Source organism: Elaeis guineensis, chromosome 15 (assembly GCF_000442705.2).
Source record: "Elaeis guineensis isolate ETL-2024a chromosome 15, EG11, whole genome shotgun sequence".
Taxonomy (NCBI): Eukaryota; Viridiplantae; Streptophyta; class Magnoliopsida; order Arecales; family Arecaceae; genus Elaeis; species Elaeis guineensis.
Window position 1 is genome coordinate 64498254 of NC_026007.2, and position 144179 is coordinate 64642432.

Genomic DNA, 144179 nt, shown 5'->3' on the forward strand with positions numbered 1-144179 from the left:
GTGTGCCCTTCCACCTGGCAGTATGCATCTCACTTTATAAATACCCGCTTCCTTCCCATCTTCTCTTCGGTCTTTCCACTCCCAGTTCTGTTCCAAGCTCAGACGGACACCCTGAATGGTCCTTAAGCGAGTCCTCAGTTTCCATTCCCAAGTTCCCAGCAAAACCCACCGCCAGAAGAAAGAAGGAGACTTCGAGATGTCGCCGCCCCTCCCCTTCTTCTCCCGGCTCACCCGAGAGCAGGAGTCCGCCATCGTCGTCTCCGCCCTCGTCCACGTCATCTCCGGCGGCACCACTCCCCCACCTGAACTGCCGCTTCCCGACACATGCCGGCTCTGCAGCATCGACGGCTGCCTGGGCTGCGACTTCTTCATCTCGGCGGAAGAGGAGGCGACGACGACGACGATGCAAGGGGAAGCAGTGAAGGTTGACAGCAGCTGGCCAAGGAAGAGGAAGAAGAAGAACATGTACAGGGGAGTGAGGCAGCGGCCGTGGGGGAAATGGGCGGCGGAGATCCGGGATCCACGGCGGGCGGTGCGCAAGTGGCTCGGGACATTCGACACGGCCGAGGAGGCAGCGCGGGCCTACGACCTCGCTGCGATCGAGTTCCGAGGGGCCCGGGCGAAGCTCAATTTCCCGCTCCCAGAGCAATTGCCGGCCGACGAAGCTCGTGATTGTCCCCAGACCACGGCTCCTTCGCCCTTCGATCAGCAGCACGAGCGCGGAGTGCAGCAAGGGGGAGCACGAGATCAGGGGCAGGAGATGGGGGAGTTGTGGGATGGGTTACAGGATTTGATGGCGCTGGACGCCGGCGAACTCTGGACTGATATCGGAGCCGTCCTTCCTGATCGTCCACATTACTCCTAGCAGTCGTTCGATTCGATCACAAAGATTATTTTATTCGTTGTAATTTTTTACAGATTTGTGTAATAATAATTAGAGAACAAATTAAATTACCTTCTCGAGTGAAAAATATTACAAAGATTTGGATATTTTTTCTATTTAACTTTTGCCACGTGTCGACTGGTCCACCTTCGCCGCGTTAGAACTCACCGACCGTGGGGAGACTGGTCAAACGAATAGACGCTGGCGGGTAAGCGTCGGATTAGATGGCTGACCGGAGCGGAGTGGAAGGGGAGATGGCGGCCCCTCGCCGTTCTAGAAGCGGGCCTCCGCACCACACAATTCGGGGTTTAAAAAGCAGTCTGAAAATTGGGTCATCCGTCAAGGGCCGGATAGGTGGCAGCTCTTTTTGCACGGAAAGGAACAGAATTCCGAAAGAAATTGTAGTTTAGCCAGGAGGAACCTGGGGATGTGAGGGGTGAAATTTGGTGACGCCCCGATTCCCCGTATTAGATCAAGGTAGAGCAGTATTATACATTGTCCTGACATCTATACATGAGTGACTTAACATTAGATCATACATGCCCATGAGTCTTGCAATGAGTTGATGATAACTGATTCTATTTGACATGACCAAGTTCCATGTTGATCCAATCCAACCACATCATGTTGTATGTTGAAGAGAGTTTAGATAATTTAAATAATATCTTCTAATTAATTTTTTGGATGTGGTCTTGAATTATTATAAATCACATTAAAGTTTAATCAACCTATAACTAATATGGATTAGAGGAAACTGCCAACTAACCATAAGCTAATCATGTTTGTGATGGAATTTGATTATATTCGAATCCCTAAGTTGGTGAGGATAGCAGGATTTTCACAAGAGTAGCATATGAGAATTTATTGGACATACATTTAGTCCCGTATCAATTGCATACATTGAAGATTTTGAATGTTTATATAAGATTAAGAAATCTAAATAATGATTTTATGGTAGACTTTTTGGTTGCAGTCCTAGATTGTTACAATTCCAAAAAATCAAATATTCTTGAAAAACCATCACTCCACAACCAACTACTCCTAAAACACATCCCTTGATAATCATGACTCAATTCAACCCAGCTTGACCAATCCAAATAAAGCTTTGTTCTCATGGCTAGAGTTGAATCAAACTCTAGCCTATATCCGACTCTTACAAAGATTAAGTAAACAAGGTTAAGTCATGCTTGACCTAAGTCAAAACATCCTTAAATCTTGGCTTAAAAAAAAAAAATTGGGAAAAAGTGAGGTTTAAAGGTTAGATCAATATTTGCCATTTCTAATAAGAATTTTGAATATTCATGCAAGGTGCACTGTCGAATTACTCAACTATGCTGTACTGAGTTTATTAAAGGCAACTTTAAAAAGTGGTCAAATAAGGATCTACAAATTAGAGATCTTTCTTTTCTTTTTTTTTTTTGATACATGAATTAGTTGAAGTAAGCCTAAACAAAATCTACTTGTTGAGCTTTGCTCCACCAAAATGCCTATTTGGCACTAGAATAAATCTAGTTAAATAAAAAATATTTTGCAATTTATTGTTGAAAATCATGTTTTCCATATGTATTCTTATTTAATTAAATTGGATGAAACTTTCTCATCTAGAATATACCCATTTGATTGATGAATGATTCAGAATACACCTAGGTAAAACCCACTTATTCAACTTTATTATGCCAAACAACCACTCTTGCTCCGAAATAATGCAAATTAAAGGGCACTACACCTTTTAACTTGGATAATTTAGTCTATCAAAATGATTGACTAGCTTTATTTAGGAGCTATTCACATAATCAAAATAAAATCATGCTGCCATAAAAAAAAATAACCATATAGGTTTGCTCAAATTTATACAATTTTTTATTCCGATGTCTTAGCTCAAACTTATTTTCTCATATATTTTTAATTAAACTAACTACAATCAAAACATCCAAATGTTATTTTCTTCGTTGTTTGGGAGTTAGCACTAAGGATGGCAATTTATAATTTGATCCGTTAATCTAATTCGCGAACGACTTACTTTAAATAGATTTGGATTTAATATAAATAGATTTGAGCCATGGATCGACATGTCTAGACTTGTTTATTAAATGTGATTGAGGTCAGATTTAGAACTTTAATTTGTTTAATCTATTTTGATTGATTTAATAATTAGGTTGGATATGATTAGAACCATTTAATCTATTTAACATAATTCTGATCTATTTAATCTGTTTAACTTATTGAATCTGTTGAACTTATTTAATCTGATTTGATCTATTTAATAAATGAGTTATACAGATCAGATTGAATTATCTATATAATAAATATATCGAATTTAAAAATAAATTTTTTATTCATCTAATAAATAGTTTGAATTTGTATTGATAAATTTTTGATCTAATATCCATTTAATCCAATCTAGCCCAATAGCTACCTGGGGCAAAAGGGTCCTTTCTGTTTCTGGCAGGACATCGATGTGGGATCGAGAGTGCAACAACTGAAACGGGCTCTTCACTAGCAGCCGAACTAGCTTTTAAACGGGCAGCCCCTGCCGCTAAAACGCGTGCGGTCAAGCGGCAAGGCTACCGGAAAAAAAAAATTATGGCAAGGCTACGCGCGAGACAGCGTGAGGACAAAAAAAGAAGGGGGAGAGAGAGGGGCTACTCGTGAGGGACGAGGGTCATCGAACAGCAGCGTTGATTAGAAGATTACACGAATAAGCGCGTTTATTGCGTGCGGCGTTAACATCTATCATCGACGAGATCGCTGCGCACTCCCCGCTACTAAAAAGATGCCATTCCTTTCATGGCTAGGGCTCAAAGGCTATGATTAAAAAGGAAAAAAAAAAAATCTTGTGTCTTTTATGTGTTTTTGGTGCTTTTTCTAATATGGCGTTATTAACATGTGAAGCAAAAAAAAAAAATTATGCTATGCATTTGGCATGTGAAAAAACATGCAATTCGTGCTTCGATTGTGTTGTACTAATAATTAATTAAATATAGAAAAGCATGAAATTTTTCTTTGGAGGTGATATGATTATGATTCATGTTTAATTGATGTACACATTGACTGGGAATATCTTCTTTCCTGTTCATTAGGGGAAGAAATAGACGAAAGCATACTTACCCTGTGATAGCCCAAACAAAGCCCAGCCCAGCAGACCTAGCCCAAAAAAAAAAAAAAAAAGAGTAAAAATCGGGAAGAAGACTTCCGGTAGGAGTCTTCTTCTCCGGCGAGACCCAAGCACATTAGGAGTCCTAGGATCCCTCGAAATCCTAGGACCCTCTATAAGAAGGTCTCCCCTCTCTTTAGAATCGATCCATCGGCCTCTTCTCCCTCTCTTTCTCTCCGATTTTTCCGAAGAAGAGCCGTAGGCACTGTTGGTTTCTCGCCGTGATTTCTCGCCGGTGAGGTCATCGGAGGCCGAGGTGAGTCTCCTTCTTCTTCCCCTCTTTCTTCTCCTTCCTCCCATGCTCCTGTACGCGGCTGCCGGCGACGAGTGTCGCCGATCTACAGTCGGGAAAGAGACTCTGTTTTTGGATCCTTTTTCCTTGAATTTTCCGGCGCCGGCGATCGGAATCGATCGCCGGCCATACTCCTCCGTGACCGGGGGAGTGGCCCCCGTTGGCCGCCGGCCTCCTTCGCGGCGGCCATGGCTCGAACGGCCGATCAAGGCCGGAGGACCAAGGGTCCCCTGTTCCGGCACGGGAAGAACCAAGAAAAAGAAGAAAAGAAGAAAAAGAAGAAAAAGAAAAAGAAGAAAAAGAAAAGAGAAAGAAGGAAAAAGAGAAAAAGAAAAGGAAAGAAAAAAAAAAGAAGAAAAAGAAGAAAAAAAAGAAATAATAATAATAATAATAATAATAATAATAAATAAATATATATATATTTATATATATATATATATATATATGAGTAAGTAAATAAATAAATTAATTAATTAATTAAAAAAATTAAAATTGATGAGAGAGAGAGTTTCTCTCTCTTCTTTCAGTCTGAACCCTGACTTTCTCTCTCTGAAATTGGACTTTCTCTCTCTACTTTCTCTCTCTAGAATTTTCTCTCTCTAAATTGTTTCTCTCTCTTGATGGATTTTTTCTCTCTAAAGTTATTCCTCTAGGATTAGCGAAGTGTAAGGCTTCTTCTGATGATTTTGATCGAGTTTAGGGAAGAGTCTGATTTTAAGTGAGGTTTTGAATTGGGATTTGTTTAGATTTAATTTTAAATTAAAATTAATGTAAAAATATAATTTTGAATAATAGGCACGAAAGAATCACCTATAAGTTAGCCGATCTGTTCATTCAGTGCTCCGTGAAAGGTAAGTAATGAATCATCTTCTTGAGATATTCCATATTTATTCTGAAAATAAATAATTATTCTCTGAAATTATGCATGATTTATGAAATTATGTTTGGAAAGAAAAGTACTTTTGAAATGTTATGGTATATCGAATTATGCACATGTTTAGTGAAAGATTATGATATATATTATGGTACAAAGTGTTTTGATATAGATCGGATTTATGCTCTCAGCCTAACTATGTTTCAGTGGGCCCCGCTAATGGGGATTATACGTTGGTATTTGTGGACCCTGCCAGTGGGGGTTGTGCGCTGGTGTTTGTGGACCCTGCCAGTGGGGGTTGTGCGCTGGTATTCTGTGGACCCCGCCAATGGGGGTTAAACGTTGGTCATAGTCAAGGCTGTTGAGTCATGAGTGTTTTAAATCGAATCGGATTTATGATTATATTATATGTAAATATTTAAAAATATTTGATTTGTATTAAATCAGCATGAAATATACTCTTATGTTTATTTGTAGCATTATTCTTGAAAATAATATAATATCTGAAATATCTGGTAGAGATATTTGTTACTTACTGGGCTGTCTAGCTCATTACCTTTCTTTCTATTTTTCAGATTCAAATAATTAATTTCGAGCGTGGGAAGAAATATTGGGACAGAGCTTTTAGAAGCGAGATTAGCATTGTCAACTTCATTGAATTTAGATCTATTGTTTTATTGTTAGCAAAAATTTTATTGGACGTAAGACATTTGATTTAATTACTTGAATTACAGTTGAATAATAATTACTTTAATTTATTCCGCTGTGATGCATTGATATCGTGATGAGATGCCTTGCATGCTTATGGAGAGAGTTCTTCATGAGTATGCGGCGGTTGCCGCGACCCTCGATTCACAAATCTCGGGTCGGGAGCGTGACAATTAATATGGTATCAAAGCATAAGTGGATAAATTATGACACATAGAATTTGACATAGTATGAGTGTAGGTGGGTAAACATTAGGAATATTGGGACGTTAAAGTATGAGCATCATAATAAATCTATCCTGACAAATAGATAAATAAATCTAATAAGGTTTTACTACTACAAGGTTATCATGCCTCCCCGTAGAATGACAAGAACAAGAGTTTATTTATTTGAAGCAAAAGGGTATGAGTGTGACTGAATATGAAGCAAAATTTACAGAGTTAGCAAAATTTGCTCCGAGATTAGTGGATGGTGAGCAAGAACGTGTTCACAAGTTTGAGATGGAACTGAGAACTGAAATTCGAAAACAAGTGGTTCTATATGAATTGACAACTTATGCCGATGTGGTAAATAAAGCACTGATAATTGAAAGAGAAGTCAATGAAGAACGCATGGAAAGGAAAAGAAAACAAAGAAAGAGAGCACAATCAAATGATACACAAGGGCAGAATAATAAAAACATCAAAAGATCAGCTAAGGGAGCAGTAGACAATAAGACTCAACAGATTGATGATGAGCCGTGCTCCAGATGTGGCAAAAATCATGCAGACAAAGATTGCTATTGGAATACAGGTGCTTGTTTCAAATGTGGTCAGAAGAATCATAAAATTGCTAGCTGCCTGCTAAATACTAAAAATCAAGTTGGCCAAAGAACTTATGAAGGACAACATAAGGGTGGTGGATAGATTCCTAAAAACCAGGGAAGAATGAATGCGCTTACTCCACAAAATGCACAAGCTTCCAATACAATGGTGACAGGTATGAAAAATTTCGAGGACGAAATTTCTTTTTAGGGGTGAAGAATGTGATAGCCCAAACAAAGCCCAGCCCAGCAGACCTAGCCCAAAAAAAAAAAAAACAGAGTAAAAACCGGGAAGAAGACTCCCGGTAGGAGTCTTCTTCTCCGGCGAGACCCAAGCACATTAGGAGTCCTAGGATCCCTCGAAATCCTAGGACCCTCTATAAGAAGGTCTCCCCTCTCTTTAGAATCGATCCATCGGCCTCTTCTCCCTCTCTTTCTCTCCGATTTTCCCGAAGAAGAGCCGCGGGCACTGTTGGTTTCTCGCCGTGATTTCTCGCCGGTGAGGTCACTGGAGGCCGAAGTGAGTCTCCTTCTTCCTCTCTTTCTTCTCCTTCCTCCCATGCTCCTGTACGCGGCTGCCGGCGACGAGTGTCGCCGATCTACAGTCGGGAAAGAGACTCTATTTTTGGGTCCCTTTTCCTTGAATTTTTTGGCGCCGACGATCGGAATCGATCGCCGGCCATACTCCTCCATGACCGGGGGAGTGGCCCCCGTCGGCCGCCGGCCTCTGCCGCGGCGGCCATGGCCCGAACGGCCGATCAAGGTCGGAGGACCAAGGGTCCCCTGTTTCGGCACGGGAAGAACCAAGAAAAAGAAGAAAAGAAGAAAAAGAAGAAAAAGAAAAAGAAGAAAAAGAAAAGAGAAAGAAGGAAAAAGAGAAAAAGAAAAGGAAAGAAAAAAAAAAGAAGAAAAAGAAGAGAAAAAAAGAAATAATAATAATAATAATAATATATATATATATATATTTATATATATATATATATGAGTAAGTAAATAAATAAATAAATTAATAAATTAAAAAAAATTGAAATTGATGAGAGAGAGAGTTTCTCTTTCTTCTTTCAGTCTGAACCCTGACTTTCTCTCTCTGGAATTGGACTTTCTCTCTTTACTTTCTCTCTCTAGAATTTTCTCTCTCTAAATTATTTCTCTCTCTTGATGGATTTCTTTCTCTCTAAAGTTATTCCTCTAGGATTAGTGAAGTGTAAGGCTTTCTCTGATGATTTTGATCGAGTTTAGGGAAGAGTCTGATTTTAAGTGAGGTTTTGAATTGGGATTTGTTTAGATTTAATTTTAAATTAAAATTAATGTAAAAATATAATTTTGAATAATAGGCACGGAAGAATCATCTAGAAGTTAGCCGATCTGTTCATTCAGTGCTCCGTGAAAGGTAAGTAATGAATCATCTTCTCGAGATATTCCATATTTATTCTGAAAATAAATAATTATTCTCTAAAATTATGCATGATTTATGAAATTATGTTTGGAAAGAAAAGTGCTTTTGAAATATTATGGTACGTCAAATTATGCACATATTCAGTAAAAAAAATTATGATATATTATGATTCAAAGTGTTTTGATACAGATCGGATTTATGCTCTCAGCCTAACTATGTTTCAGTGGGCCCCACCAATGGGGATTATACGTTGGTACTCAGTGGACCCTGCCAGTGGGGGTTGTGCGCTGGTATTTGTGGACCCTGCCAGTGGGGGTTGTGCGCTGGTATTCTGTGGACCCCGCCAATGGGGGTTAAACATTGGTCATAGTCAAGGCTGTTGAGTTACGAATGTTTTAAATCGAATCGGATTTATGATTATATTATATGTGAATATTTGAAAATATTTGATTTGTATTAAATCAGCATGAAATATACTCTTATGTTTATTTGCAGTATTATTCTTGAAAATTATATAATATCTGAAATATCTGGTAGAGATATTTATTACTTACTGGGCTGTCTAGCTCATTACCTTTCTTTCTATTTTTCAGATTCAGATAATTAATTTTGAGCGTGGGAAGAAATATTGGGACAGAGCTTTTAGAGGCGAGATTTAGCGTTGTTAACTTCAATTGAACTTAGATCTATTGTTTTTATTTTTTAGCAAAAAAAAATTTTATTGGATGTAAGACATTTGATTTAATTACTTGAATTACAGTTGAATAATAATTATTTGAATTTATTCCGCTGTGATGCATTGATATCGTGATAAGATACCTTGCATGCTTATGGAGAGAGTTCTTCATAAGTATGTGGCGGTTGCTATGATCCTCGATTCACAATTTCGGGTCGGGGGCGTGACATACCCAATGAGAAAATATATATTAATCAGCTCCTTGTGATGGTTGTAGAGTCTGGAATTTGAGATTATGTGGAAGATTGCTATTAATAGTAGTATAAATGAGATATTTATAACCACAAACATTTTGGCAAACCCTTCTTGCCAGTTGTATTTTCTCCAATATATATTAGATTCTATCTTGTAGGGGCCTATGGAGATATTGTAGTCATTTTCATTATGATAAGTCAAGCTACAGGTCACTATAAATGAGATAATTATATGAAAAAGAAAAAACAAAAAGGAAAGACAATTCATCATGGTAGGATTATATTTATATTATAATATCATATAGGATCTAGAAAATTCTTTTCAAGTTCCATAAAAGAAGACGTGTAACGATGACCTTCTTGCCTTCTTGCAAGCCAATTTTTAATTGACAATTATAGGATTGTTTTATTGTGTTGTAGTTGCGTATAACATGTATTTCATGTGGCAATTGAGTTAGATTGGATATAAGCTGTGTTGGATACATATTGGATCAAAAATTCATCAATTTGAATCCGATCTATTTATTAAAGAAATAAAAAAAATAGATCTAAATATATTCTATTTATTAAACAAATAATCTAATCTGACTTACCTAACTCATTTATTAAATAGGTCAAATCAGGTTCAATGAGTTAAATAAGTTAAGTAGATTTTTAACGGATTAAAAAAATTTAAATAGATTAAACAGATTAAGTGGATATGATTAAATATGATAGAAATAGATTAAAATTTATTAAATGGATTAAACAGGTTTAAATGGGTTGGGTCATGATCTAATACAATTATTAAATGTTTTAAAAATCAAAACTTGAACTCAACTATTAAATAGGTTAAAAATCTAAACTTGAATTCAACCCATTTAATAAATAGATTTAGACAAGTTAATCCATTTATGACCAAAATCTATTTATGTTAAATCCAAACATGCTTAAAGTGCATTATTTGCGGATCAAGTTGATGGATCAAATCATTTGTTGCTATGCCTTATTTTAAATGACATACTGATAGAGTTGGTAAGGTCTATATTAATAGTTTTATTGGTTCATTTGATATGGATATTAGGTCATAATTCTAAATTTGCTATCTATTAACAAACAAAATTCAAAAGAATAGGATTGAATTAGAATATGTTTTAAAATATTAAAATATAATTAACTAAAAAATAAATAGTTCTTAAGAGTTATAAAATAAAAAGAAAAAAAAAAGAACCATTAGATTGTTGTTGAAAGAAATAACCTATACGATCGTACTGTAAATTCATATACTATCTAATTTGAGCCACACTAGAATCAGATCGATCATATTTAGACTCGAATATAGTTAGGTCAAAATTTTATAATAGAAATCTTACATCAATGATCCAAGTCATTGAATATAATCTATTACTTCAAAACTGCTTGTACATAAAAAATTATATGATTTGGAGATCCCTAGCCTATACATCAAGTAGTCAAAAATTAGACAGCCTAAATAAAATTGAATTAAATATATTTTTTGATCATTTGATGCATAGTATAAAGGTCTTCAAATCATATAATTTTTAATGGGCATGCAGTTTTGAGGTAGTAGATTACGTCCAATGACTTAGATTGTTAATGTAGAAATCCGATTGTTCAATTTTGATCTGATCAAATCTGAGCTCAAATCTAGTCGATCTTACTCAAATCTATCCTATGTAATTTTATATAGTGGTTATGTAGTTTAATTTCTAATATCAGCTACATAAATTTTGTTTATTTTCATTAATGTTTTCCTATTAGTTTGTATGATTTCTAACTCTTTAGATCTTTGTACCATTTTTTTACCCACAATGATAGATTAGTTTTATTGTGTTGTTAGCTGCTTATAACATGTCTCCCCATTGTGCCAACAATAGAGTTCGTAAGATCTGCTTTACCTCATTATTTGTTCATTTGATAGAAATACTAGTTTGTAATTCCAAATTTGCTATTTATTAATGAAACTAAGTCAACAAGATTAAGATTTTTCGATCTAATTCAAGTACTTGCTAGGCATAAATTAGGCTTGAATTAGATTTTTTTATTTTTTTTTATGTAAATGAAGGTCTGATCACCCTGTATTTATTAATAAAAAATGTACATAATTTATAGATGTGAGTTTCAGATATAAAGGAAAATATAGTGCCACACTTTAAATTAAAAAACCTCCATTCTTTTATCCTGCAGTATAACTTGAATCTGTTATATTTAGTCAGAACTAGTCGGATTTTTAAGATTGAATTTTTTCTTTGCCTTGTGGATTGTGAATTGCATCAATTCCCTATTACCATATTTCAACGACGGTTTCTTCAATACTTGGTGGTTGGGACTCATAGCGATACCATTTTAGAGTTGAATTTCACTTTTGTACGTCAAGCCTATATATATATATATATATATATATTTTAAATACAAGAAGGGTTACAAGAGAACAAAGAAAGAAGAATATACGGTTATAATGAGAAACTACAATGGGCCCAGACAAATATCAACAGATCATTGAGGTGTCTTGCATGATGGGAGGTCCCAGCTTCATGTTTTTGAAGGACAAACAACGGTTCAGAGGGGGATACGGTCAGTCCTGTGGATGAAAAAATCACCGTGAAGGAGAAATTTTTGTGCACCGCGCGCCGTGCGCGCTCGGCCAGCGGCGTGGGAAAAAAAGTTATTTTTTTTGTCCGAGCGTCAGTCAATCATCGTACGCGATGCGCGAATATACGCACCGTCCGCAGTGCATAAAGTATTTCTCCACCGAAAAAAGATTGAGCAGCAAGCCAGTCAGCAGCCCAGTTCCCGTTCGTCTCATATGACAAGCCCGAAACCAATGAAGCAGCTTGGTTCCCCGTTCGTTTCATATGATAAGCCTGAAACCAATGAAGCAGAAGACTATTACTGTACCATAAAAAATATTTTATGTACCACCGATGGTGAAAAGAATTTAATGTAAAGTACATCATTTTATTCGATTGATCCATATGATCATCATTTTTCGATGGTGAAAAAAATTTAATGTAGAGTACATCATTTTATCCGATTGATCCATATGATCATCATTTTTCAACATACATTTAAAGCATGTAATTTTATTTTTTTATTTAAAATTTTAAATGATGAAAATATTTTTTTTTAAAAAAATTATGACATTCCGCGGCATATTATAACATTCTGCATCAAATTATAATTTTCTGTACGCAGGATGCTATAATATAGTTAAAAAAACTATAACATTATGTAGTATATAATGACATTCTACGTCAAATTATGATTTTCTGCACGTAGAATATCATAATATGATCCAGAATATTATAATATGAGAAGGATATTTTTATCCAACTACTTTTTAATACATATTTAATGTTTACAGTTTACTTTTTTATTTGAAAATTTTGAATGACGAAAATATTCTTATTTTTTGAAAAAAATTATGACATCCTGTGGCATATTATGATATCCTGTGTCAAATTATGATTTTCTGCACAAAAGATGTTATAATATCGTGTATGAAGTTATAATATGTTATAAGATGGTATAATTTTTTTTAAAAAAATAAAGATATTTTTGTTATTCAAAAATTCAAATAAAAAAAAATTATAGACATTAAATATGTATTAAAAAATGATAGCCACGTGGATCAATTAAATAAGATGTGCACTTCATGTTGAATTTTCAACACTACTTGCACTGTACAAAGAATTTCTCATTGTATCATATATATATATACTTGGGCCCCTCAAATCCAAAAGTATCCTGAGCAAAATCTTGGAACTCCATCGCATCTCTATCAACTCTAAGCTTCCTGCCAATTTCTTTTATCTTTACTGTGAAGAATGCAATTAAAGTCCCCTATAACCTGTCGGTAATCTTTGATGTTTAGTTTTGGTTGCATGAGGTATATTTAACCTATATCCTAATTCCTAGATAAGACGTATGCATCTAAGAGTGATTCGATGGTCGTTATTAGTTGAATCCGAGATGATATAGGACAGGTGGAGGCCCATCAACTTCTCACATCATACCTTTCGAGAGATGAATAATATGAAAGATTAAATTATTTTTTATGTTGTTGATTATTTTGAAGATTGAATTTGACGATATGGTCAGAGATGTCTTCGGAAACTACGAGATGTTTTGTATTCGGATTAGATGGGTTATACTTGCGTCAGAGCTGCATGGTCAATCCGTCTGTATCAAAAAAAAAAAAAATCCGCTAAAGCTCTCACGGAGTAAGCCAAGCCCGTACGCCCGCCTCATCCGTCCCTCTTATCCGTTACCCATAGCTTGGTTACCAGAGGCTTGGAGCCCGCGGCATCTGCCGACTTTGCCTCTCCAAAAGCCATGGGCTTCACTCCCGCAGTGGCAGCATCTCGCGCCGGAGTGGCGGCGCCGGCCTTCACCATCTCCGCCTGGAGCCTCCCCTCCACCCCCACGCTCGCCGGGAGGAAGAGTAGCAGCCCGTTCCTCCACTTCTCCTCCCCACCACCACCGGCAAATCGGCTCCTGGCTCGAGCCCAGCGCGCCACCTGGCTTCCCGGCCTCGATCCACCTCTTCACCTCGATGGCACGTCTGTTCCCAGTCTCCTCCCCTCGCTTCTCTTGATAAGCTCTATATATAATGCTTATTTCCCAGTAACTTTAGTTGTTTGGATAAAAATTGTTTCATTTTATCGTAAAGGCTTGCTGGAGATTTTGGATTTGATCCACTGGGGCTTGGCGAGGATCAGGAGAGCCTCAAATGGTATGTCCAGGCAGAGCTCATCCACTGCCGCTTCGCGATGGCTGGCGTTGCCGGCATCTTGGTGACAGATGTATGCAACTGACCCTCATTTCTTTTCTTGGCTGGAATTTTATCGAACTATTAGATTCATAAAAGTTGTTGATTTCTTAATCTAGACTTATTTTTTGATCTATAACTTGTGCGACGAAGTTTCGCATAAGATTTACTTGCAGTTGCCTGATGATTAATTATGCTGTGGATTTGGTAAGTTTAGTTAGCTACAATGAGTGCCTTATGGATGAGCACAGCTGCATGCTCTCTGTGGTTAAATTGTGATGGTAATGATTTAATTATATGAAAGTAAACTTTGCAGAGTTCCAGTGTTATTAAGGATCAAAATTTTTCCATACTTGAGCCAGAGGAACCTCAAAAGAAAGATTGAAGCCACCTTTGGAGGTTGTGCCTTATGCAATGACACCATTGAATCCTTGGATCATATCATTGTCAAGTGTAGATTTGCTGGCTATACATGGTCTGTGCTTCTGGCCAAATTAAATATCCAGAGTACACCAAACAATTTTTACACATTTTGGACTACTTGGAGATCCAAAGATATCTGCATGGCCTTTGATCAGTTATGTGCTACTTTTCTGTGGACTTATCGGAAGGAGAGAAATGCGAGAATAATCTTAAACCAAGCTATTTTAGAAGAGGAAGTACTATATTTCAGCCTCAAACTTCATAATGACTGGTATATCTTGTGTAATCAAAAAACAACTTTTCTATCTCTCTAAGGTTTGGTGCAGCAAATAAGTTGTTGATGTGTTTTTCCTTTCCTTTTGATTAGACACCATCCAATCTTTTCTTTTCTTTCTGTCCTTTGTAATTCTCGGTTCCTTTAATAAATTATAGGTAGTCTAGCCTCCTTTGCTTTAAAAAAAGATTTAGTTAATGATACAATCTCAAAAGGCAAGGTCAAAGAACAGACTTTGACCAATATGTTAATTAACCATTACAATGCTGGAATGAGGATTAGCTTGTTAACCATTAGATCCAAAGCCTTTCTTTCAATCATAAAAAGATCCAAAAGCTTAAGTTGTAAGGAAAAGAGTCAACAATGTATGTCCAACTTAGCAGCAAATATAATAATGGGATCGGCTATGGGACTCAGAGTTGTGGCCTTTGAACAGTCCCAGTAAATAGTACTTGGGGATTGCTATGCAAAATTTGCTATGATTCATAACTTGGTTTGATTTGATGCAAGATTTGTGGATGGATGTGTTTTGGGCATAGACATTGGCAAAAGGACAAAGAGTACAGTGATACTTTTGAAAAGGTGTTGTTCAATGGTAGAGGAATAAAAGCCTTCAAAAGCAGCTGTGAGTTCTGGGAAACAATGCAACCTGTAGAACATTTGGGCTAGGACTATTGTTATGTTTGCTTCATGAATTGAGATCCATGGCAGTCTGAAGGAAAAGTTTGTATCCTTGTCCCTTTTGTAAGACACTGTTAGTGTTGTCGCTGTCATTTTCCTGTCCTCATCATCATCGTCATTTTTTTTATTTTTGTTGATAGGTGACTTAGAGTCCAAAATAGCATCTGCATGACACATGCAAAGAAAATATGGGAAAAAAAATCACTTGATAAAAGTAGGCTTCAAATGAGAAAGATAAGCAATCACATTAATTGAGCAAGAAAGGGAGGTGATTCCAGTTGCATGAGTGGGCCTAACTACTAAACAAAGAGGATTTGCTTCCCTTGCCAAGATTTTACTGAAAGTGATTCAAGGCCGTTGGAAGCTAAGGCTAAATGACCAGATATGAAAGTGAACGTGATACACGAGTTCTGTTAGTGGGATACATGAGTTTTGTCTATTGGCCTACTCTAACCATTTAACAAAATGGCTAATCTAGCTTAAGCACTTTCAGAATGATGGGACCTGGATCCTAAAGGTTCAGTCATATTCTAAGATAATTTATGAAAGTGAACGCGATACACGAGTTGTGTTAGTGGGATACACGAGTCCTGTCTATTGGCCTACTCTCACCATTTAACAAAATGGCTAATCTAGCTTCAGCACTTTCAGAATGATGGGACCCGGATCCTAAAGGTTCAGTCATGTTCTAAGATAATTTATGATTCCAATTCAGTGGCAACCAGGATTCTATTAAGTATACTATGGATGGAGAAAAGAAAAATCACTGCAATGTTCTGGAAAAATTATTCAATCCATGGTGTGTTTGGTCTTTCCAGAGTAAATGGTTGACACGCAATTAAAACCAGCATAGGAACCATCCCGAAGTTGATTCCAAAGTCTTAGATACAGTGAAACATGAGGATAGGAAAATTAGAACAAATATGCAATATTTAAATTTAATTGGCATTGCTATTGCTTGATATGGAAGAATGTATAACTCGGAGAATAGAAGTGCAAACTTTGCAAGAGGTTCTACAACAGTTAGGCTACCGTATAGTGCTCCGTGTGGCAGGATAATGCTTGCAAGTGTGATAAGGAGTAACCAATGCAGTTGTTCTATGTTGAATAGGAATTTGAGAAGTGATGCTTCATGATGAGAAGATAATATTGCTCAATGTTACAAATTGGAGGTCAACCTTTTGTAGTGTGTCCTACTATTCTGCAACTTTGTCAAAGTAGCACAGAGAACTTTTGTGTGCATAGAAGTTGTATCGTGAAAAATTGTATCATCAAAAGAACTTGGTATTAAGTCTGTCTTAAAATTTAAGAGCCATCAAAAGCTGCATCATATACACAAAGTCATACACCAATAACAGAATTTTGATAACAAAGTTTGATGCCTATTGAAGTACCACCTCCCAAAACTGAACAGGAACTCTTATCAGATGAAAAATTGATGAAGGCCAGGAGAGGAATGTCTATTTTGCTTCTTGGATTGAAGAGTGAAGCAGCCATGGAAGTCTTATGTGTTCATTTCAAGAAACTTAATGGTTATGAGAAGTATTGGACCAGACAGAACAAGTTTAATAAAGCTGCTGTAAATGATGGAGATCTTATATTGCAAAAGTAATAGCATAGAAACGGTTAATTGGCTCTATCATTGACACTGTTCTGTTATAGCATAGAAACAGTTAATCGGCTGTTTTTCTGACCGGATCTGACAACTTCTAACCCCCCCACCCCTTTGACATTTCTTCTGCGGATTCTGATGTCCGATTGGATGGACTAGAATGACCAACACTTTTTAGGAGAAATAAGTGTATCCATTAATTCATTTCATAGATTTTCATATTCATACCTTAATAATTCCAAATAAATTGATGAATAAAAAATCAACCAATGTGAACATTATATGCTTAAATGTATTTTTGTGTTGTTTTACATGTCAATGTGACCTCTTAATATGCTCTACCTCATAAAATTATACCAAATGAAAATGACACATTCTATGTTACATTATTCTCTCAAAAAAGGTTCGAGGACTTCATCCTCTAGGTTAACTTGGTTCTCCAACTCCTTTACCAGATTTAGTGGCCAGATATGGTGGCTGTAATTTGAATTGTTTACAGTAATATTTTTTGAATCAAGAGAAAGGAACTTTCTCATCATATGCAAGTGTGCTTTAGAAGTTATGCAGAACTCTGTACCATAGTCCCTGATATTTTTCTTTCCTTCCAGACCTTGTCAATGAATATGTTATTACTAGTAACAGTCTGGTGAATATTATACTGTTGTAAGTGCTGATAATGATTCAGGATTTCTTTCTGGAAATTTCTAGTTGATTTCAAGTGTGAATTAAAATAGCTTAAAGAAAGAAAGAGTTCTTAATGGAAAACCAAGTACATTGGATTAGTCTTTTGGCTTTGTTCTATTATATAGTAGATTAAATATGATGAAGTAAGAAACGTTAGGGTTTAATGTTTTTTATAGTTTAGACTAGGATTTCATTTCATATTCAACATTTCTATGAATTAGGAACTAGTCTTGTATTCTCTCATAACTGCCTTATGCAAGTGATTTATTTTCCTCTCTCTCTCTCTCTCCCCCTTTAGGAAACAAGTTTCCATAGATGTTTTCCTTCTGACTTCTTAATGGAATCATATTTCATATAGCTCTACACTTTGATCCTTTCTTCTCCTAGTTACTTCGTGTAACAGGAATCAGCAAACTACCGGTATGGTTCGAAGCAGGTGCTGCCAAATATGAATTTGCTAGCACAGGGGCGCTCTTCGTAGTTCAACTCCTCTTGATGGGGTAAGGTTCAGACTGCACAAACCATAGACAAATGCATAATTTTAGCTTTCAGTTCATCATTGAAGAGTAATAAAGTAAAAATTTTATCCTTGTGAACTAGTTAAATGGCCACACGTTGGTAAGTGTAGATCAGAGCTCTGAATGCTCATCTTTGTTCAATTTTTATCAAGTTAACATCATTATTCATCACAATATTATAGATTCGTAGAGACCAAGCGGTATATGGACTTCATCAATCCTGGATCACAAGCCAAAGAAGGCACCTTCTTAGGGCTGGAAGCTGCACTAGAAGGTCTAAGACCTGGGTAAGCATCGAACACCTTGTCCCTCCAACTTAAAATTGAGCTAAAGCTCACCTTGAAACAAGAATTTGCACCATTTCATGTCCTTAATGGTATCATCATATGTCATCAAAATATCCATATCAGGTGGTCTAAAATTAAGTTCTTAACTATTACAATTGCCCACAGCTACCCAGGTGGACCGCTGTTCAATCCTCTAGGCCTGGCCAAAGACATTGACAGTGCTGATGAGCTAAAGCTAAAAGAAATTAAGAATGGTAAGGTCACCAACTCTTCAGAGCTGCATGCTTCCTGTAATGTCATTGAGATGCTTAACTTCTTACAGTAATGTTAACTGTTCACAGGTAGGCTGGCCATGATTGCCATGCTTGGCTTCTTTGTGCAAGCACAAGTAACTCATGTGGGTCCGATCGACAACCTTTTAACACACCTTTCAGATCCATTTAACAAAACTATCATTCAGACCCTCTCCAGCTCTGCTTCTTGAGAATAGGCTGCAGGTTTTCACCTGCAGCTGTGAATGGCTTGGTCAATGTAGTCAGTTCTTACACTGATTCTTTGCTATTTTCATCAGCAGCTCTACCTTCGAAAGTTAAATGGAATAATGCTTGATTTCCAGAGCATAAAGAATTTGACAATATGGAAATCTAATAGATTTTGGAATGCTGAAACAATAATCTGGTGTTGTTTACTAACCGGTTCAAAGATTTTGTTTACACCGATCCATTTTACTGTTGGCAATTTTTTTATATTTTTTAAAACTGATGCGACTCATATGATTGAAAAATAAAAAATAAAAAAGGCCGGCTACCCATCTGGGGCCATCCACTTCTGTGGGACATGAACCAGGTAGTTTTGAATACTTCCAAACTTTCCGTATCTAACGCAGCCGGTTGGGTGGCGTCGTTCGTGGCTGAGCACCAGGTGGGAGACATTTGCTGATCTTCTGTCCTGGGAACTACTTTAAAAGAAAACAAAACAAAACAAAGCAAAAAACAGCTAAACCAAACGCTTAATTTTGTGCTCGACAAATTCCAAGGAAGCCAGCTGTTGTGGGGGTTATTTCACCGTCATAAAATCGATCTCAATTAGAGATTGAGCTCATCATAAAATTGATCTGAAATAGAGACTGAGCTCATCAAAAAATCGATCTAAACCTAAGATCGAGCTCATCTCCAAACCGATCTGAATTAAAAGCTGAGAACATCATGAAGTCAATTTGAATTGGAGGCTGAATGCTGATCTAGCTCAATCCGACTCATCTAAACGTCGATCTGGGCTATCGGAATTGACTTCTGATAATATATTATGATCAGCTCATATAAATACCGATCTGATTCATTTCAATTCATATAAATACCGATCTGAAGTAAAATGTTTCATATATCCAAGACGTTCGGAGTCTCATATGATTTGATCTCACCTCGATCTTTTATCGAGGTGAACTATTATATTGACAGCTACAATCATCCTCTGAAAGCTGGCCATGATCTCACATACAGCCATATTACTATTCATCTTCGGCTGGCACATACAACTAAGTATGATCTCATTTCCAGCTAATACATACAGTTCTACTCTAGTTCACCTACAGCTGGCTTTCAACGGCTTAACAAACTTCTCTAACGACCTAACAAACTCTCTAACGGTCTCATCAACCTCTCTATAAATATAGAAGGCCAAGGGATCCTCCAGGTAAGTTCTAACTTCCATATCTTAAGCTCAAACTAGAGGGAGACTCTGCCGCTGGGACTCTAGCTCCCATAAAGTCACCAACCCACTGGTTCCACATAAATCTTCTTGCTCTCTATTATACTTTTTTTACCTCCTATTTTTGAGGCTCAAACTAACTTAAGCATCGGAGGGTCAAAGATCAGAGGATCTCCATTGATTTTTGACTTGTTTTACATATTTTTTCGAAGAAGATTCGGATCGGATCGCTACAGCCACTCCAGTATGACTTTATCCAATCTCTCTGTCTGAGATTTTGAGCCTCGCAATAATAGATTGGCGTTAGAATGAGGGCTTGTTCTCCAAAAACTTTATGAAAAAGTGATGAATCAGAGAGCACAAAACAACTCTATACCTTCACCGTCTCCTCTTGAAAATGTACCAGAAGCAGCTTCACCTCCACTTTAATGGAGATTGGGGGCATATGAAAGTTCTCCCTCGAGAAGACAACGCATTGACAATAAGCCTTCACATTAATGGAGACGACCCTCACGTACTGTGAAGTGACAACACACCAATTCTGAAAATCAAAAAGCCAAGCTCGGTGCTCGAGAATATGAGAAGGGGCAAAAATATCCTTTCCGATCTCCTCTTTTTTTAAGGCCATCAAACAGAATTCATGACCTCTATAGTAATAAACTCTCAAATCCCATCTATTATTCTATTCTTTTTTTGTAGGTCAACAGGTTCTTGAGCACGTGAGTCCGAAAAAAAAAAGAAGAAGAGAGGAGAAGATCCTCATGCCTCTGGTCTCGAACACGGCCGAAGTTACTTTATAGGTGACACAACAAAAAGAAGAAGAAGAAAAAGAAGAAAAAAAAAAAGAAAAGAACCAGAAAGAAAAGAAAAGAGTGGAGAGCAAAGGAGGTCTGTTTCCTCCATTCAAGACCCCACGCATGCCCGTGCGACCCCCGACGACCAAAGCACCATTCGATCAATGACCTCCCAGCATCCGTGAGCCTCCCGATGTCAAAATGCCACCTGATCGGCGATCTCCAGCATTCTTGAGCTTCCTGACATCAAAACGCCATCTGATCAGCAAGATCCCGATGTCAAAACACCGTCCGATCGGCAAGATCCCGACGTCCATGAGTTTCCTGGTGTCAAAGAGCCGCCCGTTCGATGACCTCCCAGCATCCGTGAGCATCTTGACGTTGAATTCTGTCGAATCAGCAGCCTCGGTGGTCTTCGGCTACCCTCCCTGCATCCGCATGCATTTCTGACCTAAGCTCCACTAGATTGGTGACCCCCGCCACATCCGGCTCTCTTGCTCGCATTGCGCGCACTCTCGGAACCAGGCTCCACCGGATCGACAATCCCATTGTCTCCAACTCTCCTCCCCATGTCCGTGGGCATTCCCAATGCCAAATCTGATTAGGCCGGTAATTTTTCGGGCTCCTGTGCATCCTGCCACCTCTCGACATCAGGCTGATAATTTCTCGGGCCCCTGTGCATCTTGCCACCTCTTGGAATCAGGTCAGTAATTTCTCAGACTCCCGTGCACCTTGCCACCTTCGGCATCAAACATTGATAGTCCGATGTTCTCCCGAGTTGACATGCACCTCTGGTATCAACCACCGTCACCATCAAACCGCTCCCAAGCCTCTGTGTGCCTCCTAGTATCAAGCATCGTCAAACCGATGCAATCCTAAGCTGTCGCATGCTTGCACATGTGCCCAGCTTCAAACAATCCAGGTTGGTAATTTACTGATGTCAAAATTGTTGCGCCCCCATATGTTTCTCAATGGCAAACCGCATCGGAACAGGTAATCTTCTAAGCACCTGTGTCCTTCTCTCCACCAAAATTAGCTGAATCGGTGACCTCCCTGTGCTCCCTGCACCTCCCATCGTCAAGAGCTACAAGATGGGTAGCTGTCCATGCTCCCTATGCCTCCCTCTCCAAGATCGATCAAATCGGTGCTTCCCATCGGGCTCCCGCACGCATTCCGGCATTAAACCATGCTGGATTGAAAGTCTCTGGCACTTCTATACACCTCCTGATCCTAAATCCGACGAGATTTGTGGCTTCTCGATACTAGCACAGTCTGATCAATGGTTCCTGATGTCAATCCAGTCGAACCGAAATCTCCCACACTTCCATCCATCTCCTGATGTCTAATCTCTTGAACCGAGCCATCCCTCGAACCACTAGAATGGACTTTCCGTTGGAATCATACAATTGGTCTCAACAAACTACAGGCTGTGGGGGACCTCAGACAACACCGAGGAGACCTATGGGTCTCCAAGGCCAAAGAAGCCTTCGCATATGTTCAACCTCAGATAGCGTCGAGGAGACCTGTAGGTATCTCCAAGGCTCAGATCCAAATTGATTTTTTTTTTTTTAAAAAGGAGAGAGAGCCTAATCTCCAGTCAAAATTAAAATGATCCTAAGTACAGATCAAGCTCGGGCCAAACAATAAGCAGTCAAGTAGAACTCGCAAGTTCTCAAATAAAAATTCTTGATAAAGGACTCTTAAGCTTCCATCTACTTTTTTTTCTCTTTTTCTTCTTGCAGGATCATAGGAGAAAAGTAGGACCAAGCCAAAATCAAAATCACGACTGAACCGGAATCAAAATTAGGCTAACATAAAGCAAAAACAAACCCAAATTGGCACAAAGCTTAAGCCCGAGCTGAGGTGAAGAATAGGAAAGGGTCAAACAAAACCCAAAGGCTCTCAAACAGAACTCATAACCTTCATGGTAATAAACTCTCAAAGTCCCATCTACCATTCTATTCTTTTTTTGCAGAATAACAGGTTCTTGAATACGTGAGTCAAAATAAAAATAAACAAAGCCATGATGAATGTAAGCCCAAAGATAAGGTGAAGACTAAATCAAGATAAAGACAACCTGATATCTGACCTCATTAAAAGGCCGACCTCAACTGAAGGCTGAGTAAATCTGAGCTAATTATGAAGCTGACTTCATTAGAAGGGTCAAGGTTGAGCTCATGAAAATATCGACCTCAACAGAAAGATCAATAGGGGCTCATCAGGAAGCCTAGCTCATCAAAAAGTCGATCTCATTAGAAGAGTAAAGGTCGAGCTCATGAAAAAGCCGATCTCAATAAAAAGCTATCCTCATCAGGAGGCTGAAAGCTAACCTCATTAGGAGATCGAGCTTATCTGAAAGCAGTCCTCATCAGGAAGCTGAAAGCTGACCTCATCAAGAGGCCGAGCTCAACAGAAAGTAGTCCTCATTAGGAAGCTGAAAGCTGACCTCATCAAGAGGTCGAACTCAACAAAAAACAATCCTCATCAGGAAACTGAAAGTTGACCTCATCAGGAGGTCGAGCTCATCAGAGAGCTGTCCTCATTAAGAGACTGAAAGCCGACCTCATTAAGAGATCGAGCTTATCAGAAAGCTAACCTCATTAAAAGGCCGAGCTCATCAAAAGGTCAGAGAAGGACCGACCTCATCAGAAGGCCGAGATCATCAAAAATTCGATCTCTAGATCGGTAGAGCCTCGAAAGGTATGAAGATAAGATCTCCTCATCAAAGTTTGATCTTCGGATCGACAGAGCCTCGAAGGGCATGGAGATAAAATCTCCTGATCAAAAATCGATCTCTGAATCGGTAGAGCCCCGAAAGGCACGAAGATAAGATCTCCTCATCAAAGTCTAAAGTCCTGAAGGATATGAAGATAAGATCTCCTCATCAAAATTCGATCTCTAGATGGCAGAGCCCCAAAGGGTATGGAGATAAAATCTTCTGATCAAAGATCGATCTCCAAATCGGTAGAGCCCCGAAGGGCACGAAGATAAGATCTCCTCATCAAAGTCCGATCTCTAGATCGACAGAGCCTCGAAGGGCATGAAGATAAGGTGTCCTTATCAAAGTCCGAACTTCGGATCGATAGAGCCCCAAAGGGCATGGATATAAATTTTTTTTATCAAAGATCGATCTTTGAATCGATAGAGCCCCGAAGGACACAGAGATAAGATCTTCTCATCAAAGTCTAGAGCTTCGAAGGGCACAGAGATAAGATCTCTTCATCAAAGTCTGATCTCCAGATCGACAGAGCCCCAAAGGGCATGGAGATAAGATCTCCTCATCAAAATCTGATCTTTGGATCGACAGAGCCCTGAAGGGCACAGAGATAAAATCTCTTGATCAAAGATCGATCTCCAAATCGGTAGAGCCTCGAAGGGTATGGAGATAAGATCTCCTCATCAAAGTTCGATCTCCAGATCGATAGAGCCTCAAAGGGCATGGAGATAAGGTCTCCTCATCAAAGTCCAATCTTCGGATTGGTAGAGCCCCGAAGGGCATGAAGATAAGATCTTCGGATCGAAATTCTATCAAATACCGATCTAAGGATCGAAGTTATCTTGAAATTCTATAAAATACCGACCTCCAGATCGAGATTATTTTCAGCTCTATGAAATACCGACTTGAGGGTTGAGGTTATTTTCAACTTTATGAAATACCGATTTGAAGGTCGAGGTTATCTCCAGCTCTATAAAATATCGATCTAAAGATTGAGGTTATCTTGAATTTCTATCAAATACCGACCTTGAGGTCGATGTTATCTTGAAAATACCAACCTAAAGGTTGAGGTTATCTTAGCTCTGTAAAATACCGATCTGAAGGTTGAGGTTATCTTAGATTTCTGTCAAAGACCAACCTAAGGGTCGAGGTTATTTTCAGTTCTATAAAAATATCGATCTGAAGGTCGAGATTATTTTTAGCTCTATAAAATTTCGATATGATCTGAGGGTCGAGATTATTTTTAGCTCTATAAAACTTTGATATGAAGATCAAGATTATCTTCAGCTCTGTAAAATACTGATCTCAGGGTCGAGATCTTCAGATCAAAGTTATCTTGAAATTCTATTACAGATTTCTAGATCAAAATTATCTTAAAATTCTATTATAGATCTTTGGATCGAAGTTATCTTGAAATTCTATTACTGATCTTCGAATCAAAGTTATCTTGGAATTCTATTATCGATCTTCAGATTGAGATTCTATCAAATACCAATCTATAAATCAAGGATATCTTAAAATTCTAATAAAAATTTGATTTACTTGAGACTACATCGGATAAAGATTTACTACCTCGGACAAGCTAAGAACTTATTTCTTGGACAACTTTTTCATCTAAAAATAAATTCTTCGAACTCAAAAGTGGGGGGCAAATGTTGTGGAGGTTATCCTATCTGATCATAAAACCGACCTCAATTGGAGGTCGAGCTCATCAAAAAGTTGATCTGAACCAAAGGCTGAGCTTATCATAAAGCTGACCTAAACCTGAGGTCGAGCTCATCCCAAAACCGACTTAAATCAGAGGCTGAGAGCATCATGAAGCCGATCTGAACTAAAGGCTGAATGCTGACCTGACTCAACCTGGCTCATCTAAATATCGATCTGGGCTACCTGAATTGACTTTCGATGATATATTATGATTAGCCCATATAAATATTGATCTGACTCATTTTAGTTCATATAAATACCGATTTGAAGTAAAGTGTTCCATATATCCAAGACGTCCGGAGTCTCATATGATACTTGATCTCATCTCGATCTTTTATCGAGGTGAACTATTACATTGACAGTCATAGTTATCCTGTGAAAGCTGGCAATGATCTTATATACAGCTATGCTATAACTCATCCCTAGTTGATGCATACAGCTAAGTATGATCTCATTTTCAGCTAATACATACAGCTATGCTCTAGCTCACCTATAGCTGGCCTCCAACGGCCTAACAAACTCCTCTAATGATTTAATAAACTTTCTAACGACATCATCAGCCCCTCTATAAATAGAGGGCCAAGGGATCCTCCAGATAAGTTCTGACTCTCGAGGTAATCGTCACGCCTCCGACCCAAGATCGTGAGTCGATGATCGTGGCAACTGCCGTATACTTACGAAGAACTCTCTCCATAAGTATACAAAGCATTTGATCATGATATCAATGCATCAAAGTGGAATAAAATTTAAATAATTATTATTCAACTTTAATTCAAATAATTTAATCAAATATCTTATATCCAATAAAATTTTATTAAAAATAAAATAATAGATTTAAGTTCAATGAAATTGACAATGCTAAATCTCGCCTCTAAAAACTCTATCTCAACATTATTACATATGCTCGTAATTAATTATCTGAATCTGAAAAAGATAAAAAGAGAGAGAAAATGAGCTAGACAGTCCGATAAGTAACGAATATCTCAACTAGATATTTCAGATAATTATATAATTTTTAAGAACAATATTGTGAATAAACATAAAAATATATTTCATACTAATTCAATGTAAATTTAATTTTTTTTAAATATTAATATATAATATAATCATAAATTCAATTCGAATCAAAATACTAATAACTAAATAGCCTCGACTATGGCCAACGTTTAACCATTATTGGTGAGGTCCACTGAATATCAGTATACAATCTCTACTGGCAGGGTCCATTGAATACCAGCGCATAATCTCTAATGATAAGATCTACTAAATACCAGCGCATAATCTCCACTGACAGATTTTACTGAGTATCAATATATAATCTCTGTTGATAAGGCCCACCGAAACATAGTTAGACTGAGAGCATAAATCCGATCTGTATCAAAATACTTTTATATCATAATATATCATAATTTTTATTGAACATATGCATAATCAATAAACCATAATATTTTAAAATTATTTTTTTATTCAAATATAATTTCATAAATCATGTATAATTTTAAAAAATAATTATTTACTTTCAAAATAGATATGAAATATCTCGAGAAGATGATTCATTACTTACCTTTCACAGACCACTGAGCGAATAAATCGATTAACCTTTAGAAAATTCTTCGATGCTTATTATTCAAAATTATATTCTTGCATTAATTCTAATTCAAAATTAGATCTAAATATATCATAAATCAAAATCTCACTTAGAATCGAAGCCTTTACTAAACTCGATCAAAATTATCAAAATCTTAAAAAAATAACTTCAAGAGAGAGAAATTCATCAAGAGAGAAAATCAATCTAGATAGAGAAAATTCTAGAGAGAGAAAATTCAACATTTTAGAGAGAGAAAGTAAAGGTTCAAATTGAAGGGAGAAAGAAAAGAGAAAGAAACTCTCTCATTTTTTTTAGTTATTTATTTTTTCTTTTCTTTTCTTTTTTCTTTTCCTTTTTTTTTTCTTTTCTTCATGGGATAGAGGACCCACGCGTCCTCTGTCTTCTTCTTCATTCATGGAATAGGGGGCTCTTGCTCCCCCTTGTTTCCGACAAGGAGACCCTCCCCCTAGCTAACCACCACTCAGGCTGGTGGGGTAGTCCCCGACGATGTCGAGTGGCCGAGTCCGATGATTGATGGCAGCCAAACCGCATGAGAAAAAAAATCAAAAAGAAAAGAAAAAATGGGGATCCAAACACTATGGTTTTCAAATTATTTTTAACAAAATAAATTCAGTAAAAATTCAAGATCTAAATCAGGAGAGATCGAGGGAAAAAGATGGGAGTGGTTTATCTTAATTTAGATGGAATCTTAGTTGATTTTGATGGCCAAATTAACAGCTAACTATTAGCAATCCAGAAGAAAGAAAGAGGGAAGAAGAGCAGCAAATCTTAATGATTTTTTTGGTGAAAAAAATCAGAGGGATTAGGGCCTTTAAATAGGATTCCAATGGGGAGGATTTAGAGTTTAATTCCACCTCAATTTTCTTTAGATTTTAAGATTCTTAATCCGAGAAGAACTCCATCACGAGTTCACGCACACAATCCCCTTTCCACCACCACGTGCATTGCACGTGCTAGTCCAAACTCTTTTTTTTTTTTTAATAGCTACTATGAGATTTGGAGTAGGGTATTATAAGGTAAGTTCTGACTCTTAAGTTTCAAGCTCAAACTAGAGGGAGACTCTGCCATTGGGACTCTAGCTCCCACAAAGTCACAAACCCTCTAGTTCTACACAAATCCCCTTGCTATCTGTTCTATTTTTTCTACTTCCTATTCTCGAGACTCAAACTGACTTAAGTATCGGAAGGTTAAAGATCGAAGAATTTTTATTGATTTTTTATTTATTTTGCAGGTTTCTTCAAAAAAGACTCAGATTGGATCGTTACAGCCACTCTAACATAACTTCATCTGATCTCTCCAAATGAGATTTTGAGCCTCACAGCAACATCAACTTTTCCACAAAGTCTCAACTAATCTTATTTCCATTTTAAGAAATCATATTTCATGCTTTTAAGAAGAAAAGTCATTGATGACATAAATGGATCATAGCCATTTATCTCTCTCTCTATATATACCCAATAAATGGTAAGGAGAGAGAAAATTCGACTCCTCTCTAAAATTTTAAAAAATAGAAAGAAATTGGTAAAAAAAATGAGTATTTTTGAATGTCATGTTGCAAATGAAATCATGCTAAAAAAGAATTTGGATATGTTTATGCACAAAAAACCATTCCTACGCACATTAAAAAAAATAAATTCTATCGTACTATAATTAAATTTGTTACCAAATGTCATACTACAATTACCTAGATTTCTAGTGCCACAAAAAAGGATATTGATGCATAATAAATTAGTAATTCCTAATTCAATCATATTAAACTCAATTGGCAAAAGAAACACAGCACAAAAAAAAAAAAAAAAAATGCATGATACAAAAAAACACATAAAAAGAAAATTAGTTTTTTAGTGATTTGGATCCACAAAAATGTTTCACTCAAAATAAAAAAAAATCATACACATGCACTAAATTTTCAATTGTAGTCTAAAATCTGATTGTTATAGCTAGGAGTGGGTTTTGCCAGAGGTACTATGTGAATACTCATAATCAACTATTTTTTTAAGTTTCTTATTTTGCCCTTAGTTATTCAACATTCAATTCAACTTGAGTATTAATATTTATGTCATTTAATATTAAAATAAAAATCTAATCATATTACATTGTTAACTATTCAATTCAATGTTAAAATAAAATTAACATTTAGTGTCGATGTTAAAAGAGCTTTTAATGTTATCGGTAGGCTATTTTTGTTAATTTAAGACAAGCTACTGTTTTGCCATAGATACTATGCAATATCTAAAATGAAAATATGTTACATTTTAAATTTATAGCTATCATGCTACAGATGTTATTATTAAGGCAATTGGGAGAATTGGACAATTAAAGTACCAGTTAATGTCATGATGGTCGAAGCAATTTGGAAGGTTAGTATTGCAGTATTTTCCATGATCAATGAGGGTTTTATTGGATCAATGGCCTAAGCTAAATAGTTTTTGTATTTTCCTTAAATTATTCATTTATTTTTTAGAATGGAAACAATTGAAGCATTTTAGGTATAAATTAAAAGTATTTAAAACCTAAAACTTGATTGCTGCAATTTGGAGCATGGTACTTTTGTGAACTTAAAGCAAGTTGTTTATGTTTTGATAATATTAGTGAGGTGTCGGAAACAAATTGATCATTAATAATCAAATACATCTGCTTATAATTTATTTTTTATTATATTTTTTGAGTATTATTTATTTTTATTATATAAAATTATATTTTTATTATCTTTGCGCATATTGTTTAGGTATCATTTTTGTTTATTATATAATGGGATGGTTTCAAAGCCGGATAGGATAAAAGAGAGAAACCAAGATTCTACAAGTAGAGAATCTCTCAACTCCAAACCTGCATGGACTCTCTTTCTTCCCCTCCCTAATCCCAAATTCTCTTGATGCATCTTCTATTCCTTGCTAATTTCGGACTCTTAAAGATAAAATAATTTTTTAAAATAAAATCAACATAAATTCAACTCGCCAGGATTTTTTTTTTAAAATTGAAAAATAGAAGAATGACGGCTGAGCCGTTCATCCAAACTTTCACGTGCTCACGTGTCATGGTCGGAAGCGATGCTCGTGACCGGCTGACCGCATCAGAATCAGACAAACCAATGAGAGCCCCTGGCCTTCCTTGCCCATGCATATATTTAATATTAGCAAAAAAACAAACTAAAATTTTACGGAAAATATTCTCACCTGAGTTTTTAATTTCTTAAATTCAAGCTAAGATTTATAAAGCGAGGTGGAGATTCCATGATGGTTGATGAGGTGGTGGCTTGTCCTCGACCAACTCGAAATTCTCCAGATCCTCACATTCCCAAATAATAAAATATCAGTGTTCCAAATTGCTGAGGATAAATAGTAGAAACTCAAGGGGGAAAAAAAAAAAAAAATCTAATGGTTCGGAGGAACAGAGAGTTTTAGTATCAGGGAGAGAAATCCAGTTTGAGGAGTCCGCCCATCCAGCACTTGATTTCCTCTTTCTCTTTCGCTGTGCCTCCTCAAAGCTCAGGAAAGAGAGAAAATTCAAGTAAGTTCTGTTTCTTTCCCCTTTAGATTATTATGCATTTATTTTTTGTTTGTTTGTTTGAATTATGTCATTGCTTTTTTTTTTTGATGGAATATTCAAAATTTTCCAATTTTGTTGTTGTATCATTGAGTGAAGAAAAATCTGGATGTTCTTTTCTTGTAATGCATGCCTGGTGATAAAAAAATTATTCTAGATTTTTTTGGGCTTTTGTTGTAACTGTGCAAAGAGGTATTTGTGTTTGTTGAATACTTCAATCACACTAAAAGAGAATAGGCATATTGCATGTTGCTTCTTTCTTTTTTTTTTTTTTTTTTAGAAGAACTTTTTTTCCCATTTTTATTTGGCCATAAGTTAATTCATACACAGGAAGTGCCATGTCCTTCTTTTTCGTCCAGAATCTGAATCTAAACCTATCTGATATTATGTGTACATGGTCTTTCTTCTTTCTTCCTTCTTTCTTTCCTGTTTTAGATTTTAGTTGCCATGTGAGGTTCTGAAAGCGAATCTTTAGAGATAAGCTCCGTTAAAACAGAGGCCACGCCCCTGTTTTTTTTTTTCCAATCTCCCCCGCGCTGCACGTCTCTTCCCCTTATCCCGTTTATCTCTCTCTTCTCTCGTTCCTCCCTCTTGCACGCCTCCTTCTCTTTCTCTTGCATCCACCCAAGCTGACATATCCCATCTTTCTCTCTTCTGATCCGCGATAGAATCCGTTCCCTAGGTGCGCTTCTCTCTTCTGCCTCCTTATTCGTTTTTTTTAATTTCCAATCTACAGTTTCTTGTAGCTATGTAGTTCTAATGCTTCTTTTAAGGTTTTGGTTCGAACTTTGTTCCTTAATCCGTTGGATTTAGATCAACATTGATCGATTGGTTCACTTGGCTTGGAGTGTTTCAAGGTTTTTTTTTTATGTTCTTGGTTAATTTATTGAATTTTGAGTTGTTGTTGGTTGATACAATGTGATCTCAGCTTGTTGACGAACTTATCAATTATTGATCTCCTGCAAGAATTTCTGTTTGGTTTTTGGTGGTTGAATCATTGGATTTGGGTTATCTTCAGTAGATTCAATTGATTTGGAGTGAATAGGAATTGTGAATGATCATCTCTTGCTTCTTGGAAATTAGAATTAATTGTTTGTCTCGGAGGAATTATACTTCTTGGTTCAGTTGAACTAGAATTGCAAAGTAAAATAGGACAAGGTTAATAACTTGTTCCCCCTGTTATGATGATTAGTTAGTTTAAAATTTGAGATTTTTAAAATTTTAGAGAATTTTAAAAATTATTTTAAAATATTATTGTGGTACTTATTCGATATATATGTGATTTTGTGGTGCTTAAGTCACAAGTATACTTGTGAATTGGTTAGATTATCTATATTTCTTATATCTGTGAGATTAGTGACCTAACACTTCACTTCACAGTGTATTTTCTAATAGATCTTAAAAAATTATAGTTTATATTGCTTAATAAAATAGTTTTTATAATCTTTGCCCCTGTTTGATTAAATAGTCGAGCATGCTATATTTTATCTTGGAAAATGATATAAAAAATATATATTTATTTTATATTTCAAAAAATGAGTTATTTTGAATGCATAACTTGTTTTGAAAAATTTGATTAGATAATTTATAAAAATACTTTTATAATTATATATTTAGTATGACTATGATCGATCTAGCCTCACCCATGGAGATTATGTTTTGATTCTGCTGACTTATATTCTGAGAAAATAATTTTTTCACTCTACTATCGATTATTAGAATAGTAGTATTGGGTGCCATTATCTAAAAACTGTTATCCATTATCTAACCCATGGTCATAGCCAAATGTTAGATTTAGTATCAATTTGTGAAAAATATACTTTAGACAAAAAAAATTATTCTCTAAAATTTGATAAAAATAAAATTTCACCAAGTTAGTGATATATTATTTATTTAATTTATTATTTTTTTTAATATACTCTGACTCACTTTAAATTGTTATATTACTTACTCGGTTATATAGCTCATTATTTTTATTTTACTCTGTTTTTCAGATTTTGATCTATAATTAACTAAGAGACTTGGGGGAGTGTGCTAGATTGCTTGGAGTATTTAATAGATCTAAATTCTTGAGGATTAAGGTTATTTCATTAATGAAATGATTAGATATGTTATTCAGATAGTCTTGTATATTGTGTAGTTCATCCTGAAGGCGTGTGTATGCGTATATTCACATATATAATTCTTTATACTTTTTCCATATCTCATATTAACATGCATAAATAAAGTAACTTTCACGAGAAAATAGGAAATATGCACCTTCCTCCTTTCACTTTATAGGGTTGATTTCAATTTAAATGTGCTCTCATTACAAGTATAAAGTATCATTACATATAAGAACAATTGGTAACTTCTGCCTCCGTTATAATTCTCTCTCTTCAGTTTTAAGTTAGCATATAAAAGCCATGTGTTTGAGCTGGTAGTAGAAAGAGTCATACATGATGAAGAATTCAACATCACTAACATTGCCAAGGTCTCTTAGTTCTTTAGTTTTAATCTTCTCTCTTCATCAGTTATAGAAATGTTATTTTTCTTTTACTTTTGATTTATTTGATCCAGATTGCCCTATAATGTGCTTCTACATTCACTGCACTATGCATTATAGACAGAATGGAGTAAAATCCAGACCATCACATCTATTTGTTATTGCTTCTTTTATTTTCCTTCTCTGGACCAATCAGATGTTCATCAAACTATCAGAGTCTTTCGAACAAGAAAACTTTCATATGTTTCATTAGTAGTCTAAAAACTTGAAATTCTGTATTTTTGCTTTTGGGTTGTCATAAATGGTGAGTAATCTCAACTATTAAATAATTGTATGTCGACATAAATTGATGCAATATCTTTTGGGTTGAAACAGAGTATTCCTCGTAGGGAAGTTGAAAGTTTGAGTTTTTGTGGTTTCGATGAATATGTATGATCTTAACAGTGGGCATTGTTTGACAAACATTTATATTTGTAATCATTTATTATTATTTGAACTTATTTGTGCCATTTTTTATGTTATCATTTGGGTTCCAGTGATTAACTCAGAAATATCTACCAAACAGAGGACATTGAAGGAAATTCTTCTGCAGAATTTTCTATTGCCACTTCCAGTTCACAGAAAGGCCCAACAAATCCCAAACCTCCTGCTTTCCCAATCATCAATGAAATAATTGATGCTAATCAACAGAATAGAGCAATGATAAAGGATTCTGAACTACTTCCAAGTAATTTCCATAATGGCCTACCACCAGTCCAAATGGCATCTAGTTCATCAGAGATTTTAAATGAACTGCAAATTACTCGAAAGGATGCGATACCTGCATCATCAGAAGCGTGCAGCAATCAAGCAGCTCATAAATTGGACCAATCTGAGGAGCAAGATCATGAGCCATTACACAAATTTGAAGATGGTTGTACTCTTACAATTGCCTCTAGTAAATTACAAGAGACAGAAGGTAGGCTGCATGTATTGACCAGTGAGCTTAAGCATAGCCAAGTGGAGGTTGGCAGTACACAAAGGAAAACATCCAAATTGTCTGACCACTTGGAACAAGTCATTGAAAACAGAGGTCTTGTTGACACTGCAACACCTTTTGAATCTGTTAAAGAGGCTGTCACCAAGTTTGGGGGACATGTTGATTGGAAAGCCCAAAAGGCAATGACCTTACAGGTAGTGCTTAAAACTAAAATCCTTTTTGTGATTCACTTCTGCAAGATGTTCCATCTGCAATGTCTTTGAGGCCACATTCTCAGGGGTCGAGGAAAAGAATTTCTTTCTGATATTTTTAAATCTTTATTTTGATAGTCTCTTCTTGAATTGAACCTAAAATTCTAATATGAATAGCCACTGTTCTCTTCCAATAAGAAGTACAATTTCTTCATTTTTAAAGAAAAAAGAAATTATTGATTCAAAAATAAATCTGATGTTTTTTTAACTGATGCCATTTGTTATTGCATGGTGTGTTATCTGGATGTGCGAGTGCAGGTCTTAATATTCATATTGGATATGAATCCAAACTGAATGCATGTCGAACACTTATGTACTTATTATTATTATTATTATTATTGACTCTATGTTTGAGACATTGATAGGGAGTTGGTCTCTTACAATATTGAGTTTGATGTAGTAATTAAAATGATCTTTTCTTGTTTTTAAAGAGATTGATCAAGGATGTAGATATCATAATAACTTCAAAAACATTATAAAGTTTGAATGAGAAACATGCATACTGGAAAACGTTAATAAATAATATTATTTAATTTCTTTTTTTTAATATTAAATAGTTGGAAAAAGGCTTCACGATTATGGTCATGGTTTTCTTTTATACAATATGTAAAATACATATGTTTAGTTAAAATTATGTTTTATATGTACTGCATCTCTCCTTTCCTTTTTCTTATACTGAATCAGACACTTAAAAATGTGGATTCTCATTTGTGTCCATTTAACATTCCCCAAATGTGGTAGAAACCTAATTCTTGATTCCTTTCCATTCCTAGTTATCATTGGTCATTTAAACATGAAACTTCACTGCAAGCAATGAACTCTTCTGTATGTCTTCTTCTTCTTCAGTTTTTGATAGAGAAAACCAAGAGGCCACAAACTATTTGTACCAGGGGGCTTGGTTAAGACAAGGCTGTTTCTTCCCAAACTCATATTGTACAGTTTTTGTAGAAGGGTGATGATGGCAAAATAATATAGTTAGTCAGTACATTCAAGATCAATTCTCTTCTTTACCAGTAACAAACCAAATGCCATACCTCCATTTCATTTATGGAAAGATTCTAACTTCTTTCAATTTGGGCTTGTACAGAAGCAGCAGCATGTCCAACTTCAACTTGAGAAGATACAAGAGGAAATTCCAGAGTACAAAAAGCAATATGAAATTGCAGAAGATGCTAAAGCAGAGGTACTCAAAGAACTTGATAGCACCAAGAGACTCATAGAAGAACTAAAGCTAAGCCTGGAGAAAGCACAGATACAAGAGGCCCTAGCAAAACAGGACTCAGAACTTGCTGATCTCAGGGTCAAGGAGATGAAGCAAGGAATCACGAATGGTACAAGTGTTGCAGCCAAAACACAACTAGAGGTTGCCAAAGAAAGGCAAACAACAGCAGGTGCAGAACTGAAATCAGTAAAAGATGAGTTGGAAGCACTGAAAAGAGAGTATGTTGCTCTGGTTAATGAAAGGAATGTGGCAATTGGGAAGGCTGGAGAGTCTACTTTTGCTTCCAAGGAGATTGAGAAGACTCTCGAGGATCTAACTCTGGAACTCATCACAACAAAGAAATCGCTGGAGTCTGCCCAGGCTGCACATCTTGAAGCGGAAGAGCAGAGAATTAGTGCAACATTAGCATGGAAAGAAGATAAACTTAACTGGGAAAAGGAGCTGAAGCAGGCTGAACGAGAGCTACAACATCTAAATGAGCAGCTTTTGTTGGTAAATGATCTAAAATCAAAGCTAGATACATCCTCTACATTGTTGTTCAATTTGAAATCTGAATTTGCTGCTTATATGAAAGCAAAACTAAGCCAAGAATCTGAGAACATCGGGAACGAAAATCCAGCAGATGAGAAAGGAGAAACAAAGACAACTCGGACAACCATACCAGCAAAATTAGCTCGAACCAAGATTGAGCTTGGGGAAGTGAAGACTAACATTGAGACGGCAAAAGATGAAGTCAGTTGTTTAAGAGTCGCAGCTTCTTCACTTAAATGCGAGTTGGAAAGAGAGACAAGAGCCCTCACCACCATGAAACAGAGGGAAGGGTTGGCATCTATGTCTGTGTTATCTCTTGAGGCTGAGCTGAACCAGACAAACACCGAAGTAGAACTAATTTCAATGAAGGAGAAGGAAGCCCAAGAAAAGATGGTAGATGTGCCTAAGATGCTTCAACAAGCAACTCAGGAAGCAGACCAAGCCAAAACAATAGCTCACTTGGCTCGAGAAGAGCTAACACATGCCAAAGAAGAAGCGGAACAAGTCAAGGCAGGAGCCAGTACCATGGAGATCAGACTATATGCTGCTTTAAAGGAGATAGAAGCAGCTAAAGCATCGGAGAAGCTGGCACTCTCGGCAGTCAAAGCATTGGAAGCGAGTGAACAGGCTGCAGGCTTAGAGACAAATGACTCCACAAGTGGCGTGTCACTTCCACTGGATGAGTACTACAGTCTCAGCAAGAAAGCCAGTGAGGCTGAGGAGCTTGCCAATAAGCAGGTGATTTCTGCCATAAAGCAAATTAAAGCAGCCAAGGAATCTGAGTCAAGGTGCTTAGACAAACTTGAGGAAGCAAATAGGAAGATAGAAGAAAAGAAGAAAGCATTAAGAGATGCAATGGAAAATGCTGAAAAGGCCGAGGAAGGGAAATTGCGTGTGGAGCAAGAGTTGAGGAAGTGGAGATCTGAGCATGAAGAGCAACCGAAAGCGAGAGATGCTGCTCTAGATTTAGCTAATTTCTCATATTTCGAGGAGACAGGAGAATCTAACAGCCTTGTTAATGAAGAAGAGCCTGCTCCCCATGTTCGCCCTCAAATTACTACCCTCCGGGAACACTTGCAATGGAATGAGACAACAGATATCATGCCTAAACCAAAGTTGGGAAGGAGATTGTTCTTCCCCCGGATTGTCATCTCTTTGGCCAGAAAGAAGGCAGAGTCATTGAAGTAATGAAACATATAATTTACTTAGAGATATTGAAATCTCTCAGATATATATATATATATATATATATGCTAATAATTTTTCCTAATTATAGGGACTGGAGGTGAGGTATGGTGTTTAAAGGTTGTACTACTGGTAAAGTCTTTTCCAGAATATGCTGATGGAAGTACAATTGCCTGGATTTCGATGTTCGCCCATTGCTAGTATACCAATCTGCTGAATAGTTTCAAGCTTATCATAGCCATCCACCATTCCAATTGATGTAAGGGGGGAAGCCAAGGCTTCCTCCAGAATTTATTTATTAGATGTGAAAGTAGATGATGACGCCATTCCTAACAATGCACAGGAAGGCACATGTAGGCATTGGGTAATGCAGAAGTATCTAGGATCACTGTGAGGAGTACAAGAACAATCTACCAGTAGATTAAATCATGTACAAGGATTGTTCTTTGTGATGACCTGGCTATGCTATAAAATGTATCTTTCTCTTTTTGCTTTTTCTTGTGAGAAAAGTGAAAGGAGTGAGGCACTCCTCCCACGGATTTTATTAAGGTATGAGCGTAGTACAAGACGTTGCTTGACCAAAAAAGTTGTAAAGCAATAACTGTAACACCGTGCATTGTCTTTTGGTTTACAGAGTAAAGCAAAACTTCATCAAATAACGGCTGATTTTGCATCTGCATGGTTTTCCTCAACGAGAAGTGCTTTTCAAAAAGAACTTCTGAACTTTTATAAGTGGTTCCTTTGCTTGGCCTCGAAGCATGGATTTCATGTATTTGTAGTCTCCAAATAGCTTGCAGGCTTTCTATATGATAACCAGATGTCCGCCTAGTGAAGAGGATAGCTATCAGTTCGGTAGCTGTTTTGGCCGCCTTCGTCTTAAAGTTGAAAACCCTCTGGTTATGCTCCTTCCACATACACCAGCAAGCAACTGAGGCTAGACTTAAAAGGCCAGTGGCTTCCTTCTTGGGCCCATAGTATTTATCCATTTGCTCCAAAGATCTCGAAAACTGGATGGAGGTCGTGGGAATTGCATATTATACAAGAGGAGATCCCACACAGTGTTGGAATAGCTATAGTCTATGAGCATGTGGTCTAATGTCTCTCCTTTGATTCAACGCACTTAACTCCTTTTTAACCAGTTTGTCAACTGTGAGCACTTTGTTATTATAGTATAACCAAATAAAAAATTTGATCTTTTTTTAGTACCGGGTAGTTTACATATTAGAAATCCAAAATGAGATAAGATACTACTATGATGGATTTAGAAATTACCTGAGCTGCTCCATTTTCATTGTCTATGATCACTATTAGTGGTAAGTTGAGCTTGGTTCAATAAACCAAGCAATGTTCAGCTCACTGGCCACCATCAAAGGTAAGGGACTTCTGAAGTTGACTCCTAGACTTTGCTTTAACATGAACTTGCAATTCTAGCGCAGAATATTCAGCTCACTAGCCATTGCCAAAGGTAGGAGGATTCTAAAGTTGACTCCTAAACTTTGCTTTAACATGAACTTTGCAATGCTGGCCTTGAGTTATAGATTGAGGAGTTTAAAACTGTGGGGTTCATTGCCCAACCAAACTTGGCATCAGGAGAGCGGTGATGACTTTTGGTAAGGCTATATAGCTTTATGATGTAGGTGAGACGAGAACAAGATTATGGTCCTTATTGGTATTGGAAAGTGTAAATAAGCCTGAATTGTAACTAAAACTTCTAAAGCACCTATCTGGTGTGCCTGCCGCATTCCCCATCGACCTTCAAAGGGGATAAGATTTAGGTTTGGATCCAGAAAGATCTTAAATTTTTTTTTCCTAAATTTAGGACTACTTTCTTTACGAACATGTCTGTATATATTTATGTATATAAAGTACAAATAAAAAGTTTTAGAAAATATTTAGTCCAAAGGCTTCCCATGAATATCATATATTCTTAAGGTTCCCGTAGACAAAGGATGGTAAAGAGAGAATTTTAACAATATGTTATCTTTTTTATTAAAAAAAATAATGTGGTACCATATTTTTGTTTAATTATAGTCTAGAGGCACTAAAACAAGTTAAAATTTGACAAAATTAGAACCATATCTATCAGCTATTCGCTTGTGAGAAAGTACATATTCTAAACAGGTCTGGAAAGTTTATACATGGACTAATTAGAATATGAAAAAATTTAAAAACTATATATTTACCGCGCCAGGTAGGGGTCGAACCTACGACTTTCTGCTTAGGAAACAGACGCTCTATCCACTGAGCTACAGGCGCTTTTGAATGACATTAGCAGCTACATAAATTACTTATTTGTTTCCGAAAGATGATAAATCACCACCGCCTGTTCTATTTCTGGGTACGAACTGCTTGTATGTTTTGGTATAATGACTGCTCCTTTTAAACTTCATCCCTGGCTCAGCTAACTCCTACAACTCATGTCAACCAAAGTCTTCCCAACACTTCAAATTCACCGGGAAACCGTGGCTCCTTTACTTGGATTCCCTTGTTCTACACAAAAATCCATCAATTTCAAAACATTTAGAATAAATAAATGCATATGTTACTAAACAAAAAGAAGAGAAACCTCTACTAGTTTACTTCTACTCTGCAAACTACGAAGAATGATCCAAAAATATCCACTATTTTTTGCAAATATAAAAATCAAGTGGACTTTTCTGAAAGTTCTCCACTTAGGGACAGTACTTCAATGAATTTAATTATTTCTAACATTGTGAAGCATAATGGTCATTATTTCAATACAAGATTAACATGCTTTGATCAAATTGCAAACATATATAATGATTTATTGATCACTTGTTTGCCCACAAATAACTTGTGAGGTGGTGTCCTTGTTTTTGGACACATCTTCACAGTTTTATAACTTAATAGAGGTAAAGATATGATTAAAAGAAATATATAGCAGTATTACAAATTTATTTATTTATGTAGTAGGTTGAGTCGGATTTGGATTGATTCAAACCCAACTTGAGACTTGGCAAAGATCGAGCGAGGGTCATAGCGGAACCGCTCACCCGGACCAGCTTCACAAGTACTGGAGTGATCAGCAATTAATGACATTAAAACTAAATTTAGAAATCCCAACAGACACACTCTTCTGCTAATGACGACGGGATGCCGCCGCTGCCGGCGAAGGGCCGGTGCGACTTCAGAAGCACCTCCGTCTGCAACAAGAAGCTCATCAGTGCATATGAAGCCAACAAAGGTATTCTTTGTGACCGTGAAGCTGAAAGTATATCTTTCAGGATTATATTCAGAAGACATAGTGTAAGTTGGCTGAGCAAAGTTCCATAGCTGGGAGTGCCTGGGCAACGAAATCACTCAACGGAGTCATGAAAATCCGTGGGAAAGTGTGAAACCATTGGCCGCTGCAACTCTTCAGATTCCTTGGATCTCCTCCTCCTGATCTCTTCCCTCACTAGTAAATATCTTGTAACATTCTCTGCCATCAATAAATTCTGGGGCCTCTAGCAACTCTCACTTCCATCAAAAAAGATTAGTAGGACACAACCCAAGGGCGGTTGAAGTGGGCTTCGCTAGGTCGTGTAGTTAGTGCGATCTCCTGATATGCTACTAAGTCGTTAGCTGCGGTTTATAGTTTGGTAAGTTCCTATGTTGATACCATAGTGTTGTGGTGCAGAGTAGGAGGCTTCGGGAGCTTCATTAGTCCTACATTGGTTGTGAGTTAAGAAAGACTCTGATTTATATTAGAAGAGATTATCTTTCTCACGTGAGGCACTTTTTAAAAGATAAAATTATGAAACCGGACCAAAGCAGATAATACCTCACGTGCCAAACTATGAGTCTTTGACCGCAACATTGGCTTACACAGACTTCTTCAGGAGCTCTGGTTATATAAAAAAGGACCATCCTTCCCACAGGAGATTTTTTCAAGGACAAAACTGTGAAGCTCATGGGTCAAAGCGGACAATCTATAAACTCTTGAATTAGTGTAAATCGTGGCAAAACTAATGCACACAGAGTTACTATGATTGCATATTGTGCTACAATAGCGAATAGAAACTAATTTGGTTACTTTCTAAGCAATATTGGGATTACGTTACAATAATCTGAAAGGTTGGGACTTCTTTGCAATTCAGGGGCAAAAAAAATGAAAGGATGGAGAGATGTTCATGCGAGAGACCAAAAAAGGAATGGCAACCCAGAGTCTACTGGACTGTTATCAAGCAATTCTGCTGTAAGTTCTTGGCTTTCTTCAATCTACTCAATTACCACCGTACTATCTTTGAATCGGCATATTCATATTAAGATTTATTTTCGAACTTCAACAATACCTTCAAAAGCTCCAAAGAATGCCTAAATTTTCAGTACATGATCAAGGCAGTTCCCTTATGAGCAATCAATCTTGATTACATCACAAAAATGATGTTCTTTCTAAAGTAATAGCCTCCCTCTTTGCTCAAATTCAATAAAGGATTCTTTGTGAATAACGATGTGGCTAAAGGAATAGATGACATGCAGGTACAAATGTGATAAGGAAAAAATTTGCTTACCTGGATAAAAACCTTGAGGACAAAAAATAGAAACTGTCAATGAGCATCCAAGATAGCACCACCCATATCCTTATTTGCTTACTAGACGCCATGAGCGTCTAGATGCCATATGCCCAATTTTATTATCTACTACGCTCTTGGTTCGGGGCACGACAGAAGATCCTAAAATGCCTAATTTGGAACGTGTGTAACCGAATCAGTGCAGAACTGGGATGGTTTTTGATATCTTTTCAGCATAAACCAGGAACCGATCTAAACTAGGCAGAACTACCTAGTTCCACTCGGTTCAGCATGACTCAAACCAGTTTCTATGATAGCTTTCTGGATTCAAAACATGATTAAAGACGGTCATTAACCAAAAGAACATTATTTGTATGAGGGTTCACTAAAGATTCTGCTAACCTCTTACTTTGTGAAAAATTTTCTTGAAAAGCTTCAGGAAAGTATGAAGTGAATGCAGAATAAAGGGCTAATAAAACCTCTAACAAGTAATGGGTAATTGTTCCATATGCCAAACAATGTCAGTTCCATGAAACTTAATAAAATTTCTGACACAGCCAAAAGGACTTTGAATCGTTAAGCTAAACTGATGGACTATTAAGCAGATTACATAAACTGTTCCCAGATATTAACATCAGAAGCTTATAGAATGTAACAATCCCTCAACCTTGCTAGTAAAACAAAAATGGCAGGACTTCTCCCTTTTAACCAAATACTGTTGACAATTATCCGATATATGCCATTTGCAGGTAGCCCTAATTTATGACTATGGGCCAGAAACTTAGTAGTACATGATCAATATAACTTGCCTGATTGTAGTGTACAGTGATGAACTATTCCATCTGAATGCAAGTAGCAGACATGCCTCAGCTACCATTCATCCTGATCAACCAGCTTGAGGCCCCAGCTCATGTCTTCACAATGCTTCACATGTGGGACTAGGGCCCCTGTGTCGACACCTCTCTTAGCTTTGCAATCATAAAATGGAGGAGCATGAAAACAAGGCTCCATTGACATGACTCTACGGCAGGGAGGGTCAGGTGCTGTTTGGTTTTCAGGCTTGAACATAATCCATGGCTTTAATCCACCAAGACCTTGAGCCACATACCCAAATGTAGACCATGCGCTTGTCACCAACTCATCGGTCAAACTCAGGAGATACATCTCTGCCCATGCTTTCATGTTATGCATTTGCTTTTCTGTCTGTTGGTATCCTTCATGGCTTGGTTGATAGACCCCGACAATCTCGCCTGTGATGGTCGGGTGCTCCCAGTACATGTTTCTGATTTTTTCGAAATATCCAGAGTGTAAAGAAGTCACAATAACTGCTTTTGATGTGACATCTGAAGTTGAAACTACAGAGTCTTGCGCATTGATACCAGGCAAGAGCTTTTCCTTCAGAGAACATCCAAGGATCTGATCTAACACATGCTGAAATGGACCGATACCTGTATCAAAGACTCTGATCTGGATACCCACCCTTTCTTTGGCCTTGGATAGATAAGATTGATAATACCTGGTAATCAAACCCCATACCCGGTTTGTAGGATGGAAAAGATAACGTCCCAAATGATGGAAAACAGTGTCTTTTTTGGGGAAGAGCTGACTCAGTTCTTCTTCATATGTTGGAATCAGAAAGAGGGATGGTACAAAGTAGTTATCTGATCTCAGCACCAACCAAGGAATCTTTTGAAGGACTCGTTGGTCATCTTCACAGAAGAAAAGCTTATCAAAGTCACCATAATCATGGGCTAGGTGGAGATAGGCATAAGCAGGTAGCGATCCCATTGAAGCACCATCAACACTGTTACTAATAACCTTTTTTTCCAACATGTTTCCATAACTCTGAGGAGCTTTAATATCAAAGCTGTTAAACTGGTTAACAGGAAAATCCAAGGGTAGAAGCCAGGATGTTTCAGGAAATGGTTCGCAAAAGAGGTCTGCCAGGTCAGCACCTCTGTCAATGAGTAAGACCCTGTTTGTAAGGAGAGAGTAAAGAAAGGCTGAAGCAAGAGTTAATATTCTGTTCCCTAACCCGCTATATGATATCCATACCACATAGTTGCATTCTGTAGACTCAATGGTCTGGCCAGATTTCAACTGTTCTACAGCTTTGTTGTACAGTTCAGTGTTTGGGCCGCATTTTTTTTGGAGTGCTTCATGCTTTCGCAGCCTTTCCAACAAATACGGTGATGGCAAGTGAGGTGATTCTTTACGGTACAATACAGCCTGATACCTACTTAGACAGGATCCTTCATCAAATCCAGCATCCAGCAGGCCAGCAAGAAGTTTGTCCTTTGGGATGTTCGAGGATGCAGAGGATCCTTTTTCTGAACCTAATAATTGCACACATTTAAAGGCACTTAAGCAAGTTAATTGAACATGTAGACATCTTTTAAGACAGATGTTAAAAAATATATATAAGGGCCTCCTAAGTAACAGTAATTTAAGTAGTAAAAGCCTCGCATGGGAAGGAGGCAGTCTGGAGTGAGTGTAAGGGACTAGGGAGTACAAAAACAAGTCAGCAAAGGTCACTGTGTTCCACGATAACCAGAATTTCTGGAACCTGGAAAACTTGAAAAATATTCCAATGTCCCTAAATCTTGTAATTGCCACATCTGGCAGAAACCTCTCACATGTTTCTCCCCTCACAACAGTGCCCTCTCAGCCACTTCCACTCATAAAAGAGACAAGCACACAACAGTCCCTCCATGTCAAAAGGTGTGTAATGTCATCTAATGAATAAGATTGCACAAAGCATGCAACCAAGAATTTAATAAGCTGTAAATTACAAAAATCATTACATAAGTTTGTGGGTGCCTGTATGCGGCAAGAAATCAAGTATATGTGCTCCAAATATGCATCTTGTGTATAAAGGTGCATAGTTGCAGATCTGTGTACAAAGAGATATCCCAACACAGCAAAAGCATCCAAGGCCTCTGCACTCCACAATTAGTCTATGGAAATAAATAATTAACTAAAATTTAAGCAACAAAAAAGAGTGAAGTAGCAAAGGGAAGTCTGCGGGGTTGACATATGCAGGAGAACTGGACTTCACTTGAGAGAACTTTTTGCTCCATGTTGCAGATGTATCTACTTTTTAGTTCCAACTGGATTGTAGTCCCCTTGTATGACCAATGGAGTATAGATCTCACTAAAATATTTTGGCAATTAAATCCATGTTCCATAAATATATTAAAAGCTTGTTCTAACTTGGTGTAGACAGTATCCAAAGTCTAGCTTTTAGAGCAGACTTGCAAAGCTAATTTTGTCCCTTGCCAAGTACAGAAATAATGAGCAAACCATGGTATGACAAACAGTTCCACCTAATCCAGCAAACACAGCTGGAAACTTGGACTAGTCCATGTCAGGGGTTGATCATACACCTGCATTATCTACTTATAATTTAGTTGAAGGATAATAACATCTTACTTAGCCCTTAGAATGCTGGTAGATGTCTGTCATTCATAGCACTCCAAGTGCTTAATTCCCTCACACTAAGAGAAAAGCATTCAGTCTTTTAAATCGCTATATATTTTTCTATTGATCCATGAGTGAAACATGATATAGCATGATATCTTTAAACCAAAGAAATCCACAATTAGGTATACATTCTTAACTTTAGCAAGACAACATAATGTACTTGCACATAATAACCTGGGAGTGTTTTACGATAACCAATGATTTTGTTCTACAGAAGGATTTCTACTATAATCTATTTCAATATTACTACCTTAAACACATTCAAACTGGAGAAATTATCGATGATTTTAAACACATTCAAACTGGAGATACATCATGAAGCAATACAGCTCGAAGTACTCATGAAGCAATTCCCAATATGGAGAAATTAGCAAATCCCTAATTTGAAAACTGAACATTTTAACTAATGGAATATAAAACTGTTATTTGGTCGGAGGGTTTTAGTTTCGCTTCTGCTAGAAATCAAGATCTTCTTCTCCTGAAGTTGCTTGTTTTGCTTCCATGAATTGGCAGGTTCCCCCATCCTTCTCTCAAAAGACAAAAAGAACGAAAAAAAAAAAAAAAACTAATATATATAAACCTATAAGCTTCATTAAGGAAGAAAAATTGACACAAATTTCTAAAATTTCTTTCTCTCACCAGATCTACTAAAATTTTGAGCTTTCTTTCTCTCACCAGATCTACTAAAATTTATAGGGGAAAAGAAAAAGAAGAGCACTTAGCATGAAAGTTATACGGAAAACCAATCTAATTAGAATGGCAAAACATTCTTCTCAAAATCACCAAACAAACAAACTAAATATTTTCGGAAGAAGAAAAGTAGGAGTGGTGGCCGGTACCTTTTGTTGATATTACTTCAAATTTACCCTTTTCTTGGACTCCTCCGGCTCGGCGAAGCGGATCCAGCGACGAGCTCCGGTGGGCGCTGGAGATGACCAACAGGAGCACCAAGCAGGCGAGCAGGACCACGGCGGGCCGGACGAAACCCGAGGCCGGCCTCTTCTCCGTGCCGGGTCGAAAAGGCCCGTTGCTCTCCGGGTCGGGGGCTTCGGCCGGCGACGGCTGCGGCCTCCGGATCCGCTTCAGGTCCATTGCCAGTCCTCTTCAGAGGATCCGGGGATGGATTTTGACACAGGATTTGCCAACGGAGATCCGAGAGGCCAAAAATGGTGTCTGATCTGAGAGGAGCGAGGCAAGGTAGGACTCGATCGCTACGAAATAATTGTCACGCGGGCCCGCAATGTAAAGAGCCACAGAGGGAAAATTGAAGGCCCATTTATTACTGCCCTGTTAAATCTTTAGTTATATGTTATTATAGCCATTAAAAATCTGGATCATGTCATGTATGCTTTTATGAAAAATAATTTCTGCACAATTTTTTTTGAAAATAAATAATTATGATTATCTATATTTTAGGTCAAGAGATCCCCTATTCCACATCTTTACCCTCAATAATTCTTTCATAAATAAATTACTGATATTAACTATTTAATATTATGGCATATCGGAGTGCAAAGTCTCATATGGATGAAAAGAGGAACTAAATGAAATTACTCCCCATCTGAACAACTTTATAGGTGGGATGCTCAACCCCACTCTTTCGTAGTTGTGAACATATTTCGAATTTTCAAGAATATAAAATCCTTGCCATGGAAAATATTTTGTCCATTTAGATAAACCCCAAAGTACTTGTGAGCTCTTATCTACCTCTAAGGTTTATATATGCATCCTATACTGCACATGACAAAATTTACTTTATAGCAACAAAATTTATTTGTGACTAAATGTATAGATTTTTGTAGCCAAGGCATCTTAACGATTTGGTATGTTAAATGTACAAACACACAAAAAAAAAAAAGGGACACACCCTACTTGCAGGAAGGATTATTATTTCAGTGATGTCTAGGGATAAAGGTGGCTTTTAAAAAAAAAAGATAATTTTATCCTTCCAATTCTCATTATTCCAAGTTGGTAGCAGCAGGGAATGCGTTTTTATAATTTCATGAGGTGACAAATTATTTTATGATTATTTATTATAGTCAAAATATAATAATATATGGTATTATGTTATTAGTTTTTGAGTAATATTTACATTGCTATAATACAATATTAAAAACAGGACATCGAATAAACAATGGGCAAGGATGCTATAATACATTTATAGTATTTTTTGGTACTAGATGAATTATTTTAACATTATAAAATACAACAAAAATATTATAATAGATCATATTATATTATCAATTAATAATGAGATAATAAATATTAAAACATGGCATACACTGTCCGAGGCAATGTATAGCATGATATATAATAATACAATTTATTATTTTCTACAATTAATGAAATGAAGAGATCATATCATACATTAAAACAATGTGTCTCGTCTTGCATAGGATAACAATGTCATATACAGCAGCATAAGATATATAGAATAATACGTCGGTGAAGGTTGATATGGTGATCACCCAGGAGTACTACTCTGCCAACAATTCACAATCTTAGACTATAGTGATGAACTCTGATCCGAACGCCAGAAGTCAATATGCACCATATATATATATATATCTACTGCTCCACCGGATCAACGAGCTTAAGGCCCCAGCTTACATCTTCGCAATGCCTCACATGTGGGATAACAACTCCTGTGTCAATGACTGCCTTTGCTTTGCAATCGTAATAGGGAGGAGTATGAAAACAAGGTTCCATGGACAAAGCTCGACGACAAGGAGGCCTAGGCATGGTCCCGTTTTCAGGCCTGAACAGAATCCATGGCTTCAATCCTCCAAGTCCTTGTGCCACGTACCCAAATGTAGACCATGCACTGGTGACCAACGCATCAGTCAAGCTCAAAAGATACATCTCTGCCCATGCTTTCATCTCGTGCATCTGCTTCTCCGTCTGCTGGTATCCTTCATGGCTTGGCTGGTAGACACTAACAATCTCACCTGTGGTGGTTGGGTGCTCCCAATACATGCTCCTGATTTTTTCAAAGTATACAGAATCCAAGGATGTCACAAATACTACTTTTGAGCCAGCAACAGTACTCGAGACCAATGGATCATGGAGACTGACGTCAGGCAGCAACTTTTCCTTTAGAGAACATGCAAGGATCTGGTCTAGGACATGCTGAACTGGAGAATTTCTTACATCAAAAACCCTGACCTGAATGCCCGTTCGTTCTTCAGCCTTGGCAAGATAAGACCAATAAGATCTGGTGATCAAACCCCACACTGAGTTGGTAGGGTGGAACAGATAACGTCCCAAATGATGGAAAACAGTCTCTCTCTGAGGGAAGAGTCGACCAAGCTCCTCTTCATATGTTGGGATTAGAAAGAGTGAAGGCACAAAATAGACGTTTGATCTGAGCAAAAGCCAAGGGATCTTTCGAAAGACTTGTTGATCATCTTCACAGAAGAAAAGCTTATCAAAGTCACCATAATCATGGCCTAGATGGAGATAAACATAAGCAGGTAGTGATCCGTTTGCATTACCATCAGGAATGTCACTGATAGCCTTACGTTTCAGCATGTTTCCATAACTCTGAGGAGCCTTTTTGTTAAAGCTGCTAAATTGGTTAATGGGGAAATCTAAAGGTAGAAGCCAGGAAGTCTCAGGAAATGGTTCACAAAAGAGGTCAGCCATGTCAGCACCTCTGTCAATAAGTAGTAACCTGTTTGTAAGAAGAGCATAAAGGAATGCTGAAGCAAGACTAAGCATCCTGTTACCCAAGCCACTATACGATAACCATACCACATAGTTGCACTCCATAATCTCAGTCCTACGACCAGACTTCAGCCATTTGATGGCGTTGTTGTACGATTCAGTGTTTGGACCGCATTTCTTTTGGAGAGATTCGTGTCCTCTTAGCCTCTCTAACAGATGAGGAGAAGGTATGTGGGGCGATTTTTTGCGGTAGAGCACAGACTGATACCTGCTGAGACAGGATCCTTCATCAAAACCAGCTGCTAGTAGCCCTCCGAGAAATCTGTCCCTTGTGTTGTTAGAGGATCCAGAAGAGCCAACTCTTGGTCCTAATAATTGCACAATCATAAAGGTATGAGCTACGTACGAATGTGAAGAGACGTCAATAAGACTCATAATAAAAATAATGAAAAAATGATTAGATGCTGTAGCAGTATTTCAACTTGTAGAAGGTATCGGCAATGGATTGGTTCGGGTTGGGTTCGTTTGAATCCATTTGGGTTTGTGTTAAAATAAAAAACTTTAGCCCATGCCCGGTTCTTTTATAATGAGACTGGAAAAATGTAAACCCATACCAAATTCACTTATTTTACATAAATATGTACTCACCCATCAACCTATTTATGTTCTCACTCGTCAATCATATGTATGGGTAAAAAATAAAACAAACATAATATACAAAGGTCAAAAACAAGAAAATCACATTTAACTTTAAAAGTTTTGTGTGTGTGATGTGTGTCATGAACTTAAAGGCAAGGCTAACTAAAATGCATCACTACAACTTAAAATCATATGGCCCACTATATTCATGACTTCTATAGTTCTTTTTAAAATAGTCAACTAAAGTAAATGAAAAATTAAAAAACTATCACCTACTGAAACCATTCTAGGTATAATATTACAATATGTAATTATAATTAGATTTTATTAGGATGGATGCTTGTCCAGGGCACCACCTCTCAAGATTTTTTCGGTACCGCACGATGCAGCAGGAAGAAAGAAGAAATAAAACAAAAACTATCAAAATACGTAGATCAGCCACAAAAGGACTCGTCTCCACGGGACATGTAAACTTCACCATGAAAAAGAAATTTTACAAGAAGAGATCTCATCCTCAATCCTTATACATCCAATTTCTCTCTCACAGAAAGTTCTCTCTTATAAAAGCTCTCTCTCTAGAAAGACCCCCTGAACCCCTGAAGCGACTGCTATCCGCTGTCCAAGAACCCTGCTCCTTCTCTCTACGGCGTCCACGCATCACCTCCTTCATGGCTTCTTTGCTTTCCTGCAGCTGATAGAGCCGTGCACGAGAAACACTATTCATGATTAATCACAGGCGGTGAAAACCAAAACCACGCCCCTGTTTTACTTGATCAGGGATAAGGCTTAAATCCAATTAGATTAGGTTTAATACTTTTAATCAAGCCCAAAATCCTTCCCAAGCCGTTGGATCCTCACCGCAAGCCACTAGAGCCGTCCGATCGCGATCAATCCATGAAATAGTACCGTGGACCGTGAGAAATGGATGAAAAATGATTTCATGGTCCATGCACCGGTCTGTGGACCGCCCGATCCACAATGGATCGAAAAAAACCAGGCCCCAGCGGTGCCTGGGCCTGGGCCGGCCGGTGCATGCGGGCCTGGGCCGTGCCCGTGCCGGGCGCCTGGGCTCGGGCCGTGCCCCGCACAGCCGCGCCTGGGCTGGGCCGCACGCCCGCTCTTGGGCCGGGGCACACGCCCACGCCTGGGCCGCACGCCCCACATCGGGCCACGCCCTGCGCGCCTGGCCCACGTGCTGTCACGCACTGGAACGTATCCCGCCACCTGCAGCAGCACCACCGTCGCTCCGCCGGCCCGCCACTGATGGTCCTCCATCGCCTCGAGTTTCATGCTGACTTTAAATACACGTATCTCGACCATCTGGACTCCGTTTGAGGTAATCTTAGTCTTGTTGGACGTTATTTTTCATCATGAACCTCGCTGTGGACTCAATATGGATCGAATCTCAAGGCATCAAATTCTAACAATCTTCACCTCAACTCGATATTCGACCTCCTCCTAACTCCGAGAGCTTCTAGATCTCCTCGCCTCCATGTCCTGGGGCAATCGCTTGCTGATCATGGACGGACAAACATGAGAGTTGAGCCAGGCCACTCGATCCCATCTCCGCCGTATGCTGTGATCCTCCTGACCTGAGACGTACATGGGGCATCATCCTGTGGCAATAGAAATCTCACCTTGCGATGTCGCCTCTCGTCTTCCCAAGTCTCCTGTCTCGTGTCCTATCCACCTCTATCTGAAGCTCCACCTCGCTTTAGACTCCACCTAGCTCCTCCAGCTGACTGTCTCAGTGCCTCTGATCGCACAGCTCGATCCATCCGGCAAATATACAGTGCCCTCACTGTTCTCCAAAGAGTCAAACTGCTCCTCTCTGCAACATACATGATGGGTGCATGCAGAATTTAATATCCACTATTGAGAAAAAGTAGATACCTCATCAGATATCTCCATCTGAATTGCTGTCGGCCGTCGCTACAGCAGCCACCGTCTGATTTTTGAGTTGAGGGCAATCTTTGGCTAGATGTCCCAACTCCTCACACTGGTAACACCTGATTTTGCTCAAGTCCCTTTTGGACTTGGACCGCCCTCGTTGCGATCTTCTGTTGCTCCGTCTACCGCCTCCTGCTCCTCTAGAAACCATCAAAGCTGAGCTACCGCCACTTGAGCTCGAAGTCGGATTCTCCCTCCTATGAACCTCGTTTTGGAGTATCACTGCGATGACTTCGTCTATCTTGATGGTGCTCTTCTCCACTAGAAGAGCAGTCACCAAAGACTCATACAAAAGAGGAAGCAACACTAGCAAAACCAACGCCCTGATCTTCTCCTCAACATTCTCACCAATGTTGAGAAGGTCGATGAGGATTTTCTGGAAATGACTTAGATGCTCCTGCACACTCTGTCCCTCAGCCATCCGCAGCTGGTAAAACTGTCTTCAGAGGAAAAGAGTGTTGGTGAGAGATTTCGTCATGTACAACTCCTCGAGCTTCGACCACAGCACCATCGGAGAGTCTCGCTCAGCATATGGATCACCACCTCACCTGCTAGGTACATGTGGATGGTACTCACCACCTGTATTTGTAGCCATCTCCAATCCTGCACCTTCATGATGGTCGGCTTCTCCTCACACAAGAGAGCATCGATCAACCATTGCTGGATGAGCACATCCTTCACCCTTGCCTGCCATAAGAAAAAATTATTCTTACCATCAAACTTGTTGATCTCCATCTTGATTGTTCATGTCTTCTCCATCTTCAATCTTGCTCACCACCGCTACAATCTGCATCCTTATATCGCCTCGCTCTGATATTACTTGTTGGGATGGATATCTTGCCAGGACACCACCTCTCAAGATCTTTTTGGTATCGCGCGATGCAGCAGGAAGAAAGAAGAAATAAAATAAAAATAATCAAAATACGTGGATCAGCCATAAAAGAGCTCGCCTCCACGGGGCATGCAAACTTTACTATGAAAAAAAAAATTTACAAGAGGAGATCTCACCCTCAACCCTCGTACACCCAATTTCTCTCTCACAGAAAATTTTTCCTCACAAAAGCTCTCTCTCTAGAAAAACCCCATTGAACCCCTGAAGCGACTGCTGTCTACTATCTAGAAGCCCTGCTCCTTCTCTCCACGGCATCCAGGTGTCACCTCCTTCACAGCTTCTCTGCTTTCTTATGACTGATAGAGTCGTGCACGAGAAATACTGTTCACGGGTGCTCACAGGCGACAAAAACCAAAACCACACCCCTGTTTTTAGGGCCTTTTATGATGCTTAAACCCAATTAGATTAGGTTTAACACTCTTAATCAAGTTCAAAATCCTTTCCAAGCTGTTGGATCATCACCGCAAGCTACCAGAGCCATCCGATCGTGATCGGTCCATGAAATAGTATCGTGGACCGCAAGAAATGGATGGAAAATGATTTTACGGTCCATGCGCCGGTCTGTGGACTGCCCGGTTCACAGTGGATCGGGAAAAACCAGGCCCCAGTGGTGCCTGGGCCTGGGCCGGCCCGCACGCGCGGGCCTGGGCCATGCCCGCAGCGGGCGCCTGGGCCCGAGCCATGCGCCCCGCGCCGAGCCACGCCCTGCGCGCTTGGCTCATGTGCTGCCGCACATTGGGCCGCATCCCACCGTCTGCGGCCGTGCCACCACCGCTCCGCCGGCCCGCCACCGGCCGTCGACGGTCTTCCATCACCTCAGATTCTGTGCTTACTTTAAATATATGTATCTCGACCATCCGGACTCCGTTTGAGGTGATCTTGATCTTGTTGGACTCCGTTTTTCATCGCGAACCTCGCTGTAGGCTCAATGTGGATCGAATCTTGAGACATTAAATCTTAACAGATTTGAATAGGTTTGTTCTCACATCATTTATTTACTAAAGAAATCTCGTATGTTTATATAAAATTAAAAATTTAAATAATATCTTGCAACTTTATGTTTTGGGTGAGATCCTATGCTATTTTATTTATTTTGGTGGTTTTGGTTTGTCTGGAATCGAGACTGATTTTGTTTACTCGATAGAGCTATAATAGTTCCATACGATGTGTGCCTTTTTTTTTTTTATTTTCTTAAGGATAGTTAGATGAACTTTTATCAAGCAAGTTCCTCTTGCTTTCTTCTATTCAAACTTGTACCTTATCCCAGGTCTGTTCTTCCTCTTTTTTTTTTTGCTTGAGTTCTCTCTCTCTCTAAATTAGCTTATTATAAATTTATCCTCTAAAATCACTATATATATATATATATATATATCAAATTATTTTATTTTTACAATGATATTTCTCTAGTTAGATTCTACTCACAAGGATATTGACTTGAGATCTTCTAATTTATTGAAAATTTAAGTTAATCATTTTATAAAGAAAGATTGATTTCGTGCGAATTGTTCTATTGATTGTTAGATAAATCAAAGATTAACTTATTTCGAAATTAATTCTAGACATGTTAGATTCTAGATGAGTGGTGAAACTTATGCAATAGTTTCAAACATAAAAAGTGGATCAAGATTTAACTTTGATGTGGTATGCTCTAGGAATAGTAAAGATAAAAAAAAAGTCAAAGTTTTGCTATAGTCCTATCTAAAACTTTGAAAGAATGGATCTTTCTTAAATTGTGATGTAAAGTGATATTTTTGTTAGGATTCATTTGATAAACCTATATAATTTGATAAATTTAGATTAAAGTGCGCAGCGAAAGCATGGTAGTTTAAGAAAGGATGTGATGATAAAGGATTTGAATATTTTTTCTTAACGAAGGAGGCAATTTAGGAGCTTAAGGATAAGATAGAAGCTTTCAAGGTTTCAACTATGCAATATACTAATTTCGAAGATGAAATTATTTTGAGGAGAGAAGAATGTAATAACTCAATTTTTTTAAAAAAAAATCTAAGGCTTAAAATCTCTAGCATGAATCTCAAAGAAAGGAAAAAGAAATTAAAGAAAGTTTGAAATTGGATAGAAGACTCCCGATTGGAGTCTTTCTTGTCTCTGTTTCTGGTTAGAATAAGGGATCCTAGGGTAGCCAAATCCTAGGATCCATGCTCTATAAAAGAGTCTCTCCCCCTCCATGCCATCTTGCCCCAAAATCTCCTCCACCATCGATGAAATCATGATGGGAGTCTTCCTCTTCTCTATTTCTGGTTAGGATAAGGGATCTTAGGGCAGTCAAATCCTAGGATCCATGCTCTATAAAAGAGTCTCTCCCCCTCTGTGCCACCTTGCCCCAAAATCTCCTCCACCACTGGTGAAATCATGGGTATAAAGGGGTTCTTTTCATTAATTGATCTCAAGTAAGCCACCATCAATCGACCATGAGATTTAAGGTATTGATTTATTAATCCTCTTTCTCTTCTCTTTTCCAAACATCATGAAGCTTTTGATGGCCAGACTTAGCCATCGGCTGTCGGATTTTAGAGGGGATTGGACCTCTCCTATTTCATTTTCTTCTTTTTCTTCCACCAGATCAGTTGCAGTCATTGGGCACGGCCATGCACAGGTGTCCGAGGGCCGAAGCCACTGAAGGGGGACTGTTGCCTTTTGGGAGTGACCACCGACAGCCAGCCGAGCCCTTTTTCCTCTCCCTTTGCCCCTCTCCTATTTCCACGAGCAAGAAGAAAGAAGAAAAGAAAAAAAAAAGAAGAAAAAGAAAAAAAACTAAGAAAGAAGAAAAAGAAAAAGAAAAGAAAAGGAACAAGAAAGAGAGAGCTTCTCTCTATTTCTTTTCTCCTCTCTCTATCTTTTCTCTCCACTCTCTCTACAAGTTTCTCTCTCTGAATCTCTTCTCTCTCTTCATAGATGTCTCTCTCTAGAAATCTTATAGATCAATAGAGGGTTTCTAGATCAACTGGTCGACTCAAGGAGTGGGCCCTGGTGAGTCACAGGGGCTTTAAATTAAATAATTCATATTTTATTATTTTAATGTTGAAGTTGGTTGTATAGGAGAGTAATCTTTCAGGCAAGAGATCTTCCAATATGTCACTTAGCACCTGATTTGTAAAATTGGGGTGCAGATTGAGATTAGAAGATTAATTGGGCATCAATAGAGATAAGAATCTCTGTACATGATCACCATTATGTATGCTATTTTATCGTTGAACTTGTATCATTAAATTCGTATCGATGAATTTCCTATGTTTGAGATACTATTATTTTCTGATTTGATTTTTCAATATGAGTACGTTATGTGAATATATATATATCAGTGATTGATGGCATGATTATGTGGATATGATATACTTATATTGATCATACTAAAAACTGAAATTGATTGATGAAATCAACATGTAATAAACGATGGAAAGAATATGGTTTGGACTAGCCTTGTTATATGGAATAGCCTCCATAGGCTTATATATAGAAATTCAATCCAATAAAGATCGAAGAATAGCCGATCAAGAGCTTATGTCTGGGACAGCCTCCATGGACTTGCATGTGGGAATATGATCTGAGAAAGATCATGAAGAATTTGATCCGAGAAAGATCATGAAAATTCGATCCAAGAAAGATTATGAAAATTTAATCCGAGGAAGATCATAAAAAATCAATCCGAATAAAAATCATCATATAGTCTTGGTTAGTCCAAAGTCAAAAAGAAAAATATTAAGCAAACTAGATATGTGATAAGAGAAATAGATGGTAAGATATGAAACTAATGCTGAATGAAAGGTTTTACTTGTTGACATGTGGTGATGCATTTTTTTTGACAAGATAGATAATTGACACATGTTTATACAAGTATTTGTATTATTCTAGATATTTGATATGAGATTTTATGTTTGTTGCTATTTTAAATTATACTATTATATTGATGTGAATGTGCGGAGATTCTGACTGGACTTTAAAGTTTACTACCCTTCTTTTTCTTCTTTTTTTTTTTCAAAGTTGCAAGATGCTCACGGTACGCTACAGTTTGGTATCACAAATGAATGGATGAATAAATAGGGTGTTTTTGATATCCAATTGGATAATATAGAAGGAATTGATTTTGTACTTGTGCAAATTTTGTGAATTATTATGAAAATAAATTATTATTATTTATAGATATTGAGATGTTTTAAGAAATTTTATAAGCCTTTCATATTTTTAGGGCTTGTCCTAAGTAGTGTGCGGTCATCATGTATCCGATCCGAGTATTGGATTCGAGACATGATATTTATAACTTAAGATTTTATCTATAAAAAACTAGTCAAAAATATTATTTAAAACTTTTATTCATATATAAATATTCAAATGTATAGTCAGATAAAGGACCAAACAACGGCCTGGTCCCATAATTTCTTGATAAATGCTAATGAAAAATGGAGAACAATGAAGTAGGAGTACACCTTGTTCTGCGCTTGCACTAAGGTCTTCTCTTCCATCGCCTCGGAGGGCGCCGCAAAGCCCATCCGTTGCTGGGTTTCTATAGGAACTGGACACGAGGACGAGAAGAGGAAGGAGCATCAAGAAGGCCACCAGGAATGCCGTGGGGCTTCCAAAACCTGCACCGAGGTTGCCAAACCTCTCATCTGGCCCAGCTAGATGAGCTCCCTCGCCCTCAGGTGCGGTGGAGCTGGCTGGAGGTGGCCTCTGCCTTCGGATCCGCTTCGTATCCATCTCCATTCCTCTCAAGCATGGGCCACAAGATTCCCAAAGGGATCCAATTCCGACAAAACTAGTGCCGTGTCTGGGACTAGGGAAGGTTAGGTTAGAGAAGGACAGAGCGTTCACCAACAAAGAAGAAAACGACAGAGTTCTGACTTTGCCTTCCATTTCTGGAAAGGAGGCCAAAAAAATGATGAATTGGTTGGTTATATGATACAAATACGTGTGGGGCATCTGGAAATCTCTTTCTGTTGATTTTTTACTGTCCATTTAAATTGAGGTTTGGTGGAATGAATACATCAACTAAGCTGCACAATTCAGACGTCAACCATGCATCCCACCAACCTTGGATAAATTTTGAACAGAGCAACGCTACAATTACCCATAACAAATCACTTTTTACCAAAAACCAGAAAAATCACTTAAAAAAAAAAAATCGAGTGTCTTGCACCAACCAGGCAATCACTTTGTTTCGCATATTAAAAGACGTGCTTTACGGTACCAATTCCATGAGAGTTTTGTTTAGAAGTGTTGGGTGGATGTCTGGTCAGGACACCACCTCCTAAGATCCTTTCAGTACCACGCGATGCAGCAGGAAGAAAGAAGAAACAAAACAAAAAGAAAAACAATTAAAATACGTGGATCAGCCACAAAAGAGCTCGCCTCCACGGGGCATGCAAACTTCACTATGAAAAAAAAATTTTACAAGAGGAGACTTCACCCTCAACCCTTATACACCCAATTCTCTCTCACCTGAAGTTCCCCTCACAAAAGCTCTCTCTCTCTTGAAGACCCTCCTGAACCCCTGAAGAGCCTGGCGACTGCTGTCCAAGAGCCTCCTGCTCCTTCTCTCTCAGCGCCCTCGCCTCTCTCTCTTCTCGGATTCGTACGGCGGCGAGAAAACGAACCACTCAACCCTCTGTTTCGTCACAGGCCTTTTTAAAGGCTTAAACAGAGTTTAAACCTAATCTAATTAGGTTTAAGAGTCCTAAACAAGCCAAATCAACATCCCAGACCGTCGGATTAAGACCGGGAGCTACCTGGGCCGTTGGATCGCGCTCCGGTCCACGGAATAGTGCCGTGGACCGCGAGAAACGCGTGGGAAACGCCCACGCGGTCCACAGGCCGCGCCGTGGACCACCCGGTCCACGATGGACCGGGGCAAGGGGGCCAGCAGGCCGCTGGCCTGGGCCGGCCCGCGCGCGCGGGCCTAGGCCGCGCTTGCGCGCGGGGCCTCGCGCGCTTGGGCCGCTGGGCCGCAGGCCTGGGACGCGCGTCCGGCGCTGGCCTGGGTCGCGCATCCCGCGCGCCGCCGCCTGCGGCCGCGCCGCTGCCGCCCGCCGCCGGTCGCCAGCGGTCCTCCATCATCTCGATTCTCGTGCCGACTTCAAAAGCTCGTATCTCCTCCATCCGAGCTCCGATTCAGGTGATCTTGGTCTCGTTGGACTCCGTTTTTCGCCGCGAACCTCGCTGTAGGCTCAATGTGGGCTGAATCTTGAGGCGTCAAATCTTAACAATCTCCATCTCGACTCGATATTCGGCCTCCTCCAAACTCCGAGAGCTTCTGGATCTCCTCGCCCCCATGCCCTGGAGCAATCGTCTGCTGATCATGGATGGGCAAACATGGGAGTCGAGCCAGGCTGCTCGATCCCATCTCCGTCGTATGCTGTGCTCCTCCTGACCTGAGACCTGCTCGGGGCATCATCCTGCGGCAATAGGAATCTTACCTTGCGACGTCGCCTCTCGTCCTCCCGAGTCTCCTGTCTCGTGCCCGATCCGCCTCCTGGAGCTCCACCTCGCTCTGGGCTCCACCTGGCTCCCGATGCTCCACCTTGCACTGGACTCCCTGTCAGGTAATAATGTCCTCTGCTCCCCTTCTTCCCCTCCAGCACAATCCTATCGCCGCATATCACCCTAAGGATTCCTCCACCAGCTACCGTCCTGTAGCCTCTCGAATCCAGTCTGCTAAGTGAGATAAGATTCCGCCTGAAATCGGGTATGTATCGGACCTCCCCCGATCTTTTCACTGCACCGTCATGTGTCCTCCAGCTGACCGTCCCAATGCCTCTGATCGCACAGCTCGATCCATCCGGCAGATATACAGTGCCCTCACTGTTCTCCAAGGAGTCAAGCTGCTCCTTTCTGCAACACACATGATAGGGGCATGCAGAATCTAATATCCACTGTTGGGAAGAAGCAGATACCTCGTCAGATATCTCAAAGACATCTCCATCTAAATCACTGCCGGCCGTCGCTACAGCAGCCACCGTCCGATTTTTAAGTTGAGGGCAATCTCTGGCTAGATGCCCCAACTCCTCACACCGGTAACACCTGGTTTTGCTCAAGTTCCTCCTGGACTTAGACCACCCTCGTTGCGATCTCCTGTCGCTCCGTCTACCGCCTCCTACACCTCCAGAAGCCACCAAAGCTGAGCTATCGCCACCTGAGCTCGAAGCTGGGTTCTCCCTCCTGAGAACCACGTTCTGGAGTATCGCAGCGGTGACCTCGTCCATCTTGATAGTGCTCTTTCCCGCTAGAAGAGCAGTCACCAAAGACTCGTATGAAGAGGGAAGCGACGCCAGCAAAACCAGCGCCCTGGTCTTCTCCTCAACGTTCTCGCCAATGCTGAGAAGGTCGGTGAGGATCTTCTGGAAGTGGCTCAGATGCTCCTGCACGCTCTGTCCCTCAGTCATCCGCAGTTGGTAAAACTGCCTCCAGAGGAAAAGAGTGTTGGTGAGAGACTTCACCATGTACAACTCCTCGAGCTTCGACCACAGCACCGTCGGAGAAGTCTCGCTCAGCACATGGATCACCACCTCATCCACCAGGTACATGCGGATGGTACTCACCGCCTGCATCTGTAGCCTTTTCCAATCCCGCACCTCCATGGTGGTCGGCTTCTCATCGCACAAGAGAGCATCGATCAACCCCTGTTGGATGAGCACGTCCTTCACCCTTGTCTGTGACAAGGAGAAATTGCTCTTACCATCGAACTTGTTGATCTCCATCTTGATTGTTCCTGTTTTCTCCATCTTCAGTCTTGCTCACCACCACTGCAATCTGCGTCCTTGTACCGCCTTGCTCTGATACCACTTGTTGGGTGGATGTCTGGCCAGGACACCACCTCCCAAGATCCTTTCAGTACCACGCGATGCAGCAGGAAGAAAGAAGAAACAAAACAAAAAGAAAAACAATCAAAATACGTGGATCAGCCACAAAAGGGCTCGCCTCCACGGGGCATGCAAACTTCACTATGAAAAAGAAATTTTACAAGAGGAGACCTCACCCTCAACCCTTGTACACCCAATTCTCTCTCACCTGAAGTTCCCCTCATAAAAGCTCTCTCTCTCTTAAAGACCCCCCTGAACCCCTGAAGAGCCTGGCGACCGCTGTCCAGGAGCCTCCTGCTCCTTCTCTCTCAGCGCCCTCGCCTCTCTCTCTTCTCGGATTCATACGGCGGCGAGAAAACGAACCACTCAACCCTCTGTTTCGTCACAGGCTTTTTTAAAGGCTTAAACAGAGTTTAAACCTAATCTAATTAGGTTTAAGAGTCCTAAACAAGCCAAATCAGCATCCCAGACCGTCGGATCAAGACCGGGAGCTACCTGGGCCGTTGGATCGCGCTCCGGTCCACGGAATAGTGCCGTGGACCGTGAGAAACGCGTGGGAAACGCCCACGCGGTCCACAGGCCGCGCCGTGGACCACTCTGTCCATGGTGGACCGGGGCAAGGGGGCCAGCAGGCCGCTGGCCTGGGCCGGCCCACGCGCGCGGGTCTGGGCCGCGCCTGCGCACGGGGCTGCGCGCGCCTGGGCCGCGTGCCCCACTGGGCCGCGTGCCCGCCTGGGCCGCAGGCCTGGGACGTGCGTCCGGTGCGGGCCTGGGTCGCGCATCCCGCGCGCCGCCGCCTGCGGCTGCGCCGCTGTCGCCGGCGGTCCTCCGCCGCCTCGATTCTCGTGCTGACTTCAAAAGCTCGTATCTCCTCCATCCGAGCTCCGATTCAGGTGATCTTGGTCTCGTTGGACTCCGTTTTTCGCCGTGAACCTCGCTGTGGGCTCAATGTGGACTGAATCTCGAGGCGTCAAATCCTAACAAGAAGTGTGGTAGGCCAAGAATTGAAGGGGGAAAGGAAATAAAAAAGAATTTTGTATTAGTTTCTTTAGCTTGGCTTCTTTCAAATGAGCATGGCACAACCCTTTATGGAGAATTCATGACCACCCTTCATATATTCTATAGTAACCTACCAAACATTATTATAATGACTTTTCATATTATATAACATTTCATTTTTTCATTGAAAAAAATATAAAGACAAATGACTCCTCATCTATTATGACTTTCAATCTACCCTAGACTTATGCAGCATATGTCATTAGCCAAGTTTAATTTCCAACGGAGAGTAATGAGAAACTAGCCGAATCTATCTTCCTAAATCATCTCCTATTTTGGTTTCTGCCGTCTCTACCAATTGAGCCCATCCTCGACGCCATTGTGACTGGATGCTGGAGCCTCAACCACCAGCGAGTGATCGGAGGTCTTCCCGGCCGCAAGTCATCCACCGATCCCCCATTTTGACCAAGACTTCTCTTCTCTTTCTTTCCTTCCAGCCGCCACCATCGCCGTCGTCTCCCACTGTTGCCATTTCCGATTCTTCGGCTACCACCCACCGCCACCACAGGATCACCACCGCCGCTTGTTTCTTATAAAGCAACGAAGACGGTTTCCCCTCCCTCTCTCTTTCTTTTCCGCCTCTCTCTCTCTTTTTTCTCTCCAAGTCCTTTCTCTCTCTCTCTGTACATGTACCATTCTCCGTAGACTTCACGTTAACCCTGTGCAAAGTTTCGGATAGATACTTTTGTGACCGTCCATCGCATCGGCCTCCATGTCAGACTTCGCCATGCATATTCCGAAGCTCCACCTTCACAACCAGTGACATGGTGCCTTCACCCTAAAACAACGTTATTTGAGATCTAACCGATTGATTACTCAGATCATATTACATTGGACCATGAGATGAGTGACTTCCTGAATGATATTTTTAAGATTTACAAAGCATTTCTATTTGTGATATTGCATTAATTGTAAATATTATATTGCTGGCTTTTTTTCTTTTTCTAGCTAGAACACCAAGATGGCCATGTATAAAAGTGTGGCCGGAACAAAAACGTTGGACAAAAAATAAATATTCTTTTCTTGCAAAAATAATGACTATGATCATCTGATCTATAGTCGTATATCAAAATGCCAATAGCATATCTATATATAAAAATGCCAATAAGTTATGTCTAGAAATGATCTAGATTTTTAAATTAATTAGTTATAATCTATGTTCGGTTGCAATGTCTGCTCAAGATTTTAAATTTACAACAATCTAATAAAAAATCTCAATTTTAATATAAAAATAGTTATTTGTAATTAATTAAAGTTTAATGGAATATATGTCACCTTCATCTCTGGTTCAGGAATACTTTTTTTCTCTTTTTTTTAATGTTCTTAGAGTAACCTTATTATAATTGCCTGAGTTCGCTGTCATGCAGGTATTCTATATTTGCGCCATCACTCTCAATGCAACTAAATGGAAAACTATAGGAACTATCAGTGATTAAGTCATCTATTATGCCGGAAGTTATAACATTAAATTCAATCATAATAATTGGTTACAAGCGATGGAAGTTAGCGGTCCCTTCAAAAAATGTTTATATGATTCCCTAAGTTTGCCACCATGTAGGTGTTCCTTGGTTCAGACATTCACTTTGAATCCATATTATTTAAAATTCAAGGGATTAATTAGTGCCAGGTCCATCTACTAGGGTTTCTCATCTGACTTAAGACTCTATGTGATGTACTATTTATACTGTAGAATATTGTACAACTTGATGGCTGATATTAGAAAATAGACGGCCATCAAATAAGGCATGTCATATATGGTATATAAAATCATCTTGTTTGTTGATTATTCATTTTTTTATGGTAGTTATCGAGTGCTGTACAGCATTCTATAGTGCAAGCTGTGCATCTCAAAAGATCCATGCTCTTCAAACCCAATAGCTTATAAAAAAAAAAAGTAAAAATTTGAGCATAGAAAAATGCTTAATCGGCCGTAACACGTTACTTGCAATAGAAAGAGACTACAGCAATATAACCTGTTGGTGAGAGCGTTGTAGTTTTATTATGTTTTTTAATTATCTTTTTTCTGTTAAATTGGTATTTGAGCACGGTACTGTAAGATTTCTTCTGATAATAAATTGGGTGGTTATTGACTTCCAGTATTTACTCAAGAAGGAACTATTTAGATAATATATGTTTGCAAGGTTTTATAACTAAATACTAAAATATTTTTTTATTTTATCTCAATGATTTAAAATTAAAAAGCACGCTGCATCAACAATCCAAGGTGAACTATCCTATGTAAGATAATTCATCTAGACATGCTCAAGAGCACCGATACAAAAGCATGACTTTTTTTTTTTTTTTTTTTTAAAGTGGTACTGTATAATGTCAAAGCAATCTTTTATTAGAGAAACTATCGCTGAAGTGGAGCCTAGTAGATTATATGTATCCTTTTTTGTTTAATTTTACCAAAAAAACCAAAGAGAAAGACCCCACTGACATGGCTCGACGGCAAGGACCTCGGTGCCTTCCCGTCAATTCTCATGGTACATGTTCCTAATCTTCTCAGACTTCATCTCTCCACAATTTTCTTTCCTCTCAGTTCATATGGATGCCTTGCTCTAAATTCTCTCCTCTTGACCCTTTTTCTTTCTCACTTTTTAAGAAGATATATAATGACAGTGAAGCTTTCATTGGCTTGGCGGGTGTTCACATATTTGAACCCAATTAAATATGAGATGGGTTTAGACTAAACTTTCTTTTGATCCAACACAACATGACCAGTTGCTCTACCTATTTGGAAGCCTTGCATTTTTCTATCAAACTCTAGATTAAGACTATTTTATTTGTTAAATCGGGCTAGATCAAACTATGTTAAACTAGGGATGCAGATCATGTCTGTTGGCTTGGAGGTTGTGTTGGGCTGCGCTTGCGGCTCGCATAATAGAGTAGTGGGCCTGAGCTCACCCCAGCCCAAGAGTTAGCCCATTATTTTCAACCTAGGTCCAACCTCATCTGCTGCAACTGATGCCAACCAATTGTTTTTTCCCCTTTTTCTTTAGTTTTGCCCTTTCTATTTGATTGAGCTAGCATTTTCAACATGTTTTCTGTTTGTTTTCCCTTTCCGTACTCAATTAATCAAAAATCACAACAAACCAAACTAATTGCTGGAATGAGGCATATCCAAGTTGATCAAGAATGTGTTTGGTTCATGATAGAAATTGAAATCAAAATCAAAATGGATTGGAATGAGAATCGGAATAACTATATCCCTGAAGCATTTGGTTCATGACTGAAATTGGAATAAAAATTGAAATGAAGATTTGAATCTTTAGGAGAAAATCAGAATTGAATTTTAAGGAGATTGACTTATTTTCATTTCACCTCAAAATCGAAATCGAAATAGAACTCCTCCTAACCAAATAGTTAGATTAGAAGTCATCCATCCCTATTCTCATTCTAGGCCTAACTCCCCTGAGTTAAATATCCCCAAATGTTCTAGATCTAGTCCCAAATAAGGATCTATTTTCTCCAGAGCCTCTGAGACCGTACACTATGCCAATAACAAATGTGTGTTGCTATGGGTCAGGCATCAAGATGATCATTTGATGAATGAGACCCATAAGAAGATGCATGCATGATTGGCGTGGTGCACCGTCATATCATATACATGGGGTAAGGTATAATTTCTCCTGGATTAGGCGCTTCAGCTCAGCACGTTCGTGATGAATCACAAAGAAAAAAAAGAAGCATTTCAAGCTTCCCACTAACATAAAGTTCTTTTAGACGGCGGAAAGAACTCAATTCCTTATTTTAAAAGGAGAGAAGAAAGGAATAACTGGCCGCCATGTCCACTGAGACCCCAAGAAACGTATCTCAGCTTGACCGGGTCCACCGCTCAAATCTTTATTCCTTAACAAGAAAAACATCCAATGTCCAACCACCAAACCCTTAGCCGGCAAACTGCTGTTTTTAAGTAGCTGTCGCCACCCTATCCTCCTTTCTTTAGCCAGACTTCTCTTTAGAGGTGCACGCGTGCTGCTCCCAGGTCCCAACCCATCATACCCTTGCGATGCCCCTCCCCGTTCTCTTCCTTTGCCTCCTCAGCTTCCCTCTCTCCCTCCATGCTTCTGACCCTCCTCCAAAAGGTAAGCCAATCCACACATCACTATTGGAATACTAGAAACATTTGCCATCTGTTTAGTTTCCATTTTTTTTCCTCCCATTGTGATCATTGGCACTTGATTGTGTGACTCAGCAAGTTCCTTCAGCTCAAAATGAGATGTGTGCATATATATTTGTACATTCTGATGGACTACCAACCAGTTTTCTTTCCAGTTTTGCTCTCATTCTTCATCTTGTTTTTCTTGACACCTTGACATATAGAATTCATAGCAAAAAGCCAAGCAGTGGTGCAAAGCTTGACAAGGATTTACATGACTTTTGAAAGGCAATGTGTTCTTATATTGATCCATCTTAATTATATATAATGCATAGGTTCCCACATAAACTGTGGGTCGCAGGAGGAGGACACCATTGGAGGCATCAAATGGATTGCCGACGATGGTTTCATCAAAGCGGGGAACATATCCAAGCTCAACATTCCAAATATCATGCCTCTGCTTTCTTCTCTCCGGTACTTCCCGGACAAATCAGCTCGGAAATACTGTTATTTGATCACCGTGGCCAAAGGAACTAAGTATTTGATCCGAACAACATACTATTATGGAGGTTTTGATGAAGGTAACGAGCCCCCAGTTTTTGATCAGATAGTTGGAGGGATGAAATGGAGCACGGTGAACACCACAGAGAACTATGCCAAGGGCCTGGCCTCCTACTATGAGATCATCATGGTGGCAACCAGGAAGACAATGAGCATTTGCTTGGCGAGGAATGAGTACACTGTTTCAAGCCCATTTATATCTGCTCTTGAGGTGGAGTACTTGGAAGATTCTATATACAACTCAACTGATTTCAAAACTTATGCACTGAGTACTGTTGCCCGCCATCGCTTTGGTTATGATGGCCCGATAGCAGGGTAAGAAGATTACTTGAACTATTTCTGCTTTATTTAGAGAACAAGAATAAGAGAGAACTACTATTCTTATCTTGCAATTAAACTACTAGGAGATAAGGAAATCAAAGGTAGTCACAGGGTCTGATTCTTTTCTCTTTGGAGAATTCCTTGAACAAGTAGACATGATAGGTAAATGAAAAAGAGAAAAATGTTGATTAATGATGTTGGCTCCATGCATAGCTATCCAGATGATCCATTCAACCGGTTTTGGGAGCCTTTCAAGGACACCAACCCTGTAGTCGAGAGCCATCGGAACATAACATCATCCCATTTCTGGAATTTCCCACCAAAAATGGCGTTCCAGACTGCTCTTACAACCAGCAGAGGCAAGAAGCTTATAGTCAAGTGGCCTGCAATGGCACTGCCTGCTGCAAAGTACTATTTGGCACTCTACTTTCAGGACAACCGAAGCCCAAGTGCATTTAGCTGGAGAGTTTTCGATGTTTCAGTGAATGAGAAGACCTTTTATTCAGGCCTCAATGTTTCGACTGCAGGCGCCGTGGTCCATGGGACGAAGTGGCCTCTATCCGGACAGACACAGATCACATTGACCCCTGATGTGAATGCCTCTGTTGGCCCAGTGATCAATGCAGGGGAGCTCCTGATGATGGTCCCTCTTAAAAGAAGGACACTTGGTAGAGATGGTAATCAAGGCCCCTCTTCTGTAAAGAAACTTCTCTTTTGCTGAACTTTATTGTTAATGAACTGGTAGTATGTATGTCTGTCATCTTTCACCTTGATTTTCTTATCATCAGTGCGTGCAATGGAGGCAATTGCAAGAAGCTTCAACAACCCACCCTCAGACTGGAGTGGAGATCCTTGTTTACCCCAAGAGAATTCTTGGACTGGTGTGACATGCTCTCAAGGGAAACATGCCCGAGTAACCGCACTGTGAGCTTGAAAGTTCATTTCCTAGTATCACAGAAGACATCCATGGGATATTAATTGAACTCCCATCTTTAACGTTTAACTTTCCAAGGAAAAATTTGAAGGCCTGTAGGCTTCGGCTTTATTGGAGACTTTGAATTAGCTAGATTTTCCCATTTCCAATTGAATAGAACTATAAATCCTGATGCTAACACTTCTTGTTGCCTCTATTCCAGGAACCTTGCAAACTTCGGCCTTACAGGATCATTGCCCAAGAGCATAGCCAAATTATCAGCAATCTCTAGCATGTAAGCTTCTTTGAATGCAATATGAGCTTCAAAGATGAGCTCATGATTCTGAGTTCAAAGATGGAATTTAACCAACAGTTCTGTGGTGATTGCAGCTGGCTTGGTGGGAACAAACTTTCAGGTCCTATTCCAGATATGGGCTCCCTCAAGCAGCTGGTTTCGTTGTAAGTTAAAGAGCTCCATTGTTATTACCCTTCTCATGTTTCTGAACAGTTTGATCTCTTTTCACTAATTATCACATTGTTCTTCTACCAATTGAAGGCATTTGGAGAATAACCAGCTTACTGGATCTATCCCTTCATCATTAGGAAACCTTGAGAAACTTCAAGAGTTGTAAGAACTCAAAACCCCAGCGAGAATTTCATGTTCGATCCACTGAATATTTCAAGCACTAGTAACGTATATGTAGAAGACCCCCCTTGTCATCAATATCACGTCACTGATTCTAATGTTCTTGATTGATAGATTTCTCCAAAACAACAATCTCGAAGGCCAAATTCCTGAAAGTCTAAAAAGGAGAAGTGGAATTCATATTCAGTAAGTCCTATCCCTTGTTTTCCAGCTTTCCATTCAACACAATCTTTTTGCGTTGCATGACTCGTTTGTTCTGGTCATTCTATAGGATTTCACCTGGAAATCAAATTCACTGAGGTGCAGTGTATTATAGCAAGATAGGAAGCACTTGTGTATACCAAACTGCTGTCAAACTCCAGTCAAACCAAATAAGGAACAATGGTACAGTGACATGTTTCTTGAGCTCATTTCAAGGACAGAAAGGGCTGTGGAAGTGGAACATCTCGCTTGAATTCGTCTTTAAGAACAACTTTTATAGCTTATTTATGCTTGTTATAAGAAGCGAATGGACTTACAGTAATATCATATTTTGTGCCCAAAATTCAGAGTCTGATGATTTTGATCATGTAAATGTTTTTTGCTGTAGTTTGTTTTCCTGTTATGCCTGCTGTCATATCAGGAAAAAAAAAGGGATGAGACCATGCAAATATTTGATTGATGTAGTTGATCACTGTTTGAACAAATGAGGTTTTATTTAACGTTAATTACCTTTTTTTTCTGCAATGGAAGGGTACTTCAGACTGATCATAGAACTATATGTTCCAAAAATGCACATTGTTGAGTGTTTGAAGAGCAGGCAATTGGTGCCTGAAGGAGTTTGGATAGCTATCAGTTCCAGAACTGCCAGATATTTCTGTCATATTATGCCTATTTAGCAATTCAACGGTAGAAGAACAACATGAAGAGTCTTAATGTCTTATTGATTAAAGCTCGAGGAAGAACTCAGAAAACAATAAATCCATAAATAATTTGATAATAGCTTATAAGAAAACTTATTAAAAAATACATAGTAAATCAACATAGCTTCGTGTGTGCTTCGCGCTAACACTATACATTTTAATAATATCATCAATTGGATCTTGATGAAAACGATCCAATGTAAGATAGATGTTTCAACAATAAAGTCATGGTCAACAACTTCTATTAGTTGCATACATAATATATAATTCATATAAATGCAATACACTACGTATATGAATATTCTAGTCATTAAATTAATTCTCCAGTATTATAAGATTGCCATATTGTGAAATCAAAGATAGGAAAACAATATCAATAACCGTCAAGGACTTTGCCGGCTATTTGGGGTTGGTATTGCAAATTCTTGTTAACCAAGCATTATCGAACTTGAAAATAGTCCATCGCTGGATATGCATTTCACAAGTGGCTCTTTCCATCATTTCCATCTGACCTTAGAACTAACTTTAATATTGTATAAATATATCAAGAAGAAAATTAATGTTTGAAAAGGTATCCTAGAACCATTGACTATCTGAACACAAATACAAACATAAACACAACAATACAAGCATTATTATATTATCAGGTTTTTATGCAAATTTCGGCTAATGGAACATACCCTGTGTCATACCTAAGTTGAACCCAAATCCAGCCCATCATCAACAAGGAAAATGTGCTGGCCAGGACTAGTTTCTGACTAGGATTGTGACAGGGCTACACCCAGAAGTTTGATATGTTTTCTCAGGTCTGCATAAAATTTCAAATTAAAACCAGTTTTTTCGACAATCCACATAAGAGAAGGCTTAATATAGCAGTTGAAGCTGAACTGACCATCAAAATTCTGGTTTAAGTTGTAGCATTGGAAATACCACTATTATGGATCCCAATGCTCACTTGGTGTTCGAATATGGCAGAACCTGTATTTGGGACTAATTCATTATTGAGTTTATGAATTGCATGAAATTTGGGTGTGTCACATAAGCAAAACAGAAAGCTAAAGCTGAAAAACTAAGTTCTAAGGCCCAACAAACACGCTGTCATTTGCTGCAAGAGGCCGATGAGAAATAGAATAACCTTGACAGAAATTATTGCAGAAGGCTAACATAAAACAGGATCTTATAATCAGGCTGAGAGATAAGATGAAGGCCGACATGAGAGAGCACCCCTATCATAGCATGGTTAGGCTGAAAGCAGACAAAATCCCGCAAGCAAAGCAATTCAAGGCTAAAATTTAACAATTTTACAAACTGAACAACCCAAAATTGGGTTCTCTTTGTAAAGAAAATTGTAATTCCTTTCCCATACAGCAGCAAAACTAACAACCCCGAACAAAAGTTTCAGATCCCTCTTTTTCTTTCTTTAACGTCCTCCATAGATATCATGTTTTAATCTCCTCATATCCTTGTGCTAGTGCTGGCAAAAAAAAACAAACTTCAGTAAAATCATAACCTCGGCCTCGATGGCAAACTCATATCATTTAAACCAGAAATCAAAATCTTCCTTACAGCAAGAGTCAAGAACCAACAAATCTGTTGATTAACTAAACAAGGGCTAATGGCTAACCTGCTCCAATAAGGGACCTGATATGAGAGAGTGCATACATCTCAAGATCCTCTTCCTGATGCGTTCAGGTGGCATACTTATCATGCTGCTACCTCATTTATGTGTTGCATGTAGCTTTTTCCAGGAGGGATGAAAATCAAATCATCCCATCCAGAATTCTTATCATTCATCTGCAATTATACAGAAATCAGATTAGACCTCAGACCACTAATTAGACTTGGGGTTCAGAGATAACTAGCTACAACTATGCCCCACCTCCATCTTTTTCAGAACATCTTCCAGACTTCCCACCTGTTGAAAGAATATGAACATCAAGTTTTAATGTGAGAACTGAAAAACTGCAAGAGCAAAATTTCTAGAAAGAAAACAAGGAGGATATACCATGATATGCTGAGAAAAGCCTGATCCTCTTGATGCCCTAGAAGCCTGTGATAGTTCTCTCTCTATATCTTCCTGAACAAAGTCATAAGTCAGACAAGTTCCGTTACATTTCTAACTATTTCTGCCAACAACATTGCCACGACAAGACAAGGTATTAACAAACCTTTTGAAAGTATATTGGGCAATAACGCTTGTTCTTCTTCTTAACAACTAAAAGATCAGACTGCATGCATAGATGGTAGAGTGTCAACAGATGTTGGGCTTAAACAACAGAAAATTAGTTCAAGCTTTATAGAGTTTACACACATCAACAATGATGACATGCTTAGTTAGGCAAATTAGTTTATTCAACATTTCATCAATTGCATCCATGATAAGCAATTTCACATTATCGTCATCAGTTGACTACTTTTGAAATATCAATGCATGTTAATGTTGTATTCATGCCATATTTGATGTAAATTACAACACAAAAATATAAGGTTTCAGGGCCCGTTATATATAAATGTGTATTTGCTTCTCATTCCAATTAAGAGTTACATAAGCTGTCAAATGAAAATAAAATAAGGAATCTTTCCATAATTTTGCCTCTTTCTTGATGACAGAACATAAACTCATGCCAAATCTCCACCTTTCTTGTCCCATCTTGGGAACGGCATCAGTGATAAAGGTTGGTTGTCACACAATGATAGGAAATAGCATAATGTGTACCTGAAAAACAGGAACTCCATCAAAGCCTCTTGAGATATCTGCAGATATTAACTGAAAAATTCAACCAAGGTGTCAGCAAGCTGTCCCAGGATGAATCAAATTCCTGGCTAGTGATTTTTAAGTGTCATGATTCACACATACAAATGGACAAGGTTCCAGAAGGATGAAAGCTGAGTATACTATCTGAAATAATAAGTTTGATGATTAAAAGCAATCTATTCAGAAAAAGAAACTTAAAACAAATATGCACGAATTAGTTAATGATAATTTAAGATCTTCATGAAAAAGAAGAAATATCGCTAAAAAATAGTTGACTAGTCAACACTAAGTGTATGACTAGTTCACCAGGTGATTTTGGAGAATATAGTTTTCCTGCATTAGTATATATATTAAAAAAAAAATGAAAACCTACATTAAGTTTCTCTAATTAAACAAATAGCACTTATGTAAGGATAGATTATAACATCATGAATCAGCGGAAGGCGAGTGCTTGTTTAATTTCCCAACTGGGTGAAAAGTAAAATTTCTAGTACTTGCTGTCGTGATTTTTCTCTTTAAGTTTGAACCAATAGTTACAATGAAGCCTAACAGAGTGTGTTTGAACTGGCTCTTAGCCTATGATACTTGGCTCACAAGAAAGCATATTAGCTTAACAACCCTCTTTCATCTAGATTGATTATTTTCATTTTTCTTTCTCTTTATTCAGTTTAGGGAATCTTAGTGAGTTGCACCGAATAGAAGATAATGGCATTTTTTCATGGGTAAAGACATGTTTCCAAATCTAAAGAAAGCCTCTCTTATATGCATATGATTAAGAGTTGGGTCAAGGGCAAGAAATCTAGTTTCTGAAAGAATGTACTTGAACAGTAGTTGCTGGAAGTACATTTACCTTACTCCCTGATACTCAGGTAAGAAGTGGAAGTGAAGGCATGCACAAGAAAGAGAGCAGGTTGCAAATTTTGTGCATTGATATCATAAAACTGAAGAAAGACCTATAAACATTGAGAAATTTTTTATTCTTTCAGGAAGCCTAAAAACTTTAGTCTGGCACATAAAAAATATCTTGATCAAATCATCATACTTTTCGGCTGATAAAGGAACAAACTGTGCATACTTCTAAAAGGTTTAGAATATAGAATTGCCCCATGGACTGCAAAATATGTATCTTATGAGCATTGAATATAATTCTCATACTCAATAAGTCAAAGAAATCACAGTACAGTTTATCAAGGGTGAACTTCTTTTTCTGAATGCATGAATGATATGGCACCCATTTAGTATGTGTTAGTTGCATGTAACCAGGCATCCTGAAAGTACTTACTGGAACTGGCAATTTTTTGTGTTTATTTAGCTATAGAAGTGTGTCTATGTACACGCATCACAGGTGCTGTTGGTATCCACTTGGATGGGTACAAACATACATTTCAAGTGGAGAAAAATTGAAGTTTTGGTACAAAGAGCCTGTAAGCACTATTCATCTAAACATGTCTCCCATAAAGCACAACCACGTGCCCGAAGACATGCAACTTCAACTGTGAAAGACAGAACAAATGCAGCAATCAAGAATTCAGACAAAATAGACTTCAGCAAACAGAAATTAGTCAAGTCGTATTACTGAGGAAAATGCAGGCATTCAATACCCTCTAATGCAATTTGGAGTTGTCATATATCCAGATCCATGCAATTTCAGTTGCTAAGAATCTTCTGTTACTAGCAACAAAATAAGCCCTTAGAGGCAAATTTTTGATAAGCATTCCCTTTGTCGTAAAGTGGGTCATGCATATAATTTTTAAAATTTCATCCAAGAATGAAGACAAGTTCTTAATGAACAAGACATGGGTCCTCAGGGAAAACACCAAGTTAAAGATGATAACCTCCAACAAAACAACTCCTTGTCGGGAACAAAATGCAATATGGCATAGTGATATATCAGTCAGAAGTCAGCAAGTCTAGAAGGCATGCTTTCTTAAAGTGAACTACCTACATAGCTGTGGTCTTTTGTTAATTCAATCAAAATTATACTACCTATATTAGAGGGAAGTTCAATGTATGTGATGACATCAAAATTTAGAGAATAGTAAAGATTGAAGCAAGACAATTTGTAAACTGAAGAAACTAGAAAATATTGTCCAGAGGGCCCTGACTTTCCATGGGTTGCCTAATGTGAAAACCTAAAGGCAGAACCCTTCAGCATCGCCAACTTTTGGCCCAATTCTCTTTGTTTCTCCACAATCGCCGTAGAATTATAAGCATGTGAGCAGGCATTCTAAGCTTACCATCAACTAAGCTGACTTCAAAATTCAAAGCAAAACAATCTAGTTGCTCATCAGATGTTAGAAGCAGTGTATAAAGCTTCAAAACAATAGCTCTGAAAATTTGTCGTCTCTTACAATTCCCAAGCCTTAGTATGCCTTTCAAGTTTTCAGATGCCTGTAACTGCAGCTATTGCAATCATGGGTCCACTTGAATTTGGCACAGGTCATGCACATGGCTAGTCATATGAATGGCAATGATCCTACTGTGTCTCTAACCGAACGGAGTCTGTGATGGACAGTTTGAACAGCAAGGCTTACCATCATTTCTTTTTTATGAGTTCTGGCACATGATTCCATGTTTGGCTGAGATCACATAACATGATGCACATGTACTATTATTTAGGGTGAATCATCAAATATTTGATATGCCAAAAATGGTAGGCTTCTACCATGATTCAGTAAGTTACACATTTATGAAAGGAATTGTGGTCAATGGTTGGAAATTGTCAATCACTTTGATTGAAAATAACTTGTTAATGCTCATCATGTATTGTAGTCACACTGAGAGGAATCTTGGATTCACAACCTTAACAACCCAATCAATGGGTACATTTATTAATGTGACCTTTTCCCTGCTCTATAATTTTTACTTTTATGTAGACAATAGAATTACAATAATAAAACATCACAACATTAACTGATGGACGATAGCCTAAAACAAACAAAAGGTTAAGGTTGATGGGGCTTTAGGAACTAGCGCTATTATAAACTTTTGATAAAATTTAGGTTTAGTCATGAATTTGACAAGGTGATGTTCTTGAAGGGAACAAGCAACGGATGACATAATTTTGGATCTGCTCTTCCGCTGGCTGGAGTTCCAATTGAGTTTATTCATAACATCACCTAAATTACTTCCTGACATTGTTTAGAAAAGAAATGGTGATGCCTGTCATAGAATGTCCAGAAAAGATGACAAATCTTGAATCCCCAATGATTTCGCACTTTTTTGACTACGAACTAGATAGCTGTGCATCTCACTGTCAGTAATTTTTAAAAAAAAAATTAAGCAATTGGCTAGACAATTCTTATTCTGTTTATGAAATTTTGCATCAACAGCAAATTCAGGAGCCTCCATGTTTGACGTTGTTCTCAAGTCACTATCAAGAAGAGCTTTTCTTCAACTTCATTATCATTATTATTAACATAATTCTCCTCTGGGTCAGCAATTTTCTTTCTCTTAAGTGAATTTCTGCAAATCCCATCCATGGCATCCTGATCTCTGATGATGATTTCAGAATCTTGCAGATTCTGTTCTAGATCTGTCTTAGTTGCATGTTTGGCATGAACTTCAGAATCTCCTATTCCTTGGTCATATAAAAGCCAACTAGGTGCTACAGCCAACCAAAAGCTGAAGCCACATGAAAGCCATTTGTTGAAATCAATAGTTAAGTTTACCCTAAAACGTCTTGTTGCACCACCAACCATCCATGATGTGAGTTCCTAGGAACCTTATATTCCACCAAAAAAACAGAAAATGCTATTCATTTAACAGAAGTCAAGATCAAAGGTAATTGGAGCAAGAACCAGGAACAAAAGACAGATCATCAAATAACTAGTAGTATACATTTGCTATCTCAAGTCAAGGAAATATGGAATAAAATTCCCATGTTCGGTAGGCTACAAAAAATGGTAAGAACATGAGGTATTGTATCCCACTTACTACTGTGAGAAGAGATAAGGATATGATAGATCAGATCATTTCCACGATCGGAGTTTCTATGTTAAATCATCACAAGCTAGCTTGAACCATTTTAAGAATTTATGTTAGAGCCACTAGAATGGCCACAATTAAACTCATAATTGCTGAAGCAAAGCTAGTGTACAGATTAAATCAACAAAAATGTGCTCAAATGAAGGAATATAAGATTAAATTGAAAATCACACCTCTAGTGCATTCCTTATTTGAAGAGGATCAGGTAAAAACCGAAATGCAATTCCTTCAACCTTCAGCATATAAACCTATAAGTACACAGAAATATCAAATAAATATAAAAGAGATATGTATGACACATTTTAAAAAAACAATCAGAGGACAGGATAACACAAGATAACAACAAACGACCAGTGGACATACACATGAACGGCATGATTACGAAGACCAGACAATGTGTAACTTTCAACAATCCAATGCAATAACAAATTGATGATCATTTGGCATTCATCAATTTAATATTTATTGAACCAAAAAATTGCCAATAAACTGCCTGCAATTTTTATGATATATGCAATTTGTTATAGTCCAAAAAATATAAAAGAGCATGCCAATGCATGAGGTTCCCATTCCTCCAAAAAATTTATCGAGACAAAATTAGGACTCAAATATAGCAACGTTATTGCTCCATAATAAAATGGTAATAATGTGGAATAAAAGGGAAAAAATCCATAGATTGCCTATCTACCCACAATATTATCGAAAAAGTCAAAGATAAATAACCTTATACAAGGAGTAACTTATGGTCAGAATTCAATGCAATATGGAGTAACTTATGGTCTAAATCATGAGAAATGATTAACGTTGAATATTAGTAATCAGATCATAATTGGATAAATGTATACCTTTACGAGAAGCAAGTCTTTTAATTCATAAAAGAAAAATCTGTGAGTTCCAAGACGCATTATTTTCAGCTGGACAATCTATTTATGTTTCTGGTCCATCATAAGTTTATCCTGAAGATGAATTCCAACAAGCATGCCATTCCTTCACGACCTCCTAATAAGGGTAAATCGTCCCTTGAAAACATGCCTTTGATTTATTTGGAAAGTTCCCTTTTATAGGCCCATAATAGAGCAGTATTACATGAGTAAATCAGCATCGCTTGCCACTCCAATTTTAGTTGTCACTCTCACATTTCATCAGTCACGAAAGTTATCGTTCGCTGTTTACAATATAGGTTAGAAAATGGCTTCGGATAATAGTTACAAAGATTGTTGTAAAGAAAGACCTGAGCAAGGGTAATGGGCACCACTCTTGCCCCCTTCCCTAAAACCGGCTGCCGTAACTGAACCTGGAAAACAGAAAAGTTTCATTCTTTTCACAAAAATACCAAATCTACAGAATAGCAGAAGAAGAAGCACGGAAAGTAGAACTTTTAACGAAAGATCTGACATCCATGCAACAAATCATGTCAAAAAGAAGAGAAGAAGGAAAGAACAGTGATAACAAAACGGCGGATCAAGGGGACAAGGAGCTACCTGGGCGAGGAGGGCCTCCGCGTCCTCGTGGCGGAAGCAGAGGAAGCCGAGGGAGCGGAGACCATTGTTGGGGTCGGAGACGAGGACGAACTCGTGGTTTGAATTGCTGACCGTGTATACCGCCGTCCCGGCGAGCGTCTTGGCAACGTACTGCGGGCTCAGGGCAAGGTCGAAGGCGTGCTTCCCCTGGGCGGCGGCGGGCACGGCCCACGCCCCCTGCCAGGCTGCCGCCAACGGGGCGGCGGCCTGGATGAGGCGGCGGCCGTCGTCGATCCTAGCGGAAAGCTCGGAGCCGAGGCGGGAGAGGTGGTGGTGGAGGAAGGAGGAGACGGCGGCGAGGGGGTTCGGGGTGGAGAAGGTGGAGGAGGTGGTGTCCCTCGGAGCCGCGGAGAGAGGCAGAGTGGAACCAGCGCTCGGCATCTCTCCCTTTGTCTCTCCCGCTACTGGCTTTTTTTTTGGCCGAAGTTCTATTGTTATGGGCGAACGTGGGACTCCCTGTATCTCTTAATCTTTTTTGTGTGTGTGTGTGTGCGTGTGTGTGTGTGTGTGTGAGAGCGAGAGAGTTATTTTTTTAATGTGTTGGATTGCGTGTTGATTGCATTTGTAATCTAGTTAGTATCTTTGGGATAGAGTGTCAACAATCAAGTACAACTTCCTCGGATTCATCTTGCGCACGAAGTTCTCGAGGTAGATCTATGCTTAATGATTAAACTAGATTTTAAAATTCTTAAAGTATTTTAAGAAGACTGGGGAACGTTGTAGAAGATTGTAGTGTAGAATATGTCAATCAGTGAATCAGTTTTGCAGTTTTCATGCATTGATACTTGAAATTTACCAAAGAAGTTCATCAATGGCAAACATGCTACTGCCATGGACAGAATTCCGACTTCCAATTGTATACAATGATGTGCGTGAACAAATCTTAGGATACAACTGATATGAAGGATCGATATGGGAGCTTCTGCTAGAGTTACGTACTAGAAGCATCATTTATGTCATGGTTGTGCATTTATTATTCTTACATATGTTTATGATCGTGCTTCATGAAATGCTTTACTACAACATTATAGTTTCCAACTGTGCTAAGAAGTGGTGATGCATGTATAACATGGTAGCATATAATGGTGATATAAATACTAAAGCAAGACATCCCCCCTCTCCCTTCTCTAAAAAATAAGAAAAAAAACTCTACTTCAAATATACTAGATAGTAATGTTTGCAACGGGATCATTTGGTATATATTATTGGTGCAACAAAAAAGAAGCTACAAAAAGAAAAGGTCACATTCACGACATTGTCAAATGATGAAATTAGCATATATATATATATATATATATATATATAGTACAATAAGTCAACAAAATCATTATTTCCAATAAAATAGTCATATTTTTAAATACACATATATTGAGATAAATTATCTTTATTCAATTTATGCAGCCCATAATATCTTTTAATATGCTAAATTAGTAATACAATGCCTTACCTCAATTAAAATATCTTATCAGTTATTTATGATCCTTCATATGCCACAACCAAAATCTACAAGATTTTTAACCAACTAAAATTTGTAAAAAATCATTGTTTAACAAAGATTAAGGCTTGCAACATTCCAATTCACCAAAGCATGCAAAGATGGTAAAACTAGAATGAAAACTTTGAAAGTTGAAATAAAGGGGCAAAGGTGGCGAATACTAAGAACTATGGAATGTTGCCCTTCCTTTAAGCTACAAAAAGAATCTTGAGAAAATATCCTTACTCCCCTTCATTTTATCCCCATTAACATATCCGTGTCCTCCCAAAACCCTATCTATTAGTAGTCTCATGCCATTAACAAATAAGAGAAGGAAAAAAGCTAAATTTAATTAGAGGTGTCAGCCCATCTATGGTACTTGGCATTCAAAGAAGATAGCTGTATTTTGATTCTAAAAGGATTACAAAGTGGAGTTTTGTTGAGATATCATTTACATACTAGTAGCTAATGCTTTCAATACTAATTATGACACTATTCTCCTCTTTTTCTCCAATGCCGATCCTTCCTCTCGATGTATCCTGGCTTTCAAATGATTCCTACTTGTTGTAGCCCAACATAACATCATTCATCTCTGTGATTATGTAGAAAAATAAAAGAGCTTGTAAGAAGGGATCTCTTCCAATCACATTGCATGTTGAGATGGGACATCTCGAGTTGGGCCTTTTGTAGCTCTTACTACAGGCATAGTAGAGATGATAGCATAGGGAGCAGAAGACTAATGCAATAAAAACAATGATTAAGAATGGATGGAGCTTGTCAAGAAACAAATGACAGCTATCTAATAAATATTATAAATACTAATTAAATGTTGACAAAGATTTGAAGTTTAATTAGAGAAAAAATGGTATAAGAGATTAGCTGGGGAGGAAAGAGGAGGTGTGAGATTTGATGGGGTTAGGAGAAAGGAGGGAGGGGGAGGCATTGACCAAAAACTTTTTATATGAGTTAGTATAGGATATTTTTTGATACTTTTAGGAAGACAAACAAACCTCAATCTATTTGCTTTTAGGAGTTCTACATATACAAATATAGATTGTGGATTAACAATATGGTTATATGCCATCTTTTTAGTCAATCTACATACAAAAGTTAGAAATATTCTCTAAGTTGATCCGAGTTTGATTAGACTAGATCTATGTTTACATCTAGTAAACTCTAATATAATCACACTTGATGGAGTTGATACCAAGGAGAAGAGGGATCAATATTACGCACTTTTATGATGAATAACAAAAATTGATTGAAGTATATACTAAGTTCAAGGGGTTGCGCTTCAATGTTTTTAATCAAATTTTTTATAAATATAGTTTATTCATGCTTTGCTTGATCAGGTTCAAATTATGTCCAATCCATAATTAATCAAGCCAAAATTTAGATTTAGATTTTGTGAGTATGATCACTGATAAGTTTAAAATTTTATATCGAGTTAGATCCAACCCTATTTTAAACTATCTGCATTATCATTTTACTCCTTAGGATTTTAAAATAAATATTGCACAGCTTATTTCTCTGCATAAGAATTATATTTTTATGATTTTATTAAGTATACTTCCTTCTAGTCCAAATAAGATAACCAGTGATCACTGCTCTTATACTCCTTAAGCGATCTAAGTCAATATTTGGAGATATGCTTTGCTGCAAGAAAATCCATGAAAAAGAAAAAAAATTCACATAAGAAATTCATTTTTTTAGAAAAATAATTGCAAACTCTCTAAGTTTATTAATTTTTAATAACATAAAGATATGGTAAATTATAGTTTCCATGAAAAATAGGTTTGTGAAGTGATTTTTCTTGCAACCATCGTTGCTTCAAAACAAGGTAAAAAATTCTCACAAATTATCTAGTGTCAGCGCTCAATTTGCCGACATCAGTTCATTCTTCGTCTACGAGGTGCAAATACAGGGCAAGTGCCACCGGTTCAATTTTGGCGACGTGATGCGCGACTCCGGCTCGAGCAGCGTGCCCATCTTCTTCTTGGTTTAAGGCCTTGTTCTCGCCTTGTCCTCTCTCTCTCTCTCTCCACGCAGCGGAACGCCGAGGGAGGCGACGATGATGGCTGCCCGTTTCGTGAACCGGTCCAAAACCCTAAACCTAGATCGTCTCCTCCATCCCTCCTCCCCGGTCGATCCCTTCCCCTCCTCCCAATGCCTCCGAGCTCTTCTCCACTCCATTGTTTCCCCGCCGCCCCTTCGCCCTCCCGGCCGCGGCTACGTCCCGCCCCCGGATCCCAGGTCTGCCGCTGGGGGAGCGGCACACAGTTCCCCTCTCCTTTCCTCCGCCTCCCCTGTGCTCGATTCGGCTCCCAGTCTCCCCAACACCGCGCCTGCCCGCACCCGTGGCTCCCGAAAGGTACGCGCTTGACAGACTCTACGTAAGCTTTGGTTTTTGTGCTCTGAATGTTGTATTTGATCGCTTATTCGGTTTGGGTAATTTGATATTTGTTGTCCACGCGACAATGAATCCTGTGATATTTCTGCTCCAGTTAATTTTAGCTCTGTAAAAGATGAAAAATTTAGGATTTCTCTGCTGTTTAGGGTTTAGGAAAGGAGAGAGATTATTGAGAAAGAGATGCCCATTATAATAATAGAACGTGGTGATATTAAATTACAGAGGATGCTCGTTGGTTGGGCGTATCACTGACACGCAGTACAGTGAATGATAGTATTGTTGGTGCATGGATGAATGTGATGCGTGGAAGTCTTGGGAGCATCTCTTTGGTAATACTATCAGAGAAGTTCTGGAAACCCAGCTGCTCATGCCCGAAGCATCCAATGAGGCCATAGTTTAGAATAACTGCCATTATAATGATTTTGGAGCTTCCCACTGCTTTTTGCACATGGAACAGGTATTTGAATATCAGCCGTACTGTAACAAGTATGACAACTTTTATCTCTGTTATAATGGTCACCTAAAAATGATTGCCCTGGGGGCTATAAATGGGATCATGGTGTTATTGAAAACATGGACAAGGAACTTAAACAAGCCACCTAGAAAGTAGTACCAGAATGTTAGACATATATTCAAGAATGCGGGAAATTTGTATATGACTCTCACATAGTTGAGCAAGCTTTTTATTTGTAATATTTTAAGATCCTGGATTAACAGGATATAACATCCCAGTTAAAAAGTTAGAAAAAGTTGTATTGAATGAATTTAAATAGTCAATGAGACCACGCTATCACTTTGAACTGCTCAATAAAACCCTTGAACTGGCAACATGTATCCCACTTTCTGGCTATTAAGGAGAAGATTGTCTTTGAAAATACGTAAGCATGTATATGTTTAGCTGGCTTCTTGATAGTTATCTGATGTTAAAATTTTTAGCAGAGTAGCTCAAGGTGATGAATTTTGATTCTTTGCTTTCCCCAAGTCCTAAGTATTCCCAGTCAATCATAATTTTCTCTAATTTCTTAAATCTTTCAAATGAGTAAGTTTCAATGTAATGAAACATAATTTCTTGATGCCAAGATCATGTTGTCTTTGAGCTGCCATTTATTCTGTGTTTCTTGCACTTTTTGTTTTTGGTTAAGGTTTTCAATAGTCTAATGCTATGCTTGTATTATGTAACTTAACCCCTTGATGTTGCTACAATTGTAGATCATAGAAGGGTCAGATCATGCTAGCTGTTCCAGTTCTGACATCAATAGGATGATCAAGGTGCGAATATGAAGAGAACTAAATTTTCTCTGCTATTTATTAAGTAAGGATAACTGAATCTTTTTGTTTTGTTGAACTACAGGGAGTAACAAGGCCTGAAGGTCAGTTCTATGAAAACCTATTTGAGTTGACAGTCCTTTTATCTCGAGTCACTATTTAATAATATACTTTTTTAAAGTGAATGCAAAGATATTTTGCAATTTTTGCCTTACTATTCTGCAATCCCAATATTTTTTTGAATTTTACATGTCGGGAATATGCACAGATGCAGTCCATCCATCCATCCAATGCTGCATCCTACAATTGTATATTCTTGAATTAATTTTTAAATTTTTACTAGGTATGCATCCTAATGCAAATAAAAATTTCAATAGGAATCAAGATTTCTAGTATTTTTATGTCTTACTGGTCTGCTGCCTTTCTGGGGCATAACTGAGCTACACATGCCTGTTTGGTGTGAGAGTACTAGTTTCAAAGCTGACTGAGTCCAGTGAGTTCTATTTTCATGTTTTAGCTAGTTTGCTGTTGTGGAAGTCAAAATTCAGGCTAATGTTCTAGCATGGTATTAGATTTGAGACTGAATCAAATTTGGGATTTTGTGAAAAAAACAGCCAACTCTGTTTTACTTTTTGTAAATTGGGTTTCCTTTTTCTTTTTTTATTTGGAGGAATGACTGAGTTTTTAAAATTTTGGGCCCCTTTTGTCCTGGTTCTGAGCAGGTGCACTTCAACTGTATATTCAGGGGGAGCTAAATCCTTCATATACTTTGTAGAGAATGAACATATTTTTGGTAGCGAGAGCACATATTTTCATATGAATGTAAATATTTTTAGTAGTGACAGCACATTTCTGTTAGAGCGTGCACTGCACGTTCACAGGTTGGAGTTTACATTTCTGTTAGAGTGTGCACTGCACGTTCACAGGTTGGAGTTTATCTGTGGGGCTAGGGCCCAAAGCATCCAAAATTTATGAAACTGGGCCATTATTGCAAAAAAGATAAAAGTAGTCTGAATCTGTAAAACCAAAAAAACGGTAGGCCAGTTCTGCAAAGTCCCCAAATCAGATACATGAAGGCTTCTAGGGTTTTTCCGTGTTAAATTAGGAGTCATAGATGGTATACTCTGAACTGAGAAATGTTTGACTGGTGTGTTAGTTTGCTTAGGAATTCTCATAGTGGGTCAATATGTAAAGTGAGCCATATTTCGAAATTAAAAACATTTTCTCTTTGAGATTGAATAAAAATATGTTTCTCATGGTGAACTCAATGAACTTCAAACTAAGTTCTTAGGCCCTAGTAATTTGCCATTGACATTATATACCTAAGAAACAACTTCTTCTTTAAGTAGAAGAAAGTCTGTAATTTTGTAGTGGTATAATGGTATTATCACTGGAATGCGTTTATATAACATATATGTATGCCTAAATGATTTTAAATCCTTATTGGTCATGTCTACCTGATGGTAGTCTTCTTTGAGCAAGAGAAACTTTTTCCTTTGTAGCTGTATAATGATATTTGTTGACATCTAACCATATTTCTTATTATTAGTTGAGGCAAGGCTTGGTGATTTCTTAAATGTTTTTGTATGAATATGTGCTTAGTATGCCTCTACTTAAAGCAGCAGCAATTGCATAACCAAACAGAATCCCTATCCACTTCATCCCTGCAAAAGCTTATGTTATACCTTTCACAAGCCTTGCAGTACTTTCTTGGCCAAAGAATGATGTCCACTTTATGAATGAGTACCGTCTTAACATGACTAATTTTATAGAATTGCTCTCAGTTTCAAGTTATAAAATTTTTCACATCAACCTTGATTAATTTTAGCAAGGAAAATAAAATATGGAGTTGTTGACATGTCCATTAAGCACTTCAAACTTTTTTTTTTTTGCTTTTAACCTCTCCACATAATCTATTGTTTTCCTAGAAAAGAACAAACTTTGGTTGTCCTCTTCGTACCCTTGGCCTTTATTTTATAAGAATTATTTTGCTTAAGTATAGACTTAATGTGGGGACCAGTTATCAAATTGAGGATAATTTTTGCCTTTAATTAGCCGATCAATAGCTTTTAGTTTATAGGCCACTATGTCCCATCATAAAATTATAGTGGAGTCAATTATACAATGGGTGAATTATTTATGACGTAAGATGTACTAAAGGACTTTTTATTAGAGTTAGTTAGAGGCAATAAATAGTGCTATTAGAAAAAATTCCATTCACTTTGCTACCCTGAAAATCCTATCTAGAGTTTTTGAGCACTTTAGACTAGGTAGAGACCAGGATACAATGAGAAAAAGAAAGATTAATGGGTGGAAGCTCTAAATCGATGATCTATCTAATGATCCAACCATTGATAATGGCTATGGTTTCCCTCACTGCCCTCTGCAGATCCAAATTCAGCTTACCTCTTCTTCCATCTCTATCTACATCACTTTAATATGATTTTTCCAGGACAAGATTCAAGTTGTTACTATGTTTAGTTCTTAGTTTTCACATCACGATGAAATCTCATGTCCGTTCAATTTGTTTCTTTTATCAACATCTGCATCCCCCTTTCCTTTCTGTCAATATTGATGGATTTTATGTTGATGGATGATCATTTTTCTGTTGCAAAATGTGATTGTTGTGGTATGGTTTCTCATCTTAATTCTTTTATATTTGACATTATTTATTTTTGTTATTAGTTATTGTAACTTGTTTATTTTGAATATTGTTTTTATCTATATAAATAGTCTGGTAATTGTTTGTTCAGCAAGTCCAAGGGTTTGATGTGATGCTTAGTGCGAATCCTATTTTATAAGGGGGAGGGGTTGTGACGAGGATTCATTTAAAAAGCAGTTCTATTTGCCTATTGGGATAACAGCCACGTACAATTACATCTTGTGAAGTTTGTTTTTTTGTGACTTGTATGACTTGTAGTGTACTTGATGCAAGTTATCCGCAGTAGGTTATCGAGCTATCGAATTTTTCATGTGTGTTAAAAATGTTTATCATGAATTAATTCTGTTTTATCTTAATTCATTGAAATACAACATATATTAAACATTCTAAAACCTTCCCAAGTGTGGGTGTGTTTGATTTGTTCTTTTGTTTTTTTTGGTATATTATAGGCATTTTATCAACTAAAACCTCTTTTTACTTATGCAAAATAATATTTTGATTTTCTAGTAGAAGGTAATTAGATAGCACTTTTCTCGATATTCAAATCATCTTAGAAGGTACAAAGAATTTCAGTACTCAAAATAATTACGGAATTGATAAGTTCATATTTTGTTGTACTTTCTGATAAATTAATATTTAATCTAGCATCATAATATTATTTAATTATTTAATAAAATATGTTGATTAAAGAAAATAAGGTGAAACAGTAAATGCAATGAGGTGATTCCTGGCGCTTTACTAGTATGATGCAGATTCGTTTACAAATATTTTGGTTGTCATATTATTGAGTATTTAGGCACTTCTACCAATACCAACCTAACTGTTGGTCTTCCAGATCTTTTGATTTAGTTGGTGGATTACTATGTCAAAAACTAAATCCAATGTGGCATGTTTTTTAATGTTATATTGTAAGATCATTGGTTACTGTAAGTTATTCAACAGTAATATTTATTTTGAATTTTATGCTCCCTTAGTAGGCTGCCAAACTTCTTTTCTTGTTATCGTATGTTTCAATATTTGTGCTTACTTGCTTGAAGTCTACATTAGGATGGTGTTCATGAGTATGGCAATATTCTTCCATCTATTATTGCATAAGACCCTTCGTTTTGCCATACTTTAGTTGTTATTAATAATAACAAAGTTAGAATTCAGTAATTAGGATTAATATAATTTAGGCCAAAATTTTCTATTCAGGAAGAATTAAGTTGACATTTATGTGGATATTGGGGATTTACCAAATTATGAGTGGAGCATGTGAAGTCAATAATATGAAATCTATGTACTAGGGGTGGAGTGCAGCAAAGTTCCAGTTTCTATATATTGTATGCATGATTTTCTAGTCACTTAAATGGGAACATAGGCAATTAGGCACTCACCATTTCAAGCAAAATTGTGAGGGAAAATGCTCAACTAAAAAGCTTAATGAATAGTTTGGTGAGCTTTATTAATTGTTAAAACCTTTGTGGCTATGGTAGATTCATGCATATATAAAAATGGGCCATGACTTAGTGGAGGTCACGTAGCTTTGAAGTTTCTCTGTGTCCATGTGATGCTCCTTGACAAGGAGCATAGTAGATAACGGAGGTAGTTTGAAGATAATTATTTGTGATACTGTATTATGTTTTTTCAAACAATGGAGGTATCTAACAACAAGTGAAAGAAAATGTGGATTAATCGATCTTTGAATGTTCATAATTTTATTTTGAAATTGTGGCATAAAATTCATTTGTCCTGCCTCCGAACAATTTATAAGTTGGTTTTCAATGCCCATCTGGTTTTGGCAACAGTGAAAATCAAAGCATTGTCCAATTCCTTTTGCTTGTGCCTGATCACCAGAAACTTTTGGATATATGGCAGAAACAAGAGTGTTAAGATGAACATATGGTAAAACTGGAAAGGATAAAATAAGAAATGAATATATTAGAGGAGCTGTCGGAGTTGCACAAATTAAGGACAAGGTGATAGAGATTATATGGACATGTACAATGATGATTTGAGGTACTCCAGTAAGGAGAGTTACTTTGATTTGTCTTGAAGGTGGTAAGAAAAGGAGGGAAAGATCTAAGGTAACATGGAGAAGGTTGTGAGGAAGCGTATGGAGAAGCTTGGAATAACTTAAAAGATAGCTCTAAGTAGGAATACTTGGCGAACTTGGATCTATAAAGTTGACTCAAAATAGTTGGGATAAGGCTAGATGGTTACAATTATGATTGCTCTTGTATTTTTTGGATTAGAAGCATGATCCGCTATCTCGGTACTGGATACAGTATTGGTACCTTATTGGTTTGATATGGTATGGTCAGTATGGTACGGAATGCATCCTAAGATGAAATAGCTCCAAAATCATTTTTCTTAATTTTTATCTTAGTACATCTTGGTTTAGGTTGGTACGCTTTGATAAGAGTCGATACATCTCGGTATGGATGGTACAAGGCTCGTACCAACTTGAAGTTGGGTTTTGTATCGGTTTTCTTTGGATATAGTATAGTACATCCTATATCGAGTGGTACGGGGTGGTGCGGCAAACCATGATCAGAAGTCTTTTTGCCTAGTTTTAGGTGATTAGGTTAATGCTTTTAGGTTTGATAAATCTGAATATTGTTTGCTGTGGTGTTTGTCAGTCAAGCTGGGTTATTGATGCTAATCATTGATCAATTACTAGTTTGTTTTATGTTCAAAATATGTTTCTGACTATTTATGTTTCATGAATTTCATACGATATGTTAACATATATAATAGCTCTTGACAGGCATCTCAGTTTTGTTTGGGGAACACTTCAGATGGCATATGATCAAGAGAAATCCTACAAATTTTCTCAATAAACATTTTGGAAAGCACTCAGTGATTCCTTGTTTAGGTAGAAGTTCCGTAGTCAGTTATTCTACACAACCATCAGAACGAACGACAAAAGAGGTTTAAGATTTATGAAAGAGCTATACTATTTTTCCTATTCAACATTTTTTGACATCAAATGCACATTATTCTGTACTTTCGTGCTTTGGTGCTCTTTGATGCTTCTTATTTTGAGCTTTAGGATTTCTACTGGATTGAAATTACATTTATTGTTCTCTTACTATTTTGAAACACTTCCATTCAGAGAAAGAAGTATTGATGTGGCCTATTTAGTTAACAGTAAGTTACGAAGTTTTGTATGTCAACAATTTGCTGCTTAGATGTTTGCCTGGTTGCTGGAAGATACATCTACGCTTTGATGCACTTGGAAATGGATCCAAGAAAATAACCTAATTTAATTTTTCATAGCATGAGAAATTTATCAGGAACATGCTGGTAGATGCCTAAGAAGGTTTCTGAAAAATGAGTTCAAACATGTAGAGAGCGAGCATTGAAATTTTCTACTATCGTGGCATATCTAAAAGAAATTTAATCATGTGAATGACATGTTTTTTAGTGCTTGAGCACCAATTTGTCATCTTTGTGCACATATGAAGGTGACAGCATTGGGGCCGGGGAAGAGGAGCCCAGAAACAGTGGATGGGGAAGAGGTGATATGCTTGCGGAGGCTAGTATAGCTTGTGTCTATCCTCTAGTGTTGTAACTGGAAGTTGCCGCCACAATTGGAGGCCAAGTGGAGTTCAAGCACCGCAAGGCTTGTGATGGCTTTTCATCAGAGGAATGCTTGGCAACTGTGTGCTAGTAGCAGTGCTCATGGTTTCCATGTCACCAGGGATGGAGACATCGCTATTGTGCGTGAAGAGTGTGCAAAGGAAATCCCCCGGGGGGGGGGGGGTGTTGAGGTTGGGTTATAGGGTTTTTGAATGAGGACATTGAGGATGGCATTGGGATTTCGGGGAGGGGAGAGTGTGGAGGTGGCGATATCAAAGAGGAGCATGGTTTGGTGGAAGGAGGCCGGAGACTCGAGGCAGGGGGATGGGTCTGCTCAAGAAAAGGATCTCTGTTTTTCTGAAAAAGTGAGCCAGATTTTCTTGTTGTCAATGTGCAAAAAATTATGAAAACAGATTTTAAAGGCAGAAGATAAAAGTAGTAGCAGCAAACTTGATTTTCTTGTTCTTGCTTTTAGAAACAGAAAATATGGAAAAGAAATGATGCCAAACATATGCCCTAAACTTTCATAATTGAGTACTAGAAATACAAACCCCTTTCTTCAATTGGATGACAATCTATCTGTTCTATAATTGTCATTTAGTCTGGATATTTTCTTTGATTATGCTTTGTGTTATTTAATGTGGCTGATGCTCACTGTTCTGGTGTTGTGCTAATTAATTTACATTCACTAAAGACTACTAATAATCCTGTCCTTCGTCAGGAGATGAGAAAAGACATATCTACAATTGAAGATCCCTTTGATGCTCCCACATATAATATTCCAGAAAAGCCTGTGACATTTGCAGAGGGAGCTTCATACAGTGTTATAATACTTGCAGGTCTGGGCATCGCAGCCTTGGCTGCATATGGTGTTTTTAAAGAGCTAATCTTTGAGCCAAAAGAGTAAGGTCCTTCTCTTCCTACTCAGAATATGTGCCAATTAACTTTAGAAATTATATAAAATGTACAATAGAGCATGGGAATGGCAAGTTTCTATATTATGCCAACACTTTTGCTAATTGTCCAGAGCCCAATTTTTTTAAAAAAATTCTGACATCAAGTTGACTTCTGGTTGCAAAGACTGCACAAGTTGTGAACTACAGTGGGACTATGGTATGATTGAAGGAACAATTCTGTTAGAGAAGTTTGTAACAGCTGACCCCTTGTGGGACCAGATAGTTGACATACTATGTGCCACCATGTGCATAGGTCAAAGGCACATTGGGAAATCACCCTAAATATGGAATTGTGGCTTATCCATCTGATAGTTATCAACTTTTGGGTCTGCATTGAGGACTATTTTGTTTTGCCTGCAAGGACATAAGTGTCATGTTAATAAAATGGCACCTTATCAATGGAGTTTGATTTTGCAGGCAACAATGTGCATTAATAAGATCTGCATGTGTGCCTGTAGCATCTGCATTTGCTACATCCAAGTACTGACGGATTATATTCTGAAAAGCAGAAACTCAAAGAATATCTCTATTTATTTGTAACTAGTTATTGATCATCTAATTTCAGCAATGTTGTATAACAGATTGGGCTGAATATGACCTGCGGACTTGTTTGATAGTATACCAATTAGGTATCTAAATGCAAGCAAGTTTACAAGTATCCATTCATTTGTTTGTTGGAAGTAGAGAAGACACATATAAGGTTATATTGCATTTGCATGTCAAATATTGACCAAGCACTAATGACCTGCAAGTTAAGTGTGTATGTTTGTATGTAGGGTCAGGTAGAGTTCGCCTTTCTAGAGCAGCTGTGAGAGGGCTAGGCAGGTTGGCTATGGGTCTTTGAGATCGACCCATTAGTAGGTATTGGCCAGGTGACAGCTTGCTAGTGGATTGTGTGCTCAGTCAGATGCAAGTCAACTTTTTTTATGTACTTTATACTAATCTACGACAAGGGCTTGTTAATAGTGGTGTTAAGTGGTATACTAGCTAGTAAACTGTCGATCTGAATGCAGTGGAAGAACTAGAAAAATATTTAATATATGAAGAAAGTAAAATTTGGATTTGTGAACTCCACGTTTGTGAGAGGTGTGCATAAATGGATAGGGAAGGTGAGTAGAAACTTGATTACTTAAATGGTGTGGTGTTGTAGTACCAATAGAGGCTTGATTTGATTGATTACTTAGTATTTTGTAGGGGTAAGCATTAAAAGTCTTGAAAACTTACCCTGTGTTATGGAATCTTGTCGTTTGTCAGCACAGTTGTTTGTTGATGCAATTGTAGTGTTAGTGTGACGAGATAAAACTTGTTGCGGCAGTATATGACGGGTTATAATGCAGCAAGAGTGTCCTTATAGTTTATTGTGTGGTCTTAGAATCATCAAATTATGGTGCCAGACATGTTCCTAAACCAGTGACACTCTTCCTTTTGCCATTTAGCTTTTCATTTTCTCCAAATTCTTATTCCTATGCTCACTCCCATTCCTCCCAAAATGCCGGGTGGTTCTTCAGATAGGTATTTAGTGTCTTATTAAGTTGAAAAACCTATACAAGGAAAGGAGAATGATGTCTGTTAAACACGCCAGGGCAGTCTTCCTACTACTCATATGCACCATTGTACTGAGACGTTCCAATATTGTTGAATATTGTCACTTCACTTAGGTTCATATAATTTGGTTGGCCCTGATTAATGAGCCACATTTGCTTTCTACATAATTACACTAAGTTTTCATTATTTTGTGGTCGTTGTAACTGGTTCTTTTAAAATCCAGACTGTGGCAAAAAGTTTAGGCAATATACAGATCATAGCAATTTAGAAATACATATATGTATTAGTTGAGTTGAGACCAGTGCAAGAAAGATCCATTGCCAGGAATCAGGGTCCAATAAATCTTTGATTTACAAGGTCTGGTTTGCATTTTTTCCAGGATTGCACATGATCAAAATTTTCTAACAAACTCATATCTGTTGTTTTGTGAAAATTAGAGATTGGAAACTAAGTGTCTCAACTATCGATCCTCTTGAATAAAGGAAAAGGGTGCTAAGAAACCTAGATATGAGCACGATGCGAAAAATAAGCATAATTGGAAAAGGTTGCATATTTTTCTGTTCTCTACTGCCAAAGTAGTAGAGAATTCATTAAAAATCCTGAGCAAGATTTTGTATTCTAATGACATTTTTGTTACATACAATATCTCCTTTTTTTAACGGTCTGCTTTGCTCGATACTTGTCTAGACAAGCACTTTTTATGCATCTGTGCCTTCTATCTTTTGTATAGGTACAAGATTTTTGGAAAGGCTCTTGAACGGGTTCAGAATGATAGTCAGGTTTGTAGTAGGAGACTATTGTTACATGTCGAGTTTATATATTATCACATTATTTTATGCTGCCTTCTTGTTCTTTGAGGAATTCTCATAAATGTTTTCTGATGCTTTTCATGTTAACTGGTTGGCCTTCTCAGGTTACAGTAAGAATTGGCTCCCCTGTTAGTGGCTATGGCCAGGAAAGCAGAAACCGTGCTGCTCGCCAACGTATTCCCAATAGGGTTTGGACGGATGAAGATGGAATTGAACATGTCGAGGTAACACCTCACTGGTACTTACGATATATTTTGTTAAAGATTCATCTTATTCTGTTTTGTTACTCAGTTTGATTTTACCACTCCAAAACTGAGGAGTGGAACAAGGGTTCTTAGCAACTTGCATTATTGCCACCATTTACTGTCTTTTGAAATGCTTTACTGTTGGCAAGTTAGTTGAAAATAATAGAAATGTAGATCAGTTTGTTAGGTGTGAAATTTATGACTGAGATTTAATGAATATGCAGGTAAACTTCTATATTCGTGGACCACATGGATATGGAAAGGTGTATGCTGAAATGTTCAGAGATCATGCTGACAGGAAGTGGAAGTTCACATACCTGATTGTTGAGATTAAGTCACCATCTCATGCACAATTGTTGCTGGAATCTTACGTTCCAGCTTAAGATACAGGCAGGCAAGCAATTGTAACTGCTTTCTCCCCCTTCAATCTTCGCCTTCCCCACCCTCCCAAGGGAAACACGATGTGGACTGTAGCTGAATATTCCTTACGTTTGCTTCATGCTTGTCTTGGCTACTTCCTGAAGTAGCTGCTCCTCATGTGTTATGGGCATGAATTAGCCAAATCCGAAGGGGAACATGGAGGAGAAGATGACCGCCTCTTAGGCTTTGGTTCGGATTTAATCAAGATGTTGCCAAATTCCCAGGGAAACATGAAATAATACAGCCAGACCCTGAGGAATGAAGAGATGTAATCCTAATGAAGATTTTTAGTCAAAGTTTGCTCGTGTTTGTGTAAAATTTTACGAGGAGGAAATTCTAGCACCCTAATGACTTCCCAACGAGGAGAACATTGGAGATTACACTTTGGTTAATGAACCAAAAAAACAAAAAGCTGCAACTTCACGATCGGTGGATGTCAGCTTTTATTTTCTGCAATTTTATGTGTTTCTTTTTCCCTTTTCTTTTAATAGAGCATGGCTTTGTTCAAGAGGAAACCCAAGTATAATAATTTAATATTTGGGAGGTTGTTGCAGAGTTAGTAATAGAATTTTATGTAATTTAATATATAACCAGCTGCTTCTGTGGTGGTTATGCTTAAATTCAGGTGGCTACCATCCACCCACCAAACGGATCTCTTGGTATGAGTGTCTTAAACAACTGACAATTATTCCCACCACCTGAGTAACACCAAAGGTATCTCTTCTTCTGATGTCTTGCTCTGTAGTGAGAACGTGCACTTGGCTCAATTTGCGTGCAGATAGGACAAATATAGATTATGCAAATGTTTTTTCATTTACCCATCTTTGGAATATTAACCCAAAGTTAACACCAAAAAATGGGGATAAAGCTTCTGCAGGTATGGCTACGAGTGGTGTTATAATGCTCCTTTATGCCATGGCGGTATGGCATGCTGGGACATCAGATCTGCTAAATACCAGGCGACATTCCTTAAGGCTGAGAAGTGGAGTTGATTGCAGAGAACAGGAGTGTTTGCATTTTCTGAAACTTAATATCAGTTATCCTACTTCCAGAATAACATTATATTCAGTGTGATTTCGTATTGGAGATGTTGGAATAAAATAGAGAGGATATGTCGTTGTTCACAATAAAATGGTACATGAAAACAATGTCAATGCAATGACCTATACGCAAGGTTGGAGGATCCATTTCAACGATGTAGCCAACATCGCACCACTTTGTAGCCAACTTTTTGATGTACAATCAGAGATCCTAGTATGATATCCTTATGTTGGATGACTTGTTATCCAAACAAGCTAAAGTAGACTTGGATGACCTTTGGTTGCATATATGCTTGCAGCCGGCTATTTTTATGTGCATTAATTATCCAAATGTGCACGAATAATGAGGCAGAAAATCTTCTGTATGAGTTAATTTCCCAATGTTTTCTTTATATTTTTTTGTGCTTTTCCATGCTCCTTGCAACCCTTATAAAAGCATTTATTAAGTCATTTTCTTAGGGAGAATAATTCTTTTTCCATCGGCAGGGTTACATACATGTGAATCACTGTTTTCCCAGTGGCACCATTCATGGGTGAAGAATTGGTTGTTTTCCTAGTTCCTCGTGTGATAGCCGTAAAATGTTTTCTGAATACCCTTCTTCCAATTAGGGGACCATATTGCGGAATGGCTGCTCTCGTGTCCTATTCAAGTTCCTAGACTTCTTGTGGTGCCTCATGTTGACGCATTACTATCTGACCCAGCTTGCCATCATATATTGCAGGATGTTGACGCATTTAATCCCTTGGTTACGGATTGTGGAATTAACAAGCTGAAAACTTTGGATGATTTATGGATTTCAACACATAGATTGTATTAGCCAGCCAACACAAGCACTTAATGCATAACCGTTCCTATGAGGGGAGAGTGCAAAGAAGGTGGGATTAGGCCTTAATGATATTTCGTCTTAGATTCTTAGTCTACAGTGTTTCTCAGTCCAAAGAAGGTGGGATTAGGCCTTCCAAAAAGGACATTCTTTTTTGTTCTAAGCTTCACAAGAATTCAAGAACGCAGCTTATTGCCGATCCTTTTTGCTGTGGGCCTCATTATCATCTCTTTCAGTTTTATGTTCTTTCAAATTAGCTTGTTGATTTAGTCCAACAATTAAAATTCTATGGCAATGACAAGAAAAAATGTTGTGAGAGCAGAAGTAGTCGACAAATTTCTCGTAGCCAGATGAAATATTGGGTGTGTTGAGGCTTCCCGCGAAGTTTGAAATGTTCACACCATCATCATACTAACATTCTTTTGCTTCAGAGATCACCATCTCTCTTTTTATTAGGTGCATTTTGTGGTCTCACCAACCCGAGGTTGTACTGTCAGATTTGTTCCCTCGCGTGTGAGCTTGCGAGATGGTTGAACCTCATCGAAAGCACAACAGATGGCTATACAACAAAATTGTTTTATAGGCAATATGAGATTAATTTTACCCCCCGTTGGTTCTTTAAAAATGAAGAAAAATTAAGGCTTTGCAATCCGTTTCGAGGAGCAGCGCTGTGGGAAATAAATAAATTTTTCCATCTGGAAACGGGAGGCATGATGTCGGTGGTTGGTGTCCATATAAAATATAGTCACGTGACCTAACATGCGGAAGGGAGGAGAGTGCTCACATTAACGGTCAAATGCACGTGACCGGAAATGCTGGATGAGAGTCCTCACATGAACGGTCAAATCCACGTGACCGGAAATGCTGGATCCCGTCACTCTGATCGTAACCTTACCGCCAAGGAACTGAAAGTAAATCACGTTGTCGCTAGCCGACTCCAATCTCCATTAGAATCCAACGGTGAGCTCACCGCTCCAACGGCCGAATGGCGCCTCCGTCCTCTTCCATTTATCCTCCACCGCTCCCATTCGCGGGGGCCGCAGCCATTCCTCTTCTTTCTCCCTCGTTCCCTCCGAAGAGCTCTCGGATAGCGAGCGAGAGAGAGACAGAGAAAGGGGAGGAGGAGATGACCTCCCTCCCCAAACCCTAAGCCCGGGATGTCCCTCCCCAATCCCAATCCGCTGCTCCTTGGCCCTCCCAAGCCCATCGTCCCTCTTCTCTCTTCCCCCTCCTCCGCTGCCGGGCCGTGGTGGGACCCTCAGACGCCTCCCCCTCGCCGGACTGGTTCCGCCCCCGGGGACCGTAGGAGCCGGACGGGAGGGTCGCCTCCCGGGACACCGGGATCAGGGTGAACGCCAAGAAGGAGGGCAAGAATGGCAGCGGCAAGGAGAAGAAGTGGTGGTGGTGGTCCCGCGATCGGGAAAGCTACTTGACCGACGATTCCGATGCCCTTCCTCTTCCCATGACTTATCCCAACTCCTCCCCGGCCCCGCCTGAGGAGATCGATCGCCGTCTCCAGTGTGATCCCAATGTTCAGGTTCCTCTCTATGCTTTTAAACTCTTCTTGTTCTTCAAATGTTCTGTTTCGATTCGTTAAATGGTGGCTTTTGTTTCTGAAGGATTGTAAGGAAGTGGTATATGAGTGGACGGGCAAGTGCAGGAGTTGCCAGGGGACGGGGTTCGTTAGCTATTATAACAAAAAGGGCCGCGAGATTTTCTGCAAGTGCATTCCTTGTCTTGGAATTGGTAAGGACTACTTCCTTTTCTAGTTGGTACTGTTTGGTTTCATCTACTTGATGAAGTTGATACTGTTTATCATGTTTTATACGACAACGCCAGCTTTAGGAACTAGCATCTGTATTTTCGTTTCTTGGTTGATGAACTATATTTTTGTGCATATTGTTTTTGTTAATTTGAAAAGAAAGAAGAAATTGACAGATGTGGAAGTAATTCAGGAAGAAGGGACAATCAGCAGCCAAACATTCCTCTCTCTCTTTTAAAATAAGATCTCTTTCTATCTAGCATAGTAGCATCTCCACTTCTATATCTATGGGAAACAATACCAACGTATTAACGAAGAAATGTGAGCTTTTGAAGTAGGAAGAAAAAGGAAGAAAAATTACGGCATTGTTGAATTTCTGACCTTTTCTATGTCTTGTCATTTTAATGAACGAAAAAAAGAGGAAAAGAAACTTTTCTTGATAGCCCTTAAAATGTTCAACATGACTTTGTTGATCCGTGCTGTAAATTAGAATATCATCAAAATAAACTGCTACAAACTTCCTAATGAAGTATTTAAGAACCTGATTCTTGAATCTCATGAAAATCCTAGGTGCATCAGAAAGGCCAAATGGCATAACCAGCCATTCATTTATCCCTCTATTTTGACTGCTGTCTTTCACTCATCTCTTTCTCAAATTGTGATATGATTGTAGTTGCTTATCAAATCAATCTTAGAACAGACTTGGGAACTGATAGCATATAAACAATATCATCCAATCTTGGTATAAAAAATTTGCACTCAATAGTTATCTTATCTATACCCCGCTAGCCACACACATTCTTCAAGTTTCATCCTTTTTCGGTCTGAGCAATGCTAGTTTGGTGCATGGACAAACTCTCCTGCATGAAGCCTTTCTTAAGAAGTTCAAAAATCTGCTTTTGAAGTTCCTAATGTTCTTTTGGGCTCATTTGATGATGTTGAAGATTTGGAAGGACAACTTCTGGTACCAAGTTTTTATGGTGTTGTTTTTCTCTGGCCGAAGGAAATCCTATTGGATAATTCTTCAGGCATAACATCCTTGAATTCATTTATTAACTATCTTGCACATTCCCAAACTGCATGAAGCTTGATTTCCTCTTTCCCAACCGGTACTCATACAATTCTGCTCTTCTTACTCACCTTGACAAAATTGGTCAAGATTGATAGTGTAGATGACCCCACTTTCTCCCTAGTAAAAGTTTTATCTTTCATTGATTTCAAAACAAACTTCTTCCCCAAGACAAGAGTATATACATTCTTTACACCACCATGGATGGTTCTGCAGTCATACTGCCAAAGTTGGCTGAACAAAATATGGCAAGCATCCATTGGAACCACATCACACCATAACAATTCTTTAGAAAGGTACCAATTGAAAAATTAGCAAGGCATTTTGAAGACAAAGTGACCTGATTCCCATTGTTAAACCAAAGAAAGCAATAAAGTGGTGGGTGTTTGACTGTGTTATGCTTTCAATTTCTCCACCATCTCTTGGAAAACCAGATTTTCACTGCTTTGACCATCAATGATCAGATCACAGAGCTTTTCTCCAGCTGTGCAGTGAGACAGATGTTCTTGTGAAGCCATTTCTAGTTGGTAGTGCGATCATAGATCTTTGAACAAGTATTTCACCTACGGTGCCACCTTCAATTCCTTCTTCACTATCATTTCTAGTTGGTTGTGCAATCATAAATCTTTTCTTTGAACAAGTATTTCACCTACCATATCACCTTCAATTCATTATGATTTTCATCCTCTGAACTCATGAAATTTTGAATGCTCTGCTTCCTGCTCTTCTGCCAGATTAACTTGAATTTCAGAGTAACAAAAAGACAGAGAGCAAGAACCTGCATACTTTTTGAAGCTCAATTTATAAAATACTCTTTCACCCATGTCCTCTCATTTTTATTGTGATGCTGTACAATTTTGTCTACTTAAGAATAGTATCAATCAAGCCCCACACGTTTTCCTTTTTCTGTTCATCTTCTCCCTTGATCATTTTTGTCTTCTCCATCACCTCTACCCTGTTGGAGACCGTGAAACAGGTGAAACAAGAGGGAGAGGAGGGACAGGAAACATTATAGTAAAACATGAGTTGGCTTAATCCTTGCCAGTAGTTCCTATCTTTAAAGGATAGGCCTATTTCCATGTCTTCTAAGGTGTGATCCTACCATTGCATGAAGGCATCAATATGTGAAATGCACAATACCTGTTGGAAGTAATTTGTTCTTCAAGAGATAGAACACCATGCAAACCTCCTATCAAATGCCTATTATATGATTAAATGTTTTAATGAACCTTTAGGTCTTTGGATATGGAACCAGCTTAATGCATGGTGGACAGTTAGGGTCCTTTTATAGTCTAATACTATTCCGGGTTTTCTACATGGAGAGATGCTAAGATGGCTAGGATGCTTTTTGTCTCTTTTGGTTGAACCACTTCAGTAGAAAGCAAAAAAGTGTGATGTCTGAAGGGACAAGGACTTGGATAGGATCAAAAACTCACCTTTTTTTCCCCCAATCTTTCATTGGTAGCATGATCTATTTTGTTTCATTCGGCTGGATTGCATTAAATTTATGGTGGAATGGAACGGACAAAAAGCAGTTGGCCTTTTGACTGTAGATAATATTGTATGGATATGCATAAGACTCTTCTAATACTAAAATAATTCTTCAGTTTATATTTTAAAAATTGGAGTTGAACCTATAATTGTCACTTATCACTAGTATCCAGCTCATGCAGTCACATGCTCAGGTGCCCTTCTTTTGGGGGGGAGGGGGATGGCAGAAGTCTAATTTAAGAGCTGGACTCCCTTTGAGAGAGAGAGAGAGAGAGCGAGGACTTTGGGATGGACTTGAAAAAAGGGGAGAAGTTGAGTTAAAAGAAAAATATTAACGATGGAGTCAAAATAGTTCTGGACCCAATTGTGGAAGGAACTTAGGAGGGTGGTGATGCATCCCCAATTTTCTTATTATGTAATAGTATAGATTTATTAAAGCATCATGAATTTAATTATTGTTCTATATACATGTCATAATAGGAATAATGGGAATATCTTCAAATCAAGAATGTCATTATGAACTAACTGATCATTAAAAGTTGGCATTTACAACAAAGAAGCACTGTCAATTTTATATAGAAGAGGAAACACCTTAAAGAATATTATATTCCAGTATTTTCAATTCTAAGATATGAAAAGAATACAAGTATCGAACAAATTTATCTCTTAATCCTATCTCTTGCTATATATGTTTCCCCTTTTGTTAAATCAGATAGCCAGATACACCTGAGTTGGATTCTTTTGTTCATGTTTACATGTCACTGTGATCCACAATAATTGAGCTTGACGTAGTTGTTTATTTGGACTTCCATGAATGCTCCCACTGTTTCTGATCAGCAGCACAGATGCTGATACATATAAAGGGTGGAGTTGTGACAAAAGTAAAACTGTGTGAATTTCAGCTCTTTTGAGATTCCTTTAAAGATGGGTATGATTTACTGGGGACAAATTATTCCTTCTAAGTCTGCTGTAATCTTGTTTAAAAAAGACCCTTCTTCTGGTTAAATGTGCTATCTTTGGTTTTGTCTTATTGCCCATCTTTTCCTTAACAAAAGCTGTATATTTCTGAGTAGTCTGATCTCTCTGGTGTAGTTAGAAGGTGCAATAGCAGTTTCATGCATCTATTTTCTTATACATATATGGTGTTGGCCCACATATTTTTACTTTCTGGTTGTTACATCTAGACATCCAATATTTCCTTGTTTTGTTTAGTTTGTCTATATGTTATGCAAATAAAAGCATGCCTACAATTTTAATGCTTACTAGTAGTTTGGTGTATCAATTTCTTATATATTTCTGTTTACTAATTTAGGATATGTTCAGAAAATAACAGCTCGCAAGGACATTGATGTGATGGAGGATCTAGACAATGGAAAACCACCGTAATATGTTTTGATGCTTTCTTAGGCAGTTTTGATCTGTTGCCCTAGATGAGTAATTTTGATCCATGATCATTATGTTCATTTAGAAAAGGAGTGTGAAAATAAATTTTCTTTTTGCTCTAATCCTATTGATGAAGCCAGTTAAAATTATTCTGCCACTGTTTTAGTTTAACATGCCAGTATATTTGAAATTTTTGTACAATTTTACATGCTAATTCGATGGTCTAGATGATTACAGTTAACTTTGAAGATACATGTGTCTTGAATATCAATAACTTGTGCAATTTCTATCTTTCCTCAACATTGATTCCCAAACTGCGAACAGCATTCAAAATTCTTAGGCTTGTCTTTCATGTCCACAGACTCCAGCTTTTATCCCATCTTTTATCCCAGATTCTTGAGTTTGAATGAAACATGTTACACCTTTGGCTAGTCTTTGGAATAAGAATTCTAAAACTTTATGCGTCCATCAAGACTCTCTAGCCTGGTGCAAAGTCATGTGGTAAAATAACATTTTATAAATTTGAGCAGCAAAATTCTCAAAGCTGCTTCTCTGGTGCTTATTTGTATGTAGCCTCCTTTTGTCATCCAATATCACAAAGAAAGTCAAAATTGACAATTTTAAATTTTCAGCAAAATTTATCCAAGGTCTCCCTTTTGAAACCAGTGAAGTGGCTCTCTGTCAAAAGGCAGTCAAGTCCCTGATCTTATGCTCACATTCGAGCCCCATGTCAAGGTTGAGAAAATATCAAAGAAAGGTGAGAAAATTTCTGAGAAACATCTCAAATCGTTGCTGGAGGTATTCGGGAAAAAGAATGTTGCCTGTGAGGCAAAGCTGATGATTGAGATAGCTTACTTTAGCAGAGTTGGGTTCATAGATTGCAATGCGTTTGTGGAAGCGCACAAGAAGGCATAAAGACTGGTAATATAAAAAGTGCATTTTGGATGCTTGATCAAGATTGGGATGTAATCAGTGCTGAGGAAGTATGGAGTGTGTTGAATAAACTTGGGGATGATCGCACCTTGGAGCAGTGCAGGATAATGATACAGAACCTTGACAAGAATGGTGATGGATTGGTAGACGTGGATGATTTCACATTTTCATGGCCATAATGACTTGCACCATGGAGCTGGCTTGAGTAATTTGTGGAGTCATGGCATCGCCTAAGCCATATCGAACATTATAATACCTTTTTCAAGAAAAATAGATCATGGAAACATTCTGAACATTGTTATGGGTATGGGCATTATAACATTTTGGTGCTTTTTATTTTCCTTTAGAGAAAATAAAGTGATTGTTCGTTTGTTCATGACTTATTAATATTTTAAAGGATGACCTTTAAGCTCAAATCCACGTGATGGGGGTACATTAGCCCCAAGCCTTGATTTGTTCATGAGTTATATTAGTTTGATTGTTCTTTATGCAGGGGGATGAAAAGAAAAGATAACCTGGTTAAATTTAAATGACTTTTTGTTTGAAAAGCAAAGATGAAAAAAAAAAAGAAGGAAATTGATCTTCAAGAAGGCCTTCCTTGGCATTCTCATGTTCCATGGCTACATAATATGAATGTTGAGGATGCCCGGCTTTCCGAATAGAATCTCCTTGTAGATATAAAAACCTGCTGTCATCACTTGTTTGCATAATTATCATGCTTACTAGAGTCAAGGTTACTCCAAATAAAAGAATTAAAAGGAAGAAAGAATACTTGTGCCCAACTTGGTGTTTCTGGAGTTACATGATATGAAAAAATCTGAAGAAACTAGGTACTCACAGTGAAACCAACTTTTTTCTTGATAAAATGTCATCTGGGATTTGTTGTGATGTGTGTCAAATAGCAGCATTTTTTTATCAATTGTTAGATGGCAAGAGATACATGGCTAGTGATACCATAAAAGGAGGAGAAAATCTCCATGATTCATGATACCAGCTAATCTGAAAGTTTATGATGACTTTTTCTTGGTAAAGACTAAATTCTTTTGTATTGCTTTGCCAGCAGCTGTTAGGTTGGTTTGCACCACTCTTCTAAGGGCTTGCTCTTGAGAGATGTCAATGATTCAACCTCTGGTTGGAGTGTATGACAACTGTATTACTCAAAAACATTTTGTTTTTTTTTTTCCATTGCTTTGAGTTGCTTAGGTGTTTAATAAAAACTGACCTTTTACTCAATTCTGTCATAAGCTGTCTCTTAAGCATGTAATGCTGGAAATGTCATGCTCTCCAATCTATTTTAAGTCCACTTTCTCTGGACCGTGGATCCAGTGGGAACTTCAGAAGAGAATCACACCACTAGGTTTTGACAGCTCAATTGCTGGTGGTGGTGCGACATGCTGAGATTTGGCCCTTTACCGCACAGATCCTCTTCAGAGTTAGATTAAACAACTGTAGAACATTGCTCAACCAAGCATTATTTATGGAAGTGCCAAGGATATCGAGACATGATAAGTTTTAGTTAGTGATCAGCTGAATCCAGATTTGCACATAGGACAGGTCTTAGAAGAAAAAAAAATGTGGTGAAACTAAAATAGTGGGACTAAAAATCCAGTTAAAATTGTTCTCGCATATTGTGAAAGATCCATCCAATAATTATCTCTAATCGAATTATTTGAAGGCAGCTGATTGTCTCAAAAAGGTTCTTCTTTTACGCAACATGGTGGTAGTTTGCCACCACCAGGATTTAAACTCTGGATTTCCACCAAGAGAGAGAGCCTTAGAAGAGGGTTGCCAACTAGCTAATACAACATTTGTTGGCAAGAAGAAGGTTCACTTATCTTGTTCACACAAGAAAGGATGATAAGGATTGATATGAAAATTCCCTACTTTTCCAAAGAAGTGATTTAGGGGCTGATTTTGCCAACTAGCTAATACAACATTTGTTGGCAAGAAGAAGGTTCACTTATCTTGTTCACACAAGAAAGGATGATAAGGATTGATATGAAAATTCCCTACTTTTCCAAAGAAGTGATTTAGGGGCTGATTTTGATCAAACAGTATGGAAATTCCTTGTTTACTGAGAAGAGAGATGTTTAAGTTTCTCCATCATATGAGGATTTTCTCTTGCCATGTGACATGGGACGATTAGTGCGACTCAAGGTTCGTGGTGTGATACATAGGACAATAGTTCCATCAAGGAATTGCTACATGGATTTGAGGTGGGCTTGAGGAGCATGTTGTGTGATTGACAAGTGTTATAGCATTGTCCATGTTCCAGTTTTTGGAGATTATATACAAACTAACAATTGCAGCTTGACTGATGGACTAGGGTTTTATATCCAATGAAGTATGCATTTTTGCCTTCAAAGTATGGATCAAGATCATACACCATTGCATTATGTATTTGTATAAACAGCTTGGATTGTAATGGGGAAGAGGTTAATTGAGTTTACTGTGTTTAGCCTCTGAATCAAATTTCTATTTCTAGCAAATTGATACGTGTAATGCATGCCCAAATTTAGCATGGTCCTATTACAAATCCAATAGTTCAAGAGTACAATGACATGGAACATGACTACATATACTCTTGTGATAACACAATGGGAAACAGCCCAATGATTGCATCCCTCCATTTGGAGGAGGTTCAGGTTCGCCAACATTGGAGGTATGCTTCCTCAAGTGTATGATGTGGTTATTCTTTGATTATTTCTTCCAAACAATTTACGATTCCTTAAAATTATTCGTCAAAATGTTAAAAAATAAAAAAGAAAATGACAATGCTTGGATCACATAATTTTGTTCTCTCTGTCTCTCTCTCTCTGTCTCTCACACACACACACACACAACTTCGATGCTCTACTTTAGGTTTTTGGCATCACATTATTCTCTTTTAGATTGTTGTACACACACGCGCGCGCGCACACACACTACTCCGATGCTCTATATTAGGTTTTGGCATCACATTATTCTCTTTCAGATTGTTGTACAAGATGACACTCTCATATTCTGTCAAAAATCTTATAATACAGTCCTCTCTAGTAAATTAAGCCAATCAAAAATTAATGTGGGGCTAGGACAGTGAAAAGAAACCAAGCACTTATGCCATCAAGATTGCTAAGAATCTTTACTAATCTCTTTTTCTATATGTATTTTTCTCATTCCTTGGTCTGTTGAAGATTCTTGTGACTCAAATCATTATACCTTGTTGGTCAAGCTTTTTCTCAGTAGTTGCTTTAAAGCATCTCAATCTTCATATATGCCCGCACTTCCTGATATGATTTAAAATATCTTGGGCATCATGAGATTGGTATTGTCTAATTTGCATGTATTTCATATAATTAATGACATGTGAGAACTTAATTTGCATTAATTATAATTAATTTTATTTTGGTAGTCAGTTTCCAGAATTTTTCAAATTTTATGTGGGAATCCATGGGCCCAATTTTTTTTTCCTATATTCGATTATTGCTTTTTTTTTTTTAATGTATTATATCTTTTTCTTGATGGTGGGTTATAGTATCTTTTACCATTTTATGTGACTTGTACTGTGAATGGGAGTTTTGATTGAGTCAAAGAGGTCTAAATTTAGTGTCTCACAACACGTTGCAGCATAATCCATCAATTACCCAAATCATTATTTTTTGCTAGTTAAATAAACTTTGTCCAAGAACATTTCTTAGTGGGAAAGAATCCACTTTAATGTTGACAATGATGCAAATTGCCCTTTGTATTAATAACTTAGTCATTCGATTCTTGTGTGGAGGTGGTGGAGAAAACAGAATCTATAGTCGTTGTCATCAAACCCCTGCCTTTGACCCTTCAAAAAATTGTTTATGGATGTTAGTGAGATTTCAAAACAAATTGGTTTCTAATATATTCTACCACTTTTAATTTTGTGAATTTTGTAGATAAGTGGTGGTCTTTTATAGAATGAATTTCTCTCTTACAGCTGGAAATTTTTCTGTTGGAACTATCTTTTTGTAGAGGGACCTTTTTTCTGTCATTTAGGAGGGACATGTCTTTCTTAGGGCTCCAGAACATCTACAAAAGAAGAAAGAAAAGGAGATGCACCTCCAGTATTTTTGAGGTGCGGGGTTCCCAATTTCAAGCATACTTCACCTTGTTGATTCTCTGGAAAAGAAAATTGTTTATCTCTTAATCCTATGCTTGAGAAGCCACAATGATTTAGCAAACCTTCTTATTCAAGGGGATAAATTCTAGTAAAATCCAGAATAAATGCTCTTACAAAAATAAAAATATAAACCTTTTTTTATGAAAAACTAAAAGTAATAATCTTTTTACAAATTAATTTTACATTATTACTTTTGATAATTAATGCCTTTAAATCCTTGTTGTTCTCACAAGTCACAACAGTGAACCAATCTGTGTGTTTCTAAAGACGACACCCAAGATTGTTTGAGTATGTATCCACTATATTGATGTAATATCTCCTACATATCTGAAAAAAATTTGGAGGCCTCTTAATTAATATTTATATTTCATAAGTAGGAACTGATGAAAATCAACCTTTTCCTTAAAAAAATAAAAAAAGACGGGCAAAAAGTTGAAGAGAGTTGAGAGATTCAAAAGTGAGGTTGAATTAGTTTGCCATGACTGTTTTGAGAACACCAAAACAATATTGTAAATACAATTTAATAGTCTTGGATCTTGGAAGATGCAAGAGGTTGTTGTCCTTTTATGTCCGTCCCAACTCCGAAGTTTGTCGCATCCCATCTTCATTCCTTTCCAATTGTATGCAGGATAGCAAAGTATATCAGTCAAAGCTCCCAATAGGGTCATAGATCTTTAGAAGATTTGGAATTCCAAAGTGCTCAACAAGATCAATTTTGATAGCTATTTTTTGCTTAAAAAGTGCATAAATAAGGTCATCTAGCTAATGCCACTCAGCATGTTATTATTATAAATCCAATAGTTGAGGAGTTCTATCACATTTAAAAAAGGCTAGACATATTCTTGGGATAAGATGATACGAAAATGACTCCATATATTCTTGTGAAAATATTTGTTAACATAATTTTGTCCTCTTCTTCCACCGCCCTCCAACTCCTTGATGCTCTGCTTTTGGCTTTTGCATCACACCACTTTTTAAAATCCCCCTGGATGATGTAGTCCTCATATATTTTTTTTCTGATTGAAGAACCCTCTTATATTCTGCCAAAAGACTTGTAATAAACCTCTCTAGCAAATTGAGCTAACCAAAAATTCATTTTGTTGAGCTAGAATCGTGGAAAGACATAAAGCACTTGAGCAATCCAGATTGTGAATAATCTTTACTAGACTTTTTATCCATTTGTATTGTCATTCCTTTGTTGAAGATTCTTGAGAGTCAAATTATTGTAATCTTGTTGGTCAAGCATTTCCCCAGTGGTTGCTATGGAGCATCTCAATCTTCGTATAAGCCAGCACTTCCTCCTATGTTTTAAATTATCTTGAGAAACATGAGACATCACATTTGGTAGTGTAGGATTTTCATTCATTTCAAATGCTCAATGATGTACAAGAAATTAATTTGCAACCATTATATTTTTTTTATTTCCAAGTTTTAATGAAAAAGAAAAATCCGACTATTTTAAGTATATATTTAGTTAATTTCCAATGTTTCATTTAGGGTTCTTGGAAAAGATCACCAAAGGATGTTGCAAGAAAAATGAATATTATAGATTTGTAATCTAGGAATACCGAAAGAACATGCTAATTTAATTTGATCAGTTTATGATTCGTTTTATTATCCATGCCAAGGGGTTGTAATGTCTTATGATAGTCTTGTGAAGTTGTAATGGTCATTGGTACTGACAGGAATATTATGACATGTTTTTCTTATTAAATTATCAGTTTAGATTTGATCAGTATTGTTTTACAAATAGGGTCCATGCAAGACTCAATTAACTGCACCCGGGGAATATATAACCATAAGACTCGGCCATAACTATACAAAAAATGGAAAATTGTCATGCGTGTATTCTCCCAAGCATTGTTCCTCTCTCCGCCTACCTATCCGATTGCTGATTCTCCTCTTACAAATTATGGATGACTTGGAAATCAGGAAAAGAGTCTATATGACCCATGCCCTTGAACAGTGGTTGCGGGCTGGACCTTCTTGTCAAGATCCTTGCTTTCATGTTTTTTCTTTTCCATCGAATAAAGGGATGATAGTCATGTTGTCCCCAATTCTTCTCAAGAAATGTTGTCCCATTTTCCTATATTTCTCTACATGAAAGGGCTTGGACCTAAGCAATATTATTAATGGATTCTGGAATAAAATAGGACTTACAAGCATGTACTCAAGTCCCGATAAAACATTTGATAAAATACCGGGATAGGATACCATCTCGAGTATCAGGACAGAGCCATTCTGCTATCACTCCAATATTCTGACTGGCATGTCTTTCACCTCCTTTGTCCTAAGAGAAATAGAACCTTGCTTATAAGTCTCTTGGAAATCCTGATTCCGAGGAGCCAGATTTAGTATTCAAAATTTCCTATTCATAAAGCTAGTTATCAAGCTGATTGGTTCTTTTTTTTTTTTTAGTATGATTGACTCTGTGAGGCAGAATCTAAAGGAAGAAAATGATTCTCTTTAAAAAGAGTATCCGCGGGCAACTTCTGCTGCTCAACTATTATTGCTGAGTGACCTTCAACCCATATATCCGGAATTAAAAGCGGAAATCTGGCAACATGCATGCTATCCCAGCATGCTCAAAGCTCAAATTGGAGAATAGAGATACCCCAGAAAGGGAGAAACCTGGTTAATTTCATTTTCTATGAACTAGAAGATAGATAGGGCTCTCCCCCATTTATCTCTTAAAATAAGATCATTCATCGCGATTATACTCAACTGCTTTTTGGAGACTATGATAGAGATCTATATATGCAGCTTTTTGATTACTTACTGGGATCACTACATGTGCTGCATTTTAATTGTAACAAATGCTACTATTCTGGGTGAGTATTTGATTCGCACCGGAATCAGAATCAGAATTGATTAAAATAAAAATTAAAATTTTTATATTGCTTAAAGCATTTGATTTGTGATTGAAATTAGAATCAAAATCAGAATGGAGATTTGAATTCTCAAGGGAGAGTTGGGATTGGACTTTTGAGGTATTGAGCCATTTTCATTCTTTTTCAGAATCAAAATCGAAATAGAATTCTCACCAACCAAATAATTAAAAAAAAAGTTACATATTTTCATTCCCATTCGAAGCTCTAAATCCCCCCAACCAAACAACCTGAATCTTTCTTTTGCTTTTATCTAAGATAAAGCAGCCTCCCTTTGAAATCTTATATAATTAGCATTGAGAGTTTACACCTAATCCTGCATATTCTTACATAGTCTAATTTTCTCTATGTTATTCTCGATGATGTACTCTCTTGTCCTTCAATTTTTTTTCTAATAAATTCTGATGACTAATGTGGGCCTCACCTATTAGTCCTTCTAAAAAAAAATGTAAGAGATTTATCTCTTAAAAATATAAAAATATAATGAACAAATTAAGTGCCGCAACAACAACAATGGGGACATGGATGATTGCAATCACTAATTTTGATCTCTAGTTTGATGTGCCTATTGGGTATCCCTATCCTTAATTTATGCACAAAACGAGTGTCATTACTAATATTTTTTTTTTTCAAAAAAGAAGCAACAGATATAAACACAACACAAAAAGAGTCACAAAGAATAGGCATCTTCTGTTAACGTGGTTTGAATTTTTAAATATTTTTTATAGGCTCAAACTATGATTCGATCCGAAAAATTCATATTGCGATTTGAATGAAATTTTTTGAAAGATCTGTAGTGGTAGTGAAGGACATGAGTCAGTATAAATATTATATTTTTTATTAATCTCGATAATTTTTTTTTGTGAGAGGTTTGAGAAATCAGATTGCGACTAGGGTTTGGAGAGTTCTGAGTGATTGTATCTTTCTTTTCATCGTAGTGAAATTTTTCTCTCGTGTCTTGTCCGTGGACGTAGATTTTTCAGTCGAACTACGTAAATTCTGTGTCTATTTTTTCTTCTTTTCTTCATTCTGTATGATTGCATGAATCTGTGTATACTTTATTTTTGTGCTTGCAGCAATAGATGCCTTATCTAACGGTCCTTTTGTCGGTTCCGGGGATCCTTTGGTTCTAACAATATAGTAGTGTATGGATTGGACTGATACGAGAGAGACAAATTTTGAAATGGTGTTGCTCCAATCTAGCCATGTATAGGGAAACTGATGTCCTGGTCTCCATTCCTCGCCGCATTTCATCAATTGGTTCTCCACCTTTTTGCTCACGCAAACTTCAGTCTCGAGGCCTAAATAAATGGAGGAACATGCAATCCCCGACATGCTTCATCCATACTCTTATCAGGCATTTTCTTGTCGTTAGCTAAAGGTTCCGGATTACTATCGCATTAATTCCACCTTTCTAAAAGACTCGGAATACAACTTTCGGTGTTTGCCTTCGCATCTATCTTTTTATTCAAAAGATAACTCAAACTTCAGAGAAGCCAAAACATCTGATCTCAGGTTGATGACTTCTATATCAGAAAATAGGAATATATACTGAACAAAATTCACATAGTGAATATAGTTTTAGTAATTAATGACTTGGTTGAAGGAGTTACTGCTACATATTTAAGCTACTACCAGAATTCAAAAGAAATGCTACACTTGCATCGCAGTGGGTTTATCCTTTTCCTTCCCCTTTATCTGTTCCTTTTTTTTTGTTCTTTTGGCTCTTGTTGTGGTAGGCAGAGAGAATAACAAAACAATAAAAAAAAGGGAAATAACAAAAATGCACAATATTTACATGCTTCTGTTTGTGGATATCTATATTCGTGAGCGGAGACGATGCAAAACTTCACCCTACAAAATTAGAGATTATAAGGTATAACATTTCCTCTCAAACCCTAGCCCTCCTTTGCTTCGCTTGTTATACTATAATTAATTAATCCACTGGTTTCGCTTACAGTTCATTTCAGAAAAAAGATCCTTTTTCGGTTTTCTAGGACTCATAACCTCAAGACATGCTCAATGGCTAGCTCTTTACTTTCTCTTAGAGACAATGGACCAAATTCAATTTATTATCTGAATGGAAATACTAGACTTGTTCTAGATTTGAAAGCCTAGCATAAGGTCTCCACATGAACTGGAGCAAGGCATCAATGCCTTGGTAGCCTTCTAACCTAAGGCACCATAGGAAGGGGATAAGGTGGAGCCATGCTCAACAGGAAAGGAATCACCAATGGCAATGTGAGGCCTCCACCTCAATGCCACGTATCACTTGATTTGTTCTTATCTCAGTCAAGTGGAGTGGCAAGTGTCGATCGATCGCCTATTTAGCTCGTTACATATCAGTCTATAAATAGCAAACCCTCTTGCCAGTTAGATCCGCGGTGACCAAATTTCTAAACTCGTTGTGGTAGCTAGCTCTACTCTCCAACCACCATGGTCCTTTATGCCCTCCGAACTCCCAGTCATAGCAGTCCTATGACTGAACAAGACTTCAGGGTCTGGCTCCAAAAGGTCGACGTCAATGGAGATGGTCGCATCAGCAGGCAAGAGCTACAAGACGCACTCCGTGTCCTCGGAATGAACTGCACCAAATGGAAGGCATGGAGGGCAAAGAAGAATGCTGACCTCAACCATAACAATTACATTGATGGTGAACCGGAGATTAAGAAGCTGATTGACTACGCGGCGAAGCGCTGGGGTATCGTTGTCAGAAACTAAGGCACGATGGCATGATAACACTGAATCTACTATCCCTTTCGGTTTTAGGTTCTTAACCTCTATCTTGCAATAATAAGCCAAATGCTTGTATCTTGTATGTACTGCTTTCTTAAGGTTCGTTGAGCAAGCTTGTAATGGAATATATATCTTCCATGAAGCAGGTTTGAGGTTGTTGTGCTACCGTTTTCTGCTTTTAATCTTGTATATGAACTGAGGTTTCCTAGCTCATGTGGCTTCATTCATTTATTTATTCTTGGGTGGGTCAAGAGAAAGGGTCTGCATGCCTATCTTTCTGTGGATGGGTGAAAAGCATAAAGGTTGACATCGAGAGGATTCGTCCCAATCTCCCAAATGCTCGATATATATATATATATATATATATATATATATATATATATATAGAGAGAGAGAGAGAGAGAGAGAGAGAGAGCAATTTCTTGAGTCACACGCACATGACTCCATATGCATCTCTCGAATTTTTTATTTATTTATGATTAATTTAAAAAAAAAATTATCAAAATAATTTCGAGTTCAAATTATTTATGAAAATACCGTTCAGGAGAAAATTCTCTTTTGAAAGGACGACTTTCTTTGCCAACTCACCAACCTAACCACCAGCTGGAGGCTAGATAGACGAAAGAAATGAGTCGTCCTTTGATAAGATAGCTTTATAAGTCGCCTTTTGATAGGGCAACTCTCCCCTTTCTATAGGATGACTTTCCCCTTTTCTATCTCTTCTTTCCTGTGTTTTATTTACATTTCTTTATTTAATATCTTTATTTATTTTATTCTCCATTAACTTTAAAACATAAAGATAAATAAGCAAATATCTCCCTATTTGAAATCAATAAAAATATCAGAAAAATTAAAATTCTTAAGAATAAGAAGTCAATGCATTATAGGACTCTGTCCAATCTCTAAACAGCTTGTCTATAACAAGTTGTTTAGCTATCCACGTCTTTCTGTAAGATGCTTTGCACTGCCATGCATCACATACATAAGCTTGGTAGACTGATATGGATATGGATATCTCTACTCTAACTGATCCTCTAATGACATCGGCAATCATACGTGCATCAAGCTGTGGATGAGCTCGCATTACATCTGTATTCAAGCATGTGTATGGCCTTTTATATACCATAATCTTCTATCACCGCATATTGGTCCGAAGGAATGCACGGAGATGCCAACTACAAATATCAAACTGTTTATACACAATGCTCCATTTAACTCTATTTGACTCAATGACTTTGAAAGGATGATGGATGCGAATGATATATTGTTTCACGACACGTTGGACTTGTTCTTTCGACTCAAATACTATTCTTTTTTTTAACTCTTCATTCCTACTAAATAATGGATGTTCTAGTAAAGCTCCATGGGATGCGGCCTCATCATCGTCGGATACATCAATTAGCCTAAATTCAGGAACAAGGGGTGCCTCATGTGGTGGGACATCCTCTCCTGCACTAGATTCTCCACTATCATTACCATCAGACTCTGCATCATTATTATCCTCATCTTCATCATCAGTAGGATTAGGATCATAACTAACAACGGCTTCATTTTCAAATAAAGTTATCTCAGCCATTACAGTTCCCAATCCTCCTAGTCTGGTACGTGTTGTATGTGGCTGATTAAGTGATATAGGATCAGATTTGTGCTTCACGTGCTCCACGATAGCTGCCACATAACTAGGATTGGCATCCTATCATTACATACGATGGTGTTATATGAATATTGATATGCAGACTCTATACCTACCATGTATTGAGGACTACTAGTCACGGATACTGTTGGTCCACCAATGGTACATATAGGGGTGCCTTCGTACTGAATTCAATTTTATCGGCTATTGGAGCTGTATCAGATAGAGAACCATCCATCTCCGATTGTACAAGTGGGGCAGATACAATCTGAGATACACTAACATGCTGTTCATCACCACTCTGTTTATCATCACCTGAAACTCTTACTACTGCTGGCTTAATAAAAATTTCAACAGCTTGAAAAATCTTCTCTAATGGGATGCTCAAGATGATGTTAGTATTCTGATCATCTTCAATAGGTACAGTCAAATACTGTCTAACGGTATGCATAAAAAATCTACATAATAAAAAAACTCCACAGTGATTGGGGTTCCATCCGGTGACAAATAGCAGACTCGCACAAGTTCTAGATATATTGCATTTCGGTCCACCGTCGTCATCCGGATCCTTCCACCATCATAATATGCACTGCTAGCATTATGACTGATCCTCCCATCCCAATGGAAGATAATAGTGACAAGATTTGGATCTATTTTATTAGAAATTTTGTTGAAAATTATTGTGAGAAGTAACTGTATGAACATATAAACAGATGTTCACTAAACATCTAGAAAGAAGTACTTAATATTTCAAATGACTTTAATAAATGCATCCTATCACTGTCTACTAGGTGAACTTAGGTCCTATCTCATTCAGAAATTGTATTAATTCTATAGATAATTATGATAATCAACCGATACGCAATATGGTTCGAAAAAATTTTTAACAGTATTCCCCTTAGTTCTTCCTACACGACTGAAAATGTGTGAGGAGAACTAAAGAAAAATACTGTCCAAAATTTTTTTCGACTCCTATTATGCATCGGTTGATTATCATAATTATCTATAGAATTAATTGTAATTCTCAAATTGTCCAAATTGGATAATCAATTGACTAATGTATATAATTCTTCCATCCGTATAAAAAAAAATATTTGTATGGATATTTTAGAATATGTACATTAATCAAAAGATGGGGCTATGGTTTCATGTAATGCAAAATTTAAAAAAAAATATAAACTTAATGGTTGGGCCATGGATTTTGGGCCCAACATCCAACCATTGTAAAAATAAATTTATAATTCAAATAAAATAATAAATCATAAAAATAAAAAAAATAAAAAAATTACCCTTGAGGAATGCCGACGGCAATACAGAAAGGTACGTCGGAGAGGAGGAGGAGATCGGGGTTCTCGCACCGAGAGGAGGGAGGGCCGTCAGAGAGGAGGAGGGGGATGGCCGCAGGGGACTGAGGTGGGGCATTTGCGCCGGAGACCGAGAGGAGCAGTGGGGTTCGTGCGAGGAGGAGGGGGACCGAGAGGGAGAGATCGCGCGGGGAGGAGGGGGCACTGAGCGGTGGAGATCGCGCCAGAAGGAGGGGGGATCGAGAGGGAGAGATCGCACAGAGAGGAGGGGACCGAGAGGGAGAGATCGTGTGGGGAGGAGGGGGGACCGACTGGTTTGTCGCGGGGAAGAGGGGGGCCAACTGTGGTTTTTATTTTTTATTTTGGATAATTCTCTTACGAGTTGGCAGTTGGAACAGTGATTTTTACAGTCGCCGTGTGGAAGGATGACTGATATAGTCGCCCTTCTATAAGACGACTATAAAAGTCGCCCTCTCAAACATCGATATTATAGACTGATTCACCACCCCACACCCTCCCACATGGCATGGAGGGGGGGTCCAGAAGGCATCTAAAGATAGGGTGACTTTTTTGTGGGCAGTAGTTTAGTAAATATTTTTTAAGAAATATTATTTTAATAAATAATTTTAAAAATAATAGTAAATAGGTAAAAAATCTGCATCTCTCTCTACGTACGTGCATGCATGCATAGAGAGAAGAGGGAGGGTTTGTCATATGATAATGGAAGGACTGTTATGGTCAATTGGCCAAGACTAAGTTATTGTTTTTGTTAATTACAATAAATTATATGATGAATCAAACCAGTCCCAATTTTTTTTTGACTATAAAATATTATTAAGAAAAATCTTAAGATCTTATGCAATATTTGAAAATTAACATGATAAAGATGAAAAATAAAAATAATAATGTAGAATAAGCTTTCATACGGTTCATCCAAAGCTAGGCTATATCCACAGTCTTGATAGGCTAGAAAAGATCCACTAAAAAATAAACAGACAAATCCTAATGCAATATTTAAACTATTACAAAGCAGATATCGCTTCTTAATTTGAAACATATGTATACTCTTCTTTTGGTAAATATTGTACGTAATAGGAGAAGGGATTATGGATAAAGAATATCCATTTTTATGAAAGATAATTTTGAGAAGAAAACCAAACTGTTCCAACACAATCTTCCATCACCACAGCCTCTTCTCCAATTTCTCAACAAAATCCCTTTCTTTCACTTCCTCTGAGGCTCATAATTATAAGGCTCTTTTCTACATTATCCTACTTATAAAAGATTTTTTATCTACTAGATCTTAATGGTAATTGTATGTCACTCAAAAATACTCCTGCCTTGTAAATTTTACCAAAATATGGATCTACAACTCTTAATTAGATCTGTTTAAATTTTATGACATCAGCTGTCATATGTACTAAAATTAGAGAAGGTATCTAATATAAGAAGAGTATTTGATGGCATCATCTATATATATATATATATATGAGGGGATTAGTACCATTGCAAGGTTAAATCTTTTAATATTACAACTAAAAATTTATTACTAATTTATATTAGGTAATAGAAGTCATTGAAGAAAAATTTAAATTGCTCTATTCGTTTGTGGCAAGTTGACTTCCAATTATACGTAGATCCGTTCTACAAGATAATAACAACATTCTTAATGAATATGGTGGGGTGTCCAAGATAGGGGATCTCTTCACTATAAAAAAACAGTCTTTTTGAGACCAAATTATTTACGATGAAAATATTTTTATCGTCAATAAAATTATTTATGATAAAAAAAAATATTTATTGTAAATAATTTACTATTTACGATGAAAAATATTTTTTATCGTAAATAGTGAGATATCAGCAATGAAAATTTTTTTATCTTAAATATAAATTATTTACGATGCATATTTTTGTAGTAAATAATATGTCATTTATTTTAATTTTAAATTTTAAAATTTTAAAATATTTTTATCATAAATAATTTAAGTATTTATGATGGAAAAATTTCTTTCATCGCCAATAAGTTTATTTGCAACACAAATATTATCGTCGTCAATATTTAAAAAATGAGAAATTTAAAAAATTCAAAAAATTATTGATTATTTATGATAAAATTTTTTCATCATAAATAATTAAATTTCATCATAAATACTTAATTATTTATGATAAAAATATTTTTATTATCAATATTTAAAAAAATTAAAAATTAAAAAAATTAAAAAATTACTTATTATTTGTGATGAAAATTTTTTATCGTAAATAATCAAGTATTTTGATCAAAAAAATTTTATCGTCAATACCAAATTATCTATTATAAAAATATTTTCATTATCAATATTTAAAAAAATTAAAAATTTTAAAAAAAATTAAAAGTTGTTTATTATTTATGATAAAATTTTTTTATTGTAAATAATTAAGTGTTTACAATGAAAAAAATTTACATCATAAATACATAATTATTTATGATAAAAATATTTTTATCGTCAATATTTAAAAAATTAAAAATTTTAAAAAAAATATAAAATTTAAATTTTTAATTTTGTGTAAGGCAACTGCATCTATTTTTTATAGCAGCTGTATATATTTTTTATTCTTTTACATAGTAAAAAAGTAAATGTGAGTTATGATTCAGACCAAATTTTTGGTATGAAAAAATCATATGAAAGTGGGTGATATTCGCAGAATAGAATGAATAGATCTTTTTGAATGAAATGAGCTATATATTTATTTGCAATATAAAATTTATCTGTTCATCACTGTCACTATTATTAGTGATATTAATGAATCTTTCGATGGAATATCTGCCTTAAGCTGTATGAAAGGAGCCTTCTTTTATGCAGAAACTATATAGTTAAGCAGTGCATTCTAGTATAGCTTCTATGATCTTGAAAGGTACCATATTTTCTGCATCGATCGATGCGCAAATATATCTCTGTAGGAGTTTCAATCATGAGAAGATAAATAATACGCTCATTTATCTTCTTAGTAATGCAAAGTATAAATATGAACTTGTATTTTATAACACAACTTATACTACCCCCAGGTCTGCTTTGATTCTGATTAATTGCTCTTTGATGCTCACACAATTTCTCTTAAATTTCTCAAACTCGATCCTCAGATGCAATATACGAGCTTCTAGACCTCTAACTTTCTATCCCTATCATATTCTCCAAATTCTAATCTTGATAGATTTCTTTCACAATCTCAGAATCACCGTGATATTCTCGTACTTCGACTTCTGAAATAAGAACTCCAAAAAAGAAATGAGCTCCTTGGAGATCGAAGACCTCAAAGCTATTGATCTCCCATAGTGTCCATTCCATTGCGGAAGCCGAAGAACTATTCTTATAATATATATTAGCGACGTAAATTAAATTTTTTATTGTAATTACATTTTTTATGTAATTTTTTTAGAGAAAAAAATTTTTTTTAGAGAAAAATCATAAATTAACTATTTATATAAAAAATTTTTGATTAATAAAAAATTAATTTTTTTAATAAAATTATTTTAATTTTTTTTTAGACTAAACATTTTTTAGATTAAAGAAAATTAATTTTATTTTTTATCATGAATATTTTTTTAATGTCATTTTTTTGTTAAATTTTTTTGATGAAAAATTTTTTTGATGGAAAAAATTTAAAATTAATTTTTTGTGAAATTATTATTGAGAAAATTTTTTAAACTAAAAAAATTTGGAATTTTTTTTTAAAATTATTAACGATGTAAACTAAATTTTCATCACAAATAGTCTTTAATTTTTTTAAAAAAATTTTTTTAGAATAATTTATTTGTGATGTAAATTTATTTTTCATCGGCAACCATATTTTAAAAATATTAATTTAATCAATTTTTATGAAGAAAAAAATTGTTAATGAATTTTTTTTTATTAGCAATGAAAAGGATTTTCTTTGACAAAACCATTTTAAAAATAAATTTTTTTTATTTTTTTGAAGAGAATTATTAGGGGGAAAAAAATTTTTTTAGATGATATTTATTAGCGACGAAAACTATATTTTTATTGTTAATACCCTTATTAACAATGAATATTTTTATTTCTGTTGTCAATAATTTATTTCATGAATTTTTGGATGAAATTTTTTTAGAAGAAAAATTTTTTTAGTGAAGAATTTTTGACAGGCCTTATTGACGATGAAAATTATTTTTTCATCGTAAATAAGCATATTAGCGATGAAAATTTTTGTCGCTAATAGTTGTTCGTTTATTACAGGTCAAGTCGACGTCGTGTCCCTTCGCGTGAAACCCTCTCCCTCTCCGAGCTCTCCCCCCTCCCTCTCTGAGCTTCCACCGATCGGCTCCACCGTTGCTTTCACTGGCCATCACGGATGACTCTTCTTCCCCCTCACGTACGATCTTCCACCGTCCGACCACTAGTCTTTTTTTTTTGGTTGATTGGGCCATCGATGAGCGACGTCCGGCACCCCCACCGGCATGTGCCGGTGGCTGCCATAGCATGGAGCCACCGGTGGGGGGGAGGGGGCGCGGAGGGGGTCCGGTTGTGGGGAAGGGAGGGCCATGGGGTGTGAAGGAGCGACGTCGATGGGGGTGGGGTGGAGTCGTGGGGTTTGTCGGGGCGGGGAGGAGCATCCGGCGATGATGGGTGCAGGCGCAGGAGCCGAGGGTTGGGGGGACGGTGGTGGGAGTTGGGGGGATGGCGACGTCTTGAAGGAGGACCAGGTGCCATGGGGTTGGGGGGACGATGGCACGGACGGTAGAGTGCTCGGAGGGCAGAGAGGGTTGTAGGAGGCTGGGGGGCCAGAGGGTGGAGGGGGTTTCATGGGGTGGGGGTGGGCAGCCGGGGACGACACAAGGGCTGGGGGGGTCGGAGGGTGGAGGGGGTGGCACGACGGGTGGGGCGAGGCTGTGGGTGGTGCGCTGGAGGGGGTTGGGTGTGGGTCAGCCGTCGATGGAGGAAGGTCGGCCGGGGCAGGGAGGAAGGGAAGGGAGAAACGAGGGAGGAAAAAAAATAATAAATTATTAATCAAATATTTTATTATTTGATTAATAATAAAATATTTTTTTATTATAATTTAATACATATTTTTTTACTTATTATAATTTAATATATATTTTTTATAATTTAATGCATATAAAATATTGGGATTATGATTTAATGTTTTAACTAGGATTAGCCGAATCCTTCAGTAAATTTTTAATGCATATGAACTGTCTGATCTGGGATCCGGATCAAGATCTGATTCGGATCCATATCACGATCTAAATTGGATCGAAGTCGGGATCTGGGTCGAGATCCCAATCTGACTTGGGATCTAGATCGGGATCTGATCAGGATCCGAGTTGGGATCCGAGTCGCGGAAGATTGGAGAGGGCAGCAGTGCCGCAGCGAAGGCGCCGGCGCCACGAGAGCAGAGGTCGCTGGAGACGAGTCCAGGCTGCGTGGGGTGGGTGACGGCGGCAATGCCGTAGGAGCGGGAGTTATAGGGGTCGTGTTCGGACGGCGTGGGATGGGTGATGGCAGCGGCGCCGCGGGAGCGAGGGTCGCGGGGGTCGAGTCCAAGCGACGCAGGGTGGGTGACGGCACCGGTGCCATGGGAGCGAGGGTCGTGGGGGCCGAATGCAGGTGGCGGGGGGTGGGTGATGGCGATGGCACCGCAGTGGGTGGGTCAGGCTGTGGGTGGATGATGTTTAGGAAAAAAATAATTTTTAGAAAAAATGAGGGAGATGGGGAAGATGGAGCGAAGGATATTCGATGCAGGATTGGATTTCGTGTTATTATTTTATATTAATATTATTTTACATACTCAACTACTTATAGTTTATTTTATATTTATTACATAAATTTTTTAGTGTTATTACTGAAATTTATAATTTTTTTATTATTCCACTAGTACAATGCACATTACTTTTGCTTATTATAATTTAATTATTTTGTGTACTATTTTATATGCTTTTGCTTATTATAATTAAATATAAAAAATATTTTTATTTTAAAAAAAAATTTACTAAAATTTTTGATAAAAAAGATTTTAATACAGAGTTACTCTTTTTTGATAAATTAAAAATTCATCTCTGAATGTATGTTCAGAGATGGTAGTTAAATTGCATTGAGCCGTAGATTTCTATTCAAGAATCGATCTTGATCGAGATCGACTCTTGGATGTTCGAGATCGACTCTTGGATGTCTCATATTTAGATTTTTTGAAAAAATAATAATCTTATTATTGTTAATAATTAATATTTTATTTCATTATATGGTAGTCAGCAGTTATCTGTTCACTGTTCTCTGGATATATAGTGGATAGGATACGCAGGCACCATATTTATGTCATATACTCGGAGAACCATGAGGAGATGCTGTTAAAATTTTTACAATAATAAAATAAAATATCAACTAATAGCAATAATAAGATTATTACTTTTTTGAAAGGGACAGGACCACATCTGTTAGTAATGATTTGAAATGGATATGATCATGTATTTTTGCTTTATTAAATTGATGGAAGGAGATTTTCTGTACTATTCAGTCTGTGTTCTTTAATGTATGCTATTTTGTATAAAATAATCCGTGTTTGGATTCAGATCGAGATTTGATCCAAAATTTGGATCGGGATTCGATCCGAAATCCAGATCGAGATCTGATTCGGATGAATGCCATTGAAAATTTTTTTGTTGTTAATGATTTTCATGTTTGTTGTTAGATAGATATCAACAAAAGTTGGATGAATGTCAGAAGTATTTTTTTACCTGAATATCGAAAAGGTGTTCTAGATTTTATTGAGTTTGCATAGCATAAGACTGATGGTGCTAGTCAGATAAAATATCCATGCAAGAGATGTATCAATATGGTATATCGTCATATAACACTTGTTGAGGAGCATTTGCTACATTATGGTATGGACAAGAAGTATACTCGCTGAATATGGCATGGGGAGGATGATCTGAATGAAGTTATGTGCGACAATGATGATACTGAAGATGATAATGATGCTGCTGAACCCGTCGAGTATGGTGGTATAGGAGAATTATTGGATGATTTACATCAAGGTGTTTGATTAAATGTACACATGAGTACTAGTGCATCTGAAGGTAATTCTGATCATGAACACAATATCTAGCTTGAGATAGAAGAAACTTCTGAATAATTTACAAAGCTTGTAAGGGATGCGGGAGAGCCACTCTATCCAAATTACGTAAAATTCATTGAGTTAGAGTTTTTGATAAAATTGCTTCTTATTAAAACTGTGAACTAATGGAGTCAGAAGTCATTTGACCAAAATTTGGTATTGATTAAAGCAGCTCTTCTCGATGGAGAGAGACTTCCGAAATTATATTCTGAAGCAAAAATATACATGCAAAAATTAAAACTTGGCTATATTTCTATACATGCCTGCAAAAATGACTATATATTATTTTAGAAGGATAACGAATAGGCAACTAAATATCTGAAACGCTGTGAGCCTAGATACAAAATCAATAACAGGAAAAGAAAGAAGATACCTCAAAAGGTTTTGATGTATTTTCTATTGATTCTAGAACTTCAAAGGTTGTATATGTCCATAAAAACAGCTGAAGAAATAAGATGGCATCATGAGCAATGGATTCTGGAGGAGAACATACTTAGCCACCTGACCAACTCCGTAGTGTGGAAAGACTTCGATGCAAAGCATCCACATTTTATGAGTGACCCACGCAATATCCAGCTTCGTCTAGCAACAGATGGATTTAATTTCTTTGGCAATTTGAGTACTTTCTACAGCACATGGCCTATGATGCTAGTTGTATATAATGTGTCACCTTAGAAGTACATGAAAGAACCATTTATTTTTATATTACTGTTGATTTCAGATTCGAAAGCATCAGATAATGAAATTGATGTATATCTATGATCGTTAATCGATGATCTGAAGGAGCTATGAAAAAATAGAGTACAAATATATGATTCTGTGAGTCGAAAAAATTTTAAATTGCATACTTTGATTTTATGGACCATAAATAATTTTTCTGCATATAAAAATTTATCTGAATGGAGTACCAAAGGATATCTGGTATGTCCCATATGCAACAAGGTAGCATTCTCTTTACATTTGAAGCATGGATGGAAAATATGCTTTATGGGTCATCGATGGTTTCTACCTAGTAATCACTCTTTGAGGACCCATTACAACCAATTCTTTGATGGTAAGTCCGACCGACATCCACCACCTAAGGAGTTAAGTAGAGTAGAAGTTTTAGAACAACTTGAAATCATTGAAAACGTTCAATTTGGGATAACATCGGGTACTCGCAAGTGGAAGCATACTGAAGTTGAGCTGAATTGGATGAAGTGAAGCAGACATATGATTCTGTGAGTCGAAGAAATTTTAAGTTGCATACTTCGATTTTATGGACTATAAATAATTTTTCTGCATATGAAAATTTATCTAAATGGAGTACCAAAGGATATCTAGTATGTCCTATACGCAACAAAGATGCATCCTCTTTACGTTTAAAGCATGGATGGAAAATATGTTTCATGGGTCATCGACGGTTTCTACCTGGTAATCACTCTTGGAGGATCCATTATAACCAATACCAATACTTTGATGGTAAGTCCGACCGACGTCCGCCACCTAAGGAGTTAAGTAGAGCAGAAGTTTTAGAACAACTTGAAATCACTGAAAACGTCTAATTTGGGATAACATCGAATACTCACAAGTGAAAGCATACTGAAGCTGAGCTGAATTGGATGGAGCGAAGTATTTTTTTCGAACTACCATATTAAAAGTAGCTACTACTTCGTCATAATCTGAATGTAATACACATTGAGAAGAATATTTATGATAATATCATCGGTACAGTATTGAACATCTCAGAAAAAATAAAAGATAGTACAAAAGCTCGCCTTGATTTGTAGAAAATAAAAATTCGATCGGAGTTGCATTTAGTTCATCGAGGTGATAGATTTTTTATGCTATCTGCATGTTATTCGCTGTTTGGTAAAAAAAAGAAGATTTTTTGTGGATGGTTCAAAATCGTAAAGTTTTCTGATACTTACACTTCAAATGTATCGCGATGTGTTGGCAACAATGATGACAATATCTCTGATACGAAAAGTTATGACTCCCATATGATGATGTAATACTTGCTTCCTGTGATCATGCGTGGCTATTTGGATGGTGATGTTCAAACTACATTGATTGCATTGGGAGTACTCTTTCGAGAACTGTGTTGCCAAAAATTGAAGATTAACTTGAGAAGTTTGAGAATAATATCATCCTCATTCTTTGTAAGTTAGAAAAAAAATTTTCACTATCATTTTTTGATGTTATGGTGCACCTGACTATTTATCTTCCAAAAGAAGCTTTTTTGGCTAGATCGATATATTATTGGTGGATGTATCCTATTGAAAGACAAAAAAATTATACGCACTTTGTCATATCAGTTATAAGATATAAATATATTTCTAAAATTTAAATTTATTTTTATTTATAAATTTTTATATATCTAAAAAAAATATATACGCAATAAAGCATGGTCTGAAGGATCTATAGTGGAAGCATACGTAGCTACGGAGTGTGTAATGTTCTGCTCGATATATCTTAACGATATCAAAATAAGATTCAATCATACAGATCGTAATGCAGACCGTGAATGGGGTGATAATGAACCGACACTGTCCATATTTAAACAAACAGTTCGACCCATTGGTGGAAGGCGATATGAATTTATGGATGTGAATGAGCTATTCAAGGCACATTTTTATATTCTAAATAATTATAATGAAATTAAAAATTTTATTGAGTAAGTACTATCTTAGCATACTGTTTAATATTCTAAATAATTTTTTCATATCGATATAAAATTAAAAATCATGATTTGTTGCAGTGAGCACAAGAATATACTATCCAGAGAGAATAATACGGATGCTGATGATCGACATAAAAAGAAATTTATAAAATAGTTTAGAGATCTTGTAAGTTGCACTAGTAATATATTTTTTTAATAATTATATAAATAATTATTTGAATCAACATAATTTTTTATATTATGGTGTAGATGAAATATAAGTATTTTAATAAAGAAGAGGGTACGATCGATGAGTTGTATGATTTAGCACGTGACCTCGATCTGAGGGTTAACCACTATGCATTCTGTATCATTAGAGGAATGAGATTTCATACAAGAGAGCTTGAGATGCAACGACAGATCCAGAATAGTGGGATTGCTATGATATGATATGAAGAAGAAGAAGAGATTGAATATTATGGTGTACTGATAGATATCATAGAACTAAAGTATGGGTATAGTAATTCTATATTCTTGTTTCAGTGTGAATGATGGGATATTAGCAATAAAAAGATCGATATTCATATCAATCCATACTTTATCAGTGTAAACTTGGCACAAATATGGTAGTAGAATGAGCTGTATATATTAGCAACTCAAGCGAAATAAATAATATATTTGAAGGATCTAAAGTATCGAGGTAATTGGCATGTCGTACAAAGAATAACACCTAAAGACGTATATGACATACCAATCTGACTAGAGATGGATGAAAATTTAGATTTATATGAAGAGGAAGCTTTTCAAGAGGAAAAACAAATATTAGCCGAGCTTCTTGTTGGTGAAGAACTTGTAACAGCTCATTTGAATAGGGCTGATCTGCCATCCAACAAAGTTAAAGCTGATTTTGTATTTAATCTTGATGAGTCAGAGGGTGACGATCAGTTCATAAATGACGATAAGATAGAAGACGATATATTAGTCGATTATTGTGATTCAGAGAAGGACCTACACATCGAGAAGATATGAATATTGATGAGTGATTTATATTCTTTGTTGAATCTTCTTTTATAGTAATGGTATGCGATATAATTATATTCATTAGAATATAATTTATTTTTTACTATTATTATTTAATATTATATTTATTTATATGTCAAAAATTATAGGTATGGCATCAAGAGACAGACAATGACGTTCGTATTTGCAGTCTACCCCTGAGGTTGAGGCACCTTCACCCATTTCCACTACCGCACCAGCAGAGTCGCCAGAGGATCCTACACTGGCAAGTCCCAGTGAGGTAGGTCCGAGTGGTATTATTATACTTTTTATGTAATAAAATTTAATTTTTTTATTTGGATAGCTTCATACTAATGATTTATTTATTATTATTTCAGGCCAGTCTCTATTAGTGGTGAGGTAAGGGTGAGGTCCATTAAAGAACCTCACTCTAGAGCATTGGAAATGCGAGGACCTGGGACAGCGTCTCCATATTGAAATACCACCCGACTACACCAGATCCATTAGGAGATGGTGCGAGCTGTGGCAGACTGAGCTGGACATCATATGCCGCAGCTATGCCTCCGTGATGCTTTTCGATTGACGTCATGTTATACGGGCTCAGAGAGTTTTTTTATACCTAGTTATAGATAAAATAAATTATATTATAAATATTTAATTAGCATAATATTCTTCTAATATTTATTATTGACAGGGTGTATTTGATATTATTGATTTTGAGGAGGATCACGTGCGGCAAGCTGTGGACGTTTATTTATGCTTGCATTTCAAGGAGTATCATCACCGCATTCATCAGCACTGGTACCATGTGATGCAGGACCATGGGGTGGAGGCAGCGCGGCAGCGGCCGTATGACAGCACACTATGGATGATTAGACTCTCGTATGCCGGCATTACAAGAATCCTGTATATCAGGTTACACATCCGAACTTCTTTTTTTTGAGAGTTTAATAATTGAATTATTTATTCTTAAATTCAGTTTATTACCTACTAATTTGACTGCTAACTGTACAGAGACGATATGTCCAGAGCACCGCAAATCGGACGAGACAGATTGTGTCACATTGTGGGGGTTTAAGGTCGTTCACTCGTCATATGAAGCAGATGGTAAGTAATTTCTAATTAGCATATTTTAACTCTCTAACTATTTAATTTTTTTTTAATTAATTATTCTCAAATTGTAGAGAGATGCAGAGAGTGGCGAGCTTTCTGGGAGGACCGATATCTACCAGCAGACCCACCAGCGACGGTCAGGAGAGTGGACGATGGGGAGTCAGGAGCTTTTTATAAGTTTTTTCAATTATTTTTTTCATTTGCAGTTTGATTTTCAGTACAAAATTAAAATAGCTATAACTTTAATTTTCAGGATCGTATGATAGGTATCAGATCCCAGCCTACCCCTGAAGGCTCGACCGCACCTACAGATGACGAGATCTGTGATCAGGTGCTTGGTATGAGATCCTGTTATGTTAGGGATCTAGGGTATGGGATCAGTGTTCTCTCATCCTCACGCTCGTCCAGGACTGACATCCATGTTACTTGCGATACTCGAATGCGAAGATACAGAGGTAGGCTACCGAGGATCGACAGTGGGCTGAGCAGCAAGCTGATGAGTTGGCTGCACGTATCGACGAGTACCAACTGCTCCAGATCCAGATGATGGAGCGGATGGCACAGATGAAGTAGATGATGTAGCTGATGAGGTAGTAGCAGATCGATCCGAGCTCTTTCGAGCACTCTTCTTTCCTAGTCTGTTCTCCTTCTACAGATGCCGATACTTGACGGTTTGTTTATATTTCTTTTTATTTTTATTTTAGATTTTTTATAATTTTAATTTAATATAATAAAATGATAAAATTTATTTATGAATTTATTGTGTGAATTTCTTATTTTAATTTTATAGATTATAAATAAAAAAATATTATAAATATAAATTAAAAATATATATTTATAAATTATTTTAAAAAATTATGTGTAATTTTTTAGCAACAAAATTACTTTCGACGATATTTTGGTCACCAAAAAATTTATTAACGATAAAAATAATTGGTTGTAAATAATTTTTTTAATAAATTTAAAAATATTAAAATTTTATATTAAATTATTAACGATGAAAATAGTTTTCTCATAAATAATTGTTAATTTAGTAGTGATGAAAATTTTTATCAAAAATTATTATATTTACAACAAAACTTTTACGTCGCTAATATTTTTTTTATAAATCTGAATTTCATAAAAAAATTTTATTAAATTAATAGAGACGAAAGTATTTCATTGTAAATAATTTTTTAAATTATTTTTTATTAGCTACATAATAATTTATCGTAAATTATTTTTTTTAGGATAAAAATATTTTATTGCAAATAGTTTTCAAAAAAAAAAAATTTTAATGATGAAAATTTTTGTTCGGTAATATCGATCATTGATGATGAAATTTTTTTTTCATCGTAAAAAATTATCAACGATGTCATTATTTGCGATTAAATATCAGCGACGATAATTTTATCATTAATAACTATTACTGACAAAAATATAGTATTAGCAACGAATTTTTTTATGTCACTAATATCCTGTTCTGTTGTAGTACCTTTATATATATATATATATATATATATATATATATATAAAATAGGGCAACTTGTTAATTTTGAAGCAAAAAACCATAATAGCATTTTTTTCCCCTGCCATCCTCAACGACAACCCTTTTATATAAGTCATGTTCAATGATTTTAAAACTTGTATGATGATGCTACTACAAAGAAAGAAAAGCAAATGAAAATGTTCAAAGAAAATTTACTAGTTCGTTAATAAAAAAGAGTTACCAACTACAAAGTGTCCCCAATCAGGCTTAGCAAGCCCACATCCATATAATATAGATAAATTGAAACATAGAAGACCCTCTCCTCAAGTACACGCATGTGGCCGCCTAGCCTCCTCTACTTTTCATGGGAACATGTACCTAAAAGGAAAATTTGAAATTGATTTTAGCATTAGATCATTGGGTATTTTGAATTTCATCTAGGATCAGGGTTGTTAGGATGGTCGTTTATTATATCCATGCAATATTTTTGTCACGGTAATTTATGGGAATATGTTAACTAAGATAGAAAATAACTCTTCCTAACAAAGAGACTTTCGATCACATATAAAGATCCAGAAAAAAAGAAAAAAAAAAAGAAGACTATAGATGAACTACTATCATGAGAACCTTGTCAGGTTAAAGATCCAAATCTAACTACTATCAACTTATGATTACCTGCAAATCAATCTAATTGTAATGCCCAAGATCTCATACTTTATACTAGTTGGAAAGTGTTGGAGCTAAATAAATACTGATATGGGTTCTCATATGAGTTTTTATCTATTATGTTCATGTTTGATAGAGAAAGAAATAAATATGTTATCTTTTATTACTTTTGAGATGTTGTGTACCACAAGAGTCAAAAATGTGTTGGTATTGTGTCTCAAGATGATACACAATCTCTCAAGTGACCAACTCAATAGGTTGTACTCTATATCGTAGTTCTTAGGTAAAAGGAATCCACTTAAATATATGACAATGATGTGAATTTCTCTTTACACACCAAGCTTTGCCATTGGATTCTTGTAAAGGTGAGGAATAAAGAAATCCTAGGGTCAATGTAGTCAAGCCATTACTATGGTACTGTTCCAAGTTATGTGTTCAATGAAATGTCCAAAAGCAAAATTGATTGTTCACAGATTTTATTGTTGTTATTTCTATAAATTTTGTAGAAAGAACACTGTTAATTTTTTTTTTTAAAAAAAATATTTTTATTCATTTCCAGGGGCCATCTATATTGGATGCCTTTAACCTTCATCATCACTAGTTAAGGATATGTTACTGAAGGCAAGGGCATTGTAGTTTATTGTAAAATGGAACAAATAATATTAACCTTGAAAAAGTGAAAAATAATAATTGTTTATAGAATTTTCTTTACATTACTATTTTTGACAATAAATACAAGCTGAATCCTTATTAGTTAAATGAAATAGTAATTACTGATTTGTGCTAGTTGTATGCTATGAAAGGATACTATATCCGGACACATATCTACATGTCAATGTGATACCTCCTTAAGGGTTCCATGTGCATTCTTCTCATTCCTATGTCTGTTGAAGATTCTTATGACTCAAATCGTTATAACCTTATTGGGCAAGATTTTTTCCGATAGTTGCTTTAAAGCATCTCAATCTTCATATATGCCCGCACTTCTTAATATGATTTAAATTATCTTGGGCATCATGAGATTAGTATTGTCGGGTTTGCAGGTATTTCAAATAATCAATGATATAGTGAGAAATTAATTTGTATTAATTATAATTAATTTTATTTTTGTAGTCTGTTTCAGGAATTTCAAATTTTATGTGGGAATCAAGGGGACCAATTTGTTTCCTATTAGATGATTGCCTTCTTTTTTTTTTTAAATGTATTGTTTCTTTTTCTTAATGATGGGATATTGTATCTTTTACCATTTTATGTGACTTGTACTATGAGGGAAATTTATGGAAGCTTTGATTGAGTCAAAGAGGTCTAAATTTGTTATCTCACGATGTGATGCAGCATAATCTATCAGTTAACCAAATCTATTTTTTTTTTTTTTTGCCCGTTAGATAAACTTTGTTCCAGAACACTTCTTAGTGTGAAAGAATCCACTTTATCATTGATAATGATATGAAATGCCCTCTGTATCAATAACTTAGCCATTTGATTCTTGTGGGGGTGGTGGAGAAAACAGAATCTATAGTCATTGTCATCAAACCCCTACCTTTGACCTTTCTAAAAATTGTATATAGTGAAATTTTAAAACAAAATTGGTTTCCAATAGATTCTGCCACTTTTAATTTTGTGAATTTTGTAGATAGAAACTGTCATCTAACTACTATTTATATGTGGTGGTCTTTTATAGATGGAAATTTTTGTGTTGGAACTCTCTTTTTGTAGAGAGACCTTTTTCCTCATCATTTAGGAGGGACATGTCTTTCTTATGATTCCAGTACAACTACAAGGGAATAAGAATGGTAAACTATTTTTGAGGTGTAGGGGACCCAATTTCAAGCATACTTCCCCTTTCTGATTCTCAATTGGGAAGAAAAATGTCTATCTCTTAATCCTATGCTTGAGAAACCATGTACATTGCACATGTAAAAAACTATGTTTTTCTTTAGAAAAGGATTAATTTATTCATTACTCAAGAATTTTATACCATCTTGACAATTGATCTAGCAAGCCTTATTATTCAACAGCATAAATTCTAGTAAGATCCATAATAAATGCTTTTGCAAAAGTAAGAGTATAAACCATTTTCATGAAAATTAAAAGTGATAATCTTTTTACAAATTAATTTTATATTACTATTTTTGATAATTATTACCCTTAAATCCTTGTTTGTCTCACAATATAGTGAACCAATCTCTGTGTTCCTAAAGAGGACAACAATATTGTTTGAATATGTATCCACCATATTGATGTAACATCTCCTAGAAAAAGTTAGGAGGTCTCTTAATTAATATTTATATTTCATAAATAGAAATTGATGAAAGTCCATAAAGAAGGTTATCTACCACTTTTAATTTTGTGAATTTTGTAGATAAGTGGTGGTCTTTTATAGAATGAAATTCTCTCTTACAGCTCGAAATTTTTGTGTTGAAACTATCTTTTTGTAGAGGGATATTTTTCCTGTCGTTTGGGAGGGACATGTCTTTCTTAGGGTTTCAGAACAGCTACAAAAGAAGGAAAAAATGGAGATGCACCTCCAAAAAAGGAGATGCACCTCCAATATTTTTGAGGTGCAGTTTTCCCAATTTCAAGCAAACTTCATCTTGTTGATTCTCTGAAAAAAGAAATTTGTTTATCGGTTAATCTTATGCTTGAGAAGCCACATACAATGATCTAGCAAACTTTCTTATTCAAGGGGATAAATTATTGTAAAATCCAAAATAAACGCTCTTGCAAAAATAAAAGTATAAACCTTTCTTATGAAAAACAAAAAGTGGGAATCTTTTTACAAATTAATTTTACATTATTACTTTTGATAATTAATACCTTTAAATCCTTGTAGTTCTCACAATAGTGAACCAATCTCTGTGTTCCTAAAGAGGACACCCAATATTGTTTGAATATGTATCCACTATATTGATGTAATATCTCCTACATATCTGGAAAAAGTTTGGAGGCCTCTTAATTGATATTTATATTTCATAAATAGGAACCGATGAAAATCAACCTTTTTCCTCAAAAAAAAAAAAAAAAAAAAGACAGGCAAAAAGTTGAATTAGTTTGCCATGACTATTTTGAGAACACCAAAACTCTATTGTAAATACAATTTAATAGTCTTGGATCTTGGAAAATGCAAGAGGTTGTTGTCACATCCTATCTTCATTCCTTTCCCAATATATGCAAGATATCAAAGTATATATCAGTCAAGCTCCCAATAGGGTTATAGATTTTTAGAAGACTTGGAATTCCAAAGTGCTTGACAAAACCAATTTTGATAGACTTTGCTTAAAAAGTGCACAAATAAGGTTATCTAGCTAATGCCAATCAGCATGTTATTATTACAAACCCAATAGTTGAGGAGTTTTATCACATTCAAAAAATACTACATATTCTTGGGATAAGATGATACGAAAATGACTCCATATATTCTTGTGAAAATATTTGGATAACATAATTTTGTCCTGTTCTTCCACCCCCTCCATCCCCACCCCCAACACTTTGATGCTCTGCTTTTGGCTTTGGCATCACACCACTTTTAAAAGTCCCCCTGGATGATGGAGTCTTCTTGTATTCCTTTCTCTGATTGAAGAACCCTCTTATTTTCTATCAAAAGACTTGTAATAAAACTCTCTAGCAAATATTGAGCGAACCAAAAATTCATTTTGTTTAGCTAGAATCGTGAAAAGACAAAAAGCACTTGAGTACGAGACTCTTTATCCATTTGTATTGTCATTCCTTTGTTGAAGATTCTTGAGAGTCAAATTATTGTAATCTTGTTGGTCAAGCATTTCCTCAGTGGTTGCTATGGAGCATCTCAATCTTCGTATAAGCCAGCACTTCCTCCTATGTTTTAAATTATCTTGAGAAACATGAGGCATCACATTTGGTAGTGTAGGATTTTCATTCATTTCAAATGATCAATGCTGTACAAGAAATTAATTTGCAACCATTATATTTTTTTTATTTCCAAGTTTTAATGAAAAAGAAAAATCCGACTATTTTAAGTATATATTTAGTTAATTTCCAATGTTTCATTTAGGGTTCTTGGAAAAGATCACCAAAGGATGTTGCAAGAAAAATGAATATTATAGATTTATAATCTAGGAATACCGAAAGAACATGCCAACTTATTTTGATCAGTTCATGATTCATTTTATCATCTATGTCAAAGAGTTGTAATGTCTTATGATAGTTTTTTGAAGTTGTGATGGTAATTGGTACTGACAGGAATATTATGAGATCTTATTCTTATTAAATTATCAGTTTAGATTTGATCAGTTTTGTTTTGCAAATAGGGGTCCATGCAAGACTCAATTAACCACATCCGGGGAATATATAACCATGAGACTTGGCCATAACTATACAAAAAATGGAAAATTGTCATCCGTGTATTCTCCCAAGCATTGTTCCTCTCCCCGCCGACCTATCTGATTGTTGATTCTCCTCTTACAAATTATGGATGACTTGGAAATTAGGAAAAGAGTCTATTGACCCATGACCTTCAACAGTGGTTGCGGGCTGGACCTTCTTGTCAAGATCCTTGCTCTCATGTTTTTTCTTTTCCATCGAATAAAGGGATGATAGTCATGTTGTCCCAAATTCTTCTCAAGAAATGTTGTCCCATTTTTCTGTATTTCTCTGCATGAAAGGGCTCGAACCTAAGCAATATTATTAATGTATTCTGGAATAAAGTAGGACTTACAAGCATGTACTCAAGTCCCGATAAGACATTTGACAAAATACCGAAATAGGATACCATCTCAAGTATCAAGACAGAGCCATCTTGCTATTGCTCCAATATTCTGACCGGCATGTCTTCCATCTCCTTTGTCCCAAGAGAAATAGAACCTTGTAAGTCTCTTGGGAATCCTGATTCCGAGGAGCCAGATGTAGTATTCAAAATTCCCTATTCATAAAGCTAGTTCTTCTTCTTCTTCTTCTTCTTCTTCTTTTTTTTTTTTTTTTTTTTTTAAGTTTGATTGACCGATTGACTCTGTAAAGGCAGAATCGAAAGGAAAAAGATGATTCTCTTTAAAAAGAATACCGACGGGCAACTTCTGCTGCTCAACTATTATTGCTGAGTGACCTTTAACCCATATGTCTAGAATTAAAAGATGAAATCTGGCAATATGCATGCTATCCCAGCATGCTCAAAACTCAAATTGGAGAATAGAGATGCCCCAGAAAGGGAGAAACCTGGTTAATTTCATTTTCTATGAACCAGAAGATAGATAGGGCTCTCCCATTTATCTCTTAAAATAAGATCATTCATCGGGATTATACTCAACTGCTTTTTGGAGACTATGATGGAGATCTCTATATGCAGCTTTTTGATTACTCACGGGATCACTAAACATGCTGCATTTTACCTGCAACAAATGCTACTATTTCTAAGGGGGTATTTGATTCGTGCCAAAATTAGAATCAGAATGGATTAGAATGAAAATTGGAATTGCCGTATTTCGTGATTGGAGTTAGAATCAGAATTAGAATAGAGATTTGAATGAGAGTTGGGATTGGATTTTTGAGGTATTGGATCATTTCCATTCCTTCTCATAATTAAAATCGGAATATAACTCTCACCAACCAAATAGTTAAAATGAGAATCGTCCATTATTCTTCAGATCCTCCCAACCAAACACCCTCTGAATCTTTCTTTTGCCTATATCTAAGATTAGCCTCTTTTTTAAATCTTATATAATTAGCATTGAGAGTTTACGTCTAATCTTGTATACTCTTGCATAGTCTAATTTTCTCTATGATGTACTCTCTTGCCCTTCAATTTTTCTAATAAATTCTGATGACTAATGTGGGCCTTACCCATTTGTCCTTTTTCTAAAAAAAAAAAAAGAAGGGATTTATCTCTTAAAAATATAAAAATATAATGAATAAATTAAGTGCGGCAACAACATCAACGAGGACATGGATGATTGCAATTACTAATTTTGATCTCTAGTTTGATGCGCTTATTGGGTATCCCTATCCTTACTTTATGCACAAAACGAATGCCATTATTGATGGTTTTTTATATTTTATTTTTCGAAAAGAAGCAACAGATATAAACACGACACAAAAAGAGTCACAAAAAATAGGCATCTTACACGACGGAAATTGGAGAAATCTGTTCAGGTGTTATGTCATTCAACCCAACCATCAGCAGGTGTCTTATCTGTGGTCTTTTTGTCGGTTCTGGGGATCCTTTGGCTCTAACAATATAATAGTGTATGGATCGATCGAACTGATACGAGAGAAACAAACTTTGAAATGGTGTTTTCCCAATCTAGCCATGTATGGGGAAACTGAAGTCATGTCCTGGTCTCCATTCCTCGACCCATTTCATCAATAGGAGACCTTTTTGCTCACGTAAACTTCAGTCTTGAGGCCCAAATAAATGGAGGAACATGCAATTGCCGACATGCTTCATCCATACTTTTATCAAGCATTTCTTGTCGTTAGCTAAAGGTTCCGGATTACTATCGCGTTCCATCTCTCTAAAAGACTCGGAATGCAACTTTCGGTGTTTGCCTTCGCATCTATCTTTACTCAAAAGATAACACAGACTTCAGATAAGCCAAAACATCTGATCTCAGGTTGATGACTTCTATATCAGAAAATAGTGATATATACTGAACAAAATTCACATAGTGAATATAGTTTTAGTAATTAATGACTTGGATGAAGGAGTTACTGCTACATATTTAAGCTACTACCAGAATTCAAAAGAAATGCTACACTTGCATCGCAAAGAGTTTATCCTTTTCCTTCCCCTTTCTCTGTTTTTTTTTTTTTTTTTTGATCTTTTGGCTCTTGTTGTAGTAGGCAGGGAGAATAACAAAGCAATAAAAAAAAGGGAAATAACAAAAATGCACAATATTTACATGCTTCTGTTTGTGGATCTATATTCGTGAGCGGAGACGATGCAAAATTTCACTCTAGAAAATTAAAAATTATAAGGTATAACATTTCCTCTCAAACCCTAGCCCTCATTTGCTTCGGTTGTTATACTATAATTAATTAATCCACTCGTTTCGCTAACAATTCATTTCAGAAAAAAAGATCCTTTTTTGGTTTTCTAGGACTCATAAACTCAAGACATGCTCAACGGCTAGTTCTTTACTTTCTCTTAGCTAGAGACGATGGACCAAATTCAATTTATTATCTGAATGGAAATACTAGAATTGTTCTAGATTTAAAAGCCTAGCATAAGGTTTCCACATGAGCTGGAGCAAGGCATCAATGCCTTGGTAGCCTTCTAACCCAAGGCACCAATGGAAGGGGATAAGGTAGAGGCATGCTCAACAGGAGAGGAATCACCAATGGCAATCATCACCCGAGCAGAATCAGGAACTTTGGTTTCTAAGGCATCAATTATTGATATTGTGGACCTCACCGGCCTCCACTGGAATGAAACCACGTGTCATGTTATTTGTTCGCATCTCAGCTTGTTATCAGTCTATAAATATGGCCAACCTACTTGCTAGTTAGACCTGTGGTGACCAAATTTCTGATCTCGTTGTAGTAGCTAGCTCTATTCTCCAACCGCCATGGTCGTTTATGATCCCGGTCATAGCAGTCCTATGACTGAACAACAATTCAGGGTCTGGCTCCAAAAAGTGGACGTCAATGGAGATGGCCGCATCAGCAGGCAAGAGCTACAAGACGCACTCCGTGTCCTCGGAATGAACTGCACCAAATGGAAGGCATGGAGGGCAAAGAAGAACGCTGACCTCAACCATAACAATTACATTGATGGTGAACCGGAGATTAAGAAGCTGATTGACTACGCGGCGAAGCGCTGGGGTATCGTTGTCAGAAACTAAGGCACGATGGCATGATAACACTGAATCTACTATCCCTTTCGGTTTTAGGTTCTTAACCTCTATCTTGCAATAATAAGCCAAATGCTTGTATCTTGTATGTACTGCTTTCTTAAGGTTAGTTGAGCAAGCTTGTAATGGAATATATATCTTCAATGAAGCAGGTTTAAGGTTGTTGTGCTATCTTTTTTCTTCTTTTATTTTTATATATGAACTGAAGTTTCCTCGCTTGTGGCTTCATTCATGTATTTGTTCTTGGGTGAGTCGAGAGAAAGGGTCTGCATGCCTATCTTTAATTTGGTGGATAAGTGAAAAGCATAAAGGTTGACATAGAGAGGATTCGTCCCAACCTCCCAAATGCTAGAGATAGAGAGCAATTTCTTGTGTCACACGCGCACGAGCACATATGCATCTCTCTCTGCGTGCATGCATGCGTAGAGAGAGGAGGGAGGGTTCGTCATATGACCATGGAAGGACTGTCATGACCAATAAATCAGAATGAAGTTATTGTTTTCATTAAATACTATAAATTATATGATGAATCAAATCATCATCAAAGTCAATATTCTCTTTTTCCAACTACTCAAAATATTATTATGGAAAAATCTTAAGATCTTATACAATATTTGAAAACATGATGATTATCCAAGAAAAAAGATAAAGATGAACAAGAAGAAGAATAATATAGTATAAGCTTTCACATGGTTCATCCAATTCCAGACTTTATCTACAATCTAGATATATGAGAAATGATCCACTAAAAAGCAAGCAGGCAAACTCTAATACAACATTTAAAACCGTACATAGCAGGCATCAGCTTCTTAATTTGAAATATATATTTTTCTTTTGGTAAATATTGTAGGTAACAACAGAAGAGATTATGGACAAAATATATCCACATATATGAAAGATGATTTTGAGAAGAAAATCGAACTTCTCCAAAACAATCTTCCGTCACCACAGCCTCTTCTCCAATCTCTCAATGAAACCCCCTTGCTTTCATTTATAGGCTTATAAGGCTCTTTTAAATTATCTTACTTATAAAAGATTTTCTATCTGCTAGGTGTTAAAAGTAATTGTATGTCATCCTAAATACTCCTGCCTTGTAAATTTTTCCAAAATATGGATCTATATCTCTTAATTAGATCTATTTAAATTTTGTGACATCAGCTCTCATATGTACTAGAAGATAAGGTATCTATGTAAGAAGGTTATTTGATGACATCAGCTATGTGATATACACATATACATACATACATACATACATACATACATACATATATATATATGTGTGTGCGCACGTGCGCACGTGTGTATGTGTGTGTGTGTGTAGGTATGTATGTATGTATGTATATGTATATATATATATATATATATACACACACACACACATAGTGATTAACCTTTCGATCGAGGCCACAAGCTAAATCGTGCAACTCATCGGTTGCACCCACTTCTTTATTGAAATACTTATGTTTCATCTGCATCATAAAATAAAAAATTATATTGATTGAAATAATATTATTTATAAATAAATAAATAATATATCACTAATGCAACTTACAAGATCATCAAACCATTTTGCAAATTCTCTCTTATGTCGATCATCCGCATTAGTATTATTCTCTCTACATAGTATACTCTTGTGCTCACTACAAGAAGTTACAATTTTTAATTTTACACCGACATGAAAATTTTTTTTGATCATTAAACAGTATCGTTAGATGATACTTACTCAATAAAATATTTAATTTTTTCATAATTATTTAGAATGTAAAAGTGTGCCTTGGATAGCTCGTTCATATCCATAAATTTAAATTTTCTTGCACCAATAAGTTGAACCATTTGTTTAAATATAGACAACGTCGGCTCATTGTTACCCCATTCACGATCTGCCTTACGATCTGCACGATTAAATCTTGTTTCGATATCATCAAGATACATTGAATAGAATATGACAGACTCAGTAGCTACATATACTTTCGCTATAGAGCCTTCAGGCCTTACTTTATTACGCACATATTTTTTTAAGGTGCACAAGAATTTACAAACAAAAATAAATTTTAATTTTAAAAATATACTTATATCTTATAACTGATATGACAAAATACGTATAACTTCTTTACCTTTCAATAGGATACATCCATCGATAATGTATCGGTCCGGCTAAAAGAGCTTCTTTTGGAAGATGGACAGCTAGATGCATCATAACATCAAAAAATAATGATGAAAATTTTTTTTCTAACTTACAAAGAATGAGTACGATATCCTTCTCTGATCTCTCAAGTAAGTTAATCTTCAATTTTTGACAACATAGTTCTCGAAAGAACACTCCCAGCTCAATCAATGCGGTTTGAACATCACCATCCAAATAGCCACGCATGACCATAGGAAGCAAACGTTGCATCATCACATGGGAGTCATGGCTTTTCATACCAAAGGCATTACCATCGTTGTTTCCAACACACCGCGATACGTTTGAAGCATATGCTTCAGAAAACTTTACGATTTTGAACCATCCATAAAAATTTTTTTTCCTCTCCAAACAGCGAATAACATGCAGGTGGCATAAAAATTTTTTTACCTCGACGAACTAAATGCAACTCTGACCGGATTCCTATTTCCTGCAGATCAAGACGAGCTTTTGTATCATCTTTTATTTTTTCTGAAATATTCAAGACAGTACCGATGATATTATCACAAATATTCTTTTCAATATGCATTACATCTAGATTATGACGAAGTAGTAGCTGCTTCCAATACGGTAGTTCGAAAAGGATGCTTCATTTCATCCAATTCAGTTCAGCTTCAGTATGCTTCCGCTTGCGAATATCCAATATTTTTTCAAATCAGATATTTTCAATGACTTCAAGTTGTTCTAAAATTTTTGATCCACTTAACTCCTTGAGTGGCGGACGTTAATCGGATTTACCATCAAAGAATTGATTATAACGGGTCCTCCAAGAATGATTAGCAGGAAGAAACCACCGATGACCCATGAAATATATTTTTCATCCGTGCTTTAAATGTAAGGAGGATGCATCCCTATTGCATATTGGACATGCCAGATATCCTTTGGTGCTCCATCCAGATAAGTTTTCATATATCGAAAAATTATTTATAGTCTATAATATCGAAGCATGCAACTTAAAATTACTTCGACTCACAGAATCATATATCTGAACCCCATTTTTTCATAACTCCTTCAGATCATCAATCAAAGGTCGTAGATATACATCAATTTTATTACTTGGTGCTTTCGGATCCAGAATCAACAGTGACATAAAAATAAATGGTTCTTTCATGCACTTCTAAAGTGACACGATGTATACAACTAGCATCACAAGCCACATGCTGTAAGAGGTACTCATATTGCCAAAGGGATTAAATCCATCTATCGCTAGACCAAGCCTGATATTGCACGGGTCACTTGCAAAGTGCGGATACTTTGCATCGAAGTCTTTCCAAACTAAAGAGTCGGTCGGGTGGCTAAGTATGTCCTCCTCCAGAATCCGCTGCTCATAATGCCATCTCATTTCTTCAGCTGTCTTTGTGGACATATACAATCTTTGAAGTCTTAGAATCAATGAAAAATATCTCAAAATCTTTTGAGATATCTTCTTTTCTTTTCTATTATCAATTTTATATCAGGCTCACCGTAATTCGGATATTCAATTGCTTGTTCGTTATCCTTATAAAATGATATACAATTATTTTTGCAAGCATGTATAGGAGTATAGTCAAATTTAATTTTTTGCATGTATATTTTTGCTTCAGAATATGATTTTGATAGTCTCTCTCCATTGGGTAGAGCTACTTTAATCAATGTTAAAATTTGATCAAATGACTTCTGACTCCATCGGTTCACGATTTTGATATGAAGCAATTTTATCAAAAACTCTAACTTTGAAAACTTTGTACGGTTTGGATAAAGTGGCTCTCATGCATTTCTTACAAGCTTTGCAAACTGTTCAGAGGTTCCTTCTACCTTAAGTTGGATATTATGTTCATGATCAGAATTGCTTTCAGATATAGCAGTATTCACCTGTACATTCGAACAAGCACTTTGATGTAAATCATGTAACAATTCTTCAATACCCGTATGTTCGACAGGTCCATCAGCATCACTATCATCTTCAGTATCGTCATCATCGTGCACCACCTCATTCGGATCATCCTCTCCATACCATGTCCAACAAGTATACTTCTTATCCATACCATATTGTAGTAAATACTCCTCAACAAGTGTTATGTGACAATATACCATATTGACATATCTCTTATATGGACACTTTATTCGACTAGCACTGTCAGCCTTATGCTGTGCAAAATCAATGAAATCTCGAACTTTTTTTTGGTATTCAGACAAAAAAAATTTTCTAGCATTCATCCAACTTTTGTTGATATTCATCTAACAATAAACACAAAATCATTAATAAATCAAAAAAAAATTTGTGGTATTCAGAATCCCGATCCGAATTTCGTACTGAATCGCATTCTGAATTCCAGCCAAAATCTCGATCCGGATCACTTCATATAAAATAACACATATTAAAAAAGATATGCAGACTGAACATTAACATAGAAAATGTGTGGTCCTATCCCTTTATGAAGTAAAAATGCTAGATCCTATCCTTTTCAAATTATTACTAACAGGTGTGGCCCTATCCTTTTCAAAAAAGTAATAATCTTATTATACTTATTAGTGGATATTTCATCTCATTTTTATGAAAATTTCGACAGTATCTCCCCATGATTCTCCAAGTATATGATGTAGATATGGTACCCACGTACCCTATCCACCATATACCCAAAGAACAATGGACAGATAACTACTGAATACCATATAATAAAATAAAATATCAACTATTAACAACAATAATATTATTACTTTTCTAAAAAGTTCGAATACGGGACATCCAAGTTTCGATCTCGATGAAGATCAAAACTTGAACAAAAATCTACGACTCAATATAATTTAAGTACCATCTTTGAACGTGCATTCGAAGATGTATTTCTAATTTATCAAAAAAAAATAACTTCGTATTGAAATTTTTTGATTAGAAATTTTAATAGAGTTTTTTCTAAAATAGAAATATCTTTTTTATTTATAATTTCAGCAGCATATAAAATAGCACATAAAATAATTTAATTATAACAAGTAACAGCAATGTGCATTGTGTTAGTGAAAAAATAATGAGTCAAATAATTAACTAACTTCAACAGTAACACTAAAAAATAATATGCAATAATTATAATAATTTCAGCATCATATCTCATCCTCATGAAGACCTGACCTGACCAGCCCCATCCCAGCCTGAATCAAAATTGACCCGGCCCGGACCCTACCATTCTCGACCCGCCCCAGCCCGATCGGACCCGACCTGACTCCACCCAACCAGCCCCAGCCCGACCCGACCCTGCCAGACCCACCCCGCCCCGGCTCCACCGTTCCCGGCCCTAGCCCGACCCGGCTCCACCCGACCAGCGACAGCCCGACCGGCCCCATCCAGGCCCGACCCATCCGAACCTATGCGTGCCCGACCTGCAGGCCATGCGTGCTCGGCCAGCCATCCCTGGCACAGCCGCGCCTCGGCTCACCGTTGTCGGCTCCGGCTCTGGTTCGCCGGCCCCTCCCTGCCCCGTCGTCGCCGGCCTGGCCCGCAGGCCCCGGCACAATCGCGACTTGACCCCATCCCCGCTCGCCATCGTTGGCTCCAGCTCCGCTTCGGTGGCCCCAACCTCGGCCCGCCATCCCCAGCCCCGGCACGCCACGGCACGCAGGCCCCATGTGGCCACGGCCCGCCATCCCGGCCCAGGCACGCCATCCCCAGCACGTCGGCCCTGTGCTGTTCTCCATCCCCATCCCTGGCCCGAACCCACCCCCAAAAAAAAAGGGTCGACATCGCCGGCTCCGGCTCGCCGGCCCCGGCCCTGGCCCATCGCCGACCCCACATTGCTGTCCCCGGCCCACCGTCGAAGCCCGTAGGCCCCACGTGGTCGCGACCCGCCGTCCCGACCCAGGCGTGCCGTCCCTGGCACACCGGCCCTAGCACGTCGGTTCTGGCATCGACACGTTCCCCATCCCCATTCCGATGGGAGTTGATGGGACACGAGGTATTAGCGATGTAAAGTTTCATCGCTACTAATCAATTTTCATCATAAATAATTCGATCAAAAAATATTTGCAATGAAAAATTAATTTTTGTTGCTAATAATTCTCGTCAAAAAAAATTTTTGCAGAAAAAATTCAGCCTTGGGAAAATATTATTGACGACGAAAATTTTCAATTTCATCGCTAATTACGTAATTAGTGATGAAAATTTTTTTTATCGCTAATAATTAATAAAAAATAATTTTTTATTTAAAAAAAATTTTGCTGACCAAGTCTTGTTTCCCGTATTATTTTTTTTTCATTCATTTTTCATTCATCTCTTAGCCACAATAATGCAATAATATATGTATATATGTGTATATATATATATATGTATGTGCGTGTGTGTGTATATATAGCTGATGTAGTAAATATATCAACTTTTCAGAATATTTTAGTAATGAAATAAATGAATTATGGTAAGAATAAAATCTTACAACAACTCTGTCGTTTTTCATCAACAGTTATCTCAACGAAGCATGGGTGATGCAGTGCAAGCATCCACTCCTCAAGGGTCTATACCACCACCTATTATAAAGGACCCGTAACAATTCAATGACCTGATTCGACAGGTCCAAGCATTGGCCAACACCATCCAGCATTTACAGCAAACTACAAAGCAATGACAATCCCCGCAATATGCTCCTCAAACTGTGCCCTTTTCATGTAGCCAGCAAAACTGCTTCTAGAGAATCCCCCTCGAGGTGAGCATTCTTCTGCTCTGATCAATCGACAATCATCGTCCCATTAGGATCCAGGCATAAAGAATAATGCCAACATTCTCTGATCTCCTCCAATGGAGATTCGACCTTGGGCTACTCTCCGTGCCTCACAAAATCTCGTCGAGAGGAGGACCTCGAGCAAAAGGTCCGAAAGATCGAACATCATCTGGACGAGATTTAAATGGATAGCCAAAGGAATGACGACATCTTTAGCTTAAATTTTCAACCATCTTTCTCTTGATCCATCCTCCAAGAATTGATTTTGGATTGGTTCAAGATGCCATAGATAGAGCATTATAAAGATTGAGGATCAGGGATATCTTAATATTCTACATACTTTTCTTGTGCATCTATTATTTTTAAAAACTATCTAATATTTATTTTATAAATATAAAAAAAAATTACTATAATATATCTAAACATCCTTCAATAAAAAAATTTTCATCGCTAATAATCTATAATTTATACATTTATAAATTTTTTTATTTTTTTAAATATTAGTGATAAAAATTTTTTATCGTAAATGATGGATTATTTACGTTGAAAATAGATTTTTCATCGCACATACATTTTATTTATGATGAAAATTGAGTTTTCATCGCAAATAATTTATAATTTTTAAATTTTTAAATTTTTAAATTTTTCTTATTTATTAGCGATAAAAATTTTTCATCATAAATAATAGAGTATTTACGTCAAAAATTGAGTTTTTGTCATCAATATTCGATTATTGATGACTTTAAATTTTCATCGTAAATAATTTATAATTTTTAAATTTTTTAAATTTTTTATTTTTTTCACGTATTAGCAACGAAAATATTATGTCATAAATACTAGGATATTTATGATGAAAAATATATTTTTTATTACAAATATTAATTATTTATGATGTAATATTTTTATCTAAAATAATTCATAAATTTTAAATTTTTTAAATTTTTTATTTTTTTACACATATTAGCGATGAAAAATTTTCATCGTGAATAAAATATATTTGCGATAAAAATTTAAATTTCATTATCAATAATCCATCATTTACGATGTAATATTTTTATCCTAAATAATCTATAATTTTTAAATTTTTTAAATTTTTTATTTTCTTTCAAATATTAGTGACGAAAATTTTTTATCATAAATACTTGAGTATTTGTGATAGAAAATAACTTTTCATCATGAATACTTCCATATTTATGACATAATATTTTTATTTCAAATAATCTATAATTTTTAAATTTTTTAAATTTTTTATTTTTTTTACATATCAGTGACGGAAAACCATCCATCGTAAATAAGATATATTTATGGTGAAAATTTAGATTTTATCATCAATAATCAATTATTTACGACGTAATATTTTTATCATAAATAATCTGTAGTTTTTAAATTTTTTAAATTTTTTATTTTCCTTCAAATATTAGCGATGAAAATTTTTTATCATAAATACTTGAGTATTTATGATCGAAAATGACTTTTCATCGTGAATACTCCTGTATTTGTGATGTAATATTTTTATCGTAAATAATCTATAATTTTTAAATTTTTTAAATTTTTTATTTTTTTCACATATTAGCGATGAAAAATTTTCATTGTAAATAATATGTATTTATGATGAAAATTTAGGTTTGGTCACCAATACTCTATTATTTACGACGTAATATTTTTGTAGTAGATAATCTTTAATTGTTGAATTTTTAAAATTTTTTATTTTTTTTCAAATATTAGTGATAAAATTTTTTTATCATAAATAACATGTATTTACGATGAAAATTTAATTTTTGTTGCAAATACTTCAATTATTTATGATAAAACTATGTTCGTCGCTAATAGTTAAAAATTTAAAATTAAAATAAATATTTTATTATTTGTGACGATTAATTTCATCACAAATAATGTATATTTACGACGAAAATTTTTTTTCGTCGCGAATATGAAGATATTTATGATGAAAAATTATTTTCATCGTAAGTAAATAATTATTAGCGATGAATTTTAATTTTCATCATAAATATCCTTATTTGCAATGAATTATATTTTCGTCGTAAATAAATTCATCATAAAAAGTGACATTTCTTGTAGCGCTGACTTCTGATTATATATGGACACATTCTTTAAGATAATAAGAGCATTTCTTCATGCATATGGTGGGGTGTTCCTTGATATATAGGGCACCCCTCCATATAGTTTCCACAAAAAAAAAG

The 144179-nt window shown here is 37.0% G+C and overlaps 9 protein-coding genes and 1 non-coding gene across 16 annotated transcripts; 6 read left to right on the top strand and 4 right to left on the bottom strand.

The window, feature by feature from the left end:
* Positions 1-59: 59 nt before the first annotated feature.
* On the top strand, positions 60-954 carry LOC105058243 (ethylene-responsive transcription factor ERF109). The gene has a single exon (XM_010941122.4). The coding sequence runs from the start codon at positions 116-118 to the stop codon at positions 863-865; it is 750 nt and encodes a 249-aa protein (XP_010939424.1). The 5' UTR covers positions 60-115; the 3' UTR covers positions 866-954.
* Positions 955-13278: 12324 nt separating this feature from the next.
* LOC105058244 (photosystem I chlorophyll a/b-binding protein 5, chloroplastic) lies at positions 13279-18963 on the top strand. Its single transcript, XM_010941123.4, has 6 exons — positions 13279-13601; positions 13712-13844; positions 17872-17984; positions 18185-18289; positions 18455-18543; positions 18631-18963. Exons 1-6 carry the CDS (start codon positions 13375-13377, stop codon positions 18771-18773), a joined length of 810 nt encoding a protein of 269 aa, XP_010939425.1. The 5' UTR covers positions 13279-13374; the 3' UTR covers positions 18774-18963.
* An 11101-nt stretch (positions 18964-30064) lies between these two features.
* LOC105058245 (protein WEAK CHLOROPLAST MOVEMENT UNDER BLUE LIGHT 1) lies at positions 30065-37510 on the top strand. 4 transcript variants are annotated; one of them, XM_073249344.1, is made up of 4 exons: positions 30065-30332; positions 33390-34026; positions 35171-37020; positions 37113-37510. In XM_073249344.1, the coding sequence occupies exons 2-4, from the start codon at positions 33553-33555 to the stop codon at positions 37123-37125; spliced, it is 2337 nt and encodes a 778-aa protein (XP_073105445.1). In that variant the 5' UTR covers positions 30065-30332; positions 33390-33552; the 3' UTR covers positions 37126-37510. The 4 variants fall into 4 exon arrangements, with proteins under 4 accessions (XP_073105445.1, XP_073105446.1, XP_073105447.1 ...); XM_073249345.1 differs by having other exon boundaries at positions 33419-34026; XM_073249346.1 differs by lacking the exon at positions 30065-30332 and adding an exon at positions 30805-31050.
* Positions 37511-39204: 1694 nt separating this feature from the next.
* Positions 39205-39277, bottom strand: TRNAR-CCU (transfer RNA arginine (anticodon CCU)). The gene has a single exon. It is a non-coding gene; the product is annotated as a tRNA-Arg (tRNA).
* Positions 39278-42017: 2740 nt separating this feature from the next.
* Positions 42018-46240, bottom strand: LOC105058246 (galactoside 2-alpha-L-fucosyltransferase). Its single transcript, XM_010941126.3, has 2 exons — positions 45858-46240; positions 42018-43871 (listed from the first exon to the last, which is right to left on the bottom strand). The coding sequence occupies exons 1-2, from the start codon at positions 46108-46110 to the stop codon at positions 42406-42408; spliced, it is 1719 nt and encodes a 572-aa protein (XP_010939428.1). The 5' UTR covers positions 46111-46240; the 3' UTR covers positions 42018-42405.
* Positions 46241-47304: 1064 nt separating this feature from the next.
* Positions 47305-56945, bottom strand: LOC105058247 (galactoside 2-alpha-L-fucosyltransferase). Its single transcript, XM_010941127.3, has 2 exons — positions 56608-56945; positions 47305-49052 (listed from the first exon to the last, which is right to left on the bottom strand). Exons 1-2 carry the CDS (start codon positions 56882-56884, stop codon positions 47587-47589), a joined length of 1743 nt encoding a protein of 580 aa, XP_010939429.1. The 5' UTR covers positions 56885-56945; the 3' UTR covers positions 47305-47586.
* An 8050-nt stretch (positions 56946-64995) lies between these two features.
* LOC105058248 (probable LRR receptor-like serine/threonine-protein kinase At1g51810) lies at positions 64996-68296 on the top strand. Its single transcript, XM_010941128.3, has 9 exons — positions 64996-65123; positions 65473-66013; positions 66233-66696; positions 66808-66943; positions 67156-67227; positions 67323-67391; positions 67489-67560; positions 67693-67764; positions 67850-68296. The coding sequence occupies exons 1-9, from the start codon at positions 65048-65050 to the stop codon at positions 67875-67877; spliced, it is 1530 nt and encodes a 509-aa protein (XP_010939430.1). The 5' UTR covers positions 64996-65047; the 3' UTR covers positions 67878-68296.
* Positions 68297-69683: 1387 nt separating this feature from the next.
* On the bottom strand, positions 69684-77179 carry LOC105058249 (protein TIC 22, chloroplastic). 3 transcript variants are annotated; one of them, XM_010941130.3, is made up of 9 exons: positions 76704-77179; positions 76454-76516; positions 75396-75470; positions 71197-71247; positions 70649-70708; positions 70486-70557; positions 70360-70395; positions 70105-70274; positions 69684-69954 (listed from the first exon to the last, which is right to left on the bottom strand). In XM_010941130.3, the coding sequence occupies exons 1-8, from the start codon at positions 77121-77123 to the stop codon at positions 70185-70187; spliced, it is 867 nt and encodes a 288-aa protein (XP_010939432.1). In that variant the 5' UTR covers positions 77124-77179; the 3' UTR covers positions 69684-69954; positions 70105-70184. The 3 variants fall into 3 exon arrangements, with proteins under 3 accessions (XP_010939432.1, XP_010939434.1, XP_073105669.1); XM_010941132.3 differs by lacking the exon at positions 76454-76516; XM_073249568.1 differs by lacking the exon at positions 70649-70708.
* A 2987-nt stretch (positions 77180-80166) lies between these two features.
* LOC105058250 (probable mitochondrial import inner membrane translocase subunit TIM21) lies at positions 80167-92549 on the top strand. The gene is made up of 8 exons (XM_010941134.4): positions 80167-80587; positions 81836-81895; positions 81978-81996; positions 87304-87467; positions 88840-89021; positions 91350-91398; positions 91533-91652; positions 91898-92549. The coding sequence occupies exons 1-8, from the start codon at positions 80288-80290 to the stop codon at positions 92054-92056; spliced, it is 1053 nt and encodes a 350-aa protein (XP_010939436.1). The 5' UTR covers positions 80167-80287; the 3' UTR covers positions 92057-92549.
* A 2449-nt stretch (positions 92550-94998) lies between these two features.
* Positions 94999-110556, top strand: LOC105058251 (protein disulfide-isomerase SCO2-like). 2 transcript variants are annotated; one of them, XM_073249011.1, is made up of 3 exons: positions 94999-95494; positions 95577-95703; positions 101659-110556. In XM_073249011.1, exons 1-3 carry the CDS (start codon positions 95420-95422, stop codon positions 101700-101702), a joined length of 246 nt encoding a protein of 81 aa, XP_073105112.1. In that variant the 5' UTR covers positions 94999-95419; the 3' UTR covers positions 101703-110556. The 2 variants fall into 2 exon arrangements, with proteins under 2 accessions (XP_073105112.1, XP_073105111.1); XM_073249010.1 differs by lacking the exon at positions 101659-110556 and adding an exon at positions 99592-99814.
* The last annotated feature ends 33623 nt before the right edge of the window (positions 110557-144179 follow it).

Coding starts and splice junctions, on each gene's coding strand:
- LOC105058249 (XM_010941130.3), bottom strand. CDS start 77,123: ATGCCGAGCGCTGGTTCCACTCTGCCTCTCTCCGCGGCTCCGAGGGAC. Junction 71,248..75,395: donor AAATAAGGAATGCACTAGAG/GTGTGATTTTCA, acceptor TGAATTTTTCAG/TTAATATCTGCAGATATCTC. Junction 70,709..71,196: donor ATGGAGTTCCTGTTTTTCAG/GTACACATTATG, acceptor CTATGCATGCAG/TCTGATCTTTTAGTTGTTAA.
- LOC105058248 (XM_010941128.3), top strand. CDS start 65,048: ATGCCCCTCCCCGTTCTCTTCCTTTGCCTCCTCAGCTTCCCTCTCTCC. Junction 66,014..66,232: donor TATGATGGCCCGATAGCAGG/GTAAGAAGATTA, acceptor CTCCATGCATAG/CTATCCAGATGATCCATTCA. Junction 66,944..67,155: donor CATGCCCGAGTAACCGCACT/GTGAGCTTGAAA, acceptor CCTCTATTCCAG/GAACCTTGCAAACTTCGGCC.
- LOC105058245 (XM_073249344.1), top strand. CDS start 33,553: ATGATAAAGGATTCTGAACTACTTCCAAGTAATTTCCATAATGGCCTA. Junction 34,027..35,170: donor AAAAGGCAATGACCTTACAG/GTAGTGCTTAAA, acceptor GGGCTTGTACAG/AAGCAGCAGCATGTCCAACT.
- LOC105058244 (XM_010941123.4), top strand. CDS start 13,375: ATGGGCTTCACTCCCGCAGTGGCAGCATCTCGCGCCGGAGTGGCGGCG. Junction 13,602..13,711: donor CCTCTTCACCTCGATGGCAC/GTCTGTTCCCAG, acceptor TTTATCGTAAAG/GCTTGCTGGAGATTTTGGAT. Junction 13,845..17,871: donor CCGGCATCTTGGTGACAGAT/GTATGCAACTGA, acceptor TTCTTCTCCTAG/TTACTTCGTGTAACAGGAAT.
- LOC105058251 (XM_073249010.1), top strand. CDS start 95,420: ATGACTTATCCCAACTCCTCCCCGGCCCCGCCTGAGGAGATCGATCGC. Junction 95,495..95,576: donor AGTGTGATCCCAATGTTCAG/GTTCCTCTCTAT, acceptor TTGTTTCTGAAG/GATTGTAAGGAAGTGGTATA. Junction 95,704..99,591: donor CATTCCTTGTCTTGGAATTG/GTAAGGACTACT, acceptor TTACTAATTTAG/GATATGTTCAGAAAATAACA.
- LOC105058247 (XM_010941127.3), bottom strand. CDS start 56,884: ATGGAGATGGATACGAAGCGGATCCGAAGGCAGAGGCCACCTCCAGCC. Junction 49,053..56,607: donor TAGTGCAAGCGCAGAACAAG/GTGTACTCCTAC, acceptor TGCAATTATTAG/GACCAAGAGTTGGCTCTTCT.
- LOC105058243 (XM_010941122.4), top strand. CDS start 116: ATGGTCCTTAAGCGAGTCCTCAGTTTCCATTCCCAAGTTCCCAGCAAA.
- LOC105058250 (XM_010941134.4), top strand. CDS start 80,288: ATGATGGCTGCCCGTTTCGTGAACCGGTCCAAAACCCTAAACCTAGAT. Junction 80,588..81,835: donor GCACCCGTGGCTCCCGAAAG/GTACGCGCTTGA, acceptor CTACAATTGTAG/ATCATAGAAGGGTCAGATCA. Junction 87,468..88,839: donor CAGAACGAACGACAAAAGAG/GTTTAAGATTTA, acceptor GTCCTTCGTCAG/GAGATGAGAAAAGACATATC.
- LOC105058246 (XM_010941126.3), bottom strand. CDS start 46,110: ATGGACCTGAAGCGGATCCGGAGGCCGCAGCCGTCGCCGGCCGAAGCC. Junction 43,872..45,857: donor TGAAGTAATATCAACAAAAG/GTACCGGCCACC, acceptor TGCAATTATTAG/GTTCAGAAAAAGGATCCTCT.